The sequence below is a fragment of the Nuphar pumila genome, chromosome 2 (assembly GCF_984573655.1).
Source record: "Nuphar pumila chromosome 2, dmNupPumi1.hap1.1, whole genome shotgun sequence".
Taxonomy (NCBI): domain Eukaryota; kingdom Viridiplantae; phylum Streptophyta; class Magnoliopsida; order Nymphaeales; family Nymphaeaceae; genus Nuphar; species Nuphar pumila.
This window is the reverse complement of record NC_143250.1, coordinates 122,088,911-122,233,089: the sequence shown is the minus strand read 5'-3', so window position 1 is coordinate 122,233,089 and position 144,179 is coordinate 122,088,911. Positions and strand designations below refer to the sequence as shown.

At 38.4% G+C, this 144,179-nt stretch overlaps 1 protein-coding gene across 4 annotated transcripts; it reads left to right on the top strand.

Annotated features, from left to right (window-relative positions):
- The first annotated feature begins 28,887 nt into the window (after positions 1 to 28,887).
- On the top strand, positions 28,888 to 142,118 carry LOC149846967 (acetyl-CoA carboxylase 1-like). 4 transcript variants are annotated; one of them, XM_089996702.1, is made up of 32 exons: positions 28,888 to 29,315; positions 30,105 to 30,489; positions 30,853 to 31,059; positions 31,171 to 31,332; positions 32,018 to 32,110; positions 32,617 to 32,712; positions 32,943 to 33,116; positions 33,205 to 33,298; positions 33,377 to 33,564; positions 33,655 to 33,705; positions 33,909 to 33,948; positions 34,753 to 34,877; positions 35,030 to 35,146; positions 35,286 to 35,360; positions 40,398 to 40,454; positions 40,568 to 40,672; positions 70,252 to 70,338; positions 84,235 to 84,426; positions 84,625 to 84,813; positions 89,106 to 89,216; positions 89,320 to 89,406; positions 89,597 to 89,773; positions 120,307 to 120,384; positions 120,557 to 120,679; positions 121,112 to 121,381; positions 121,460 to 121,809; positions 122,077 to 122,314; positions 122,388 to 122,752; positions 122,848 to 123,058; positions 123,287 to 123,466; positions 123,608 to 125,758; positions 141,794 to 142,118. In XM_089996702.1, exons 2-32 carry the CDS (start codon positions 30,142 to 30,144, stop codon positions 141,848 to 141,850), a joined length of 6,798 nt encoding a protein of 2,265 aa, XP_089852828.1. In that variant the 5' UTR covers positions 28,888 to 29,315; positions 30,105 to 30,141; the 3' UTR covers positions 141,851 to 142,118. The 4 variants fall into 4 exon arrangements, with proteins under 4 accessions (XP_089852828.1, XP_089852827.1, XP_089852830.1 ...); XM_089996701.1 differs by lacking the exon at positions 28,888 to 29,315 and adding an exon at positions 29,328 to 29,591; XM_089996704.1 differs by lacking the exon at positions 28,888 to 29,315 and adding an exon at positions 29,337 to 29,469 and having other exon boundaries at positions 30,035 to 30,489.
- The last annotated feature ends 2,061 nt before the right edge of the window (positions 142,119 to 144,179 follow it).

Below are 144,179 nucleotides of genomic sequence, written 5' to 3'. Positions count from 1 at the left end.
CTCCAGATAAAACTTTTGAGGAAATATGAAGAAATTGATTTTTTGATTTTTTATAGAATAAGAGATTTGGGATCAGAATTGGATCCGGATATCCGATTTGGGTCCAAGATTGGGTTAGATATAAAAATTGAGTCTGGATCCCAGCGAATCCGAGAAATGAATGGAAATTTGATCAGAAACTGACCCAGTTATTCAGAAGATGGACCCAGGGGTAAAAAAATGATTTTTTTGGATTTTTTAGAAATTTTGGGGTGTTCACAACATTGTAGAACACGATTTTGACAAATTGAATAGAGCAAAGCACAAGACTGATCAAACGATGACAGGTCTCATCTCGGTCACCAAACATGTTATCATTGCAAAACTTTACTTTTGCAAGTCAAACTGACCTTTGAAAAAGATTTTGCAAGTCAATCCATTTTAAAATGCAGAATAATTCTGAAGAATAGGATTTGTCTGTCGGTACGAGGTTCAACCATTCCTGACACCTTTATCAGGGGTAATTGAACCAAGGATCGATCATGTGCTTTGCTTTACTCAATTGTCTAAATCGTGTTCTATTTCCTAAATGCACAAAGAATCAGGCATGTGCTATGACTTAGAGAATTTTTTTATTGAAAATCATGATGTATGCTTCAGAGATTTGAAATACTTGGAAATTTCTTGAAAAAGATGACACTTTGAAAATCGTGAATCATGGTGAGAGCACATTTCTGTGGAAAAGGGAATGTCGATTTCTAAGAAATCTAAGTGTTTTAGGAAAATTGATTTCTGAGGAATTTCAAGTGACTTTAAAAAAATTGGATTTCTCTGAATTCGAACTTTGAAGTAAAGAATCTAACTTAGAAAATCATGGATTGAATTTAAGAAAATACTTGAAAAAACCTTGAAAGAACCAAGGGTTTTGAGAAAGTCAATTTTTGAGGAAAATCAGTTTCTTTAAAATAGAATTGAAAAATAAGTCAAAAGAAGGGGGGCGTGTAGCCCTGTGAAATTTTTATTTTCATGATGCAATCTAAACCTAAATGATGTATGAATATGATTTTGAGAAAAGATTTCTGAAGATTTTTTGAGAAAATTGTTTGGAAAAGAGAGTTTGTGTGCCTTATAGAACTTTAATGAAGTAAATTTGCCTCGTATCCCTGACTATGGCCACAGATATGGATTGAATATATCTCATTTGATTCTAAAAGGAGAAAACCATTTATAAAAGATTGAAATATACAATGGTTTTTGAAGATAGCCTAAGAGTGTAGGTTGATTGTGGCTTAAAAGAATATGATAAATCTGAATTTTGTTCGTATTCTGACTATGACCACAAATACAAACTCAACCGAGTTTACCAACTCCCTAGAAGCTAGTGCACGTGCCATTCGTGTAGACCATTGTGAATTTGAATATGCATGAATCATCATTCATCACACAATTAACATTTATAAAAAAAATTAAACTTTATGCACATGCAAACCCAAATTTAAGCAGGAATTTAAACTCTTATTCCCAATTTATATTTAATTTACATCACTAATTGAATTTAAATAAAATAAAATAATATAATAACATCCTTGAATGTCTCTGCAAAACTAGAAAACTTGTTATTAAAGGTATGTTGGCTTTTTTGGATTTATCGAGTAATATTTGGAAATTACTGGATTTATCCAAATATAAGTCTTTTTTCATGTTTTCCTGAGATAAATATAATATAAAATTAAAAAAATAATAAAAATAAACAACTTTGAAATTCAAAATTTAGAGAAAATGATAAAAATACCCCTGAAAACAAGACTATGGCCTTGAAATTAGGGTTTTCAGAAAATATTTTGGTAAAATTTTGGATTTAGGATAGTACGTGGCTGACTCATGAATGGAAGGTGCATTCATCTGACACTGAACACACTTCTTCACAAAACGATAGCAGTCTTGCTGCATGGTTCTCCAATAGTATCCTGCCCGAATGATTTTTTAACAAGGGTTTGGTAGCCGACATGACCACCGCAAATACCTTCATGCGCTTCTCGCATGATTTCTTTGGCTTCTTCTTCGTCTAAGCACCTGGAATACTCAGAACTGAACCCACAACGATAAAGAACATTGGCAAGGATAAAATAGCGGGCAGACATATGCTGAATTGCTTTTTGCTCCTTCTTTAATAGTTCTGGTGGAAGCTCACCAGTTTCAATAAAGTTTTTAATATCTTGGTACCAAGGCTTTTTTTCTGTTCCGCCTGGATGACTTGCATTATCGGAACGAAGGCAGGTTGGTCAAGTCTACCGATTTTAAAAGAGCGATAGGACTCTCCATTTCTGAAAGACATAATGGAGCCCAAGCTGGCCAAACCATCAGCTATTTGATTAAACTCACTTTTGATATGGAAAAGCTGAAATTCATCAAAATTGTTGATAAGGGCTAAAACGGTCTTTTGGTAAGGGAGCAGCTTCTGGTCTTTTACCTGCCATTCAGCTTTGACTTGGCTGACTACGAGCAATGAATCGTCGAAAGCGTGTACCCTCTTAACATTGAAGTCTTGCAAAATTCTCATACCTTGTATTAAAGCTTCATACTCAGCCATATTATGGGTACATTGAAAATCCAGTTTCAGAGAAAAGGGGATCATCTCTTTCTCTGGTGTGATCAACAAGATTCTGATCCCTATGTCGGCCATGTTCTTCTGACTGCTTTGTGACCTTATTGTCCTCTGCTCTTACTCGGACCCGATGTATCTTTGTCGATTTCGATAGGATTGAAGGATTGATGACTAATCTTTTTATCGGTTGAGAAGACATTCTGAAATTTTTGAAAAGGAATAACTTTTAGAAAAAGTTCATTCACTATGACATAAATTGCATGAGAATAAAAAAGATAAGAATAATGAATTTTGAAGACAAATTGCAGAGGAATAAGAGAAAGATGACATCCAGATAGACGAGAAAATTGGTAACTTTATTGAAGACTTGAAATGAAGATATTTAAAATGAACTGAAATGGAACATTGTCCCTACAAACTGCCGAAATCAAATGAATGAAATAGAAAAGACAGATGGTAGAAAATTTTTAATGGATCCCTTTAATGAAGACAGTATTTTTGTGAGATCTTTTGCCCATGAATCCCAATCCTGCCCTGCGCGGATGATGATCAGGGACCACTGGCTCTAGTCGGCCATCTTCGTTCTTGCCCAATCCTTTGAAAGGCTGATAACCATGCTTCAGTAACAGGTCAAACCCTTTCTTGGTTCTAACAAACTGCGGAAAAAGAGGATGGTCCTTGAAAGTACTGTAATCGAGACGACCTTTGATCTTAAAGAAATGTGGTCCTTGCCATTGGACCATCGCTGCTATGCGGTTTGTCTCTGATGTTGCTTCTAACTTTAGCATCTCAAGGCTTTCACTGAGAACAACATCCTCACTTTCCCTAATGTTGGGGATATCAGCAGTATAAGTTGGCCTAGAGATCATAGGTTGAGGTAGCCTCTCTTCAGGATCTTCCCCCAAAACAGTAGTTATCATGTCACCTTTAGACCATTTGATGCACTGATGCAGAGTGGATGGTACGGCGTTGGCATTATGAATCCATGTTCTTCCCAGTAGAAGATTATACGTTGGCGGCACGTTAACGACATGGAAAAGCACTGTATGAACAAAGTAGTTGATAAATATTTCCAAGAAGATCTTTCCCTTTGTTGTCTGTCCATGATTATCGAACCCATAAATGGTGATCGGATCCGGTGTATACTCTTCTTCTTTTATACCTAGAGCCTTGGCAATCATTTCAGGATAAATGTTGAGGCTACTGCCTCCATCTACATGCACGTGGGGTACAGTCATTTCCCGGGTTCACACTACAATGTACAGAGCATTGTTATGAAATGCGTGAGGTTTTGGCAGATCCTCATCTGAGAATGTTATGGGAGCGTTGGTCATGGCCTGATTAACGATCTGAGCCATGTCTTCAAGTGTGGTGCCTGGCTTGACCTTGATTTTTTGCAGTAAATCGTCCAGGACTTGCTGATGCTTAGGAGAGGCACGTGCCAACTCAAGGATAGGGATATTAGAGAGGGCAGTGATTGATCTTTGCACTGTATTGACCTTTTCTTCTGATGTTCTCCCTTTTTCCGAAGTAGATTTGACAAAGCTCTTGGGTAACCACGGCATTCTTTTGGCTACCTCTGGAGATACTCCAGCGAGCTCTCTCGAAACTTTCGGCTTACTGAATGCTGAAATGAGGTCCATCTTTTGAGAACTGGACTGAGCCTTATGTAACACTAATACCTGATGTTGTACCTTGATATCGCTGCTAGGGCATGGCTGGATATGATCTTGTGGCTGAAAGAGATAATCAGATATCATTGTTGTTGAGTGTTGTAAGAAAGGTTGATTTAGAGCTCCCATTTTCTCATCTTCAGCCCCTTCTACTAACAGATTTTTGTCAATATAATCTTGTATGATGTTTTTGAGAACGAAACAGTTCTCGGTATCATGTCCCACAGTTCGGTGGAACTTGCAGAATCTATCCTTCATTTTTTCCATAACCACTGGCGGGTCAGCTACCCTTGGAAGCTTAATCATATCATTGTCGAGCATATATTCTAATACTGTCTCGAGGGACTGGTCTAGAGGAGTAAACTTTCGGTTATAACTTTATCCTTCCCGCTTCGGCTTTTCCTGTGGTCTTGATCTCTGTTCGAGGGTCTGTTGTGGCTGCCTATCATATTGAATAATCGACTTGCCTTTCTGATCACTTTTGTTGGGATTTGACCCTCTTGAAGCATAACTGTGATTTTTCCCATTTCCTTTGTTCTGATTCTTGTTGTTACTGGCAGAGTAGGTAAAATGGGTTTTCTTCTTTGATTCTTGTTGACTGTTATTCTTTGTAAACATAAAACATTCATAAGATCCGTTCTCCATACTCAACTTGAGCCATTCGGCTCGTTCTGTCAGTTCTATGAAGCTCTTCGATAGAGATGTAGAAATCAGTCCCCTCAGGGGTTGCGAGAAGTTGCTCAGGATCAAAGATAGTGCGTGTCCTTCTGCTATTGGCTCACGCATCTTATTGCAAGCGGATCTCCATCAATGAATGAAATCCCTGGCCTTCTCGTTTTCCTTCTGCCTTAGATTGCAGAGATGACTGAGAGTCGGGAGTGCTTCAGCATTGAATAGAAAGCGCTCAATAAATAAATTGACCACTTTGTCGAACTCTTTCAGTTCTATTAGATCAATGTGCTCTGAGTACCACTTTGCTGCAACACCTTCCAAACTGCGAGGAAAGCAGAGAAATAAGGCATGATTGTTCCTCTTGAACCTGGAACATTCTGCGAAGAATAGGGCGAGATGTGCTTTTGGATCACCTGAACCGTCAAACTTGATAAATTTCTTGGGGAGATTATCAAGATCATCATCCCCATCCAGTCCATCATAGAAGTCTTCACTTGTAAAGACTCTTTTGCCCTTGTCACGAGCTTGAAGATCCTTAACCATCTTCATCACATCTTTGAGTTGTGACTGCGTAGGGTCGTCAAGAGACTGATTCTTGGATTTATAGGCCGACCCCTGCCCCTGAGTTGACCTTTTGAATTCTTGCTTGTTTTCATACTCTTTGTCAGTATCATTTGCTGATTCTGACTCATCAGACATTTCCTCATGACGATTCTGCTTTTTACTGATTTTCACATTCCTGGTCGTGTGGCCCCTATCCTTCTGTTTGATCTGAGTCTGTTCAGCACTGGCTTCAGCTTGCTCTGCCAGCATCTTTGTCATCATTTTCTTGAACATGACGTACATCTGGGGATCCACGTCATCCTCTGCTTGCTGACCCTGACTACGGGGTGAGTCCATTTCCTCTTCTGAAGTTGTTAGGTATGCAATACCTTCAATTGATGTGGTTTTTTTTTCGGACCTTGTCTAAACCATTTAATATCACGAATACTCTTCTGAATGTCACTGGTGCTCTCTACAAGGCAGAACTGATGATTAAGCTTTTGAAAGAAATTGGGTTGGAGGAAGATATTTGTTGAGAATTTTGGTAGACAATTGAAAGAGTATCCCATCACTAGGGATTGAGTCGTCGCTGGGATTACGACAATTGTGTTGCCATTCTTTGCAAAATAAACAACTGAAATTATGCCTTGTTACCTAGGCAAGGTCGTCAAACCAAGATGAAATGAAGATTAAAGAAATTTTATTGAAAATATGATTTTAATAATACACTTGACAAAGAGGAGGGGGACAGACAATTTTTCACCACTTCTGATAATCAGAGGACACTCGAGGACCAGGAAAAATAGTGAGAGTAACAAAAGAATCCCAGCCATGTCTGACAGAATTGTATGCTCCAGACCACTGATCTGATGTGAGATCGAACTCTGGCAAGACCCCTTATAGTGGACGAATCTCTACACGCTTCTGTCTCTGAGAGAACTGCTTGACACAACGCTCTGGATGGTAGTATGCGCAGAAGAATGGGCCAAGTAGCCTGAATCGCTTGCCATATGCATAAGTATATCTGGGAGGTGACTCCTGATGATTAAAGTAGTCCCATACGACCTCTTCCTCTTGAAGGTTATCGATCAAGAATCGGTATCGAGCAACTAGAAGAAGCTTTTCACTATTATATCTGAATGAGCTGGCTCGGGCTGGCACATGCCGGAGGAACCAAGACTGCAATGCATAGGTGCACCCTTCGACTAGAATCGATTCTCCAAGTGTGAAGCGGGTCAACCCTCGATACAGAAAAGCGAGTGCGGCCATGGCTATAGAGAGGCGGCTGGTCTGTCGACTCCCCCACCTTCGCAGAAGTTGAACTATCCTGATATCCATGTAATTTTGTCCATCTAGAAAGAGAGCGAGTCCCACAGTGCATAAGACCATCGCATGCTGGATTCTCTCTCGAGTTGTCCTGGACAACGAGCTGACTTCCACAAATGCCCTATACTGTCTGTAGATTTCGAGCAGGTCCACATATTCATTTCCATCCTTCTCGATCAATGGCCAAGACTTGCATCCTGTCATGCGAGCTAAAGCATCTCGGGGGTCCAGACCCTTAACATTGATCAAAAATTGTTTCTCCAGTGGATCTCCAGGCTGACCGGCTGGCTCGGGCAATCCCATGATTTCTGAAAATTCATCTATCAGTACTGTCATCTCGCCCCATGGAAACCAGAAGGTAGAAGTGCTTGGATTCCACCGCTCTGCTAGTGCATGGATCAAATTGTCGTTGACTGTCTGTTTTCTCACTGCGGATGCCAGTTCTAGCCCACAATTGTCCAAGTGGTCCGGAAACATACGAGAGAAGTTCTTAAATCATGAATAGTACCACCGGAGAAAGAAGGATCCGGTGCTGAGGACTCGATGTTCTGGAAGACCTTGTCGCACCTCGTAGGAGATGTGACCCTCAGGAAAGACTGAATCGAGTTGACTGAATGCCATCAGACTGGAAAACACGGAAAATTGGAATAAAACTTGGGAAAATATAAAGATTTTGAAAAAATGCAGGCAGGATAAAATGAAGTAGGAAATTCGAGATCTAGAAAAGAGAAAGGATGAAAAATCACCTAGAGTTTTGAAGAAAATTAAGGGAAATTTGGAAAATCGTCCATGGTTTGATGAAATATGAAGGAACACTTCATAAGATGGAAAATGAAGCATTTGAAAAATCGTCCAAGGTTTAAAGCATGGACAGTATATGGAAATGGATTGGGGATTTCTGAAAAATCGTCCAGTATTTTGGAAAATTCGGAAAATATGGAAAATAATAAGGAAATGACTATAACACATTCTGCACAAACAAGTATGCACATACAGCATTCCCTAAAAGCTGACTCTAGATGCACAAGTTTTGAAATAGCTGTAGGACCTTAATCCTAACTCTAAGGTTCAGATCATCTGTGTTCAATCATTCTATGCCTATATACTCAAGCCAAGGCTCAATGTACGTGGCATAAAATCAATTTCTCCGGTTCTAGGTTCAAGTTTTCCAACATCCTTGAGCACCTGCCGATATACGTTGGACTATGGCCCTTGGTACGTGGCAGGGGGGTTTTCACCCAAATAGGTGGCCCAGTTGTGAGGCTATGTCCCGAACTATGGTTCTGGAAGAGAGCCCAGCAACGTGAAGACCGAGACAATATAGGTAGGGTGATTTTTGAGATATTAGCACATGCAAGAAAACAGAGGGCTCTAAGTCCTAAAGAGATAGAATTTTGAAATATTTGAAGAAGCAAACATTGTTTTCAATCAAACCTAGATTGATGAGGGTTGTATTAGACCTAAGTCTATGTGAGCATGAAAATTTCCTCCTCAATATGGTCCTACCAAACCATACCTAGTCTACATGCAATCCATGTCAGCTGGGTTCAAGTCTAGGCTCCTAGGTTCACATGAAATCATGAAATAAAAGCTGACATTCCATAGAACACGATTTTGACAATTTGAACTAAGTTAAGCACACAATTGATCAGGCGAAGACAGGACCCATCACGGTCGCCAAACCTGCTATCATCGCAAAATTTTTACTTTTGCAAGTCAAACTGACCTTTGAAAAAGATTTTGAAAATAACTCGCCTCCGTTTTAAAATACGGAAAAATTCCGAGGAATGGGACTCGCCTGTCGGTACGAGGTTCAACCGTTCCTGGCGCCTTTACCAGGGGTAATTGAACCAAGGATCAATTGTATGCTTAACCTTGCTCAACTCGTCTAAATCGTGTTCTATTTCCTAAATGCACAAAGAATCAGGCATGTGCTATGAATTTCTGAAAATGCATATTTGAAAACATGATGTTTGCTTCAAAGATTGGAAACTATTTAGAAAATAAATTCTTTGAAAATCGTGAATCATGATTGAGATACTGTATTTGAGAAAGTGAAAATCAATTTCTGAAGAATCTAGAGGTTTTTGTGAAAATCGATTCTGAGAAATGTGAAATAACTTTGGAAAATTTTGAGAAAATTGATTTCTTTGAATTCAAACTTTGAGATTGAAAATATAACTTGGAAAATCGAATTTGTAACTTGGGAAATACTTGAAATATCATTGGCAAATCCATATTTTGCGAAAATTGATTTTTGAATAAGACTTAGAAAAATTTGAGAAAACTGATTTCTCTAAATTGAAATTGAAATTGAAATTGAAATTTGTAAATGAATGAAATGAATGAATATGGATTTGAAATACTTGATTTTAAGGAATTGGGAAAATCTTTTTGTATTTTTGAGAAATGCAGTGTATTTTGAAGTTAGCCTAAGAGTGTAGGCTGAATGTGGCTAATACGAAAATTACAAATCTGGGTATCATTCGTATTCTGACTATGGCCATAAATACAAATTCCACCAAGTTTGACAACTCCATAAGAGCTAGTGCACGTGCCATTCGTGTAGACCATAGTGAATTTATGAAAATGTGCATGAATGATACATTCATGAGACATTTAATATTTGCAGAATTAAACTATATGCAATGCAATCCTAGTCTAAGCTGAAATTTAAATTCTTATTCCAAATTTAATTTACATCACTATTGAATTTAAATGACTGAAAATAAAGTCTTCAATGTCCCTGCAAAACTAGAAAAACTGGTTAATGAAAATATGTTGGCTTTTCTAGGTTTATCCAGTAATATCTAGAAATTATTGGATTTTGCTAGATATAAGCCTTTTCCATGATTCTTTTAAATAAAAAATGATAAAATATGAAATAAGATTGAATAAATATGAAAATGGAATTTGAAATTTCGAAATTGGGGCCAAAATGACCAAAATACCCCTGATAGCAAGACTATGGCCTTGAAATCAGGGCTTTTAGAAAGATATTTTGTAAAAAGGCAACTTTTAAAATCCAAATAAGAATAAATTGGGGTCAAAATGACCAAAATACCCCTGATAGCAAGACTATGGCCTTGAAATCAGGGCTTTTAGAAAGATATTTTGTAAAAAGGCAACTTTTAAAATCCAAATAAAAATAAATTGAACTAAGTATGATATGAAATGATTAAAAATATAAAAATTAGGGTTTAGAATTTTGAAATTGAGGTCAAATGACCAAATTGCCCCTGATAGCAAGACTATGGTCTTGAAATCAGGATTTTTTGAAATAGATTTTGGTAAAAACTTGGGATTTATGATTGAAATAAACACAAAATAAAACATGAAACATCCTAATATGATTCTAAACATGAACAAACCCTAAAATCACACACTTATGCTCGAAAATCAAGAAATATCACCAAAATTGTGATTTTATCAGTGTTTTTGGATCTTTCAGGTACCCTGTTTTGCAATTTTATTAATTCAGGCATCAAATGAATTCTAAATTTCATAAAAATTGGCACAGACACTTATTATAACCCTAAAATCATATTGGAATTGCAACAATAATTTTTTGACATTATTTTAATCCAAAAATTGCATTAACAACCTAAAATAAGCTATTTTTAACCTAGGTCACAAACCAGTTTCAGAGTTAGACCCGAATCAGGGGTCAATTCTCCATGAAAACTTCTGAATTTTTACAGAGATAAACTATGAAGAAAAACAAAGATTTTCCAATTTACATATCGGAAAAACCATCTCCGGTTAGGGAGAAACCCTTCCGGCAATCTGAACTAGAATCTAACAAACCTAACAAGGGTTAAAACAACTACTTTAGATTGAAAATACAGACATAAATAGCAAACTTAATCACAAATTTCTGAAATTTTAACAGTGAATAGTAGACAGAAAAATAATAATACTCATTTTTTACAGATCATGAATCAGATCTATGGTTTGGGATTTATGAACAACACAAGTCAGATTAGGGTCTTGGTAAACCCTAATGAGTTTTAAATTTAAAATCACACTTTCTGTCAGAGGAAAAATACTAAACAGATATCAAAAAATCTCAATTTCACAGTAGATAGATCTAATCAATATAAATCCATGGCACTTTACAGATCTCAAATCAGATATAGGATGAGAAAAATATCATAACAGCAAGTTACCCATTTGATTTTAACAACGATTTTAAAGTTTTAAAAACCCGATTTGATGTCCGATTTTTCTGATAGGGTTCCCGAATCCCAAAACTCTGATTTTTTTACAGTAGTTCATTTACATATGCATGTATCACATATAAAAAAAACAACAATTAACAGTGAATATTTCAATCCGAAACAGCATGCGCTTTTCTGTTCTAAACTAAAAACACCCAGAAATCTAAGAAACTTGAGAAAACATGCATTAACTATTGAAAAACAATAAAACAAACCATAAAACAGTAAATAAAAATTATTTCTATGCTGGAAAACGTGTAATAAACATGAACAAACAAATAAATAAATAAAAATCAGGGAATCAATGGCTGGAATTTGATGTTACCTTTAAAAGCATGGATTTAACCCATTAAAAGGGTAAATCACATGTTTTATTGGTTAATAATATAAAAATAATGCAATAAACGATTCTAATGGATTAGAATCATGAAAAACAGCATGGAATAGAGTTAGATCATCTTCTTGAATTGATTTTGGGGTTCTTGGATGAAATCCATGGTTAAATCCATGAACACAAGAGTTTCCATGGTGAAATCTATTGAAAAATCATAAAAAACTAATAAACAAATAATAAAATAATATTAAATAACTCACCTTGGGGCTGCAGCTGCAATGGAGGAAGGGGGAGGTGCTGGAGAGGAGAGAGAGGCCACGAAAATTTGAGAGAAAAAGAGCTTCTTTTGACCTCTTGAAGTCCCCTATTTATAGATTTTTTTTTTGATTTGTTTAGGAAGAGTTTTGATTTTTTTGGACTCTTTTTAATTGTTTTTGATAAACCACATGGGGAGGACGATTTTTTTTGTAGAATTCTAACCTAAATGGACTCTAATTAATCCTTAATTAACACATTATTAAACCCTAGAAAGTCCAAATGTGGCACCACCTAGTATGGACCCACATTTGGTTTTTAAAACATGAATTTAAAACCTTTAAAAACCAATGGTTTAAAACTTAAATAAAATTGATTTTTAAAATTGCTTTTGACTCCTCTAAACCCCTAACCTAACTAGGACAATGACTAACCCTAGTCTAACCTTGACTTCTTCAAATGTGGTGCCACTTCGAGTGGGCCCCACTTGAATTTTCAAAAATGATTTTAAAACTTGAAAATGAGAGGTTTTTCAAAAGAGATTCAAAAGTAGACTCGGAATTAAAAGTTTTTGAAATGGCATAGAGTTCCAACTGGGTCAGAACTCCTCTGGATATGGCTCCAACTGAGTGGACCCCACATCAGAGTTTTGAAAATTTGAAATAAATATTGAAAATGGCTTTGAAAAGGGGTTAAAATCAATAGTTGAAATTCAAAGTTTTGAAAGTAGAGTCTCAAGCGAACTGGAACTCTGGGTTAGAGTCCTGGATTTTTAGGACTCTGTGATTTTGGTTTTTAAAAGCCAAATAAAGGAGTTTTTGAAAAGATTTAATCGAAAATGGTAAAACAAGTCAGAAAATACAGTCAGGGTTAGACTCCTAACTCAATCAAAACTCTGAAATAGAGTCCTGAATTAACTTGACTCTACAAAATGACCTAATTTTTGAAAAACAAATGAAAATAGAAGTAAAAACAGACTCTAGAACAAACTCCTGACTGGATTAGGACTCTGAGACAGAGTCCTGATCAGACTGAAACTCTAGATTTTTTTGGTATTTTCTGAAAATCAGTTGAAAGAACTTGTGAAAACAGCGAAAACAATAATAAATATTGGAATAAAACAGAGTTCTGATTCAAGTGAGACTCTGGGGACAGAGTCCTAATTGAACTAGGACTCTCAGATTTTTGGATTTTCTGAGAAAACAAATGAGAGAATTTTGAAAAACAGTTAAAAACAGGATAAAATTGAAGTTTTGGTTCAGAGTCCTGATCTGATTAGGACTCTGAGAAAGAGTCCTGATTCGATCAGAACTCTAAGAATTTTAGTTTTCTGATAAGCAAATGATGAAATTTGGGTAAAGCTTTTGAAAATCAGTGAAAATGAAGTATAAAAATCAATTTTGGACAGAGTCCTACTTTGATCAGGACTTTGGGGTAGAGTCCTGATTTGATCAGGACTCTGAGATAAAATCTCAGAATTTTGAAATTCTTTGATAAAAGTGTAATAGTTTTGGTATATTGAAAGATTTCTGAAAGATTCTCTCAAAATTGAAATCAGGATCAGAGTCCTGATCCAACTAGGATTCTCTGAACAGAGTCCTGCTTTGACTGAAACTCTGAGTTTTTGACTCGTTTTGAAAGATTTTGAAAGATTTGATTGAAAATAGATAAAATAGTTGTAAAAGATTAGAGTCCTAATCCGATTAAAACTCTGAAGAAGAGTCCTAATCCGACTGGACTCTTGAAGAAGAGTCCTGATCCAACTAGGACTCTAAAATTTTGGCCAAAATAGAAGATTTTAAAAGGTTTTCTTCAAAGACAGGTAAAAAGGTAGTGAAAAGTAGAGTTTTGATCCGACTAGGACTCTGAAAAAAGAGTCCTGATCCAACTAGGACTCTAAAAATTTTGATATTTTTTTGATAAGTGAAGGAATTCAGAAGAGACCACATAAATGGGCCTCATCTGAGAATTGAAATCAATTGAAATTGAGTTTGAAATGAATCTAGATTGTTTTCTGAGAAAACATTTCGGAATGTAAGGTCCCGGGGGTTGGAAAATGACAAAATGTTGAATAAAAACCTAGGTTTTGAAATTGATTTCGAAAGAAAAAGTTTTAAAACTCAAATCTGGATTAAATATTTTGAAAACATGAGTGTTGGATCTCGAAAATGGGATGCAATGACATATAATGCTATGCAATGCAATGAAATGGTATGTTGAATTCATGTGGTGATATGCAATGACACAAGAAATGTAGACACTGAACGAGGATGAAAATTTGGGGTGTTTACAGGTCCACTTTGAGGTGGCACCATATTAGCCCTTCTTCAGAATTAGGTTTTTATTTTTAGCTTTTTAAAATCCTAAAAAAAGAGGAATTGCCCCTCTCTGAGGTGGCGCCACCCTAAGGCAATGTTGCCATTTTGCTTTGTTCAAAATAAAATGGGGCGCACCCCTGAGGTGGCGCCTTTCCAACTTTGCTTTTGAATTTAGGTTTTTGCTTTTAGCTTTTTGAAAAAGCCAAAAAGGTAGGAGCTTCCTCTAAGGTGGCGCCATCCTACAACCTTGATTTTATTTATTTCTTCATTTTAATGATAAATGTGACCCCTGAGATGGCGCCACATCTGAGCACCCTCAAAAGTAGTCTGCTTTAGCTAAACTTTAGGAAAAGTAAAAACCAAAAATTCAAAAAAACTTTCAAAAAGCAAATTCGTCCCCTCCCGGAGGTGGCGCCTCTCTAGAGCTCCCCTTTCATTCTATGTGGGTCCTCACTTTGAGGTGGCACCACATTGAGAACCTCTTTAGAAAAAGCAAAACAAAATTTCAAAAAAAATTGAAAAGAGCCAAAATCGCCCCTTGGCTTTTCCTAAAAGTTAGGAAAAAGCAAATTCACTCTTTTCTTTTCCTAAGTTGTAGCCACTTCTTTTTTAACCCCCCTAGCTGACCCCTATGGGAGAATTATCCAATCCATCACTGGCCACCTTTTCTGAAGACCTCCTCTTTCTCTCTCCTACCACACGCCCTTTCCAGCTTCTTCCACCTTCCATCAAGTCTCCAAGTAGCATCCAAGCCTTGCAGAGGTGATCTCTATTCCTCCGCCTTCCGCCTAACATCCAAATAGCAGCCGACTCACCAAGGGAAATATCACTAGCTGCTTCGTCTCCGATCGTTGCAAGCCCAAAGCAAGAGCGTCAAGGTAAACTCCTACGTGCCTTTTTCTCTTGGAAGTTCATGCTATATGTGTTCCCTTCCATATGATTGTCATAATATCTGAGGTAAATTCGATTTTGAATCGGATTTGTGTTGGCATCTTGCTTGCGAAGGTAATAAACGCCATTCAATATAGAAGATTTATCCAATCAATGGACCAAATCATTCTTGTTTATGGCATATAGCAATTGAAATCCATTCCATCTTGCATCATCTGCATCATATCATCAGTAATATGCTTGCATCATGTTAAATATACTCTTTTATTTTAATAGCATTTTCATGATTTATTTTTCATGTCATTTTGCTTCTATTTCATTTCTGTAGAGTTCTGATTTTAGTAGTCAGTTCACCTGTTATTTCATGTTCATATTTTATTCAAACAAATCACAAAAAAATCATATAATGGGTGGATAGTTGTTCCTGGTATCTTGCAAAAAATATGGAATCATTCAAAATTGTTTGCTTTATTCAAAATTTGAAATGTCGAACCGGGTTTTAGGGTCAGGAAAACGCTGGACAGATCAAGATCTGGATTGTAAATTCGAGATCTCCCTCATGGGAGATCCGATTACTGATCCAAAAAATGTAGCAGTCCCAGGACTCAGTCTAGTATTTAACTTGATTTTATCAGATTTTCCCAAATATTTATTGTCTGTCAAAAATTTGAGACCACAGGACACATGTCAGAGTCTGATACGAGCCCCTGGGATTCGGGATCAACTTGAGTCGACTGTTGCTCACTGGGCATAACTCAAAATTCGAGTCTATAAAAAGAGAAGTTCATCCTCCAAATATCTACTGTCTGCCTCTAGAATTTTAGAATTTTTAGAATAAGTTTGCCATTTCTCTTATAATTTTAAGGTAGAATCCATGATTTTCTCGTTATTTTGATGTTATGAATAATACCTTGATTGTCAATTTTTTCTATCAGTAGCAATAGGTCTTATGCCAAAACTATCAAAAACAAAGTTTCTTATCTGTACGTCAGCAATATCTTCTTAAATTTTTGAAAATTTTGGTGGCATATTACTGTTTTTTATCTATTTTTATAGAAAATCATGCTAAATTCATGCGTATCAGAATTGGATCCATGCTACCGAAGTCACCGTAGATCAAATCCCGGAGCTGTAAAAGCTAAAGTTGCTTATTTTATGTCTGTCAGCAACCTTCAAAATCTTAGATATTTCTATGATGGATTGCTTTGCTATTGTGTTTAAAAATAGTGTTCGGTTCGTGCCCACAAGCGAAATTTGCATATTTTAGGACTTTATTTGAAATCTTGCATTTAGATGATATCAATTCATGCATTTTTTTATTCCATTCTGTTCTCGAGAATAATAGGATGTTTCATATCAAATTTGGCATGATTTTGAAGTCATTGGATATTCGGTTTAGCCATATCATCAAAACAGAGTTTCGTAGGATCCCGATCCACGCAAAAAATAAATGAAATTCAATATTTTTGGCCAAATCCTCAAAAATTCTTTTTGATTTTATAGTCTCATCATGTTTAACAGCATGTCATCATATTCCATCTTCAATTTCATCATCATTTGAATTTCAAAACTCCCAAATTTTAGCAAAATCCCTTCAAAAACCCTAATTTTAAAGGTATATCCTCATTATTAGGGGTATTTTGGTCATTTTGACCATAATTCCGAATTTCAAAATCTTTATTATCCTATTTTCTGACATTTTCATGATTTTAAATCATATTCATATCAAGGAGGCATCAGATTGGGGTTTATATCCAGATAAATCCGATAATTTTTGGATATTATCGAAAAATTCTGAAAAAAAAAACTACATGTTTATACTCACCCCCATTTCTAGTTTTGCAGGAATATTCGAAAGGAGGAGTTGAATTTCTCATTTTATTCCTTTTATTTTAGTGATGTAAATGTAAAAAAATGAATGTTGGAGTAAGAGTTATTTTTATGCTTAGACTAGGTGCATGACATATAGTTTACTTTTGTAATATCCTGATATGTGAATCATGCATTTTTCTTTGAAAACCACTATGGATGAACACGAATGACACGTGCACCAACTCTTAAGGAGTTGATGAACTCGGTGGAGTTTGCATTTATGGCCATAGTCAGAATACGGACAAAACCCAGATTCAACATCTTCCTATTAGCCACACTCAGCCTACACTATTAGGCTACCTTCCAAAGATCACAACATATTTCACATTTTGCAAAATGTTTTAGAATTAAATAAGTTAAACTCCAAGTATATTTGCGGCCATAGTCGGAAAATATATGATGAATTTACCTTGCTTTAGTTCTAAAATGCATATTTTCAAATAAGTCTCTCAAAAATTTCCTAAATATCTTCATAAAAGTGCATTCATCCATTTAAGTTAGTCTGCATCATGAAATTATATGCATTTCTTTTGTTTTTCTCAAGAAAATCCCGTCTCGAGGAAATCAATTTCTCAAAGATCCTGAAATTCTTTAAAATTTCAATTTTCTCCAGGATTCTTAAAAGGATTTCCCATGAATTTCCAAAAGCCAGAATAGATTTTCAAATCCTCAAGGTCAGAATTCTCATAATTTCAAATTTTTTTCAAGACTGGATTCCATTTTCCTAAGGATTTGCTACATGTTTTCAGTGACTTCTCAAAGACAAACAAAAAGGTCGATTTTCAAGGTGGGAATTCTAAAAAGGCATTTCTTCTCAAAATTGTTTGTTTTTTTATAGTTAGGATTTCTAAAAATTCCTTCCATTTTCCCAGGATTTTCACTCATTCATGACTTTCCAAAGTGTATTTTCAAAATTAGGAAAGTCGATTTTCCTTAAGTCTTCAAAAGATTTTCCCAAGGTCTTTAAAAGCATCTCATCCGGATTCTTCAAAGAAATCGATTCCCCCTTTTTCTCAAAAATATTTTCCTTTCCAAGATATTTTTCAAAGCATACATCATGTTTTTCCAAGGTGCATTTTTACAAAATCTCATAGCAATGCCTGAATTCTCTATGCATTTAGGATAGAACATCGATTCTGGTAATTAAGTTAAGTTAAACACTCTTTGATCCTTGGTTCGATTACCCCTGGTAAAGGCGTAAAGAACGGTCGAACCTCGTACCGACAGGCGAGCTCCATGCTACAAATTTTTCCGCTATTTTCAAAACGGAGGCGAGTATTTTCAAAACAATTTTCAAACTTTGGTCGAGTTTGACTCGCGGAATGGTTCCCCTCTCTCCCGCAGGGAAGGAAATTTTTTTTGTGATGATAACAGGTTTGGTGACCGTGATGGGACCTGTCCTTGTTTGATCAACTATGTGCTTGGCTTAGCTCAATCATCAAAATTGTGTTCTAAAAATGTCAGCTTTTATTTCAATATCATGTGAACCTAGGAGCCTAGATCTTGACCCAGCTGACATAAACTGCATATAGCCTAGGCATGGTTTGGTAGAACCATATTGAGGAGATATTTTCATGCTCACATAGACTTAGGTCTCACTCAACCCACCTCAATTTAGGATCTGAATGTAAACAATGTATGCTTCTTCAAAGATTTTCAAAATTCTATCTCTCTATGTTTTAGAGCCTTCTATTTCTTGCATGTGATCATTTTTCCAAACCATCTTACCTATCTCCACCCGGTCTTCACGTTGATGGGCTTTCTTCCAGAACCATAGTTCGGGACAAAGCCCCATAACTAGGCCACTTATTTGGGTCGACGCCTTCCTGCTACGTACTAAGGGCCATAGTCTGAAGTATATCAGTAGGTGCTCAAGGATGTTGGGAAAACACAACCTTAGAATCATAGATGAAAATTTTATACCTCGTACTTAGAGTCTTAACTCGACTATATCGGCATAACTAAATTGGACAAAGATGATCTCAACCTAAAGTCAGGATTAAGGTCCTATAGTTGTTTTCAAAATGATGCATTTAGAGTCAGCCTCTTAGGGAATGTTGTATGTGCATAATTGTTTATGCAAGATGTGATTGTATGTACTTCACTTTCCCTTATTTTCTCACTTTTCCAAATATACTAGGTGATTTTTCAAATACCTCATTTTCCATCTTTTTGTAAGATATTCCTTTTTTTTCAAAATCCTGGACGGATTCCTCAAAATTACATACACTTTAAAACTCTAGGTGATTTGAAATTCTTCCATTCTACTGGATCTCGAATTTTTCAACCTCATTTTATCCTGCTTGCAATTTTTCAAAATTTCTATATTTTTTCTAAGTCTGATTCCAAGTTTTTCTCTATTTTCCAGTCCGATGGCATCCAGTCAACTTGATCCTATTTTCTTCGAAGGTCACATCTCCTACGAGGTGCGACAAGGTCTTCCTGAACAGCGAGCTCTCAACATCGGATCTTTCATTATCCAGTGGTACTATTCGTGGCTCGAAAGCTTTTCTCAAATGTTCCTGGACTATTTGAGCGAGTGCGGATTAGAATTGGCATTTGCAGTGGGGAAGGTGATAATTAATGGTAATCTGATGCATGCAATAGCAGAGAGGTGGAACCCTCAAACCTGTACCTTCTGGTTCCCATGGGGGGAGATGACCTTGTTGATGAATGAATTCTCAAAAATCATGGAATTACCTGAACCAGTTGGTCAACCCGGAGATCCATTGGAGCAGCCGCTCCTAATCAATGTCAAGGGTTTGGATCCCCGAGACGCTCTAGCTCGCCTGACAGGCCGTCGTTCTTGGCCTCTAATTCAAATGGATGGGAATGAATATGTTGATTTGCTTGAATTATATCGCCAATACGGGACCTTTGCCGAAGTCAGTTCACTAATCAGAACAACTCGAGAGAGAATTCAACACGCAATGGTTCTATGCATCGCAGGATTGGCCTTCTTCTCAGATGGACAAAACTACGTGGACATCAGAATAGTCCAGCTCTTGCGAAGATAGGAAAATCGAAAGACCAACCATCTCTCCATAGCCATGGCGGCACTCACCTTATTGATCTTGAAATTTGCCTTGAATTTTAAAGAAAACCGATTTTTAAGATTTAGAATTAATCTCAAAAATTTGATTTTGGATTTCAAAAATGAATTGAGTTTGAGAATCAAACTCAAATTTAGATAGGACTTAGAGATTTTGAAATGGAAATGAAGGATAAAAATTGAATTCATATTTGAAATCAGAGGGTGTTTTTGGAAAATTGGATTGAATTTCAAGGTGAATCTCAAACTTGATTTGAAATCTCAAAATGAATTTCAAACTTTGACTTAAAAAAATGGATTCAGAATTTGGAATAGGAAAAAATAGAAATAAAAGATTTGATTGAAATCTGGAATTTGAAATATGAAATATGAAATTTAGAAATGAGAATTGGAAATTGGAATTAAGATAGAATTTTAAAAATAAAAGATGAATTTGAATATGTAAATATGAGTTGGAAATGATTTGAGAAAAATGAGAAATATATTTGAAAATCTATTTCAAAATCACTTGGAATTCAATAAAAATAATTTGAAAAAGATTTGGAAAGAAATGCAATTCTATCCTAAATGATGAATGCTTTAAAAAGATTTGAAAATTGGAATTGAAAATCATATTCCATTTTTTAAGAGAATTGAAATAAGATTGAAATTATAATACATCCATGACTATGGTCACATATGTATTATAATATAATCTATATTCGAATTCTGATAAAGAATAAAATAAAATTTTGGTGCCTTTATAGAATTTTGAAATGAAATTAACCCTCAATATATCCTGACTTTGGCCATGAATATATTTTAAATTAATTCACATGTCAAATTCTAATAAAGGAAGAAAATTTCAGTAAAATATGATGATTTTTAAAAGTGACCTAAGTGAAGGTCAAATGTTATTCCATAAAAGATAAAAAGTATTATTCATATTTTGACTATGGCCATAAATGTGAATCATTTACTTAAGATTAATTACATTTTATTAGAATGGTGCACGTGCCATTCGTGTTTCACCATTCGTGAATTTTTGAAATAAAAGTAAAAATAAAATGAGATGTCACAGACAATTATGAGATCTATATGCTCATACATTCTATTCTAAGCTGAAAAATAGAGATTCTCATTAATGTAAAATTGTTACAATCTTGAATTGAAATGAAATATGGAAATTCTCTAATCTAGGCAAAGAAATCAGGTTATTTCATGTCTTTCCTGCAAATATGAGTTAGCACAAGGCAAAAATGCAGAATATAGAAGAAAATGGAAAATGCCATGTTAAAACCAATAATGCATATGGTTATGCCTATGCTAACGAAGAAATAAATATGCAAAGGGCCATGCTTATGCTAAATGAAGAATGCATATGCATTTGCATCTGCCTAAGTGCTATGGTTATACTAAATGAAGAATGCATATGCATATGCCTAAGTGCTATGCTTATGCTAAATGAAGAAATGCGTATACATTTACCTAAGTGCAATACTTATGCTAATGATGAAAATATGCACATTTGATGCAAAATGCATATAGGATGTAAAATGTATATGTAATTTGGCATACATATGAGATGTGAAATGTATAAGTAATATAATATGCATATGACGTGGGAAATGCATATGTAATAAGATATGCATGTGAAATATGATATTCTCATGATGCAGGAGGCGGGAGTATACTGATTTGGCATGAAATACCTCCTAAGAGGACGAATCAAAGATTGATTGTCGGCTATGGTGATGGGATGAGGTGCTCTCCTAACGAGAGACTCGGGATCCTAAAAAAAACTTGACTAGCTCGAGGTTGAGCGATCGTCGCCTTTGCGTGTACCAACAAAATAGACCGGTGCGACAAGCGTCCTAACTTTGGGTTTTATTACTTAACTAACGCACTAAGCGGCCGAACCACGCAAACCACAAAGCGAGTAAACATGAAGCAATACTAAAAAGCGAGAAATAAACAAGCACCACACACTTGCACTCAACAAGAATTTTGCGAAAAGCAAACTATGAGCACAGTACCAATCGTGCACAGTTACCTCTAAGGGTATCCTAATAGGTGGGTTGTGCAGGAAAAGTAATTGGGTTTCTACGTTGTGCAACCACGTGGTTCTAAACCTAAAATACGAAAAAATAAACTAAACAATCCTAATTAAAGAACTGAATTAAACTAGAAACCTAAAATATGAGAACAAAACGCAAGGCAATAAAGTGAATACTCGTATTTTGCCATTCTCCGACAACGGTACTAATATTTGATGTCTCTTTTTGTTTTATGAAATATTTTTGAAAAGATTTTTAATTGAAAGCAATGTGAAAACCAGACACCAATAAAATCGATTCGCGCAACCGATGGAGTCCAGGTTGAACTTAGAGAACGGGGATACTTTGTATTCAAACATGCAACTAAACTACGCTTTATTACGAAAATGAAAAAATATGAGAAAATAAAACTACTTAACTATTACATCAAATGTTTACCCTACGCAGAGGGTTTAAAATGGTTTTATTACAACCCCATAATTAAATGGAAATTAGAACTTCTAATCTAAAAAAAAATGAAAGTCTTCTATGCTTGTGCCTCTGTGTCACGTGTTGAATGTGTGCACAACAAATATTGCTCGCTTGCTTGCTTCTGCTTCGCGTCTTTCTGCATAATTCAAAAACACACGAGCAACACAAGAGAAGAACAAAAACTATACTATGCAAGATGTACCAATTAAGTGCTAAAATCAAAACATGAAAAGATAATGCTAAAGAAAAATGATGCTAAACATATAATACTAATATATGCAAACTAACTACTAATTACTAATGTAAATGATTTCAAAATAATACTATTAAACACCTAAGTAACAATACTAACTATCTTGAATAACTACTAAACAACATCAAACACTACTAACCATTTTAAATCACTACTAATTAATAATGCTAACTACTAAAAGGCATCATTCAACTAAGTAATTGAAATTACAAATTGCTAAGTAAATGTCATTTGTATTAATCAAATATGCTAACAACTTATTTTATCAGCTAACAACTCAACTAACTAACAAATCAATTAGCTAAACAACATTAGATTGGCATCAAAAAAGTAGTGATCATACATCAAACATTTAATGATCTAGAAATCAGACCGGTGATCGATCAAAATTCAGTGGACAACACTTTGATTGAGCTGAAAAACTAAGTAGATATCAATCCCGAAAAACTCAAAAAACAACATCCGATCACCGAAAGTTGGATAGAGCTTCAGAAATTTGATGGCAAATCGATCAATCAAACTAATACAAAGATCAGTAGCTCGACGTTCAAACCAAAGCTAGCAATCAGACTATTCAACCAAGACTTGCCAAAATTTAGGTACAGTCCCGAAAACTCAAATATTTGATCGATATTTAGATAGGCGAATTTCAAATTAGGCTATTCAAATTCAGCCGATCAAAACTCAAACAGTTGATTGGCTTTCAAAACACAAATCAAACCTTCGATCGACTGTAGATAATCAAATCTAAATTGAAACAGGTGATCTTGCAATCAAAACAATACTAGCCAGAGATCATTAACAGCCGTATGAGATCAAATACAATCAATTAAAACTTCAGAAATTCTATTGTTGGAGATCAGTTGATCGATTTTCAAAACTGATACTTACCAGAGATCTCAGTAGATAGGCATCCGATTAAACCTAAAAATTTAGTAAATCAATTATCAATCAGATATCATTGGGCTCAGATAATTAATCAGATCAAACATTAACAGGATTCCTAGAGACTGGAATCGATCCAGAAATTCGATCGATGTCGAAGATCATCTGATCGACTTTCACAAAAATACTTGCTGGAAATCCAAACAGCAACGACGATCAAAAGAGTTCCAACAGAAATCAAATAACACTCACCGAAGATTAAATAGAGTCGATTAAAACTTCAAGTATTCGATTGATGGAATTGAATCGATCAAAATTCATACAATCTTCAATCAGATCAGACATTAACAAGATTCCGACAGACCGGAATCGATCTAGACCTCTGATCAATGCTTGAAATCAGACTCAATCGGCTTTGGCAACAATAATCGCCAAAAATTCGTGGATCGACAATCAAACAGTAGCTTATTCAATGTTCAAATATTCAGATATTCAATCGATGAAATTTTAAACGATCAATCGATCACCAGAGTTCAAACAATAATCAATCGACATAAGAGGATATTCTGATCGCCGAAAACAAACAATTGATCGACACTCACCGTGGATGGCAGGGGTTCCGGCGTTTGCAGAGAGGACTAATCCGGCAATGAGAAAGGGATTCCAGCGTTGATAAAGCATCCGAGAGATGCAAAGGATCTTCATAACGAATCAGAGATCTACCGTGGACATCAAATCCGGCCAAGGAATCGATTATTTGGAATGGATTAGAGTGCTCTGGTGGAACCGATTTGAGAGGGAATCCTTCGTTGCTCCTGCTGAACCTCCATCTGTGAAGGAAGAAAAGAAAATCGGAGGGAGAGAGAAAGGGAGAAGGAAGAAGGAAAAGAAGAAAGGAAGGAGAGGAGGGAAAGAAGGAAAAGTGGATACGAGATGGATAGGTAGAAGACGGATGAAGAATCGACCCCCTAAGGGTTGTTTTTATAAGAAGTGGCCGTTAGGCCCTTTTTCAAATCTGGTCCTTCTTCTTTCAAGGAATTTCAAAAGGGTGGTTTTTGAAAAGAAGTTTTTCAAAACGGTGGTTTCAACTAAAAAAATGTTTTTAAAAAGGGGTTTCTAAACTAATTTTTTGTATTTTCTTTTTCTATTTTTAATTTTTTGCTCTTTTCTTCATATTTTCTATTTTTTGTGTTTTTGAAATAAAAACTCTAAAACTATGGGAAAATAAGGGATTTTAAACTATTTTTTATAAAAATTTGAAAATATTTACAAAAGAGGAATTTTCTGAGAATTCAGGGTTAATCTTTGAAAATTTCTTCAGAAAACAGGTCTGGATCCAGAGTTTTGAGAAAATGTTTGAGTTTTGGATCTCGAATCGAGGAATATAAAGTAGTAGATCCAAATGGATACCGGATGGTCTGTCTGAGTCATTTTAAAACTATTTTTGGATTTTTATAAATTCGATTTTAAAATTAGATAACGTGGCACAGATTTAGATTTTGATATTGGATCCGGATCTGAAATTGAGTCAGAGCTATAAAATGAACTTGGATTCCAATTAATCCGAGAAATAGCTGAAATTTTGATTAAAACTGACTCAATTATTTAGAAATGGGGGCTAGGGGCAAAAAAGGAAATTTTTTATAAAATTTTGAAAAATTTGGGGTGTTCACAATATTTCTCATTCGGAAGTCTTCTTAACACCATTCTCGCTGGACATCCACATCTTGAATTTGGCATGCTCCTTGTTGGATTTTCACTTGACTTATTTTAACCTTCCTTAGAACAAACATATGTCTTTCTCACCACGACACCCTATGCACTTTTTGACCAAAAATATTTTCTAATACTGAAGCCAAGTTTTAAGGCATAATCATTATAAAATTTATATGCAGCTTCTTCATTATTAAACTGCATTTCTTCTACGGGAACAAAGTCAAGTGTACTATCATGTACATTCTCAGTGCCTACACCTTCACCAAGTGTACTGTCATGATCGTCTACCTCATTATCGAATTGCATTTCTTCTGCTAGAACATTCAAGTCAAGAGTGAATCCAATGCCTACACTCTTCTTATCATGTGCATAATTAGTGCACATGTTTACTTCTTTAGGTGCGTCATTAGTACAGATGTTCACTTTTCCATAACTTTTCAATGATTGAGATAAATCATCTTTAATGCAACTAGGTGATAAGCTCACCACTGTCATAAGCAAGATATCAATTTGCGTTAGCCAGTGCATACGTTTACTATGATTTATTCAAGATGCATATAACAACGGATACCGATAAGGTTAAGCAAGTCAAAGAAATGATTGAATGAATCACAATATAAAAGCAACAATGATTTGTTATTTGCTTATACTATGCATCGAGTTGTTACTTACCATGCCAATAAAAGAAATGATTTGTCGTATGTGTGTTGATGATATCGATTCACGTGACAACGATTTAATTATATATACGATGTTGTGAAGCGATTTTAATAGAAATCGCTAAATGAGCAGTGATTTGAATACGAAAATCGCTACCATAAGTGCGCAACAATGTATTTCTGCATGCACACATTTTAAAATTCTTTCTACAAATATCTTACAAATCGATACTAGAAAACACATAATATCTTACAAATAGATATGCATATCACATAATATATTACAAATTGATACGGTAATTCAGCATAATAACTTACAAATCGACACTATAAAACACATAATATCTTACAAATCGATATACATATCGCAAAATATATTACAAATCGATACAGAAATTCAGCATAATAGCTTACAAATCGACACTACAAAACATATAATATCTTACAAATCGATATACATATCGCAAAATATATTTTAAATTGATACGGAAATTCAGCATAATAGCTTACAAATCGATATTAACAAACAAAACAATATCTCACAAATTGGTTGTATGTTACTACAACCGCGAATTGCGATACATTGCATATACTGAGTGAATGAACAATACCGAATGGGGTAGAGGCCCTTCCTCGCATTTGTAAATAAGCATTCTTGTCAATAGGTCCCAGTGTCTTACAAATATCTTTTATTTTTAAACCGTCAAAAGGACAAGATCCACCTGCAATAACAAAACAATGCGTTAATGGCACTCACTACGTTCTTCAACAATAGCATGATGCTATAGAAAGGTACTCATGATGCTTCAATGACACTTGTTGGAATGTTTGTGCATCATTGCTTTCTTCCATACTGCCTAACGACATGAAAAAGAAGAGGAGACTGTAAAAAGAGATGTCCAACAAATGCCCCTATGATGCCCACCAATGATCGAACCAGTCCATCGATTTATAGTTATCTCCACGAGGTAGGAAAGAACTCGGGAATGTTTTGTAACACAAGGCAAGAACGAGAAGGCGGCAATGTGTTATAACACAAGCTAAAAACCAAGGCGGAAACCAGGACTCGAGACGACGGCAAGGCTGCTCCGGCGACAGCAGACGACGGTAAAGGGTGCATCGTCAAAGGGAGCTCCTGTTACAAAAGTTTACTGCTTAAGGCAAAAACGAAACGTTTGGACTTTGAAGAGTTAACATCATTCTTGACTTTCTTGATGGATGACATTTTTGTCCTTTTCTCAAACCGTCATTTCTCTTTTTTGAATGAAAGATATTTTTGTCCTTTTCTCGAAACATCGTTTCATAGCGAGAACGGTGGAAAAGGGTACTTAAGTCTTTGCAACTACATCGTACTCCAATGCTAAGTGATGCCGACACACACGGAGATACGAGACCCACATGCTTATATACGTGACACTCATTCGGACCCCCAAACACGCACTGTAGCAAACAATGCGTCTTTGGGGAAGAACACACAACACTCTCTCATCTCAGAGCGCCCAAACACCATAAGTAGGTTCAAATAGTGATAAAATTCACTTAAGAACAAAAAAAGATATGAATGTACCGCCTCATAGAACCACAAGAAGAAATCAACTGAGAACTTGTCCAAGCCAGGCGAGTTTAGGCAAGAGAGCTGAGTAATGGCCTCACGTATCTTTGATAACTGAAATGGAGCTTTCAGTAGGGATGGCAGTGGACTGGGGGGACAACGGAGCCCCGCCCTGCCTCGCCCCATTTGGACCGGGGATGAAGGGCATGAAACGGAGATGGAGGCAGGGATGAAGGTTAAAATCTATGCCCGTGCGGGGATGGAGGCCAGGATGGACTTATGCTTTCCCCTGCCCCGCCCTCAATCCTTTAAGGAATGACTATAGATTGAGGGGAAACGGAGCCCGGCCCCGCCTCACCCCCGTTTGGACCGGGGATGGAGGACATGAAACTGGGATTGAGGCGGGGGTGGAGGTTAAAATCCATCCCCTTGCCGGGATGAAGGTTCAGATTTTGAAACGGCCCCGGTCGACTGCCATCCCTAGCTTCCAGCAAGGACGCCTGAGATGGATTGAGCCTGCGATAAATAGATTCTAAAAGAGAACCTCTCTGAACGTCTGGAGGGGCGAAAAGACGGGTGAAATGGGTTGTGACTGTCAGAAGTAGGCTGGGGCCCTGAATCACTTCACCACCAAACTAAACAAAGACATGGCAGCTAAAACGCTTCCTATCAGAAGCGAAATGGTGAAAGAAGCGGATGTTGCCATCCTCATCCTTCAGCCAAAGGACACACGAGCGTTGATATCACTTCTGATGCAGGCAACAAGCTCCTCTTCACGAGTGGAAGGAGAATTTGCACCCCCACTAGATTGCCATACATGGAGAGTTGGACAAGGATAGCAACTCTGATTCCCAACGATCTATCGAGTAAAATTTTGAGATGTTTCCATACTATAAACACAGCTTGACTTTCCCCCGGAGACGAGAAAGCTTCTGGTTAAAACGGAATGCTTCCCAGGTCCGCTGGATCGGCAGGGACCACAAACGATTCACCAATTCCTGAAATTCTTCCTCTCGCAACCACCATCGCTCATACCGAAAGCGCTTCGTGCGCCTAAACCCCGATCTCCAAGAAACCAAGGTCTCCACCATATAGAAAAACAAAATGGATATAAACTTAGCATAGGTCATCAAGAAACAGAGTCAAGTTGAAATGATCATTATTGTTTATTGAGTCAAGTTGAAATGATCATTATTGTTTATAAGTGATTGACTAATTAATGACTTAATAACTAAGTAGTTGAGAGTTGAGAAACCTAGTCACCAACAAAAAGAAAAAGAAATAAAAGCCAAGAAAACAAGTCCAACAAGCAAGAGGGGTGGTGGAGGCAGATCTCCACATGATGCAGCCACAAAACTCCAACACCACGCAAACTAACATTAAATAGAATGGGCCCCACCTTTGTTTGAGATAAAAGCGTAATGTCCCATTAGTTTAGAAGCACCAATTGCATGAATTCTCTCACTCAAAATTCAGAAAGAAAAAAATTTATCATTAGTGTTGGGCCAAATATATAACAGATCAGCATTCCCCTTCCATCATCTTTTTCTCCTCCCTCCCACAATGGAAATCAACAATCAGCATGATGATGGTGATAATTGAGAAAGCGACATTGAAAACTTTGGTGTTTATACCAAAAGTTGCCCTGCTGACCTGCATTAGATAAGTTGGTTGGCTCAATCCTCAGTCAATCTCTACCACCACCACCCCAACACATGTGGTTGGCCAAATCCTTGGAAGGGGGCCATGAGACCAGAAAATTCGTTAATAGTTGTGAGATTAACTGCACGCACTAGAGCTGCCATTGGTGAAGAAAAAAAGTGTTTAATGAGGGTCCGAAAAAAAAATGGGATGGATGGGAATGGGATCTCCTTGAATGCCTGGGGTAGTTGCGAGCTAACTCCACAGAGATAGGTGGGCAGATATCACGTGGGACTCTAATGATCACCGCTTCTACTTACTACCTGCCCTCTATTTTATTCATAGACAGTTTTTGAAGAAAGGTATTTCACTTCTTTTTTATTTTTCCCTGCTTTGTTTTTTTATTTTTATATTTTTTCTCTTTCTAGGGGGGTGTTGTATCAAAGGAGCCGCCAAAATGCAACCGAATTTGGTCTTTTTTTGAGGAAAGCTGAGATGGGCAGCTGTTACTTTTGCGTAAGTCTAATTTGTGGGTTGTGAGGAAGGGTTTTCTAAAGTGACGGGGGAGATTGGTTGAGATTTAGTACTTGGGTTACTTGAAATTTGTGGGGTTTTCCCTTATTTGCCCACTCCCATAGGTAAAGTGTTCTCGATTTAGTATTTTTTTTGGATTTCACTTTTTGATCAAGGGATGCAGCATGTTAGAAGTAGATTTTTTGACAGAAATTCCGACTTTTTCCTTCTTGGTATTTGAGATCCTTTGTTGTTTCCCAATTTCGTCATAGTGTTTTGGTTGCGTCTCATTTTTTCTGTTGGTCGTTTATCTTGCGCGCGTGTGTAGCGGTTAGACTAGATGGGCTCTCTTCCTCAATTCAAATAGTGACATTTCATAGCAGGAACTCTGTCTTCGAGAAATCTCTTTTGGCCTACGGAATGAAAAAGTCTAAGATGACAATGAGAGAAGTCCGCTATACCCTTTTTGTTTTATTCTAACTGTTGGGCCCAAGACAGGAGTAGACCGAATTATGGTGTTCAAAAAGAAAATTCCCTTATTTTTTTTCATTTGTTTGTGATTCATAAGATCATCATCGTCCCAGATACTTTTTGGCTGTGAGAGGCTGTGAAGTTCCATGTGTCTTTACATTTCTCAGTGGTGATAGCAAGGCGGAGTTGCAAAAGGGGGCCGTGATGGGTGATGCTTTGCTCACGAATGATGTTGTGAACGGGAAGGTTCAAGTGAGGAACGGACAGACGGTGTCCCAGATCGATGAGTTCTGCTCGGCGCTTCGCGGGAATAGACCAATTCACAGTGTTCTGATTGCTAACAATGGGATGGCGGCAGTCAAGTTCATGCGGAGTGTTAGATCTTGGGCCTACGAAGCATTCGGAACAGAGAAAGCCATTCTCTTAGTGGGCATGGCAACTCCAGAAGATATGAGAATTAATGCGGAGCATATCAGAATCGCCGATCAGTTTGTGGAAGTGCCTGGGGGGACCAACAATAACAACTATGCAAATGTGCAATTAATCGTGGAGGTGGGCATAAATTTTCTTTTGTTTTTATCTCACCTTCCATGTTTCTGTAGCTTCATACTGCTATGATTTCAGTGCACAGCCTCTTTGTAAGTCCACTGAGCATGTTTAACTTAAATATTGTTAGCACCAAGTTATATAAATGGATTTTCTAGGAAGAAATCGCACTATCAGTAGGACAGAGCCATTGTTGGTTGCTAACTCTCTCTTCTAGATTTTCCTTTTTTCTTTTTTTGTTTGAAAAAGTTTTGATAGTTATTTGGACAGTCTTGCCAAAGTTCCATAGTTTTCAAATAAGTATCTGGGAGCCATTGGTTGCTAATTTTTTGTTTGAAATTTGTTTCTGAAGTTTGTGGTATCATACAGATGGCAGAAAGGACACATGTTTCTGCTGTATGGCCTGGTTGGGGCCATGCATCAGAAAATCCTGAACTTCCTGATGCATTAAATGCCAAGGGGATAACATTTCTTGGACCCCCAGCTTCATCAATGACAGCTCTAGGAGACAAAATTGGATCATCTTTGATTGCTCAAGCGGCATCAGTGCCAACCCTTCCTTGGAGCGGGTCGCATGTAATTTACTTTGCCTCTTATTTTATTTTGTCAGGAGAGGCATGTTCTATCGTTTTTGTTCGAGTGTATGCATCAAATAAGCCAGACCTGAGATTTTTACTTGATGTTTAGGTCAAAATACCTTGTGAGAGCTGCTTGGGTTCTATTCCAGAGGATGTCTACCGCAATGCATGTGTGTTTACAACAGAGGATGCTGTGGCTAGTTGCCAAGTGGTTGGTTACCCAGCCATGATCAAGGCTTCTTGGGGAGGAGGTGGTAAAGGGATAAGAAAGGTGGGTATTATCTGAATGCATTTTGTAATGGCAATTGAAATGGGACCTTTCAATATCACAGGCTAAGTGCTTATATTTGATCTTCTTTGAATGGGAACGTTATTAATTGTTACACTGTTGTGGTACACCATATTGATTGATTGACTGACAAAATGACCAACAACGAAGTGTGTTTATCTAGTTGACACTTTCATATGCTAATGTTGAGGCTTTGTAGGGTCTGCAATATTATATGGGAATGGGATACAGTCAAAGACATGAAGTCCAAAATTTTATATATCCTAGGCAGAGTTGCCAACAATCTTAATGTTTAAATTTACCACATTTTTAGAGTTTTTTCTTCCAAAAAGTGAAAAAAACTGAAAAAACATCATAAAAATATTATTAAAAAAGTAATGATAATAATATCATATGCTTTTATCAAACAATTCATTTTCCAAAAATTCATATTTTCAATTTATTATCATTATTTTTAGAAATGCTGATAATTTTCTTTTACGAGGGAAAAACATTTTATTAAAATCTAAAAGGAGTGTGGCAGAAAAAGCTCTACAATTGGTAACAACACGTGAGCACGGAAAAATAATTAAAAGAAAATTAAACACTTTCAAGATATCCTATTCGTAATAAACCTGACAAAGTCAAATCTGATGAAGATACTGGTGTTTTTTTACCATTCTCATAGGTTCATAATGATGATGAAGTGAGGGCCTTGTTCAAGCAAGTTCAAGGTGAAGTTCCTGGTTCTCCAATATTTATTATGAAGGTTTCATCCCAGGTATGGTTATCTTGTTTGACTTGTTTTCCGATTCCCATAGACATTGTTATATCTGCTTGTAGTTGCATATTCACCGAAGTGGCTTTCTGGGATGCCTAAACAACTTTGGCGACCATGGTGCCTAGTGACCTAACAGCACAAGCAGTAGTTTATTTCTACACTTCACATGACTTTATCTCATATTTCTTCACTTGCCATCAACAAGTGAAACCTAATGTTTTAACACAAATGTGAAAAGTTTCCAGATACAGTTCACCCATTGTTGGTTGTTTGCCATCTCTAAGTAGACGATGCAATCTTTTGTGGGATACATATAATACACATGCTAGAACAGTATTTGTGTAATGCATTCTTTTGTAATATTATCTTGCTACTAATTAATTCAGGGTATAAATTTGGTTGGTTGAAAGCAAGCTCATTCATGAAATCTTTGAAAGAGGAACTAAGCATTTTAAGCTGGTGCACTTGTCTCCTAATGTATGATATAATTTCTCTGGTGCATGCAGAGCCGGCATCTGGAAGTTCAGTTACTTTGTGATCAGTATGGGAATGTCGTGGCATTGCATAGCCGTGATTGTAGTGTCCAGAGAAGGCACCAGAAGGTACATTATGCTGATTTATATTTGACTTTTCAGTTTCATATCATCAGTTTGATGTCAACCTTAATTTATGGTATAAATGAAGTCTTTTGTCCTTATCACAGTATTTATGTATTCTATGTTTGTTCATTATTGCATTCAATTGAAAAAATAGCCAAATCCTTTCTTAGCATTGTTAGCCGGTAGTTAGACTGTTGAATGTTGACATTAATATGCACATTTATATGTTGCAGATTATTGAGGAGGGACCAATTACAGTAGCACCTCATGAGACGGTGAAACAGCTAGAGCAAGCAGCTAGGAGGCTGGCCAAATGCGTGAATTATGTTGGAGCTGCTACTGTTGAGTATTTATACAGCATGGAGACAGGGGAGTACTATTTCTTAGAGCTCAACCCTCGTCTACAGGTTTGTGGATTTTTACTCCTGTTATGTTCAACGTGATGTTTACTCAAAACCTCTTGTCTTGGTTATGTAGAGCCACTTTTTATTTTAGGTTGAGCATCCTGTAACTGAATGGATAGCTGAAATCAATTTGCCTGCTGCTCAAGTTTGTGTTGGGATGGGTATCCCCCTTTGGCAAATTCCAGGTATGATTCAGCATTCAGTGGTCATTTATTAATGAATTTTCCTTACAGTGGTTACCAATCTGCTCTTATATCTGATAGAAATAAGACGCTTTTATGGGATGGATGCTGGTGGAGGGTATGATGCCTGGAAGAGAACATCAATTGCTGCCACACCATTTGACTTTGACTTGGCGAAGTCTGTCAGGCCAAAAGGCCATTGTGTGGCTGTTCGTGTGACTAGTGAGGACCCGGATGATGGTTTCAAGCCTACTAGTGGGAAAGTGCAGGTTGGACTAAATTTAACAGTTTTAGATTCTGGTCACCAAACTGCTTTCAGTTTGCAAGTAATTGGAAACATTTGGTTGACATGCATGCAGGAGTTGAGTTTCAAAAGTAAACCAAATGTTTGGGCCTACTTCTCTGTTAAGGTATAATTTCCAGAACCTTTTTTATGCCTTTGCTCTTGGGATCAACTTTGTTGATCATTTGATGAAGTTGTCCTTTGTTAACATGCTTTGAAAGCCCAGTGTTTGCCAACCACTCACAATTGTTTAATTAATTGATGCACCATGTGCTTGGTGGTCTTTCATATACTGAATAGCTGAAAGTTGCATTATTATGTGATTTTCAGTCTGGAGGAGGCATTCATGAGTTCTCTGATTCTCAATTTGGTAAGTTTCCGTTTAATGCAGTGTTGTGAGAGGCGTACGTCTCAGCACTTGAAGCGTACGCCTCACAGGCGAGGCGCACGCTCAAGGTACTGAGGCGCACACTCAGTACCTGAAGCGTACTGGAATTGCTTTGAATACATAATTATCTAAAATAATTTCAAATATAACACTGTTTGGATTGCCCTTACTATGATTTCAGCTAAATGTTTGATGCAAGTTTCAATAGCATTAATTGCTTGTAAAAATCTTGCATTAGTATAACTAACTTAAATTTACATATACCTGTATATAAGTAAGAGATGTGCGCAAAAGTACATTGCTGAAAAACTATAGTTTCATGATAGTTCTATTGCATGTATGCATTTGATATGTCCAAGAAAAAAATATTTATATGCATCACTAAGATTTTTTTTTTGTTTAGGCCGTTTTTGATGGAAACAAATTCAAAGTTATAATTTAAAAAATTGGGAGCTATTTATTTTTCAAGTCCTTCAAAAACCTTATATTTACTAAATCAACCATCAAACAAACTCATATATGTATATAACAAACTCATATATGTATATTTATATTAAAAAACCATTTACCAGTGTTATATTATTTTTATTATTTTATTAATATTATATATTTTATTATTTTGATCATGAAGCTTACACTTCAACGCCTCGAGGTTTACGCCTCACTTCATAACATGCTCAACGCCTCGCTTCACCTCATCACATTTAACAACCTTGGTTTAATGCACTGTTTGGATTTTCTTCCGTTAGCACTGTCACTGCTGAATTATTTGAATAAATAATGCAGGACATGTTTTTGCCTTTGGTGAATCCAGGGCCCTAGCAATAGCAAATATGGTTCTTGGCCTAAAGGAAATCCAAATTAGAGGGGAAATACGCACCAATGTTGACTACAGCATAGATCTTTTACATGTAAGCTGTGATTGTTTTTCCGACAACTCTGCTTCTCCAAAGATGTATCGATGCTCTCAAAGTTTAGCCTTTTATTTGAATTATACACTAGAAGAAGAATGAGGGAATTCAAATGCCTCCTTTTGCTGACTGATATTAAAGTTCATTTCCAGGCTGCTGAATATAGAGAGAATAAAATCCACACAGGATGGCTTGACAGTAGAATTGCTATGCGGGTTAGAGCTGAAAGGCCTCCTTGGTACCTTTCAGTGGTTGCAGGAGCTCTTTTTGTAAGATTTCATCTCTTCAAATATCTAACTCATGGAACATTTAAATAATAGGCATGAATAAGGAAAATAGTTATTTGTCATAATTGTTTTTTTAATATTCTAGTCCCTGATAGTGGGCTTTAAATTGGCACCTTCCCAGAAAGCATGGTCTACTAGTGCAGCTACGGTTTCTGAATATATTGGTTATCTGGAAAAGGGGCAAATTCCTCCCAAGGTACTCCATTATTCTTTAAGTGCTGCATATTTAAAGAACGTGATGTTGTTCTTAACTACATTACAGGATATAGTTCATGTTAAAATATGTGTATTATCGTCATTTGTAATCTCGTATATATTTATATTCATATATATATATATATAGATACATATACATATATATATATGTATATGTATATCTATATATATATGAATATAAATATATATTCTTTATTCACCCAAAAGGGTATTTCTGTAAATTCCTGTTTTGCGCATATTCCACTTTGGAATATTGCTTGTAATTTTCCATTTTTATTTTTTATTTTTCTTCTTTTTTCCCTTTTTATTTTTCGGCTTTTGTGCCACATAGGGAGGCTCCCCAAAGAGTCGTTGGGGAGCCTCCAACGGTCACATATGTGACCGTTGGGGGCTCCCAACGACTCTCTTGGGAGCCCCCTTTGTGGCTCCTTTTCTTGCTTATAAATAAGGGCTCTCCCCTTTGTATTTTTTCAATTCTTGAGGGAGCTTATGCTCCATTGTAATGGGGTTTTCACCCCTTCTCCATTATTCTTCAATGATATGTAACTTATGACTTTAAGTCATATTTTTCCCTTTTTATGGGTTTTATGTATTGGCACATTATGTGCGTGTGTTGTTTCCCTTTAAATGGGTATATTTGCACTTTACGTGCATAAGTATGGGTTCATTATTGAACCCAAGGTATTTCAAGTCATTTTCTAACATGGTATCAGAGCAAGGTCTCGATGGGGTTGTCTCTTGGTGCAACGGAAAGCGTGTCGCTCAAGAAATGGTGAAGTATTCATTGCTCTTCCTAAAGTATTATGCTTTTGAAGTTATTCGGTATGTATCCCTTTTCTCAAAAAGTATTATGCATTTGAAAGTATGTTTCTTGCATATAGTTTGTTCGTTTTGATGGTCTTGATAGTTGAATTATTTCTTTTCACATTTCGTGTGCTCATATATTTTGAAAAATATGTCCTTCTAAATTTGGTGAAATCGTTTGTTGTCCAAATATAAAATTCGTGTCTATTTATCGAACTACTCATAGCATATAATAGTAATTTATGTTACCTTCAATTATGTGAGATTTATAGTTCTTAAATAAGTATTTCATGATTGACCTATAAGTTAACTTTTAAAATTATATATGATCTCTTGCTAAAATAATGATCTTTGCCTAAAATTTCTTAATTCTCATATGAACCCTAATTTGATTTGAGTTCCTCTCTTGATTATGGTTTTTAGTGCATTTTTTGAAAAATTTGATATAATCATTATATGAGAATCTCTCGCATCTAAAATCTTTGTTGAATCCTAAAGTAGTTCTTGTTAATGATAACTTATAAGAACTCCTAAAAAGTTTTTCAATGTTTCTTTTTTGAAAAATTATTTATGATAAACCATTAGGAAAGATTGTTTTTTAAAAAAAAAAAGGAATTTCCCACATAGAATGCATAGTTCATCTATTGCATCCTTTTTTGGTATAAATGATTTCATTTTTTATCCTTATAAACTTGTTGGTTTGTATTCTTCATAAGGTTTCGAAATCTCTTAATAATATCTTTAAAAATGCCTACATTGGCCATAATATAGTTTTAGTTGTCCTCAATTGCACTTGTCAAGCATGTAATTACATAATTAAAACTTGAGAATTTCAAGCATTGCTCCTTTTATAAAGTGCATACTTGCTCACTTTTGTGTATTTTTGTATTTTGTGCACATTTGCTTCTCAAAATATTTGCGCTTGTATGCATTCCCTCTTTTTTTTATGATATACATGCCTTAGTGCATGTTTGTTTACACCTTGGTGTGTATTTGTTCAAGTATTGTATGAATGCTTTCGTGCACATCTTTTATAAAGCCTTGTGTGCTTACATGTGTATTGTCTCTTCGTAGACATTTTTGCATTATGGAGCCTTTATACACATTTCTTATTGTGAAAAACATAATGAATTTAGATATTGAGTCCTTTTTAAATCATTGTAAGTGCTTATAGCACTTTGTACGTTTCCGCATATCTCATCTCAATCAAAGAATATTTAAAACTTGTTGTATGGGATTTAATCCCAAATCTATAAATTTTCAAGTACTTTTTTCTTGAGTATTGTGTTAAAGCCTTCTTTGTGAACCATTACGGTTTTTATGATTTCTTTGATTAAAAGCTTGATTGTCTTGATGAATTCTTTATGTTGTGGTCTTTTTGATACAAGACTTCTTTTAAAGATTAGGCATAATTCGTGTTTATGCAAAATTGTTTTTGATGGATTATATTGGACCTTTGATTCAATTTGTTAATCGGTCCTCTTTGTAAAAACTTTTTGGAAAATGATTCCTTATGTGTTTATTGCCCTTTTGTGGCATTTATATTTGTCCATCACATGTTATTTAATGCATCATTTATTTGGCCTTATTATTGTCATATTAGAGATATTTGTCGAGGTGAGTTATGGGCACCTTGGGACTCTAAAATGAGTTGTTATTTGATCTCTAATTATGAGTGTGTCACTCAGTTTTTCTCTTGTGGCCATTGATATTATGGATGCTTCTATGTAAATGTGATGGACATATGGTGTTTGAAACCTTAAATGCTTTAAGGTATATTTAAAATCAAGGTGTTTTGGGATTATAGCCCAACCTTTTATTTATGAATCTTATGAGTGCATTTGCACATTTGTGATTCCGAATGTTGTGCTTATTGTGCACATGTGTTCTTGTGTTTTTTCACAAGTGTTCTTGGTGTGTGTATGTTTACACATTTGTTCTAAAGAATATTATTTTATCATCTTGTTGAAGATTCTTTTACATGCATTTATTCCAAAATGTTATTGTTATGAGTATTCATATTTTAAAAGGAATATTGTTTCATTCGAGGTTTATTTTCTTACAAGTTTATTGCCTCAAAAGTCTTTTCCTTTTATGCCCATTATCTAAGTGTCATCATATGTAGACAAGAATTTTATTACACCTTCGTGTGTTTTTAGCCCTTTGTTGGCTTTTGCTCTTTTGGCCTAGTAGCTGAACACACTTGTCTTGAGTGTTTTTATATGTAGACAAGGCACGTTGATTCACACCATGGTGTGTGATTTTTAGCCTATGTTGGCGTTTGTGTCCTTGTTTTAGTCGCTTAAGATGTATGCCCATGGTTGACTTATTTCACTCATTTCAAGTGCTATCATATGTAGACAAGAGATATATTATGTTTTAGCCCATGGTTGACTTATTACTCTTGTTCTAGTAGCTGAACATACTTGGTTTTAAGTGTATTTTTTACGTAGACAAGAGATACTTTTTAGTCCATGTTGGCATGTATTCACTTGTTCTTGTCGTAGATGCACTTATTTCAAGTATTATTATATGTAGACAAGAGGTTCTTTTACACACCTTTGTGTGTGTCTTTGGCCTTTAATGACTTTATATTCTTGATCTAGTAGCTTATATACTTGATTTATGGGTTTTGGAGGACTAATGAGGAAGATGTTTGTAATGGATAAACTATTGTTGAAATTTGCAAAATTTCATTCATGACTTGTGTTTTTCAAGCAAATCATATTTTTGATATGCATATCAAGTTGATTTCTTAGCATTTAATCTATATCTTAAGTGCTTATGGTTTTTGCCACCCTTATATGCAAAATGAGTATTATGTATGTCTTTCATAAATGATTTTAAAACCTTGTGAACTCTTGGGTTTATTTTGCCTAAAGTATGCTTGGAGACTTTGTTTCTCTTGTTTGGCACTTCATTACATGTTTGAAGCATGTTCATTAATGAGTTCTTTGAGTATTAATTCATTTCATGATAAGTATATGCATATGCTCTTTATGGCCTTTTTGGGCCCTCATTCAATAATGTTTATGTATATCATGCCTCTTCATAGGCTTATTGTGGTGTCCCTTAGTGGACCATTTTGTTATTCCCCATTATGGGGTTATATTTGTCTAATGTTGGACCTTATGAATGCATTATGCATTCTTATAATTTATTTTTGCATAATTTGCTTCCGCTCAGTTTGTTTTAACATGATGTATGATTTTGAAACTTTAAGTGTCATTTCTGCATAATTTGCATAATTTCTAACATAGGTCATCCATAATTATGCTAGTTAGAAATGGTCCATTTGAGTAAAGTGCAAAGATATGTTTTACTTGTTTCTTTGTTGATTCTCTACAGGATCACTAAAGATGTGGAACATTAGATGCATCATGGATTCGATCGATGGGGAATTGGACTTGAAGACCTAGCTCAAACTGTCATGAAGATGTAGTTTTTTCTTAAAGACTTTTGAAGAATTGGACTTCGTCTCAAGACTTCCCTTTGATTTTCCAAACTTTCGGGTTTTTTCCCCGCAAAGTTTGAGGGGGGATGTTAAAATATGTGTATTATCGTCATTTGTAATCTCGTATATATTTATATTCATATATATATAGATACATATACATATATATATATATGTATATGTATATGTATATATATATGAATATAAATATATATTCTTTATTCACCCAAAAGGGTATTTCTGTAAATTCCTGTTTTGCGCATATTCCACTTTGGAATATTGCTTGTAATTTTCCATTTTTATTTTTTATTTTTTTTCTTTTTTCCCTTTTTATTTTTCGGCTTTTGTGCCACATAGGGAGGCTCCCCAAAGAGTCGTTGGGGAGCCTCCAACGGTCACATATGTGACCGTTGGGGGCTCCCAACGACTCTCTTGGGAGCCCCCTTTGTGGCTCCTTTTCTTGCTTATAAATAAGGGCTCTCCCCTTTGTATTTTTTCAATTCTTGAGGGAGCTTATGCTCCATTGTAATGGGGTTTTCACCCCTTCTCCATTATTCTTCAATGATATGTAACTTATGACTTTAAGTCATATTTTTCCCTTTTTATGGGTTTTATGTATTGGCACATTATGTGTGTGTTGTTTCCCTTTAAATGGGTATATTTGCACTTTAAGTGCATAAGTATGGGTTCATTATTGAACCCAAGGTATTTCAAGTCATTTTCTAACAGTTCATAATGACAATTACTCTAAAATTGCAGCACATTTCACTAGTCAACTCTACAGTTTCACTGAATATTGAAGGAAGCAAGTATAATGTATGTCCTCCAACTTTGGTTCAATAGTTGCATAATTTTTCCTTGGGCAAAATTTTCAAATTTATCTTCAGCTGCTTGCTTTTTGACTGACACATCTCATGCTTGGAATGTAGATTGAAATGGTTAGGGGAGGACCAGGCAAGTACCGGTTAAGGATGAACCAATCAGAAATCTATGCAGAAATCCACTCTCTGCGTGATGGGGGTCTATTAATGCAGGCCCGTGTTTCTTATCTCTATTCGCCTGAGAAGTATACAATTGTTGATAGAGATGAAATTTTATTTTTGATGTATAAAACAAAATTATTTTTGTGATGGGTTTACTGATGCAGGCATGTGTTCTCTATAAATATTGTTTAACTATGTGCTTTTTTATGCATTTAGGGCAATGACAGCATCTCCATTAATAACTTTATTACATGAATTGTTAGACATTTAGTCAATCTTCTGAATGTAGAAGGTGATAATATTCCTTCACTTGTTATAAGAGAACTATTAGATCAAAACCCTTAACTAGTTATTTATTCCTGTACGTGTGGAACTTAATATCAACCTCCTCCCTCCCTCTATCTATCTATGTCTGTGTATTTGTCTTTTTGCACTACTCACACATCATCATAAATAGCTTTTATCTAATCTTCCTGCTTTTAAAAAGAAAGGAAAAGAGAGTTTTCTTCTTTGAATTGTTCTCTCTCTCTCTCTCACACACACACACATACACATGCATATTCACGCATGTACTCATGCATGCATGCATGCAAACATGCAACATCACACATCCAAACAATGATTCAGAATATATTCTTCTAATTAAGTTGAGAAGCTCCTACTATCATCAACCAAGGAGAAAATATGGAATGGGAATGGGGTAATAACTCCATATTGTGTATGAACCAACCTATGTACTGTTTTTAGTAAGATTTCAGCTTGAAACATACAATGTGCCTCTTCATGGGTATTTGGGAACCATATACGTAAGGACATTATTGGTAATTTCACAGCATAAGCTACATGGAAGCCAAGGAATACAATTGATTGGCTGATGTTTCAAAATCTTATCTTGATTCATCAGAGCCATAAAAATAAGTACCTAGAAGCTGGAACCCCCATTAAGAGAAAATTTGAACCTCCTACAATGTACAACATGAATTTTATAGCTGATTACAGGTTACTTCAGTGTGAAGAAAAGGACAAATAACTAGGAGTATGACTACATCTAAACAGAAGATTACAGTGGAGAGTGGTATGTCATTTAGTAGTGATGGTGCATCAAGCATTTTTAGCTATTTATGTGAAGGGTTAACACTAGTTGGTGATACCAAAGGCTTTCAACTCACCAACATAAAGGCTCTATTTGGGAGCTTGCATTGAGATGGAAAAACAATTTCCATGCATTGCCAAATCATGGTTTTGAAAATGTATGGAACTGCTAACTCCATAATTTGTTTGGTAGCTCACCTTGGTTTTCAGGTGGTTTTGAACAATTCAAGGAATTGATGTGGGCTCCCAAACAAGTTCGGATTTTTGGAGTAAGAAGCTTTTGTTAAATTATATACCTAATCATTCAATGTAATATATATATTTTATATATATAAGGTAATACATATACATATATTAATATATATGTATATGTATCTACTTATTATATATATAAAATATATATTTCTGTTTTGTTTAGCCGTAGGGGTAGATTAGTCTTTTCCTCTATTTTACGCACATTCACCTTATGAATGTGATTGTAATTTGTTTTAGTTTTCTTTTTCTTTTATTTTTTATTTTCTTTTTGTAAAGTACCAAAAGGTACCTTGGGGGCCCCACTAACATAGACGTTGGGCCCTCTCCAACGGTCACATTTGTGACCGTTGGAGGGGCTCCAACGTCTATGAGTGGTGCCCCTCCAAGGCTCCTCTTGTGTTGTTATAAATAGGGGTTTCACCCCCTTGTATTTTTCATGGCTTTGAGACAAAGCCCAAGTTCTCAATAAATCGATTCCATTGTTTTTATGCCTTTGTGCATTTGTGAGTTATTTGTGAGTTGTGCCTTTGTGCACAAGTGTTCTAAAGTGTTCTTATTGTGCATTCGTGGTGGGTTTATTATCAAGAATATTAAGGTCTTGATATTAGTATCTTATTGGAGATACTTTCACATGGTATCAGAGCCTCGTTGGAAGGAGGAGGATCGTGCATCTCGTCTCTTGTAAAGTACCTCGAAAAACGTGCCCTCAAGCTAGTGAAGTTTTGGAGTAAAGAATTTACTTCGGGCAATATTTTAGAAGCAACTTTTGTCAAGAAAAGTTTGAAAAACCGTTAAGGTACGCATTATTTTCCATCTTTTCTTCTCTCTAATGGGTGAAAAAGACTCCCACTTCTCCCTTGGGTTTAAACTTAGTGGTTCGAACTACCATGTTTGGGCCGGCAATATGGAAGCCCATATCAAAGGGAAAGGCCTTTGGGGTTACGTTCAAGGTTCTATATCGGAACCCGAACCCAAACTTTCTATTATAGAGAAAGGGAAAATTAAGATTCTTGAAGGAGAAGATAGACAAAAGGCCTTAGAAGGATATTCCAAAAAGCATGATGAGTGGGAAATGAAGAACTTCAAAATATTGTCTTGGATTTTTTCATCCGTCGAAACCAAGATCAATGCCAACATCATTAAGTTTAAAAGGGCCTTCGAAGCTTGGTTGTACCTTGAAAAAATGTATACTTCAAGGGACTTGTCTCACAAATACTATCTCCAAAAGAAAGCCTTGACTTTTCAACAAAATGATTTATCTATTCAGGAATATTTTGCCGAATTATCATCTATTTGGGACGAGCTTGCCATGCTCGAACCAAAATGGAGCGGAGAAGCTATTGAATTAAGGCACAAACAACTAGAGGAAGATCGATTTTTCAACTTCCTAAATGGTCTTAGACCCGAATTTGAGCAAATTCGGTCCTCTCTTCTATCCGCTTTCACATCCCCCTCTATTGAAGATGTCATCACCAAGCTAAGTGGTGAGGAAACACGTATGGGGATCGGTAAAAATAACCCAAGCATCCTTGCTACACCTTTTCAAAGTGATTATGAAGTGGTTAATGCTGTGTCAAGACCCGGAAATAATTTGAAGACCTACAAACCGCCCCATTTCAAAAATCAAGGGCAAAATGATCGATATGGCAAGAGAGATTATAGCAAATTAACTTGCCATTTTTGTAAAGAACCGGGACATATCAAACTCAATTGTCCCAAATGGAAGAAATTTCTTGCCGCGGCTTTAGCATCCCAATCGGAGGAACGACCTTCGACATCAACTTAACCTCTTTCGCTTCATCAAATTATGGATGCTCTTCAACCTCTTCTCAAAGGAGGCATTTCTGGAACCGCTATGTCATCCTCTTCCTCTCTTGGTAAGACATCTTGGCTACTTGATTCCGGTGCTTCGTTTCATATGACTCCAAGCCATTGTTTTCTTTCTGATTATTCTAAAAGTTGTCTTCCATCTTTTGTCTCAACGGCGGATGGAACACCTCTTGAAATTAAAGGATTGGGCAATTTTGAAAAACAAGACTTCTTTATCCCAAAAATTCGTCTTATACCAAAACTAAACTTAAATTTACTTTCCGTTTCTCAACTCTCGGACTGTGGTTGCGATATAAAATTCTCTTCTGATAAATGTTAGATACAGGATCGCCAGTCAGGGAAGTTGATTGGGGAAGGCTCTAGGAGAGGAGACCTCTACTATGTTGATTTTCTTAAAATTCCCAAGAATCAATTTTGTAATGTTGCTCAAAACAAAGATATTCATGTATGGCATAAGAGATTGGGTCATCCCAACATTGTTAAAATCTCTTATTTGCCTTTTATTAAGCATCTTTGTAATGGAAATTTTGTTTGTAATGAATGTATTCTTGGAAAAATGAGAAGTCTTCCTTTTCCTTAAAGATCCATGTTTACAACAAAACCTTTTGAAATCGTTGACTCCGATGTATGGGGTCCGGCTCCGGTGATATCCAAGGGAGGTTTCTCTTACTATGTTATCTTTGTGGACGACTTCACTAGGTTTAGTTGGATATATTTTCTTAAACATAAACATGAAGTTTTTTCAACTTTTAAAACATTTCATATGATGGTTTTAAATCAATTCAATGGAAATTTAAAAATTCTTAGAACCGATTCGGGTGGCGAATACCTTTCCAATGAATTCAAAAGCTATCTTGAAAATTATGGAATTCTCCATCAAAAGTCTTGTCCTAACCCCCCCCCCCCAACAAAATGGGTTGGCTGAACGAAAACATAGGCATATTATTGAAACCACACGAACTTTGCTCATTTCCCAAAATATTTCGAAAAAACTTTGGGCGGAGGCCGCTCTTACTTCTGTCTATCTCATAAATAGACTTTCATCTAAAAACTTGAACAAGATTTCCCCATTTGAAAAATTATACGAAAAAGAACCTGATTATAGCAGGTTAAGGGTTTTTGGATGTAAATGTTTTGTCCTTACTGATAAAAATGAAAAACTCTCCCCTAAGGCCATTCCTTGTGCCTTTCTTGGTTATTCTGAAACTCATAAAGGCTTTCGCTGTTATGATGTTAAAAGTGATAAACTATATGTTTCCAGAAATGTAAGCTTCTTGGGAAATATTAGTGGTTTTGAAAAACTTGAAACTAATGACGAGAATATAGACCATTCTTTTCTGTTTGATTTATTAACTGAACATGATGATACTAGTGATAATGAAACAAATCAAAATGACTTGAATAATAATGAAACTCATTCTGATCAACACATCAATGAAGAACCACATAGAGATCCTATAACATACTCTCATAGAGATAGGAATACTTTTAGAAGTGCCCTCGAAAGATATGATAGTGAGTCTACCCCTTCAAGTGAAGGAAATCTTCGTAAGACCGAAAGATCAAGAAGACCTCCTTCTAGGTTCATCTCATATGAGTCCTTTTCACCAAAATATAGAGCATGTCTAAGCGCCATTCACTCGTACACAGAACCTAGGGATTTCGAGGAAGCACGAAAATGCCCGGAATGGATAGTCGCTATGAATAATGAACTTGAAGCCCTAAAGAAAGCAAAGACCTGGGAGTTTCAAGAGCTTCCTAAAGACAAGAAAGCAATAGGGTGTAGATTGGTATTTAAAGTCAAAACTAAGAGTGATGGGTCTCTTGAGAGATATAAGGCCCGCTTAGTTGCAAAAGGATATGGTCAAAAATATGAGATTGATTATGAGGAGACTTTTGCCCCTGTTGCTCGAATGGTCACCGTCCGATGTCTTATAACCGTTGCTTCAATCAATAAATGGAACGTCTATCAGATGGATGTTAAGAATGCGTTTTTAAACAGAGATCTAAACGAAGAAGTATATATGGATGCTCCTCCTGGAATGGAGTATTCTAAAGGAAAAGTGCTTCGTCTTCGGAAAGCACTTTATGGTTTGAAACAAGCTCCCAAGGCTTGGTATGATAGGTTTAACTCTGTAATGTTAGAAAATGATTTCTCATCCTGCTTTACTGATACTGCTTTGTTTGTTAGAAAATCTAATGCAGGGATTGTTATTCTACTACTTTATGTGGATGACATGCTTATAACTGAGAGCGATTCTAAAGGGATTAAAAGCATAAAATCCATTTTAAAGAATAAGTTTGAAATGTCTGACTTAGGCTTCTTAACTTATTTTTTGGGTATTGAGGTAGCTTACTCTCATAGAGGATATTTTTTATCTCAAACTAAGCTTGCATCTGAGATTATTGACAGGTCAGGTATTACAGATGATACAATTTGTGAAACTCCTGCTATAGTAGGAGCTAAAATGAAGATTGATGATGGTCTTCCTCTCTCTGATCCTACTCCCTACAGGCAACTAGTAGGATCGTTGATGTACCTAAGTATCACCAGACCAGATATCTCACATGCGGTGCATACGGCAAGTCAGTTTTAGCATGCACCAACTTCTGTTCACATGAGTGTTATCTTACGTGTCGTAAGATACCTAAAGCACACTATTAATAAGGGAGTTTTTCTGTCTTCTTCTTTTGAGTTAAGATTAATTGCTTATACTGACTCTGATTGGGGAGGTGACCCAAATAACCGTCACTCCACCACTGGTTTTTGTGTATTCTTAGGAGACTCATTAATCTCATGGAGATGTAAGAAGCAGCAAAAGGTGTCTCTATCATCAACTGAAGCGCAATATCGTGCCATGACGACTACTACCATGAAAATTGTTTGGATTCATCAGTTGTTGGAAGACATGGGGATCACTATTGAAGGGCCTACCAAGCTTTGCTGTGACAACAAAAGTGCGATTTATATTGCTAAAAATCACACTTTTCATGAGCGGACCAAACACATAGAGATGGATTGTCACTACGTTCGGGAGGCGTACCTCAAAGGAATCATTGACCTTCCATATGTCACGTCCGAATATCAATTGGCGGACTTCTTCACTAAAGCCTTGTGTGCTCCGCGTTTCAACTTTCTTCTTAGCAAACTCTCGGTGATCTTGCCCTAAGTTTGAGGGGGGGTGTTAAATTATATACCTAATCATTCAATGTAATATATATATTTTATATATATAAGGTAATACATATACATATATTAATATATATGTATATGTATCTACTTATTATATATATAAAATATATATTTCTGTTTTGTTTAGCCGTAGGGGTAGATTAGTCTTTTCCTCTATTTTACGTACATTCACCTTATGAATGTGATTGTAATTTGTTTTAGTTTTCTTTTTCTTTTATTTTTTATTTTCTTTTTGTAAAGTACCAAAAGGTACCTTGGGGGGCCCACTAACATAGACGTTGGGCCCTCTCCAACGGTCACATTTGTGACCGTTGGAGGGGCTCCAATGTCTATGAGTGGTGCCTCTCCAAGGCTCCTCTTGTGTTGTTATAAATAGGGGTTTCACCCCCTTGTATTTCTCATGGCTTTGAGACAAAGCCCAAGTTCTCAATAAATCGATTCCATTGTTTTTATGCCTTTGTGCATTTGTGAGTTATTTGTGAGTTGTGCCTTTGTGCACAAGTGTTCTAAAGTGTTCTTATTGTGCATTCGTGGTGGGTTTATTATCAAGAATATTAAGGTCTTGATATTAGTATCTTATTGGAGATACTTTCACAGCTTTTAGCTTAATTTTGGGTTCCAAGAGAAAAATAAAAAGCTGATTGTGAACTGCTTTGACCATTACCAAGTTTTGATCAAGGAAACTATTGAGTATTACAATGTCTACCCAGAAATTTCAGAAAGAAAGCATAACTTTCAATGGGTATACACCTTGACATTTTTGAGTGTATACAAAACACCATTCATAGATACATGATACAGTATGTGTTGAATACCACCACAAACTCGACATTTCAAAATAAAAAAACAAACAATACTAGCAAATGGAACAAGGCTTGTGTGCTGCCAATTATATAGGAACGACATCACCTGCCTGAAATCGAGCGATTTCAGTGAGGAAGGCTGGAAGAGATCTTTGTTTGGTTACATGCAAATCTCCACGAGAATTGCATGTAAATTGCATGTCAATCAAGCAGTTCAATACTCTTGAAACAATAATTAGAAAAAAGAAAAGAGGACTAAGTAAAAGTAGAAGTAGAAGTAGAAGTAGAAGTAGAAGAAGAAAGTAATTATTAAAAAGGACATCTAACAGAAAAAAGCCAAAAAATAATCAACAAAGACCCAAAAAGGAGAGAGAGAGAGAGAGAGAGAGAGAGAGAGAGAGAGAGAGAGAGAGAGAGAGAGAGAGAGAATCAAACTTGTGTAGGAAACGGCAGAGCTGCAGGTGGTTGGGGCCAAGAGGTCTTTTGGTTTTCTGGTCGACAAAACAAGCTTACTCCTCTGCAAGAGGCATTCGTTGTGGAGGGTCACTGGAAATTAGCTAGGCATCAAGGCAGACGTTGACCCAAGTGTCGACTGTTGAAGTTTTGAAAATCCACCTTGAGAGATGGGTGTCGAATCTGTGCATTGGGAAGGGTTGGAGCTGCCAACATCCTCTCCATTACCAATTTTTTGGTAAAACACTGCTCCAAAATGTAGCCATGAATCGGGGAATTCTGCAACCCAGCTCTGATGCAGCATTCCCAAACAGAGCCAAAGTTCAAAAGGAAAATCTCTAAAGAGTGGTATCATTCTGTCAAAATTACAGTGAGTGAAGAGAAGCCTTGAGTTTTATTAGAGCGGAAAAGTAATAACTATCTCGTAGTAGGTTGCCTTAGATTCAACCCCTTATTACAAAGACATGCTTATGTTTTTATATAGTTAAGGAAATTTGGATGCCATGGCCAATGTATACTCAAGGAATGTCACCTAAAAGTTGATATAATGGATGGGGGTATAAGCAAGGGAGTGTGATTCCTAGTCATTATTATGTTAAACTTTGAGGCTTGTGAGTTGTGATGCACTAAACCACTACAATTATGCTCAATGGGCACAACATATGGAGGGAAAACAGAAAATCCTTGAAGAAAGGTCTCACTTCATCTAATGCTTGAGCCCAGAGTATGAGATTATAAAGGCCAATATTATGGATAGTGATGATCTACCTTCTTATAGGACCATGCGTGCTACTGTGCTCCTTTACAAAGAGAAGATAAAAGTGTACTGAGATCAAGAAGCCTCAACACACTTCAAGCAAGAGTCATAATCACACACACAAGTAGTTCCAAGAACAAGAGCCACTTATTCCCTCTTCTATAACCTTGCCCAATCGGTTTCTCGGATCATGTACCAAGCAATCATTAGATAAAAATATGACCTTATATCCATGGTCACTGATTTGAGAAATGGATAAGAGATTTAAATTTAGTTTAGGTACTATTATAATGTTTGGGACATAAAAAATTTGGTCAATTTTATAATAGTTTTTAAAGTACCAAAACTTTTGATTTTTGAAGATATTTTATCAACGGTTGGAACATAAGAATCATTGGGGTTAATGAGACATTTAGATAGTATAAACTCATTAGGAGTCATATGAAAAGAAGCACCATAATCAAGAATCTAAGAGTTCTTATCACGGTCCACGCATGTTGAGACGGCCGCACTGGAGAGAGAAGAAGATTGACCTTTGAATAGTGGTTGAAGGATTTTTATGAGTTGAGCAAGTGAAACATTTTTGGAGCCTTCATCTACACCACCCTTCTCGCTTGATGGCCCCATAGAGGCCACTTTCCTTTCATCTCTTCAATTTTTTCTTCTCTTTGGGAAAAAAAGCTTAGTGTGACCCTGTTCATTGCATAAGTGACATATTGTAAAACCCACTATTAAAAAAAAAATTGTATTGGACCCGGGCCGGGTTCGGACCCGACCCGTGCCCCTTTTCTTTAGGGTTTTAGTAACCCGACTCCCGAGCGCCGCACCCCCCCACCTGCGATATCGGGCGAATTAGGGAAACCCATCGAGGGTTTCCCCATTCATCGCCCCCCCCTGTGCCCTTTAAGAGCTGTGTAGCAGGGCGAGGGGAGGCACGCCTCCCTCTCGCAGTCCTTCGCCCCCAACGCGCCGACCTCCTTCTTCCCTGCGCACGCCACCAGCGCCGCCGTCGCTGCGACCCACGCCGACGCCGGCCACCGCCTCCCAGGTACGCCGTCTCCAACCTCTCCTCCTCCTCACCCCACCTCTCTGTCACCTCACCGAGAGGCCGACAGGCGGCGCACGACCCCTGCCGCGTCCTCCCGCCTCTCCTGTGCTCATCGGAGGGCCCGACAGGTGGCCTACGAGGCCCCTGTCGTCCCCTCTTCCCTCTGGGGGTGCGTCAGAGTGCCGGCAGGGGACCAATGGCCCCTGTGACACCCCCTCACCCCTGTGGGTGATAGGGAAACCGACGGGAGGTCGGTTGCCCCCTGTCACCCCCGTCCCGAGCTCTCTCCCTCTGGCTGTCGGCAGGGGTTGGCCCCCCTGTCGCCTCTCGACTGTCGACAGGGGCTAGCCCCTGCCGTCTCATGGCTGTCGACAGGGGTTGCCCCCCTGCCGCCTCTCGACTGTCGGCAGGGGCTGGCCTCTGCCTCCTTGTTGCGGTCGGCAGGGGCTTAGCCCCTGCCGCTTCAATGTTATCGACAGGGGCTGGCCTCCCCTGCCGTCTCATGGCTGTCGGCAGAGGCTCAACCCCTGTCGCTTTGTGGCTGTCGGCAGAGGCTGGCCCCCTGCCGCCTCGCTGTTTCGACAGCGGCTCATCCCTTGTCGCCCCGCTGTTGTCGGCAGGCAGGGGCACACCTCTTGTAAAACCCCATTTAAAAAAAAAAAAATCTGTTTGGACCCGGGCCGGGTCGGGTCCGGACCCGACCCGGGCCCCTTTTTATTTAGGGTTTTAAGTAACCCGAGCGTTCGGGCGCCGCAACCCCCCCCTTTTTCTTTCCCCTTCGCGTGCGGGCAAATTTGGGAAACCCACCAGGGGTTTCCCCTTCCGATTTCCCCCTGCGACTTTAAGAGAGAGGTTGGAGGGCGAGGGGAGTCACGCCTCCCTCTCGCAGCCCTCGCTCCCCCCCCTCCGCGTTGGTCACCTCCCTCGCTGCGCCCTGTCGCTGACGCCGGCCACCATTCCCAGGTACGCCATCCTCCCTCTTCTCTTCTCCTCCCTCTTCTCTTCCTCACCCCCCCTCTCAGTCGCCTCGCCGGGAGGCCGACAGGCGGCGCACGGCCCCTGCCGCGCCCTCCCACGTCCCCTGTGCCCTTTGGAGGGTCGACAGGGAACCCTCAGGCCCCTGTCACCTGTCTTCTCCCTTTTTTTTCTCTTGTGGGGCTGTCAAAGGGCCGACAGGGGTCCAGTCACCCCCTGCAGCACCTCTTTGCCTGTCGTCATCTTTGGGGTTGCCGTGACTCGGTCTGGCAGGGGTTGAGGCCCCTGCCATTCGTTGACTCTACCAGGCAGGGGCCTTGGCCCTACCACTTTCATTGTTGCTGGCAAGGGCTGAGCCCCTGCCACTGTAACGCCCCGAAATTTAACCCAAATTTTTAGGGATTTTTTTTTCCAAGCGGAAACAACTAATAATTCTCGGGTTAAGCATTTCAGAACGATACAGGAAGGTAAAAGCAAACCACACCATTTATTTCCACTTCAATAATAATAAAATCCAACATCAGAGTTTTCACATTTAGTCTCAAAACAAAAATCTCAATCTGAAAGTAAGCAGAACCGCCAGGGAACAAATGGATCAAGTCTCGGTCAGCGCCTCATCCCGCATCGCTCATAGAACTACTCTTCTCCTGAAAATAATAGAAATTATAGGAATTAGACTACCACGTCTAAGTAGGAAAACTGTAATTATTCTTGCAAGTAAATCATGTGTCAAGTGTGATGTGGGTGTTGTGTTGGAATTTTAGTCTAAACATAAACACATAGGGAATTCGATGCAATAGCAATAATAGACATATATCTGAATAGAAAGGTAGATTATGTAACAGTTTATACTTAAGCACAAAAAGCATTTTACTCAACTACAACAATTAAACAAGGTATTAAGCAATTAAAGCAGAACTTACACTAACATGAATAACATCTATATAGCATCCATAATATGAATTCAATTAACTAATATATGCACAGTTTAGGATGTTGTTTTATCATAAGCACCGAATATACAGCATGATGAAAAAGTAAACAGTTGTCTCTTTAATGACTCCAACACAGTGATACCTAACTGTTCTAATTAATGTTTATCTTTTCTTATCCCGCGGGTACACACGGGCCAAGGCAACCATCACAGAAGAGAATGTCCGGGGGTATATTATTCAGGGTTGTTTTATTAACTCGAACATTCTAACTGTGACTGAAAATCCCAAGGGAGCGGCCAGTGACCGAGAGAAACTCCCAAAGGCCAAAACCAAACCAGGATGCATCCCTAATTTCTGCAGAAGAACATAGAACTACCGCCTAGGACCCATTTGGTAGTCCGGGTCCCCCGACTCTGAGGACTGGGACCAACGAGTCGCTTTACGCTTGAAACCAAACACATGTCCCCAGAGTTTTGTACCACTTACCCTCTCCAAGGTAAGCCCGAATCTGAGTGGGTTAATCTTTTCTTTTAATTATTTTCCCGAAGTAGGGGGCATTTCCCCAACTTCCTTCTACTATCATAGCAGTAAAATTCCCAACCTTAGTCATTGTACCAAGGTGTATAGAACAGTCCCAATGCTTTATCATATGGATTTCATAACCCACCCAAAGTGCTCCGGTGCCTTTAAACCAGTCAAGCACAAAAGTTATTATTTAATTTATTTGCCAATATACTTGAACCAGATCACGTACCTACATTAGGTACTTAACCAGTATCGCCCATTGGGCAAGGTGTTCCAAACGACACTAGTTATAGTTCATCCAATCCATTTTGTGTTATGTTCCTATATAATGGTATAGTCCCTTCTAGATAATTGAGCATGGTACATATACACAACAGCTAATGAAGTACTGTTGATACAACTCACACAGCCTAACTAGGGCCTATCAATTCTGAACCCAACATGTGCAAGAATTAAGTCTTAACATTTTCCTCAACAGGTGCAGAAAGTTTTAGTATAATTAAGGACACAATCTAGCCACAATGGTTGGACCTGTCAGCGGATTACCCATTATGTAACATCCGTTAGGAATATGAAAAGAAACGATTGTCGTTGTACACAATCATAAAGCCAAGTTAATTTAAAAAGGTAAGACCCGATTATGCCATGCAATCCAAGTATGAAACCATGACTAACATATACATCAAAACTTTTCAGGAACTATGGACACTGTTAAAATTTCCAATTTTCATCAATGATGCTCAGTTCAATGTATAAAGCAATCCTGGTGTCAACTAGTGAAGATAGCAGTTATCTAAAGCTTAACCTTGACAAATTTTAATTTCAGGCATGGAGGGTCAACATAGACAGTCATAGTATGCATAGCAGAGACAATTCAGCAAAAGAAAATCACAACTATAACCATTAACACCCTGATAAACAGATGGATTTCTGAGCCACTAAATCAGAGAAATTACTGGAGCTACAACGCTAAAAAAAAACAGATTCCTTATAATGATTTCAATTCAATAAGAATTTAAAAACCGAACCTTCAGGAAATCATCTAAATGGCCTAACTTATGAACGTGCATGTCTAGCAATCTGAAGAATAGATGCAACTTAACAAAAGAAACATATCTAACAGAGCACATCGTCTAATCCCCCATTTTGTCTGAGAATAATGAGCTTTTTAAAAACAATCAAGGCAGTGAATTCCATGTAAGCACGAGCCCAGTGCATATACCCCTATCAGACAATTCAAACACCCTTTTTTTTTTTTTATAGACATCCGACCCCTCCCCATGCTCGGATTTTGTAACTGCCGAAACTACCAACCCACAGATTTGGGGTTTCCGGCAACTGGTAGCCCAAGAGGACTCTAGGTCGATCGAGTTAGGGTTTCCTCAGCAACCCACCCCAACATGACCGAGCACAGTCAATAAAAAAAAATTTCAGAAATCCTACAAAAACCAAAAACACCCCTCATACAAAAATTCCGAAACCCCCAAATCGTGGATTTGGGGTTTTCGGTTTGGGGTTGACAGACGACCCCAAATTGGGGATTTCCCCCCCCCCCCCCACAAGTTGATTGATTTGGGTTTTAGGACAACCCACACCCCACCAACCCATGATTGACCTGAAAAAAAATTACAGACCCTACCATTTTCCGGCGAAGGAGTTGTGGCAGCCACGCAAGGAGGTCGGTCGGCGTCACCCAGCAAAGCTTCGAGCAGCAGTCCTAAAACTCAGAGGGCGATCCGAAAATTAGAGAGATAGAGAGAGGGAGAGAATGGGATAGCTAGAGAGAGAGAAGGAAGGGATTCGGGGGTCCCTTTTTTTTGTAGGAGAGTGGCCACCCGAAAAGGAAGGAGCTCCTCCTCCCGGCGGCTGCGGTGTGTTCTCCTTCCCCTCGCTCACGCTCTCAGCGTGTTAGGGTTCAAAAGAACCCTAACGCGAGATTTATCGGGGAAGAGGGTTTCTCCCTCATAGCTTTATCGGGCAACCCATATCGGGTTGCCCCCCCCTTTTTCGTTTTACAAAGTGTGGGCCGGGTCCGAGTCCGAACTGCGACCCGCACCCGGGATCCAACATGTTGGATTCGGGTCTCATTAAAGATGTGGACCCATAGTTGGGTCCAAACCTCAACTAATGATATATATATATATATATTATCTATTTTTCTCATTTACGTATATATATGGATATTTAATAGGTTTATATATATATAAGTGGTATTTACTTAAGTATGGGTTCTGGATCCGGAACTTGGATCCGTGCCCAAATCAGCCTGTATTCCGCATACAACATTAAAAATTTTAATGGAAAAATTTCGGTTATTACATCCTTTCCTCCTAAAAAGAATTTCGTCCTCGAAATTTTACCTGTAGGTGCTTACTCGAACAACTTGGGGTATTTTTCTCGCATATTAGCCTCCGGTTCCCACGTGCTTTCATCAATGCCATGGTGTTGCCATCTCACCTTGACGAGAGGAATTGTCTTTGATCTCAAGACTCGCTCGCTTTGTTCCAATATCTCCACTGGTTTTTCTTCTATTGTTAGGTCTTCTCTTATATCTACGTCCTCATATTGGATGACATGTGACGGATCTTGAAGATATTTTCTTAACATAGATACATGGAATACGTTATGTATCTGAGCATACTGAGGAGGTAGGGCTATACGATAGGCCGTTTCTCCAATCCGTTCCAAAATCTCAAAAGGTCCGACATATCTGGGACTCAATTTTCCTTTCTTACCAAAACGAAACACACTTTTGGTGGGTGATACCTTCACAAAGACTCGATCCCTCACATCAAAAGGTAGCTCCCTGCGCCTTTGATCTGCATAACTCTTTTGTCGACTCTGGGCTGTGAGCAGTCTATCTCTTATCATCTTTATCTGTTGGGTATAATGTTGTAACACGATTGGTGATTCTACCGACCGTTCACCAATTTCATCCCAATACACAGGTGATCTACATGGTCTTCCATACAGAGCTTCGAAAGGAGCCATGCCGATACTCGCATGGTAACTATTATTGTAGGCATATTCGGCTAAAACAACATGCTTGTTCCACTCACCTTTCCAATCCAGCATACATGCTCGCAACATATCTTCTAGTGTCTGGATAGTCCTCTCTGATTGTCCGTCAGTCTGGGGATGAAAAGCAGTACTCAGCTTCAGTTTTGTACCTAAGGCCTGTTGCAACTGACCCCAAAATCGCGAAGTAAATCGAGGATCTCGATCTGAGATAATAGAAACTGGTACTCCATGCAGTCGAACAACCTCTCTGATGTATAAGTCTGCTAAGCTCTCGAGGGATTGATTTATTCGTATGGGTAGAAAGTGAGCCGATTTGGTTAGTCGATCCACTATTACCCATATAGCGTCATGTTGTTTCCGTGTTTTGGGCAAACCCACCACGAAGTCCATGGTGATTTCTTCCCATTTCCACTGTGGAATCTCCATTTGCTGCATCATCCCACCAGGTTTCTGATGTTCTACCTTGACTTGCTGACAAGTCAAACACTTCGAGACATAACTTGCGACCTCACGCTTCATTCCATTCCACCAATACCCTCGTTGTAAATCTTTAAACATTTTTGTGCCCCCCGGGTGTATGGTGTACTTGGACCTATGTGCTTCACCCAATAGTTCTTCCTTCAACTTGGGATCACTAGGGACCCAAAGTCGCTTTTTCATCCAGATACTGCCATCTTTCCTGAGTGAGAAATGTGACTTCTCTTGTTGTGCTAGTGACTTCAATTTCTCATATTGGGGATCCTCTTTCTGACCTTCAATAATCTTTGTAAGGATCTCCGGGTGAGCAGACAAATTAGATAATTTAATACTTCCCACTACCTCAGCGAACGGTTTCCAATCAATGAATTCCTCCACCAAATTCCACCCTTTTGTCAAAAGACTAGACAAACTGCAACCAGCTTTTCGGCTGAGAGAGTCAGCTACCACATTTGCCTTTCCTGGGTGATAGGAAATGGTAAAATCGTAATCCTTTATAAACTCCAACCATCGTCGTTGTCGCATGTTCAACTCTTTCTGGGAAAACAGGTACTTGAGACTTTTGTGATCAGTAAATACCTCGAATTGTTCCCCATACAGGTAATGTCGCCATATTTTCAACGCGAACACCACGGCTGCCAATTCGAGATCATGAGTTGGGTAGTTTCGTTCATGAGTCTTTAATTGGCGAGAGGCATAAGCTATTACCTTACCATTTTGCATTAAAACACATCCCAACCCAGTACCTGATGCGTCGGAGTAGACCACAAAACCACCATGACCTGAAGGTAAAGCCAACACTGGTGCGGTGGTAAGCTTCTTCTTTAAGATTTGGAAACTCTCCTCACACTTATCCGTCCATTCGAACTTGATTCCTTTCCTCAGGAGCTTGGTCATGGGCATAGCAATCCGTGAAAAGTCCTGAATGAATCTTCTATAATAGCCTGCTAATCCCAGAAAACTCCTGATATCACTGATATTCTTCGGTTGACCCCAATTTAATACAGCTTCAACCTTAGCCGGGTCTACAGCGACTCCGTCTCGCGATATGACATGACCCAAGAACATGACCTTCTCGAGCCAGAATTCGCACTTGGAGAATTTGGCGAACAACTGGTGTTCCTTGAGAGTCCTCAATACAATCCTCAATTGTTCTCGATGTTGCTTTATACTTTCAGAGTATATAAGTATGTCATCAATAAAAACAATCACAAAAGTATCCAAGTACGCTCTGAATACCCGATTCATCAAATCCATGAATGCGACGGGAGCATTTGTCAGTCCGAATGTCATAACTACGAACTCGTAGTGACCGTACCTTGTTCTAAAGGCTGTCTTGGGAATATCATCGTCCTTGATCCGAAGTTGGTGATATCCAGATCTAAGATCGATTTTTGAAAACACCTTAGCCTTTTGCAGTTGGTCGAACAAGTCTTCAATGCGAGGTAGGGGATACTTATTTTTGACTGTTGCTTGATTCAACATCCGATAGTCTATATACAACCTCATAGAACCATCTTTCTTCTTTACAAACAGAACTGGTGCTCCCCATGGTGACACGCTTGGTCTAATGAAACCTTGTTCCATCAACTCTTGGAGTTGTTTCTTCAGCTCCTCCAACTCTACTGGAGCCATACGGTAAGGTGCTTTCGAGATTGGTGCCGTCCCAGGCACCAACTCGATATGAAAATCCACCTCACGCTGTGGAGGTAGTCCAGGCAACTCATCCGGAAACACTTCCGGAAATTCACGAACCACTTCAAGTTCTTCTAAAGGTGTGACCTTCGACTCACAGGAGAATACATTTACTAGGAAGGCTCGACACCCCTGTCGCATATACTTCTGGGCTTTTAGTACTGATACAATTCGGCCCTTTACTGTAGGTCTCGAGAGCCGAAACTCAACCTTTGGCAATCCTGGTCGGGACAAAACCACTTTCCCTTGGCGACAGAGAACGTTGGCATAATGTTCATATAACCAATCCATCCCCAAAATGACATCATATTCAGTCATATCGAGCAAGATTAGGTCAGCAGGTAAGTTCTGCCCTTCAAGTACAATTATGACATCAGGGATGTAGTTTACACATATCGAATTATATCCTATCGGATTGTACACATATAATTCATGTTTCAGAGATTCAGTATGTGCACCAAGTAATTTTGCAAATTCTACGGATATGAACGAATGTGTAGCACCACAGTCAAATAGAACAAGTGCAGCACAACCATTGACAAATACAGTACCTTGTACCAGATTTCCTTTCTCCAATTCTTCCGCAGTGGTGGCATATACTCGTCCCGGCACCCTCTTCTGTGCATTTTGCTGCGGTGTTTGCTGCGGCTGAGATGGTTGATGTTGCTATCCTCCCCCGGCATTACGTTTCTGCATATCCGCCATCTTCTTGTGGCACTGACGGGCATAGTGACCCATCTTTCCACAGTAGAGACATGCTCCTGTGTCTCTAGGGCAAGGTTGTCCATAGTGGGACCGGTTGCACTTCTGGCACACACGATTTTGTCCTTGTTGTTGCGGAGAACGATTTCCACCATTGTACTTTTGCTTCTTGTAAGGTGGCTGGTACTTCTTGCCACCGTGGTGCCGCGGCGGACCGGCTCCCCGTTTTCCCAGTGTGTCCTTTTGACTCTTCCTTGATCGCTCCCATTCTTCATTCAGCATAGTAGCCACTTCAATGGCTTGTGCGAGGGTGGACGGTAGATTTATCATCACTCGTGGTCGCAATCCGTCCTTGAGTCCGCGGACATACCTAGTTGCTCTGGCTTTATCATTCGCGAACAAATTTGGGCAATAACGCTCCAAGGTCCGAAATTTGGTAGTGTATTCCACCAAATTCATATTTCCTTGTGTAAGCTCCAAGAACTCCTGATGCTTCTGATCACGAGCGTACTGGGGGAAATATGTCTCGAGAAATGTTCGTTTGAAATCTTCCCATGGAATAGTATCCACTCCAGCAAAGTGGATGGTTCGGGTTGTGTCCCACCATTTCTGTGCATCTTCCGTCAAGCGGTAGGTGCCGAAGTCCGTTTGCTTATCATCAGGAACAGACAAAACCCGAAAAGCTCATTCTGTCTCGGCAATCAAACTCTCAGCTAATTCAGGATCAGCCTTGCCTGAGAAGGTAGGCGGGTTCAACTTCAAGAACTTCTCATAGGTGATTGTGTTCGTATTATGCCTTTCACTTATGGCTGCGGCTAACTCCGCCTGATGGCGCGTTTGAGTGTCCATGGTTTGAGCCAGATTACCGAGAGTTTCCATCACGAAACCCCTTTGGTCCTGCCATTCGTTCGCCGTGCTCGAACTAGCTTGGGATCGACGATACATCTAATAATCATTTCAATACACACAGTTTTACTATCTTTGAATTATAGTGTCCCTAAAATCATCACAAGTATATATCTAAACTTATATAGAAAACAATGCAATTATCAGGCCTAATAAAGTAAGAATGATAAAAATATACTCACAGAGCGATCTCAGGATGTGGCATGACCGTGATCCTTGATTTATTGTTCCCAGGCTCTGATACCATAACTGTAACGCCCCGAAATTTAACCCAAATTTTTAGGGATTTTTTTTTTCAAGCGGAAACAACTAATAATTCTCGGGTTAAGCATTTCAGAACGATACAGGAAGGTAAAAGCAAACCACACTATTTATTTCCACTTCAATAATAATAAAATCCAACATCAGAGTTTTCACATTTAGTCTCAAAACAAAAATCTCAATCTGAAAGTAAGCAGAACCGCCAGGGAACAAATGGATCAAGTCTCGGTCAGCGCCTCATCCCGCATCGCTCATAGAACTACTCTTCTCCTGAAAATAATAGAAATTATAGGAATTAGACTACCACGTCTAAGTAGGAAAACTGTAATTATTCTTGCAAGTAGATCATGTGTCAAGTGTGATGTGGGTGTTGTGTTGGAATTTTAGTCTAAACATAAACACATAGGGAATTCGATGCAATAGCAATAATAGACATATATCTGAATAGAAAGGTAGATTATGTAACAGTTTATACTTAAGCACAAAAAGCATTTTACTCAACTACAACAATTAAACAAGGTATTAAGCAATTAAAGCAGAACTTACACTAACATGAATAACATCTATATAGCATCCATAATATGAATTCAATTAACTAATATATGCACAGTTTAGGATGTTGTTTTATCATAAGCACCGAATATACAGCATGATGAAAAAGTAAACAGTTGTCTCTTTAATGACTCCAACACAGTGATACCTAACTGTTCTAATTAATGTTTATCTTTTCTTATCCCGCGGGTACACACGGGCCAAGGCAACCATCACAGAAGAGAATGTCCGGGGGTATATTATTCAGGGTTGTTTTATTAACTCGAACATTCTAACTGTGACTGAAAATCCCAAGGGAGCGGCCAGTGACCGAGAGAAACTCCCAAAGGCCAAAACCAAACCAGGATGCATCCCTAATTTCTGCAGAAGAACATAGAACTACCGCCTAGGACCCATTTGGTAGTCCGGGTCCCCCGACTCTGAGGACTGGGACCAACGAGTCGCTTTACGCTTGAAACCAAACACATGTCCCCAGAGTTTTGTACCACTTACCCTCTCCAAGGTAAGCCCGAATCTGAGTGGGTTAATCTTTTCTTTTAATTATTTTCCCGAAGTAGGGGGCATTTCCCCAACTTCCTTCTACTATCATAGCAGTAAAATTCCCAACCTTAGTCATTGTACCAAGGTGTATAGAACAGTCCCAATGCTTTATCATATGGATTTCATAACCCACCCAAAGTGCTCCGGTGCCTTTAAACCAGTCAAGCACAAAAGTTATTATTTAATTTATTTGCCAATATACTTGAACCAGATCACGTACCTACATTAGGTACTTAACCAGTATCGCCCATTGGGCAAGGTGTTCCAAACGACACTAGTTATAGTTCATCCAATCCATTTTGTGTTATGTTCCTATATAATGGTATAGTCCCTTCTAGATAATTGAGCATGGTACATATACACAACAGCTAATGAAGTACTGTTGATACAACTCACACAGCCTAACTAGGGCCTATCAATTCTGAACCCAACATGTGCAAGAATTAAGTCTTAACATTTTCCTCAACAGGTGCAGAAAGTTTTAGTATAATTAAGGACACAATCTAGCCACAATGGTTGGACCTGTCAGCGGATTACCCATTATGTAACATCCGTTAGGAATATGAAAAGAAACGATTGTCGTTGTACACAATCATAAAGCCAAGTTAATTTAAAAAGGTAAGACCCGATTATGCCATGCAATCCAAGTATGAAACCATGACTAACATATACATCAAAACTTTTCAGGAACTATGGACACTGTTAAAATTTCCAATTTTCATCAATGATGCTCAGTTCAATGTATAAAGCAATCCTGGTGTCAACTAGTGAAGATAGCAGTTATCTAAAGCTTAACCTTGACAAATTTTAATTTCAGGCATGGAGGGTCAACATAGACAGTCATAGTATGCATAGCAGAGACAATTCAGCAAAAGAAAATCACAACTATAACCATTAACACCCTGATAAACAGATGGATTTCTGAGCCACTAAATCAGAGAAATTACTGGAGCTACAACGCTAAAAAAAAACAGATTCCTTATAATGATTTCAATTCAATAAGAATTTAAAAACCGAACCTTCAGGAATCATCTAAATGGCCTAACTTATGAACGTGCATGTCTAGCAATCTGAAGAATAGATGCAACTTAACAAAAGAAACATATCTAACAGAGCACATCGTCTAATCCCCCATTTTGTCTGAGAATAATGAGCTTTTTAAAAACAATCAAGGCAGTGAATTCCATGTAAGCACGAGCCCAGTGCATATACCCCTATCAGACAATTCAAACACCCTTTTTTTTTTTATATAGACATCCGACCCCTCCCCATGCTCGGATTTTGTAACTGCCGAAACTACCAACCCACAGATTTGGGGTTTCCGGCAACTGGTAACCCAAGAGGACTCTAGGTCGATCGAGTTAGGGTTTCCTCAGCAACCCACCCCAACATGACCGAGCACAGTCAATAAAAAAAAAAATTCAGAAATCCTACAAAAACCAAAAACACCCCTCGTACAAAAATTCCGAAACCCCCAAATCGTGGATTTGGGGTTTTCGGTTTGGGGTTGACAGACGACCCCAAATTGGGGATTTCCCCCCCCCCCCCCACAAGTTGATTGATTTGGGTTTTAGGACAACCCACACCCCACCAACCCATGATTGACCTGAAAAAAAATTACAGACCCTACCATTTTCCGGCGAAGGAGTTGTGGCAGCCACGCAAGGAGGTCGGTCGGCGTCACCCGGCAAAGCTTCGAGCAGCAGTCCTAAAACTCAGAGGGCGATCCGAAAATTAGAGAGATAGAGAGAGGGAGAGAATGGGATAGCTAGAGAGAGAGAAGGGATTCGGGGGTCCCTTTTTTTTGTAGGAGAGTGGCCACCCGAAAAGGAAGGAGCTCCTCCTCCCGGCGGCTGCGGTGTGTTCTCCTTCCCCTCGCTCACGCTCTCAGCGTGTTAGGGTTCAAAAGAACCCTAACGCGAGATTTATCGGGGAAGAGGGTTTCTCCCTCATAGCTTTATCGGGCAACCCATATCGGGTTGCCCCCCCCTTTTTTGTTTTACAAAGTGTGGGCCGGGTCCGAGTCCGAACTGCGACCCGCACCCGGGATCCAACATGTTGGATTCGGGTCTCATTAAAGATGTGGACCCATAGTTGGGTCCAAACCTCAACTAATGATATATATATATATATATTATCTATTTTTCTCATTTACGTATATATATGGATATTTAATAGGTTTATATATATATATATATATATATAAGTGGTATTTACTTAAGTATGAGTTCTGGATCCGGAACTTGGATCCGTGCCCAAATCAGCCTGTATTCCGCATACAACATTAAAAATTTTAATGGAAAAATTTCGGTTATTACAGCCACTTTCATTTTCGCAGGCAGGGGCTGAGCCCCTGCCACTTTCATTGTTGTCGGCAGGGGCTGAGCCCCTGCCACTTTCATTTTCGCAGGCAGGGGCTGAGCCCCTGCCACCTAATCGGTTCTGGCAGGGGCTCAGCCCCTGCCACTTTCATTATTGCAGGCAGGGGCTCCGCCCCTGCCACTTGGCTGTTGCTGGCAGGGGCTCAGCCCCTGCCACTTGATTGTTTCTGGCCGGGGCTCAGCCCCTGCCACATTTATTTTGCCGGCAGGGGCTCAGCTCCTGCCGCTTCTTTGCGATTGGCAGGGGCTGACCCCCCCTGCCGCCTCGGTATTATTTTCGACAGAGGGCTCAGCCCTGTCACCCCGCGGCTGTCTGCAGGCAGGGGTTCGCCCCCTGTCGTTTTCTTGATTTCAGCCTGTAGGGGCACACCCCTATTGCCTCTCTCTTTTCCTGTAGGCAGGTTTGTTTCTTTTACTTTCCGCATGATAATTAACGTGGCACTGTTGCAGACCTCGCATCGGACCCCTCGCTCTGGCTCCGCGGCCCGAGCCTCGTATCATCTACACGCGTAGACGCACGCAGCTGCACGACATCCCGAGGTAGGGGAAAGTCGCACGATGGGTTTGTAAGAATGAATTAAAATTATAAGGATTTTGTGATAGAATAGTTTATTTGGCATGCATTCTCACTCGTAGAAATTCCTAACTGGTGATTGTCTGTGTTGTGTTTCTGCATCTGTATTCTTTTGAAATTTCATACTTATTGTTGAAGCTCTACGAGTAGACTCATTGCTAGAAAGACCTTATTCCTGTATGTTCGCCTGGCTCACTGTTATAAGTTACTATAAATGCCTTATTGATTATTGCCTGATGAATCTTGGAGGTGACTTCTTGATTCTTAGTATTCGAGCATGCCAAGCATAATACAAACATTTATAAAACCTTGTGATAGGCTATCTATCAAGAACCCACAAATTTACTTTGGTAATTAGACCTGAAGAAAAGTATGATACAATAGTACGGGAGGTCATTCAGTACCTCAAAGTGATTAAGAAATTCCTTATTGATATCCATGAGATGATACCGGCCTCCCCAGGCCCCTCTGCTCAGAGAGCAATTCATGTTATGTATGAACCAAAAGAATCATAAACCATTATGCTGCCCTCTCATCGTAGTTGTACCTCTGGGAAGGTACGATCGTACTTTTGGACAAGTACGTCCCATGTGGGTTACGATGGTGGGATGATGAGGTTGTGGCAACCTCGATGAGTGCAATTAGCAAAAGGCTGAGATCACATAAAAAGGTGACCATTCGCCTTCACAGGCAAGATGCTCGAGTGGGTCTAATAGACCAAAGCATGTAGGATGGGGCGGCGGAAACCCCGTCGTACCCATCCAATCTTCACGGTTCATCAAGGGAGAGGATGGATGGTACAAAGACTCCGATGGACAGGTTGTTAACAACCACCCCACGAGCAAAAGACTCGGTTTTCCCCAGTCATCGGAGTTAGGGGAATTGGGATTACCATAAATTATCCTAGGTGGTAACTCTCAGGCACTTCTGCAGAAGTTGGATGCATCCATGGGCCACGAATGCCTTTGGGGATTTACTCTCTTGGTCACTGACCGTCCCCTTAGGAGCGGACTCAGTCAGCCATCCAGGTTAATGAAAACACCTGACATAATAAACCCCCGGATCGGTCTCGGCTGTTTCTACATTTCGCGTCTGTGCGTACCCACAGGCCAGTTAATATCAGAACTTAAAGAATATATTCAGGAATAGATATAGATGACTGAGACTTACACTGCTTCTCTTTGCACTTATTACATTTGCTAGAATAGACTACAACTGCTTTAATTGCTTAAATATCATAATTGCTTATCTCATGAATGTCCTGTTTTATTTTCATTCTACTTATCTGTTCGTGCACCTGCTAGTTTGTTATGAAACTGACCCATTTCATGGGCAGGTGAGGAGTAAGACTTCACTGGCGGCCGATGGCGTGGTGCAACGTGGATCAAGATTCATTTTCTTTCTGCTGGCGGCTTGGCTCTGGGACTTTTTGGAGTTTTTCTTAGATTTATTGAACTTTGGAATAAAAGACCCATTTTGTAATAAACTGCAGATTTTAATCGATTGCCTTATTTCTTAAATTCCTTTAAGATGTTGTACATGTGAATGATGGTTTTTCAGCTAACGTACCCAGGATTGTTGACTTGTGTTCCTTTCTAAATGTCTTCCGCTGTTGTTTTTAAATATTAAACTTTAAATCTTTGAAAGGTTTTTCGATAAGGTTTTCGAAATCACAAGTCGAAATTTTGGGGCGTTACACCTCTGCTGCCTCTCTCTTTTTTGATCGACAGGCCTGATTTTCTTTTCTTCGCATGATAAAGAATGTAGCGCTGAATACTCACTTTTGCAGACTTCGCATCGAACCCCGCTCTGGCTCTGCGACCTGAGCCTCGTATCATCTACATTCGTAGACGCACGCAGCTGCACGACATCCCGAGGTAGGGGAAAGTCGCACGAGGATTTTGGATGAATAAAATAAAATAAGACTCCTGAGATGGAATAGTGATTTTACATACCTGCTTATCTGAAGAAGTATTTAATTTATGAATTGCTAGTCATTGTTTTACTCGTTCTGATTCTTTTGAAACTACATGCTTAGAGTAAACTCTAGGGGTAGACTCATTCTAGAGAGAATTAAGTAGTTTAATTGGTATACCTGTTTACCTGTAGGACTTCTTGACTGGTGGTTGTCTGTCCTGCATGCTTATCCTTTTGAAATTGCATACTTAATGTAAACTTTGTGAATAGACTCATTTCTGGAGAGAAACCCACTGCAATTACTATTATAACCGAACCTTAAGGCAGATATGGTATAAATTTGACCAGAGGTCATGGAGTACCTTGAAGTGGGAACTCAACACTTTATTAATATAGATGAGATAATGTCGACCTCCACAGGCCAATTGCTCAAAGAGCAATACATGTCATGTATGAACCAAAAGAATCATAAAACATTATATGTTGCCCTCTCATCGTAGTTGTACCTCTAGGAAGGTATGATCGTACTTTTGGACAAGTACGTCCCATGTGGATTACGATGGTTGGATGATGAGGTTGTAGCAACCTCGATGCATGCATTTAACACAATGCTGAGATCACATAAATGGTGACCATTCGCCTTCACAGGCAAGATGCTCGAGTGAGTCTAATAGACCAGAGCATGTAGGATGGGGCGGCGGTTAAGAAACCCCCGTCGTACCCATTCTACCTTCACGGTTCATCAAGGGAGAGGATGAATGATACAAAAACTCCGATAGACAGGTTGTTAACAACCACCCCACGGGCAAAAGACTCGACTTCCCCAGTCATCGGAGTTAGGAGAATTGGGATTACCATAAATTATCCTAGGTGGTAACTCCCAGGTACTTCTGCAGAAGTTGGATGCATCCATGAGCCACGAATGCCTTTGGGGATTTACTCTCTTGGTCACTGACCGTCCCTTTAGGAGCGGACTCAGTCAACCATCCGGGTTAATGAAAACACCTGACATAATAAACCCCCGGATCAGTCTCGGCTGTTTCTACGTTTCGAGTCTGTGCGTACCCACATGCCAGTTAATATCAGAACTCAAAGAATATCTTCTTGAATAGTTGTAGATGATTGAAACTTACACTGCTTGAACTGCTTCGAACAATAGCTCTTTGCACATATTACACTTGTTAGAATAGATTACAATTATATTGATTGTTTTAATATCATAACTGCTTATCTCATGAATGTCCTGTTTTATTTTCATTCTACTTATCTGTTCGTGCACCTACTGGTTTGTTATGAAACTGACCCATTTCATGAGCAGGTGAGGAGTAGGACTTCACAGGCGGCCGATGGCGTGGTGCAATATGGATCAAGATTTACCTTCTTTCTGCTGGCGGCTTGGCTCTGAGTCTTTTTGAGTTTTCTTTAGATTATTGAACTTTGGAAAAATACTCATTTTGTAATAAACTGCATATTTTTAATTTATTGCCTTATTTCCTCAAATTCTTTAAGTTCTTGTTCATGTGAATGATGGTTTTTCAGCTAACGTACCCAAGATTGTTGACTTGTGCTCCTTTCTAAATGTCTTCCGCTGTCGTTTTTAAAAAGTTAAAACTTTAAATATTTGAAAGGTTTTTTCGATAATGTTTTCGAAATCACAAGTCGAAATTTTGGGGCGTTACACATATTATCTTACCACTCTTCTTATATTCATAATCATTGGGGCTTCTTTGATAGTCATTTGAGCCTCTTCCAAAGTGAGGAGGCTTGTAGATCCTTGTGTGATTTTCGGGCTTTGACATAGCAAGCATGAATTCTTCATCTTTAGAGGAGCGTTTCTTCAACCTATTCTCTTCCACAGTTAGTTGTTCTAGTGTTTCAATTACGGAAGAAACACCTCCTCTATGAATGAGAGTCGATGTGATCCTCTCAAACTAGGGTCTAAGCACATTTACAAAGTGATAAAAATGCTCTGTATTGATTTGTTTTTCACGAAGCTCTATGTCAAGTGGACAATGCCACTTAAGCTCTAGGAGAGCAAGTTCATCCTAAAAGAGAAAAAAAATATTGTAATATTCTCTTATGCTTATGTCTCCTTGGGTCATAGTCTTCATTTTCTTTTGAAGGTTACACATGAGCAATATCCCTTAAGGAGTACATATCTTGGAAATATTTCCAAGCATCACTAGCAAATTCAAATTTTGCTAAATTATAACATTTTTTTATATCAATACTATTAATGAGCCATCTCAAGATTTTGTAATGACCCATCTTCTACTCCTTCCATCTCTTTTTGTAGTCGGCAACGACTTTGTCCATTTCTTCTCCGTGAAGTGCAACTTCTTTTCCATTCCCATATTTGGAAAGAACATGTTTTGGTTCTTTTTCAGATCCGTCTACCAAGTCCCATAGACCCTTTTCTCAAATCTTATGTTTTATTATGGATGCCAACATCGCAATGTTCGTGTCATTGAGTCTCACCATGATCTCACGTTCACATGAACAAGCTTTACCAAAATCAAAATTGCCATGGCTCTGATACCATGTAATGAGATCAAGAAGCCTCCACAGACCTCAAGCAAGTGCATAATCACACACACAAGTAGTTTCAAGAACAAGGGCCACTTATGGGCCAATAAAGAACACACAAGAGCTAAAAAGATATAATCTTTATTGATGGTAAAATACACACAAAATGTATAACATACAAGGGACCCAAGGTCCCATATTTATACACAACAAGGAGAGTGAGGAGCTCCCAAATGTCTGTTGGGAGCTCCCAATGGCTAGAATTCTAGCCATTGGGGAGCCCCCAATAGCTATATTGTCAAGTATAATAAAGCCCTTGACAATATACCAAAAGAGAAAAATATAAAATAAAAAAATAAAAGACAGATCAGCCCTTAATGAGCTGTACATATTACATTGGTCAAAATACCAAAATTCCCCTATCGGGTAAACATATTACAGGCATAAAAAACTATATATATATACCCATATTCTAACAAGAAGACACTTGAGAATCCAAGAAGTTATTATGGAATGCTTGACACTCTTAACTGAATGTACTCTGGTATGGAATCCACTCGTAATTGAATATACTCCTCATAGATCACCTTTTCATCATGTGAAAGGAATAGGAAGAGAGCTATTGTTCATGTAAGAGGTCAACGAATGGTAAACAATGACAAGAATAGTAGATCTCAAAAATGTTTGAAAATTTGACAAATTGAGTCATTGACTTGGTTGAGTTAACTTGAATTGGCAATTCAATGGGTCAACCAGTGAATCCTAGAAATTGCACAAGACTCGGTTGAGCCACAAGTTGACTGTTTTAGTATGATATGTGTGTATATGTATATGGTGTGTATGTATGCATATACAAAATGCCTACATATAGACATATTTAACTCTCTCTCTCTCTCTCTCTTTGTACACATACATGTGTGTGTATATTGTAAATTCTTTAATGATATATATATATATATATGTGTGTGTGTGATACTTAGTATACAGAATATATCCTAGAGTTACTGGAAGCACCATATAAAGGCAAGTACGTTCCCTAGAATTTTGCTTCAGAAGAGCGAGACACCTTGTTTCTGAAGCGTGATAGGCATCACGTTTCCTACGCGCTTCCCTCATGCTACCCCATTGCTCTCTTCACGCTTCCCCTGTGCTTCCCCCTTGCTTCTTCTTGTGTTTCTCCTGCACTTCTTTTCACGCTTCTTGCATGCTTTCCTTAAATTGGAAACTATGGTTCTCAGATTTTAAGTTTTTAATTCTTATACTAAAAAATCTTGAGCTTCCTTTACATTGGAAATCATGGTTCTCAGATTTGAAGTTCTTAATTCTTACACCAAAACATGATAACCCGTTTTATTTTTAGTTTTTAAAAGAAAGTATATAATATATTAAAAAAAGAGTAAAAACTAGTAGAAACAATTACAGTTTTACATTCTTTTTTCGTTTCTTGTTGTCTTGTATTGGCATCCAATCATTTTTGGGTCTATTTTCCATATAAAACTCAAATAGCTTCACAACGGTTTACTTAGTTTAATGACAGTATTTTAGGATTGAGAATGCACTCATCAAGAAAAAGATGGAACAGAACGTCAAAGGGGTTTTTGCCATTTAAAAGTCATATACAATCTTATATAGTATTCTAGTTGTACTACTGTCTAGTTTTAAGTTTAAACTTTTTACATTACATAGTATATAATTTTATATACTATCTAGGTCCATGATTAAAGTGTATACCTGGGGAGTTGGGGAGAAGGTAAATCTACTTATATCCATGAGTTATTCATAACACTAATTCAGTATTCCATGAGAAAATATATTGAGATAGATGATCATGGAGTGTTAGAAGATTGAAAGAAGATATTTTCAGCTCCTTATGTGAGTTTTTTGGATCAATTAACTGATATCATTATTGATGTGGTGGATCCTTTGCATAAATTTCTTTGAATAGGTAAATCAATCATTTATCCTTGGGGTACATTTTGAGCTGTGGGTTAAGTAATTGCATAATTTCATAATGAGACAATTTCTGATGAAAAGTCATGGATAATGTTCTCATCATTGATACTTTCTTTGCATTAAGCTTTCCAGAACTTTAGTTTTAGACCCTTCTTTTGATTTCCAGTTATCTAAATGATGATTCAAATATAAGTGAAGGTTCTTCATGCTGTTTGATCTTTATATTAAAGTTTGGCTGATAGAGAACTCTATGTCACAGCTGGATGGCAATAGCCATGTTATTTATGCAGAGGAAGAGGCTGCTGGTACTCGCCTCCTCATTGATGGAAGAACATGCTTGCTACAGGTAAATCCTTCTCTCCATCTTTTTTTTCTTTATTGCTATATTTTGTTAAACTTGTTCTCTTTAAGTAGAAAATGTTCAGAGTTTGAACAAGAATATAGGCCACTCATCTGTGGACATTGCTTTTACAGAGCATTGATATGAGATTTTTTTCTTTAATAGGAAAGATTTGTAATATATATATATATATATATATATATATATATATATATATATATAGAGAGAGAGAGAGAGAGAGAGAGAGAGAGAGAGAGAGAGAGAGAGAGAGAGTATTTGGTGGTTCTGTACCATGATGCCTTATGGTGGTACACACTTTGGTTTGTATGAATCTAGCCACTAAATTGGTAATTCTAACTGTAGAGATGTGTTTAACTTGGTTTTATCAAGTCTAATACATCATAAGATTCATTTTTGCAATGGTGAAAAATCAACGGCTCACAATTCATAAAAATAAGGTTAATTTACAAATGGTATAAAACTGTAATGAAATATACGGAAATACAAAACAAAGGCCTCTAAGGGCTTATATGATCATAAACACAAAGTGCACATACATATACACAAGTCCAACTAAGGGACAATCCAAGAGCACTAAGGCACTACACAAGCACTAAGCACTAAGTGCATACAAGACATAAAGGAATTAAAAGAACACAAGAATATAAACAATATACATTTTATTGAGCATGAATGCTTAAGAGAAGAATTAGGAAATGAAAGAGGATAAAAGTGTAATGAAATACGCGAAATTAGATATAGAGAATGCTAAAGCATACCCAATGTCCTATAAAGGACAACCACAAGAGCAATAATAATGAACAAGTCCAAGAGGGACAAATACAAAAGTCACCAAAGAGCTTACAAAATAAAAAGGGAATGCTATTGAGCAATAGGGCTTGAAAAAACATACTTTACAATGGGGTGAGCACCCTTATTTATACAGCTGAAAAAGGGAGAGAGAGAGCTGAAAAAGGAGACAGCATTGGGGGGCTTAACTAGGAGTCGTTGGGCCCCCAATGACTCTTAGTTGGGACCCCCAATGCAATACACTAAATAAAACTAAAAAAAAAGATAGAAAAGGAAATAAAGAAAAGAAAAACAATAAAAGGAAAAATGATAATACTGCCCCTATTGGGCAGATTTACAGAAATACCCATTATAGGGTATGAAGTAACATATATATATATATATATATATATATATATACTTAAGTACATATGTTTTAACACCCTCCCTCAAGCTTTACGGGGAGATGACCGAAAGCTTGTTAAGCAGAAAGATAAAGCGAGGAGCACCAAGAGCTTTGGTGAAGAAGTCCGCTAACTGGTACTCGGATGTAACATATGGTAATGTGATAGTCCATCTTAGATATTCATCACGTACATAGTGACAGTCCATCTCAATGTGTTTAGTACGCTCGTGAAAGGTGTGGTTGCTTGCGATATAAATGACGTTTTTATTGTCACAACACATCTTCGAAGGTGTAGAGATGACTATGCTCATATCACTAAGAAGGATGCGAATCCATACAAGCTCCATGGTTGTAGTGGCCATTGCACGATATTCAGCTTCTGTTGATGACAAAGATACTTTGTGTTGCTTCTTGCATCTCTAGGAAATCATAGTCACCTAAAAGCACACAGAAACCGGTAGTTGAGACTCTATCATTGGGATTTCCTCCTCAATCAGCATCAGTATAAGCAATCAAATCAAGTGACGAAGATAAAGAAAGAAAAACTCCCTTGGTTATAGTGTTCTTAATGTATCTGAGGATTCTTAAGACTGCACTCATGTGCACCATTATAGGTGCATGTTGAAACTGACTGACTGAATGAATTGCATTAGAAATTTCTAGCCGAGTGATAGATAAGTATGTCAGGGACCCGACAAGTTGACGGTAGGGAGTAGGATCTTCAAGAATAGTTTCATCTTCCAATCTTAGTTTGGCATTGATAACTTCAGGGGTTTCTGTCTTCTTGTCGTTAGAAATGCCAGACTTTGAACAAATGTCAGCTGCAAGTTTCATTTGAGAAAAAATGTACCCTCTAGGGGAGTACGCCACTTCAATACCTAAGAAATCTCTTACCATGTGATAGTTGATAGCTCACTTAACTTTATAATTAACTGCTCACATTGAAAACCTTTATTTATTTGCATACTCAATTGTTCTTGTTAGAAATACTTATTCATTTGCATTGTCTATTAATCATGCTAGACATAACTCATTACTTGTTATAATTGCTTATTTCAGTTCCATATTATCTCACTTATTCATCTACCAGTTTTTTGTGAAACTTACCTATTTTATGGGTACAGGTGATAATTGGATTTACACGGACTGCGATGACACAATGGCGTGATGAGATCAAGATGAGACTCTTTTCCTGACGTTTCGCTCTTGAGGATATTTCGGTAAATTTGCATAAAGGTTTTTCTTGAAATTCTCTCATTTATACAAGTCTTAAACTACTAAAAATTGCATTTTTATAATTTATTTGATTTCTTAAATGTATGAAGTTTCAAATTTGTTTGTGAAAGAAAGTTTGCGTTGTAATGCACCCAAGGTTCCTTGACTTTCTATTTCAAACACTATTTTTCACTGAATTACTATTTAAAAACTCTGATAAACGAATGATTACAAAGCTTTCAAACTTTTCATAAAAAGTTACAAGTCCTGAATTTTGGGGCGTAACAACTAATGAACCTCAACTTAAATTAACAAGAAGAGAAGGAGATCAAGTCAAAGTTCTATCCGAAAAAGAAAATGAGAAAGCTTTGCAAGAATACCAAAACAAGTTGGAGGATTGAGAAGCTAGCAATACTCAAATACTCTTATGGTTGATGAAAGAAGGAGACCCTAATCGATAGTGAGAGAAGAGAAGAGAGGGAGAGAGAGATTCCAGATGAAGGAGGGTTCAGTCCATCGTGACTGCCCTCTCGTTCTATTTAAAATAAAATGTAAAACACTAGGGTACGAAAATACCCCTTTACAAAATGTTATTTTACAACACATGGACTGGATCTGGACCCGATCCATTACATAAATGGATCAGGTCAGACATACACAATGAAGATAACGATGCCTTCTTTTCAGCCTCCCTCAAGTTGTGCATGGTGTTGGACCATGAACAACTTGTTCTTCAAAAACCAAAATCTATCCTTTGTCAACCCTTTAGTGAGGATATCAGCAACTTGTTCTTTAGTTGACACATACATGGGCTCAATCTCTTTGTCTTCAACCTTTTTCCTAATAAAATGTTGATCTATTTCAATGTGCTTTGCTCGACTATGGTGAATGGGATTGAATGACATGTTGATGGCACTTTGATTGTCACACAGCAACAGTGACCGAGCAATCAACTCTCCCATTTCAATCAGAAGATGTCTTATCCACGTACCCTCGGCCGTGGCAGTGGACATCGATCTGTATTCAGCCTCAGTGCTCGATCTAGCAACCGCCTTTTGTTTTCTACTGCTCCAGGATACCAAGTTTGGCCCAATGAAGTTGCAGTAACCGGATACTGATCGTCGTTCGTCTGGATCACCCTCCCAATCAGCATCAACATAAGTAACAATCTCATGGCCCCCGCCTGGATCTAATTCTTCCTTGCCTTTGTATACCAGCCCATCACCCACTGTACCCTTTAGGTAGCGAAGTATACGTTTGACTGCCTCCATATGTGACACACGAGGTTCATGCATAAACTGGGATACCTGATTAACTGAATATACTATGTCGGGTCTAGTAAAAGTCAGGTATTGCAACATGCCAACTAAACTGCGATACTTAGTGGGATCTCCATATATATCCCCTTCTTGTGAACTCAATTTCTGATGAATGACACTTGGAGTTGTTAACGGCTTACAATCTGTCATGCCTGCTCTGCCGAGAATGTCCAGCGTATATTTTTGTTGAGTAAGGGTAAGTGTATCATTCTTGTTATCAACTTCTACCCCAAGAAAATATCGCAGCTCTCCCAAATCTTTCATCTTAAATCTCTGATTTAATAACTTCTTCACCTGCTCAATGTGGCTTTTACAATTCCCTGTGATGATGATATCATCAACATATATCAACAGAAGAGTAGTAACTCCTTGTTCATTGTGAATGAATAATGAGTGATCCAGAAGAGACCTAGAGAAGCCATGCCGTTGTATTTCTAGAGAAAAACTGTCGAACCAGGAACGAGAAGCTTGTTTCAAACCATAGAGTGCTCTCTTTAATTTGCATACATATTTTTTGGCGTCTCATTCTGCATATCCAGTGGGTTGTTCCATGTAGACCTCTTCTTTTAAATCCCCGTGCAAAAAAGCATTTTTTACATCCAGCTGGCTCAATGTCCATCCATGTTTAATGGCTAGACTCAACACAATACGAATAGTCCCCATCTTGACTACAGGACTAAAAGTTTCATCAAAGTCTTGGCCTTCCTCTTGTGTGAATCCCTTGGCTACCAGTCGAGCCTTGTACCTTTCGATGCTCCCATCTGGTTTATATTTTATCTTGTACACCCATTTTGACCCAACGACATTTCTGTTCAGTGGTCTAGGCACAATCTCCCATGTGCCACATTCATGTAAGGCCTCCATTTCTTCATTCATTGCTTCTATCCATCTTCTAGAGCTCGCAGCTTGATAGAACATAAGAGGCTCATCCTCTTTACTTATGGATGTCAAGAATAACTTAAAATCCATTGAAAATTTTTTATAACTTACCCACCTGTCAAGTGGATGTCGAATCCGTGAAGATCTTCTGATATCCATTTGCTGCGAAACGGATGATCCAGATGGATCCGTGTTCGAACAAGAAATGAATGAGGGCTCTTTCTCTCGCCGAGTGTACACAATTCCCTTATACCTTGTTGGCTCCAAGTCATATGTGACAGTTTCCTCCGTTTGAGTCTCATTGGCTGAATCCTCATGTGGCTCATTCCGACTGCAATTTTCTGGACATTCTACTGTACCATTGGAGAAGAGTTCTGAATTTAACCATGGGTAGTATACCTCAATGCTGGAGCTTGAGTTATCAGTATCCACCATAGTTGAATTATTATCCTGATCAGCAAAGTTCATTTCATCGAAAATAACATTCCTTGATACTTTGACACGCTTACTCAGGGGATCATAACACCTGTACCCTTTGTAATCTTCGGCATATCCTATAAACCTGCATTTCAAAGCTTTATCTTGGAACTTGTGCCTGAGTGAGCTATCAATGTGCACATAACAAACAGACCCAAACACACGTAATTCATGATAATCAGGTTGTATGCCAAAAAGAGAGAAGTATGGTGACTTATTTTCTAAGATATTCATGGGCAAGCGATTTATCACATGAACTGTGGAGTGGAAGGCCTCAGTCCATAATGATGTAGGGAGATTGCTCCCGTGCATCATGCTCATTGCAGTCTCAACAATATGTCGATGCTTCCTCTCAGCAATCCCATTTTGTTGAGGTGTATGAGGGCAAGACACTCTTCTCTTTATCCCATTATGTTGAAGAAAATTAACAAAATCACTCGAGGAGAATTCACCTCCTCCATCACACTGGAAATTAAGAATATTGGTAGAGAAATGATTTTGAACGAAAGAGTGGAATTTCTGGAACAATCCAAAAACTTTTGATTTGTGCTTCATAAAGAATATCCAAGTATAACGTGAATAACTATCAACGAAAATAAGATAGTATTTACTGCCAGAAAAGGAAGTAATTGGAGCAGGACCCCAGACATCTGAACAAATGACCTCAAATGGCCTTGAAGCTCTTTTATTAATGGAAGCAAAAGGTAAGACATGACTCTTACATAGATGACAGCTAGAACATTTTGTATCAACGACTTCTGAACTCAGACTGGACTTAGGAATAAGATTATTCATGACAAGTTTTTCAATAAAATGGCGACCACAATGGCCAAGACGACTATGCCAAAGTCTTGACTTATTACTTTTAGAAACATTAAATAAAAAATCAGAATCAAAAACTTGGTGAGGCTTCAAGGATGAATAGTTGGGATGAATGAAGGAATGATCTTCTTGGAAGATGTACATGTTGCCCCATCGTTTTCCTTCAGCGAATGTCCTCCTCGTGCGAAGATCCTTGACATAAACAGAAGAGGGAGTAAATTCAACTGAAGCATTTGCATCATCAACAAGCTTTGAGACAGAAACAATGTTCTTTTGAATATTAGGAGCATGGATGACACTTGGAAGTTTAAGAGAGGACTTTGACATGTGTATAATGGCATTTCCAGTATGTGAGATGGCATGATGTGATCCATCTCCTGTGACAATGCTATTCTTTCCAACATAAGGTGTAAGAGTCAAGAGTTTACCTACATCACCTGTAACATGAGTAGCTGCTCCAGAGTCGACATACCAAGTTCCTTTGTCATTTTGTTTCATATTCAATCCTGCCAAGGCTGCCAACAACAACTCTTTTACTTCTCCATCCTTTCTAGCCTCTGCTTGTGGAGCTTTCCCTTTGTTTTGAGGATTAAACCAACAGTTCGCTTTAATGTGCCCTTTCTTGTTGCATAGGAAACAGGTGGGAATGGGTCTTTGTCCCTGAACATTGGGTGTTGGAAGTATGCCACGACCTCCATAGTTATTTCTCCCTTGTCCTCCTTTTCCTCGAAAAGAACTTCCTCTACCTCGACCATAACTCATTCCCATAGCCAGCACATCTTGTGTTCCGGAATTCCCATGAAAGGCTTCAGAGGAACCTTTCAGATTCATCTCATATTGCAACAGTTTTGCACGAAGATCTTCAAACTTTGGAAGTTCTGGTAAGCATAGTAAGGTTGTCGTCATAACATGATAATCTGGCCCCAATCCACTCAAGGTTTGTTGGACTTTATCTTTTTCACTGACAAGACACCCAATAACCGCCAACTGATCTGTGATGCCTTTCATTTTATTCAGGTATTCCATAATAGACATGGAATCTTTCTTCAGCATTTGAAATTCTCGCTTAAGAAACATAATTCTTGCCTCAGAAATTTGTGAATATGTTTGAACTAACATATCCCACAGTTCCTTTGCCGAACAATCATCAGGAAGAGCAATAAGGACCTCCTGTGAAAGAGTTGAAGTGATATATGCCACTAGCGATTGATCTCTCTTCATCCAAGCAACATATTCTGGATTCCTGTGAAGAACAACAGATTGTTCGCCTTTATCGTCCACTTTTTCTTGCGAGAGAAATTCTGGAGGCGGTGGGACCGATCCATCCAAATGACCAGAAAGGTCCTGACTTTTTATAAACGGAATAATCTGTCTTTTCCAGGTCAAGAAATTACAGTTATTCAATTTTTCAGAGACTAGTTGACCAAGAAAACTTGAGGACAGGCATGATTGCCCGTGAGTAAATTCCATTTGATGAATATGCTTGAACTGACACTTAGGTATGAAGAACAAAGAACTCGGCTAATAGAAAAAGACAGATAAGATATGACAGATGGCTAACAATGATTAGCAGTGATTAGCAGAAAAAAAAAACAGCAGAAAGGAAATCACAGATCAAGAGATTAAATGTAGGAAAAACAGCAGGGATTAAACCACGGATCGAAAGAGGATCGAATTTTCACAAAGGAAAGGGGGAACCTGATTTCACAAAGAAAGGTATAAGCACACTGATGAAAGAAATCACAGATTGATGCTGTGATTCTTTGAGATTCACGGCTGATGCTGTGGTTTTTCTTCACACAGATTTTCTTCACAGAGATTTTCTTCACACAGATGCACGCTAGATATTTGAGGGTCACAATACCACACATATTCACGCTGGGATTCACGGCTGAGTATTTGCTCCCAGATTGTTTTTTTTTTTTTTGGCTCACGCAGATTCACGCAGATTCACGGCTGGGATTTGCTCTGCTGACGCTGATGGATTCATGCTGGGATTTGCTCCCAGATTTTTGGCTCACGCAAACTCAGGCTGGGTTTTCTTCACGCAGACTAGGCTTTCACGCAGATTCAGGCTGGGTTTTCTTCACGCAGACTAGGCTTTCTTTCTTCACGCAGGCTGGGCTTTCTTCACGCAGATCACGCTGGGCTCTGATACCATGAAAGAAGGAGACCCTAATCGATAGTGAGAGAAGAGAAGAGAGGGAGAGAGAGATTCCAGATGAAGGAGGGTTCAGTCCATCGTGACTGCCCTCTCGTTCTATTTAAAATAAAATGTAAAACACTAGGGTACGAAAATACCCCTTTACAAAATGTTATTTTACAACACATGGACTGGATCTGGACCCGATCCATTACATAAATGGATCGGGTCAGACATACACAATGAAGATAACGATGCCTTCTTTTCACTTGAATACCATGGATTTCAAGATCACCACCAACATCGTCAAATTTAGAAAGGCATGTGATGCATGGATCTTCCTAAAGAACATATTTATTCAAAAAGATATGGCTAAGATAAAAGTGCAAGAGACTTTTATGATATTTTGTCTCCTATTTGGGATGAACTAGCTATGTTAGAACCAAAATGGGAAGGTTCGGCTATTGAGATGAGAAGATTATAAGTTGAAAGATAAAACCTTTTCTCTTTTCTATATGGTCTTCGACCAGAATTTGAGCAAGTTAGGTCCTCCTTGCTTCATATGACTTCAGCTCCTTCTATAAGTGAGGCTCTTGCTCAAATTTTTCAAGAAGAAACAAGATTTGGAATGCACAAGTTTAATGACGAGGTTCTTGCTATATCAAGACCCGAAAATTTTGTAAAAACTTATAAACCACCTCATTTTGAAAGAAAAATCAATGGAGAAGGACATGATGGAGGAAGATACAAACAAGGATACAAGAGTAAAATTACTTGTCATCATTGTAAAGAACTGAGGCATGTAAGATCGGATTGTCCCAAGCTAAAAAAAGTGGCCGCCATATTCATATTATGTTACATTCATAGATGATTTTAGTAGACATACTTGGATCTACTTCCTTAAACTCAAATTCGAAGTCTTTTCATGCTTTAATTTTTTTTTATAATCTTGTTAAAAATCAATTTAAAACAAATATTAAAATCTTCTGCTCCGACTCAGGGAGAGAGTTTCTTTCAAATGAATTTCAATTCTATCTAAAAACTCAAGGTATTTTACACCAAAGATCTTATCCTAGGACCCCCCAACAAAATGGTAATTCCGAAAGAAAGCATCATCATATTAATGAAACTACTAGGACCCTACTCATTTCAAAAGAAATTTCAAAATTTTTTTGGGCCAAAGTCGCTCTCACCGCGGTATATCTAATAAATAGAATGCCTTCTCAAACTTTGGAAAACAAATCTTCAATTGAAAAACTCCTTAAATTTTTTCCCGATTTGAAAAGGCTAAGGGTCTTTAGATGTAGATGCTTTGTGCTTCTTGAAAAATATAACACTCTCTCCTAAAGCTATAAAATGTCTTTTTCTTGGATATGCTGAAAATAAAAAAAGGCTATCGATGCTATAATCCAAAAAATAATAAACTTTATGTCTTTAGAAATGTAATATTTCTTGAAAATGAAAATGGATTTGATCATGAAAAACCTAAGGAAGAATTCAAGTATGCCTTCTTATTTGATTTGTTACCTAAATCAAATAATGAAATTATTGATAATGATGATATTGATGATTTTGAGTCAAATAATGGATCAAGTGAAGAAAGAGAACCAACTCATAAACCTCTTGCAATACTCTAGACGAGATAATGGAGAACATCCATGTGCTTTTGAAAAATATAGTCAACCAACAAATGTTGAAGAGTTTAGAGTTAGGAGATTTGAACGGATACATTGGCCTCTAAATAGGTTTGTCTCCTATGAATCCTTCTCTCCAAACTATAGGGCATGCCTTCTAGCAATTTATTCATATCATAAACCATCTAACTATAAAGAAGATAAAAACATAAAAGAATGGGTAGAAGCTATTAAAATAGAATTAGATGCATTACACTAGGCCCATACTAAGGAATTCCAACATCTTCATAAAAGAAAAAAGACAATATGATGTAGATGGGTATTTAAAGTTAAAATAAAGAGTGATGGGTCCCTAGAAAGATATAAAACAAGATTAGTTGCAAAAGGATATTTTCAAGAATATAGAATAGATTATGAGGAAACATTTGCTCCAGTATCTTGCATGACCATAGTTAGGGCTCTAGTTGCAGTAGCATCCATTAGAAAATGTCCTATCTATCAGTTAGAAGTTAAGAATGTTTTTTAAATAAAAATTTAAATGAAGAAGTTTACATGGATCATCCCCTTGGTCTGACTATTGAAAATGGAATGGTTCTTCGTCTTCAAAAACTTTATATGGGCTTAAACAAGCTCTTAAAGCATGGTATGATCAATTTAATGAAATTGTGTTGAATCTTTGATTTAAATCCTATTATAGTGACACTGCTCTTTTTATAAGATCTACAGGTACCTCCCTTATCATTCTGCTTTTGTATGTTGATGATATGATCATCACTGGGAATGATCAGAAGGAAATTGAAGCAATTAAGATTATGCTTAAGAAATCTTTCGATATGATTGACCTTGGTTTTTTGAGATATTTTTTAGGAATTGAAGTAGCATACTCTCCAAGAGGGTACATTTTGTCTCAGATAAAGTTTGCAACTGATATTGTTGCGTGTTCGGGAATCACAGGCACAAAATATGCTGATACTCATGAAGTGCTAAATGCTAAAATAAGAGTTAAATATGAAGTTTTATTAGATGATCCAACTCCTTATAGGCAACTTATCAGATCATTAATGTACTTATCTATTACCAGGCCAGACATTACGCATGCAATACATACTGCAAGTCAGTTTCAACATGCGCCTACATCAGTTCACATGAGTGTCGTGTTAAGAATATTTCGATACATCAAGAAAACTATATATAAATGACTATTCTTATCCTCTTTATCATCTTTAAATCTTATTGCTTATACTGATTTTGATTAGAGAGAAGATCCCAATAACCGTCTCAACTAAAGGTTTTTGTGTTTTTGTAGGTGATTCTCTCATTTCTTGAAGATGCAAAAAACAACAGAAAGTGTTTTTATCTTCCACGAAAGCTAAATATAGTGTGATAGTTACAACAACAACCGAGGTCATGTGGATGAGATTATTACTTTCAGATATGGGTGTTGATGTTTCAGAACCTTCAAAATTATGTTGTGATAATAAAAGTGTCATATATATATAGCCAACAATCACACATTTCATGAATGCACAAAACATATTGAGATGGATTGCCACTATGTTCGAGAAGAATACTTGAAGGGTGTTGATGTTTCAGAGCTTTCAAAATTATACTGTGATAACAAAAGTGCTATATATATAGTGAACAATCACACATTTCATGAACGCACGTAACATATTGAGATGTATTACCACTAATGTTCGAGAAGAATACTTGAAGGGGACGATTACTTTACCATATGTTCATTCCGAATTTAAGATTGCAGAGTTTTTCACCAAAGCTCTTTCTTTACCAATATTTTTGTATCTTCTTAGCAAACTTTCGGTGATCTCACCGTAAATTTGAAGGCGAGTGTTAAAATATAATGTATATATTTGTATACCTAACTGATATACTTATATTTGTACAATATACGTATATCAAGGGTATTTTGCTCATTTAAATGACATGTAATATAGTACAGTCCAATAGGGACTGTTGTGTCTTTTTTGCTTTTTATTTTTTGTTATTATAGTCAGTCAAACATGACTGTTGGGGTGGCAGTCCAACTAGTCATTGGATTGACCCCAACGGTCATATTTATGACCGTTGGAGGCATTTCGACGACTGTTGGACTGCCTCCCTCTCACTGTATGTGAGGCTCTATAAATAGAGCCTCACTACCAGTGTTGTTAAAAATGCGCCTCAAGGCGCAAAAAGCGCGCCTCGCCTCGAGGCGAGGCCCTTTTCGCCTTGAGGCGCACTTAAAAAGCACAACACCGTTAAGGCGTACGCCTCATGCGCCTTGAGGCGTACGCCTTGAGGCGAGGCGCACCTCAAAGTGAGGCGCACATTAAAAATCGGATGGCCCGGACCCGAGTTCGACCCGGATCCGGGCCCGTATTCTCGAAAGATCGAAGCGCCTGTGTCTTTAAAAAAGACACAGGCGCTTCGGGGCGAGGGAAAGCCCTCGCCCCTTCTTTCTCCACTCTGTCCCCTCTCGTCCCCCGCCACTGCTGTCGCTGGCCACCACTCGCAGCCGACCACCACCCATAGCCGATCATCGTTGTGCGACCACTCGCCGCCGCCGTGCGACCACAGCCACTGCCGTGCGACCACTCGCCAGCGACTCACAGCCACCGTCGTGCTACCACTCGCCGCCGCCACTGCTGTCGCCGGCCACCACTCGCCGCCGGCGACCTCTGCGGTTTCCGGTAAGAATTTTCTGGGTTTATCACCTTGGGCAAGATGAAGCGGTTGCTCCGCTCCCTTGGCAACCCTCATCTTGAGTTTAAGGTGCCACTCGAGATCAGAGCACCACTATGTCTAGTGCTTCCAAAAGAAAGCTTTTTCCGATTATATCCAAAGGCTGATTTTTTCACTCACCCACATAACGATTGTGTCTTATGTTCTTCTCTTCATCGATGGAAATACATTGGTTCGTTGTTGTCGCTGAGATTTTTTCTTTCTCGAGAAATTGTTTGATATTTTTGAAGACCAATTTTCACCATATTGCATGCTAGGTTGCTTGAATCTTTATGTGCAATTGCTTGAAATTTCTATTTATGTTTGTTACAATAGTTGACATGAATTTGCTGAATTTCTCTCCCCTCCTTAAACTCACTCATTTGATTCATTGTGCGTTTAGGCTGTCCACATTTCTGGTACCAAGGGAAAAGGATCAACGGCCCAATTTATCTCTAGTATATTGATGGGACCTTTCTCTTTTACTGTTCTCTTGTTTGTAATGTTCACTGGACTTCACCTTCCACAGTTCTTGCTTTTTATGTTTGTGTGTTATTTCCTTTTGGTTTTTCCAACTGTAGCTATAGAAAAAGGCTCAAGTGGATGTTTATTGTTCTTTGCCATTTATGTTACTTTTACATGTTAATCTCATATTTTTTTCGTATTTATTTGAGATTTTTTTATTTCGTGTTGGTTGGTGCTTCATCAATAAAGCATTTCTTATTTATTTATAATTTTAGATCATTTTTATAGTTTTTTTTAAGTTAAAATTTTTTTTTTTGAGGCTTACGCTTTGCGCCTCGAGGCTTACGCCTCGCCTCAGATTTTGGTGGAGCGCCTCGCTACGCCTCAACGCTTTTCACAACACTGCTCACTACTCTATGTAATTTAAGCTTTTCTAAGCTTATTAGCCAGTATATAAAATTCAGTAGTTACATCGTGCTTGTGTGGAATTTGTGCCATTGTGCTCTTGTGGAATTTGAGTTTTTTTATCTCTTTTATGATATTGTTATTGGTCCATTAGAGACCATATTGTATTTGTGCACTTGTGTAGCCCTTTGTTGACATTGTGATTGTGCACATCTTGTTTCATTACGTGTGCATGCCTACATTTGTTTTTTTTTGGTGTGTGTGTGTGTGTGAGCGCATGTCTGTGTGCATGTGCCTGCATGCATGGGTGTGAGTGGGCATGTATGGGCATGTGTGTGCATGTGTGTGTGCACATGTGCATGCGCTTGTGTGCATGAGTGTGTGTGTATATGAATGCATGATACATGTGTGTGAGTGTGTGAGAGAGTGTGTGTGTGCACGCCTGCCATCTATGGTGCAGACATGAAAACATAGTACCAAATTTGTAATTAAATATCTTGGCATTTTCCATATTTTCATTTCTATAGTGATTTAGTTAACAAATTACATTATCACTTCATAGATTTTCATACACAAATCTGTCCTTAAACTTATCCTTGTTTTTTTCTTGACATTCTATCTTGCCAGAATGATCATGATCCTTCTAAGCTAGTGGCTGAAACACCATGCAAGCTGCTTCGTTTCTTGGTTCCAGATGGCAGTCATGTCGACACTGATGCACCATATGCAGAAGTTGAAGTTATGAAGATGTGTATGCCACTGTTGTTACCTGTTTCTGGAACCATCCATTTTGTGATGTCTGAGGGCCAAGCTATGCAGGTAATTTTCTATGTAGAATTTCTAGTTGTTTTGTTAAAAAAATCTGAAGTAATGTCTTTAGTTTTTTGTCTAAATTCTACACTCCACTCTAATTACAGTTGTTTTTTCTGTTATATGAGCTTGAGTCTTGCCCTCTGAGTTTCCAGGTCTGGTAGGTCTTCATTTATATGGATTAGCTAAAATAATAATATTCTTCAGGCAGGTGATCTTATAGCTAGGCTTGATCTTGATGATCCTTCAGCTGTAAGGAAAGCTGAGCCATTTCATGGATGTTTTCCACTTCTTGGTCCTCCCACTGCAGTAGCTGGAAAGGTCCACCAGCGATGTGCTGCTAGTATAAATGCTGCACGGATGATTCTTGCAGGATACGATCATAATATTGACAAAGTAAGTTGATGTCCTTATCTGATGCATTATCTCTTCTTTTTGCACTCTGTTTTTCTCATCGTTTTTGGCTACATTCCAAGTTTTGAGCAATGTTAGGTTCTTTCCATGTTCTTACAGTTGCTTTTCTTGTCTCATTGTTCTCATTTTAAGATTGAATACTTGGTTACAGAAAACTAGTAGAATTGTTTTATTTTGGAGAGTTTGATGAGTAAAGCTGTAAGAATTATGAGTATTATGTCATATAACCTACGGAACGAAGAGATACGTAAGAAGGTAGGTGTTGCGCCCATTGAAAATAAGATGCGAGAGAATCGTTTACGGTGGTTTGGACATATTCGGCGAAGGCCTAATGATGCTCCAGTTAGAAGGTTGGAGAAATGGGAAAATATATTAGTTAAAAGAGGTCGGGGTAGGCCTAGGAAGACTTGGATGGAGATGATTGGAAAGGATATGAATGCTTTGAACCTCACCGAGGACATGGCGTTGGTTAGAAATGATTGGAGGAAAAGGATTCATGTGGAAGACCCAAAATGAATTTCTTTTTTGGTTCATATCGCTGACCCCAATTGTTTTGGGATGAAGGCGTAGTTGTTGTTGTTGTTGTATGTCATATAACCTACCTCTAAATTAATGCAAATGTTACTTCTGAAAGTTTACCTATGCCTTAGTTTAGAATTTGGATCCATGATCATGTTACAATGATTAATGTTAGCGTGTAGAACATGAAGTTGGCAAGATTCAATGCCATGACATCACCAAAGCCTTATCTCATCTACTTGGGGTAAGGTTGTCAAGTTTCTTTTGTTATTACTCATTACTTACTTTGGGTTCTCCTCTCATTTTTGGCCTGAACATGGCCAGGCTGGTTCTGCCTGACCGGCGTGACAATAGTCCAACCATTTTCCGGCCAGCAACCAGTGGGAAAATGGTTATTTTTTTCTTTTTTTTTTCAAAATAATTAACACCCTCGCCATTTTCTTGCCAGTCACTAGCTGGAAAATGTTCGGGCTGGTACCACCCTGCTGGGATGGTACCAGCCTGGCCATTTCCCATCAGGTAGCTGGCCGGAAAATGTCCGGAAGTTATTTCCTTTTCTTAAAAAAAAACATATTGGATACCTTTTATGGATTCTGGCCATTTCTGGCCAGCCATCACCCGAAAAATGGTCGGGCTGGTGGTCTGGGGGTGGTTGCTACTGTAAAACCCACGTAAAAAAAAAATCGGACCCGAGTCGGGTCTAGATCCGACCCGGGCCCGTCCTCGTTAGGGTTTTAAAACCCGACGTAGGGAGAGGATTTTTAAAACAAATTCTCTCCCCTGTGCGCTGCACCCCACCCGTGCCTTCGGCTAGATAAGGGAAACCCATCAGGGTTTCCCCATTTATCGTCCCCCTCGTGCCTTTAAGAGCACGCTAGGGGAGGAGGGAGAGGGATGCCCTTACCTCCCTGCATTCCTCCTCCCTTCCCTCTCGAGTCTCCTCTTTGCTCCTTGCGCGCGACAACACCGCTGACGACCGACGTCGCCGAGCTTCTCCCAGGTACGCTCTTCCCTTCTCCTCCCTATCCCCTTTGATTTCTCGTTGGGAGGCCGACAACCCCTGTCGCGTCCTCCTGTTGCCTCCGTGTCCATCGGAGGGTTGTCAGGTGGCCGACGCCCCCCCCCCCCCCCCTTGTCGTCTCCCTCCCTCTTCTTTGGGGCCTGCCTGAGGGTCGGCAGGTTGTCGGCGACCCCTGCCACCCTTGCCCCTCCTTTGTGACCTGCCAAGAGATCGGCAGGAGGCTATGTCACAGGGATTCGGCTAGCAGGGTGCCGCACCCACGTCGACGCGACTCGACGCGGGAGCGGGTGCGGCACCGGGTGCGGTCAACCCGATCCTGGGTGCGTTGACCGCACCCAGGATCATTTAGGTCCATTTTCTTTTTTGGATTTTTTTTTTAAAATTTGCCCTATGAAATGGGCTGCGAAATTTTTTAAAAAAAAATTCTGCTGACAGCTGCTGAGCTGCGAATTTTTTTTTTAAAAAAATTCTGCCGACAACTCCTTTTTGCTGCTGTCAGCTCCTTTTTTTCGTAAAGGGTTTTCTCTGCTGACAGGAGCTGTCAGCTCATGTCAGCTGCTGACAGCTGAGCTGCGAATTTTTAAAAAAAAAATCTTCTGCTGACAGCTCCTTTTTGCTGCTGTCAGCTCCTTTTTTTCGTAAAGGGTTTTCTCTGCTGACAGGAGCTGTCAGCTCTTGTCAGTTGCTGACAACTGCTGACAGCTCCTGTCAGCTGTTTTCAAATCCTTTTTTCGTAAAGGATTTTCTCTCTCCCTTATATATATATATTTACATTTTTGCCCCTGCCACACCCCCGCACCCGGGTTTTTTGGAAGTGCCGAATCCCCGCATCCGCGCCCGCACCCATGTGACATAGGCAGGAGGTTGGTGGCACCTGCCGCCCCGGTCTCTCTCTCTCTCTCTCCGGCAGGGGTTAGTTCCCCTGTCGCCTCCCGATCTCCAGTAGGCAGGGGCAGTGCCCCTGCTACTTCCTGGATCTCGGCAGGCAAGGGCTAGTCCAAACTTGAACCTAACCCAAACCTGAACCCCCACCAGTTCATATCCAAACCAAGATCGGACCCAAACCTTGCATATCCCAAGACTCAATCTCATCAGGGCACATGGAAAAACCCCGTGCCTAGTGTTTGACCCAAGAGGTTCCAAAGATCAGTTGCGGTAGCAGTTTCCAGAGAGCTCTGGCATTGAGGACAAGGCAAATTTAAGAGGGGTGGATTGTTACGAACCGTCTCAGATCCGACTCCGAGAAGCCGTTATGGATTTAGATCCAACCTTGAGAAGCCGTTTTGGATCCATATCCACCCAAGAGACCCAGTTTGACAAGGACTGGGGGACCCCTTTCTTATTTGGATTCTTGTTTTTGGTCTTTTACTTCTTTTAGGACTCTTAGGTAGATTTTATAAACAAGTGTTATTATTCATGAATGAAATTAATGAAGTTTATTGAAAGAATTCTGTTCTTCACTTTGTGGTTCATATTTTGCCTATGGGATTGAGTTTCTCCCTCCACATGCCTATCCATCGCACGTAGGCCGGCAGGATTGATTGTTTCCTTCCTGCCTTGCCAATGCTCTGCCTTGGAACAACCCCAAGCATCCCTCTTGGGAACCGTGCCAGGTCAGTCGCCCCTTTCACCCCTTTCATTTTCCCTTGCCCTCTTTTCATTCAGACAACTCAGAGCACAATTGCTAAAATCAATCCCTCAAGGGGGTAAGTTTAACCAGCCCCGAAGCCCTATTGTAGAATCCACCCCTTCTTAGGGTCGGGTTCTAACAATTTGATTGACAGATACTAGTCCATGGTTAAGTACAATATGTGCCAATGCATCAGTGACAGCACATAGAGGAGCATCTCCAAATTCATTCTTAAATTTAAAGTTATAGGTGCATCCCAAGTGTGTCAGCAACAAAATAATGACTCTGGTGGATGCTTCAGCAAAAGGTTTCAATATCTTGAACTTTAAAAATCACGCAATTGTGGTGTAAACATGTTATTCAATAACTTCAACAATGGATGTCACTGGAATGCACTGGCATTTGACAATTGAAAATCGAGTATTAAAATCAAAACAACTCAAGTCATAGTGTGTTTCCTAACAAACAAACCATGCAAATACATCCATGGGCTTTGGTTGAGTAGCTAGAACTGCATGTATGATTTCCTACTAGATAGTATGGTGCTATCAATAGCAGAAAATATCTTTTAGATACATACAATTTTTGTGTACTTGGTTAGGCGAAACAAGAAAAATCTTTATCCACTTTTCTAACTCAACTAAAATTAGAAGCTTGAAAAAGTTGAAAGTTTTCTAGTTTTTGAGAAAAACCTTTAAGACAAATAATGAAGAAATCCAATTAAGCTCCTGACAGGTATGAGGTATTCCATTAAACCTTGTTCTCACTGTATAGTAGAAATGGTCCAAGAATATGTATATAGTGCAGAGAAAGCTAGTTATTGATCTTGAGAATTGCAGACAATCTTGGGTTCTACTCTGCTGATAATTATTTGGAGCTATAACGCTTTTGAATTGTTTCTGTTTGAATGAGTTCTTAGTAAAGTAGTCAAAGAATCCAAATTTATCATTTTGTCTACCAATATAGGCATTGTATACACACACACACGCCAAATGGTGGATGCATTCCCTATATATTGACTTAATTCGTTATTTTTGACTTTTTGCATATTTGTTCTGTTAGCTGTTCATTGGGGTGAACTATGTGATGGTTATCTTTATGCAGGTTGTGCATGATTTGCTGATTTGCCTAGATAGTCCTGAGCTGCCCTTTCTTCAATGGCAAGAATGCATGGCAGTTTTGGCAACCCGCCTTCCAAAAGATCTCAGGAATGAGGTAGCATGGATGTTAGACTTTGTTGCTTTTATGACCTTTACTTTTTCGAAGCCATATGTAATCCTAAATGACGCTGACAATGATGTCCTGTGTAAATATCTAGTTGGATGCAAAGTTTAGGGAGTACGAGGTGAATTCAAATACACAGAACGTTGATTTTCCAGCCAAATTGCTAAAGGGGGTTCTGGAGGTCAGGCTGTTTTCTCTTTATCATAACTCTGATTAGACTTTGTGAAACTGGATGCATGTGCTTATATTTAGTTTACATGAGAAATTGGTCTTTCTGGAGCACATTCAGCATTGATACACTGAACTACACTTTACTATGTTTAAGAAAATACATGGTTCTCTTAACATGTATTAATGATCTTTGTGTGCAGGAACACCTTGCATCTTGTTATGAGAAAGACAGAGCTGCCCAAGAAAGACTTATAGAGCCTCTGGTGAATCTTGTTAAGTCTTATGAAGGAGGAAGAGAAAGTCATGCTCGAGTTATTGTGCAATCCCTCCTTGAGGAATATCTATCTGTTGAGGAGCTCTTTAGTCAAAATATTCAGGTGAGTATTACATTCTGTATCTCATAGACACTTCACTTAGCATGCGGATACCGTGTCCACACGACATGACACTTTGACACACCAGGACACTTCATGCATACAACACACTGTGTCATTGACTTTATTTATTCTCTTTTATGATCTTGTTCACTTATTTTGTATTCACTTGTATTCTTTTTCTTTTAAAAGTTTTCATCTGTGTCTTGTGCCCTCATTTTTCAGTTGTAATGAAAACAAGAGGAATACAAAAAAGAGCCACCAAGGGCACACAAGTCCCCAAAGAGACAACACACAAGCCAAACAATGGCTAATACAAAAGATTACAATAGCCACTAACGGGCATACAAAATAACGCAACACACTTAAAAATATATGATCTTTATTATGAGAGAGAGAGAATGCTTAGAAAAGCATTAAGAAACAAGAAAGGGTTTTAACCCCTTTATATAGACCATACAAGGCCAATATAGTCGTCGGGATGCTCCCAACGGCTATAAATATCGCCATTGGGGAGATCCCAATGACTATATTGGACAAAGTCCAATAAGCCCTTATGAAAAAGGGAAAAGACAAGAAACATAAAAAAGAAAAGACAAAACTGCCCCTAATGGGCAGTACTTATTACATGTGTACAAATGACCAAAATGCCCCTACATGGGCAAAGAGTATTACAGTAATAAAAAAGTTAAATAAATAAATAAATAAATAATATATATATATATATATACATTTTAACACTCTCCCTCAAACTTACGGTGTGATTACCGAAAGTTTGAAAATACAAAAAACAAAGGGAAGGATCCAAGTCTTCATTGATAATATAAAGCCCGTGAAAAAAAAAATCCGTGTCGGACACGTGTCAGACACATGCCCTGCACGTGTCGGACATGTGTCACGGTCGGTCCGCCGTTTCGGACTCGGATCCGAGCTGGACCCGAGCCCGAACTCGACAGGGGTCACGCCCCTGCCGACATCACCGAGGTGGCAGGGGGCTAGCCCCTGCCAAAGAGAGAGGAATCGGGGCGGCAGGAGCCATCAGCCTCCTACCGACCCCTACGCAGGTCATGGCAGAGGGGAAAGTGACAGGGGGACGACCAACCTCCTGTCGGTCGCCCGATCTCCCACAAGGAAGAGAAAGGGGGTCTGCAGGGGCCATTGGCCCCTGCCGGCACTCCGGTGCACCCCAAAAGAGAGAAGGGGACGACAGGGGCCCTGTAGGCCCCCTGTCGGGTCTCCAATGGGCAAGGAGGGAGGGCGCGACAGGGGCCGTGCGCCGCCTGCCGGCGTCCTGGCGAGGTGACAGAGAGGGAGATGGGAGGGGGAGGAGGAGAAGGTGGAGTGGCGTACCTAGGAGGCGGTGGCCGGCGTCGGCACGGGGCGCAGCGACGGCAGCAGTGGCGAGCGCAGAGGAGGAGGTGGGGTCGTCGCGAGGGGATCGAGGGCGGCGCTGGTGGCGTGCGTAGGGAAGGAGGAGGCGACACAGGGGGCAAAGGGTTGTGTGCCTTCCCTCGCCCCCTGCAGTGCTTTTAAAAGCCTCAGGGGGGGCGACGAATGGGGAAACCCCGATGGGTTTCCCTAATTCTTCCGAAAACAAAGGTGGAAGGGGGGGGGGGGGGGGCGCTCGGGAAGAGGATTTAAAATCCTCTTCCTGAGTCAGGTTATTAAAACCATAATGAAGAGGGGACCCGACCCGGGTCCAATAAATTTTTTTTTTTTTTAAAAAGCGGGTTTTATATGTTCTCCTTCTCCAGCCGACTGTGACGTGTAGGTTATCTCACGTTTTCTTCTTTATTCTGGTCCTATTCTCAATCTGAAATTAGTCACGCCGATCTTGCTTCACTGATTCGATTTCAGATTTTCCTTCAAAGTCATTGGTCTTGTTCTTAATTCTTCTTAACTTTAAATAAATTTTTTTTCCAAGGTCTGTAAATGGATACTTCAACCAACTCTGGTCTTTCTTCCAATTTCCTGGAGCAGCTAGTTTATGAAAAACTAAATACAAACAACTATCTGACTTGGAAAAGGTAGATTACTCATTTCATTCGAAGTCAAGATCTTTCAGGTCACTTGGATGACTCAACTCCAACACTCCAGAGTTTATCACACAAGAAGCAAAAGGGGAAGGAGGATTGCCAAACATCATTCGCAACTCTGCATTTATTGCTTGGATGAAGCGTGGTCAGGCCATCGTCATGTACATCACTTCCATATTGTCACAAGAAGTATTAGTTTCTATTCTTGATGATTGCACAACTAAAGTATTGTGGGAGACTCTAGCTCAGACCTACTCTCATATATCAGATGCCAAGGTGTTATTTCTCAAGCGTGAATTTCATCGTTTAAAAAAGGGGGCAATGACCATTATTGAATTTTTAAATCAAGTCAAAAGCATCACAGATCAATTAGCAATTGTTGGTTATCCTGTAACGACCCCAACTCATACACCTTGAAAATGCGGATTTTTTTTTAAGAGTTGCGGATTTTTTTTTGCTTGGGAGAGAATGGTTTAGAATGGTTGACAAATCTTTTTAACAAGATTTGGCAGACAAATAAGATGCCTAATGAGTGGAGGAAGAGTACTTTGGTGCCTCTATATAAGAATAAGGGTGATATACAAGATTGCACAAACTATCGTGGTATAAAACTCATGAGTCATACTATGAAACTTTGGGAGAGGGTGATTGAGTCTAGGTTGAGGAAGGTTGTCATGATATCGGAGAATCAATTTGGTTTTATGCCTGGAAGATCAACTATGGAAGCTATACATCTTCTTAGACAACTTATTGAGAGAAATAGATAGAGGAACAAAGATTTGCATATGGTTTTTATTGATTTGGAGAAGGCATACGATAGAGTACCTAGGGACGTTCTCTGGTGGACAATGATGAAGAAAGATGTTTCTCTCAAGTACATTAGTATAATTAAAGATATGTATGAAGGAGTAGTAACTAATGTCCGCACTTGTGGAGGGGTGACAACTAATTTTCCTATAACGGTTGGGTTACATCAAGGATCTGCTTTAAGCCCTTTCCTATTTTCTATAGTGATGGATGAGCTTACGAGATCAATTCAAGAAAATGTGCCATGGTGTATGTTGTTTGCAGATGATATTGTTTTGATTGATGAGTCTAGAGCTGGGGTTAATGCTAAGTTAGAATTATGGAGACAAACATTGGAAGCTAGAGGTTTTAAGTTGAGTAAGAGTAAGACAGAATACATGGAATGTTGGTTTAGTAAGCAACGAAGTAGTGATGGGAGTGTAGTGAAGTTTGGTGAGCAAGAAATACCGGTGGATGATTGTTTCAAATATTTGGGATCTATCATTCAAAAGTATGGAGAAATTGATGGAGATGTAAATCATAGGATAAAGGTTGGGTGGATGAAATGGAAAAGTGCAACTGGAGTGTTGTGCGATCGTAGAATTCCATTGCGGTTGAAGAGAAAGTTTTATAGGACGACTATTAGGCCCGCTTTACTATATGGTACGGAATGTTGGGCTGCCAAGAGACATCATATTCAAAAAATGAGTGTAGCTGAGATGCGTATGTTGAGATGGATGTGTGAAAATACAATAAAAGATAAGATTTGGAACGAGGAGATACGTAAGAAGGTAGGCGTTGCACCCATTGAAAATAAGATGAGAGAGAATCGTTTACGGTGGTTTGGACATATTCGGCGAAGGCCTAATGATGCCCTAGTTAGAAGGATGGAGAAATGGGAAAATATATTAGTTAAAAGAGGTCGGGGTAGGCCTAGGAAGACATGGATGGAGGTGATAGGAAAGGATATGAATGCTTTGAACCTCATCAAGGACATGACATTGGATAGAAATGATTGGAGGAGAAGGATTCATGTGGAAGACCCAGAATGATTTTCTTTTTTAGTTCATATCGCCGACCCCAATTGTTTTGGGATGAAGACGTAGTTGTTTTTGTTGTTGTAAGAGTTGCGGAAAACTTCCCAAAGACCCGAGGTCCTTACAGTTTCAATTTCAGTTGGATAACCACACACCACAAACTGGAGGTGGTGAGTATTCCTTCAAAGAATTTTTAAATTTCCTCCAAGATAATGGGATACATCGTAGAGTTTCTTGCCCGTACACTCCACAACAAAATAGAATTACCGAACGTAAACATAGACATATTGTGGAAAGTGCAATAAATATGATGCATGGTTGTAACTTGCCTATTAATCTTTGGATAGAAGCTTTTCATACTGCTACTCATGTGATAAATCGCCTTCCTATGCCTATTCTTGAAAATCAGTCTCCCTATTATGTTCTCTTTGGTGTACATCCTGATTATGATGAGTTACGAGTTTTTGGATGCACATGTTATGTACACATCGATTAATCCATGAGAATTAAATTTCAGGACAAAGCCTCTATATGCCAATTTGTAGGTTGTGCAGATAAACACAAGGGTTATAGGTGCTATGATCCCTGCCAATAAGAAGATTAGAATCCCCAGAAATGTTTTTGATGAAAATAGTTTTCTGGAAAATAAAGCAGACCACAATCGTGAACATACCGACGCAGTTGCTAATTGGTATGATCCATGGCTCAGTGCTGAACTTATTTCACATGCTGCAGAACATACTACTTTGGCTCCTGAAACCATACATGGTGAGACGGTTTCAGATGAGGCATCACAAACAGAATGTCTGAGATACAAAAGAAATGTCTATACCAGGAGACCCAGAGAGCAAACAAATGTACCTGCTAGAGAACACGTGGCATTGTCTAATAACGGAGAGGCACCAAGAAGATCAGGCAGGATAAGGCACCCTATTGAAAAATGGGTTAGTTATGATAACTTTTCTATGAATTTCCAGATTTTTCTATCCAAGATTGAAAAACACGAGGAAACACTTGGTTTTTGTCAAGCTATTCAATCTAACAAATGGATTGAAGCAATGAATGAGGAGATCGAGGCACTTCATGAGTGTCAAACATGGGAGATAATTGGTCGTCCTCTAGATAAAAATGTTGTTGGTTCAAAATGGGTATATAAGATTAAATATAAACCGGATGGTAGCATTGAACGGTACAAGGCACGTCTTGTTGCCAAAGGTTTCACTCAAGAATACAATCAAGATTATGATGAGACATTCAACCCAGTGGTGAAAATGAGAACTGTAGATTGATATAGTAGAGAACCGAGAGAGAGAAAAGAGAGAGAGAGGAAGAGTTGCTCTCATTATCAAATTAGGTCTAATCTCCTGTTTAAGTAGAGATTAGCCAAAAAAATAAAATTACAGTTAGGTCCCTTATTATTTATAAAATCTAAGAAACAACCTTAAGCATAGATAAAACTCTAATTAGTCGACTTATCTTAACAGGAACTATTCGCATTATACTTGGCCTGACAATTGAACATGGGTGGACCCTTAGTCAGCTTGATGTTAAAAATGTATTCCTTCATGGGGATTTAAAAGAAGAGGTCTATATGGAGCAACCTCAAGGTTATGCAGAGGGAGACCCAAAAGAATATGTATGCAAATTAACCAGAGCTTTATATGGTTTGAAGCAAGCCTCCAGGTCATGGTTTGAAAGCTTCTCCTTAGAGATTCAGAACCACGGTTTCTTTCGTTTCCAACTAGAGCATTCTCTGTTTATATACAGGGATGGTACTACTATGGTTTTCTTACTTATATATGTTGATGATATCATGATCACTGGTAATGCTCCAGACCACATTCAATGAATTAAAGTTTTATTAAGTATGTGGTTCAAAATAAAAGTTCTTGGGGAGCTGAGATATTTTTTTGGTGTAGAGGTGGACAGATGGGATGGAAAAATGTCCTTAACACAACACAAATACACTCTTGATATTCTGCCAAAGCAGGAATGACAGATTGCAAACCTCTACCTACACCCAGTGTTGTCAATCAAAAGCTCAGTATTTGTGATGGTGAGTTATATCCTGATGCAAGCAAGTATCACAGTTTAGTGGACATGTTACAATACTTTACTTTTACTAGACTAGACATTGTATATTCTGTTAATCAAGTATCTCAGTTCATGCATGAACCGAAGACTGGTCACATGGATGCCGTCAAACGTATTCTCCGTTATCTAAAAGGCACGGTGGGTGATGGACTCACATATATACAATCTTTGTGCGAAACACCAAAACATGACATATTGGCCTATACAGATGCCGACTGGGCAGGGGATCCAGATGAGAGGAGGTCTATTTCAGGATACTATGTTTTTATTGGGAGAAATCTTGTCTTATGGAGTAGCAAAAAACAGAAGGCTGTGGCAAGATCTAGCACAGAGGCAGAGTATAGATCTATGGCAGCTACCACAGCAGAAGTGGCTTGGATCAGGCATCTACTTATAGAGATGGGAGAGAATATCTCAAGTTCGACACTTATGTGTGATAATAGAAGTGCTATACAAATTGCGTTCAATCCTATTCATCACAGTCGGACTAAGCATATTGAGATTGACCAACATTTCATTAGACAAAAGATAACAGACAAAGAGATTGAACTGGTTTATGTGTCTTCAGAAGACCAAGTTGCTGATTTGTTCACAAAAGGTCTCACAAGTAACCATTTCTGATATCTGAAGAACAAGTTGCACATGGTTCACTCCCATGCACAACTTGAAGGAGGGTATTAGAATATGGATCGGATATGGATCTAATAGAGGATCCATATCCCATAGCCATTCACGTGTTTTATATGTTCTAACGTAATATGTATTTCTAATACAGGGCACTTTTGTCCATGTAAAAGTATTGTAACCCTATTAAGTTTAATGATGGATTATCACAACCATTAAGAAAAGAAAATCAGAGGCTGCCGATTCCCAAGAAGGCTCTATTCTTCCTCCTTACTCTTTATTGATTTCTTCAACAGAACACGTCAACTCATCAGCAATTTTATCAGCTCTATGGTCAAAATGACCATAGAGTCATTGGGGCTCCCAACGGTAAAAAATATGACTGTTGGGAGCACCTAACAACTCTATTGGGAGCTCTCAATGGCCCCTCTTCTCTCCTTTTTGTTGTATATATATGGGGTGTATTCCCCTCTATTCCTCAATGCTTTGTATTAAGCATTTGATCAATAAAGACTTATAATTTTTACATTTTTGTGTATCTTTCCTTTGCCTTATTGATTTTTGTATTGTCCCATAGAGGACTTGTGCATGTGTACTTATATGATTGTGATCTTGTAAGCCTTTAGTGACTAGTGATTTTGTACTTCCACATGCTTCATTACAGTCTGCTGCGAATCTTTGTTCAAGAACAAAAAACACAGACCATTATATACATATACACAATTTAAATCCTAAACAGATTTAATATCTATAAACCCTATGTGAAACCAGTCCAAAACACGCAGGTTTCACTTCTTTAGGCCCATCAAAACCAAAACAGGGAATCGATATCCAGATCAGTAGAAAAGAATCAAGGTTTGATAAATCCAAAATTTATGCATGAGAACACAAATTTGTTTTTTCTTAAACCCCATGCTTGATTCAGTCAGGGCTAAACCATGGTTGCTAGTCGAGGAAGCAAGGGTGGGAAGCGATATCGGAAGCGGAAGCGGGAAGTGAGGCACTTTCAAAATTTTAAGAAGCGGGAAGCATGGGACGACTTAGGAGCGAATCAGGAATCGTCTCAGAAGCGACCTAGGAAGCGAACCAGAAGCGACTTAGGAAGCGAACCGAAAGCGACCTAGGAAGCGAGGGAGAAGCGAAAAAAGAAAATATTTATAAATATAAATAAAAATATAAAAAAATGAAAAGGGGGAGAAGCAAGGAGGAAACATGCTTCTCAAAAAAAATTGGCGCTTCCCAACACATTTCAGAAGCGCGACATTTCGCGCTTCAGGGAAGTGTGCTTCCCCACTTAGCTATAGGGGTGGCAAAATCTGACATGACCCGCCAACCCGCTTCTTAGCCGGGTTTGGCTTAAACGGGTTCGTGTCGTAAACGGGTCGACCCGCCTAACCCGTTTATTAAACGGGTCGGGTTCGTGTTAGGGGTATGCCAACCCGGCTGACCCGTTTAATAAACGGGTTAGGCGGGCGGGCCAACCCGTTTACCCGAACCCGACCCGCCAACCCGTTTACCCGACCCCGACCCGCCAACCCGTTTACCCGACCCCGACCCGCTCGCCAACTCGTTTACCCGAATCTGACCCGCCAACCTACCCGTTTACCCTAACCCGACCCGCCAACCCACCCGCTAACCTGCCAACCCGTTTACCCGACCCGACCCATTTATTAAACAGGTTAACCGTGTCGTGTCGGGTTACCCGTTTGGGTCGGGTTCGTGTTTGCCACAGCCGACCTGTTTAATAAACGGGTCGGGTTCGTGTTGAGGTATGCTGACCCGCCAACCCGACCCGATTGCCACCCCTACTTAGCTAGGCATTTCCGGTAACTCTGGGCTAAACACCTTACTTAATTAGATTAATGGAGAGAGAATCCCGTACCTTCGCTTGTGGATTCATAAAATAAGGAGGAGACGTTGGAGGAGAAGGCTTCTCTTTCTCTCTCTCATGGTTTTGGTCCCTCTGTTTTTTTTTTCAGTTTAGCCCTCTCTCTCTCACGGTTCTGGCCCCTCTGTTTTTTTTTAGTTTAGCCCTCTCTCTCTCTCTAAAATTGATGTTCAGAGAGAGAGGCTCAACCCTTTTTATAATGCAAGAGGGACTCCTCTAGGAGGTGACACCCCTCTTAATTAAGATAGAGTTCTATAGAAATAGAACTCGTTGCTTTTCTATCTTCTTTAAATATATATATATATTTATATATGTATATACTTTCTTTATTATAAAGTTTTAAAGACTAAATTATCCTATTATGGATGGACTATGGGTCTTGGCTGGTGGATCCATGACCCATGACTAGATCCATATAGATGTCAACCCCTATATATGTATTATATACATATATATAAGTCTTAGCCAATGGATCCTAGACCATGTCCAGATCCATATTGACGTCAACCCATATATATATTGGCATTAATCTAAGTAACAAAATACATATATTAATAAAATTTATGTATTAATTTATAACGGGGCAAAAATTTGCAAGATATTACAGGCTTGGTATTTGCAACGACCCCAACTAATCCTCGTAAAAATAGTGATTTTTTTTTTAAAGATTGTGCATTGAATCAAAGAAGAATAAATCAAACTTTATTAATCAATGAATAATGTCAAATAAACTAAAACAGTAAAATCGTCTTACATAATGAGCCACTCTGTCAGGAAACCCAGAGCTAGTCACAGGGCTCACAGTCTCCGGCTAGCAAGTCAACCCATCACTGAGCACCCAAACCTGTAAAACAGTTTTTTTTGAAAATGGGTAAGAACCAAAGTCCTTTGAACAAATTTTTTTAAAATTTCAAATAGGAAATACCATAAACCAAATTCATGCATAAATTTCAAAGGAATATCAGATCTGGTCAGATTGTACACATGCGGTATGGTGCAGATCCGATCCCCGCATCAACATTAACATAATTGCCAAGTTGATAACAGTTAACCAAAATGACATACAAATCAAATTTGATATCAGTCATCAAAATACATACATTCAAATCCGATAACAGTCAACAAAGCAATAAATAATTAGATTGGATAACAACAATCAAAATAACATAGAATCAAATTTGATAACAGTCATTAAGAATAAAACATAGTCAAATCCGATGACAATCCTCAAATTACCATATAATTAGATTTGATAACAATCATAAAAAATAATACATAGTCAAATCTAATGACAATCATCAAATACAACATAACCAAATTTGATAACAGTCATCAAGAATGGCACATAGCCAAATATGATGACAGTCATCAAATACATCATAATCAAGCTCGATAGCAGTAAACAAACTAACATGTAATTGAATATGATAACAATCAACAAAATAACTTGAAATCATATGTGATAACAGTCCACAAAAATAACGTGTAATCAAATCTGATAATAGTAATTAAAATAACTGAAAATCAAATCTGATAACAACCAACAAAATAACCTAAAATCAAATATGGTGATAGTCAACATAATGACATAAAATCAGATTTGATAATAATCAACAAAGATAACACATGGTCAACGCTGATAGCAGTCATTAAAAACAACCTGTTGTAGATCTGATCAACCTACACTCACACGACATGTGAGCTAGTCTGATCAGACTGCAACCACACCCATAGTGCCGATCTGATCAGATTGCTTATGCTCACATGCATCGGCAATCTGATCAGATTGCACAACATAAGCATGACACAGTTTAATCAGATTGCCCATGCAACACATTGGCAATTTGATCAGATGCTGTCAACATCAAGAACATATAGGCAAAGACTGATCCATACATAAAAAATAACATATATAAAAATCGACAGTTCTAATCAGATAAAAAGAATCTGCTCCAATCAATGTATATCTATTTTTTTTTAACATGAGCAAAAAAAATCAGCAAATGTCAAGATTGATAGGGCCATATATATATATATAGCATAAAAGGCTTATAAAAAGAAATCGACATGTATTTCATACTATATGCATATCCAAAAATCAAATAAAAGTTGAACACATGCCTAAACTGGGAAAAATTGATAGCATGCTTATATTAATTCAAAAATATATGAAATCGTAACTTAATACATTTACCCATACATATTTTTGAATCAGATTTCCCTTTTCCCATCTAAACTTACACATGAACCAAATTTAAAACTATTTTTTTTATAAGAACCTAGAGAGAAACCCGTACCTTAATTGAAACGTAGAAAAATATCAGAAAACGACGGATGTACAGTGAGAAAGCTAGATTTCTTCCTCTCCTTCCTCTTCTTCTTCTTTTCTTCCTTTCTTTATTTTTTTCTCTTTCTTTTTTTTGTTTTTCCTTCTCTCTCTCCCCAACGAGTTTGGGGTTTCCTCACTCTCTAACTCTCTCTCTCTCTCTAGAATCACGATTCTAGAGAGAGGGAGACTACCCCTTTTTATGTTATTATTTTAATTAACTTCTTATCTAGAGGGTGACGTCCCCTCTAGATAACCCTCCTTTAGAGAGTAGACCTCTTCTAGACATTATCTTTTTATTATTATTGTTTTATTATTTATTTAATATTTTTTACAGTTAAAAACAACCACCACTATAAGGGATCTTATACCCATCGTCCAAACCAAGCACAAACTTTATTTATTAAAATGCATAAAGTCTGAGACATAAGCAAATAATATAAATAAAGCAAAAAGAAGAGCCACGCTATCCAAAAGAAACATTTGCCAAGAAATCTCAGTGCTTCGTAGCTCCTTGTAAAGCAAATCACCTCACTGGGCTCTTGAGGCTGCGAAAAAAACAAAAGTAGAGGTCTCAGAATTCAAAGAATTTTGTGTATGAATCATTTTAATAAAACAAACAAGTAAAAAGAACACAAATAAGATTCATGCAATATTTTAGAAGGATAAAGTTATGGCCAATTCATAATTCAAGTAATCGTTTAAGCAACAGAGTACAAGTGTAAAAAAAGATGAGACATTTATTATTAATAGAGAACATCAATTATATAATAAAGACATTTAACATGCATTAGGAAACACACATCATGCATTCACCAATATATAACAATTAAGGTAACAAGTAAATATGCATGATCTAATCCATAGCAGGAATATGCATGATTTTAGTGCACATCATTTTTAAATTATTATCTTTTATCAAAGTTTTATTTTCATATGCATGTCCTTATTAAATGCACACAATTTAAGTTCCTCTTTTTAATTACCATTGCCCACGAATACTTCAAACGGGTAAAAGTTATCGATGTCAAGTTCGATTCTCAGTTGTAGCTTAACACACAATTTGTATTTTGTTACTGAGTTCCAAACTTAGCCCTCGACCGATATCAAGAATCAACATCATCTATTGGAATATTGAAAATCAATAACCAATGTCGGGACACTATAGAAATCAATAACCATAATGCCACTTTCTTGGTATACCAAAACAACAGCACCACCCTCAGGCAAAGTGTCGGATTCTCCCTAAAATCGTCGCTAGGAGAACCTCAATATCGATTTCAAGGGTAACAATAACGCACACGGAGTTTTAGTATCCTCACGGTTCTCCAAAACCGCAATGTCCAAGATTCTCATACTATAAAAGGGACATTAAGGAAACGTAGATTACACTGTTCTTTAATTCATTTTATCTTGTTATTAATTCATCTCTTTTAATTTGCAATTCAACATCATAATTAATAACACATGCTCGTATATCCATATGCAAAGCTCTTCACGGGACCACAGCCCGCGACAAATATAGAATAGTGCAATTAAAACAATAATATCACATTTGATTTTTTTGCAATGCATAAAACAACTAAAACAAAAAGCAACTCAAGCTCAAGGCTCGCACAACCCATGATGATTCATTTTGATCATCAATGCATTATGCAAAAATCATGAATAACATGCCACTATACACTACTTTCGAATGTTTCTCAATACACTTTCATATATGCAAATTTCAGAGATGTGCATGAAACAATAATATTCATAAGCATGTGCATAAGTTCACACATTCATGCCAAATGCATGCTTTCATTCAGTTCACATGTTCATCTCAAATGCATCATTTCAATTTAACATGTGCACACTCATGCCATTATTTACATGCAAGAACACATCAATTCAAGTATGCACCAACACGTGAAAGCAACTATGCAATAATACTTTGATTAAGCATGATATACTATGTGCAAGCATGTGAGAAATTTTGTTCTTTTGCTAGCATAAATCCAAATCTATTACAATGAACAAATATGAAAATTTACATACCAAAACTGAATTTTTATTCCAGATTCAAATAAGCATATCTCGTGGGCATCAAATGAAAATTTGCATATACCCATCTGATCCCCACTTAGGCAGAAACTGAAACAAAAAAAAAATTGAAAATAGCCGAACAACCCAGCCAACCCAGTCGACTGGGGGATGACTGGCCCAAAAGCCCAGCCGACAGCGGTCGGTTGGGATAAAAAACAACTTTTGTATACCTTTTTTTTTTTAAAAAAGAAGCACCTGGCCAGCCGACCGGTTGGGCCAGGTAGGGTCTAACAATCCCTGCTAAGGGCTGCCAGACCAGCCCTTGCCCAACCGCCTGGCTGGGCTGGATTTTTCCCAACTGAGCCCCACTCGGCTGGGCTGCCAGCTAGGCCAGCACACACACACACACACACACACACACACACACACACACATATATATATAAATTTATTTCTGACATGCAAAAAAACACACTTTTATTTTTCGATTATGCGTGTATATACCTACTCATTTTCAGGCTGCATGTATAAGCAAAATTCCACATCATACGAATGCATGAATATGCATATTTTCATTCAGTTATGCATGCATGTACAATTTCATATTTCAAGTATGCATATGCTCATGAATTTTGTTCTTTAGCAGGCATAGCCAAATCATCTCTCCCTTCAAGAGTGCTTAGAATCACGAAATAATCAACATGCTTCTTAATATGATATGCATGCATAACCATTATCTTTTCCTCACACAACATACATCCAAAGGCTTATTTGATGGAATATCAATGGGAAATCAAGGCTAGCATAGAACAAACACTCAATAGGCTATTTTATCATGAAATAAATTCTGTTTAGACATGTACAAAATTTTATCTTTGAAATAAAATGAAAAGAATTAAAAACACATCCATGGAAGAGGATCCATGAATCCTCCTCCATGTATTTTAGAGAAAACATCCATATTTACTCTTTTTTCATGGATTTTCACCAAAATATTGCATGAAAAATCAATCTATATTCAATTTCTCACTTGATTCAAGAGAAAAAACCCGTATCTTGATCGTAGATCGAAAAAGAATAAGAAAACAATGGTGAAAACGACGGATGATTAAAGAAGGAAGCCTTCTTCTTCCTCTTCCTCTCTTTTCCTCTCCTTCTTTCTCCTCTTTCTTTTTCCCCTTTTTCCTTATCTTTCTCTTTCCTTTCTTTTTTTTGACTTATTTATAGAGCTCTAGGGGGGGATGCCCCCCCTTCTCCAGCCCCTTCTAAATGGGCTGGAGAGAGGAACTCTCTTCAAATTAAAACTCTTTTCTCTCTTGGGTTTTTCGAAAATTTTGGACTCTTAGGTTGACTTTTCAAAATTTTATTTCAAATGGACTAAGTCTCTCAAACCTTCTTAGATGCTTCTAGGTGTGTTTAAGGACTCTACTAAGAGTCCTAAACAAATATCAAAATAAAATTTTGGAATTAATTAATTAATTATTAAATATTAATTAATAAGTAAATATCCAAAAGCTTCCTAAAGTTTCCATATTAACTTGGAGACTTTTTAACATTAATTAACTTCAATTTAAAGGTTTCTAAATTTCTAATGAATCTAAAGTTGGAAAAATCTCCAAATCCATCTCCAAAAATCCAAATGGGTCTTGGGCTGGATCCAATCCAGATTAATATGGGTCTTGGATAGAGTCCAAATCCATATTGATTTGGATCAAATCCCGTCCGATCCAAATCCGGATCCGAATCGACAAACTACTTATTTTTCGAAAAACTGCGATTTTCGGGCCAACCGTAACCCTAATCAAGGAAAATAAAATATCGTTACATTTAGAATTTCAAGATGCATCCAACGATATATAACTCAAATTTCGCTTCTAAGTTTTGTCTGAAAATAACCTGAATTTCGCTTGAATTTAAAGGTAAAAAATAAAACTCTTTCTCACGTTTAAAGTGGCTCATTTAGGCCTTGGCAATGAGACCTGGGCCAAGGCCAAACCCAAAAGCATCGGCCCAAAAATCAAGATTTTACCGATTTTTCTTTTATACTAAGTGTAAAAATGCACGATATTACACAGATTCAGCCCGATCCAATCCAGAAAAAGGAAAAAATAGAGGTGGCTATTTTTGAAAAACACAATTTTTGGGCCAACTATAACCTGATTTCAGAAAAACAAGGCACCAATGTGCTCAAAATTACAAGGTGCATCTAACGGTATACATAATTGATTTTCACCTCCGAATTTTGCCTGAATTTAACCTGAATTTTCTCAAATTTAAAGGTTAAAAATGATTTTTTTCTCAAACTTTAATTGTCTCATCTAGGTCTTGTCAGTGGGATCGAGGCCACGCCCAGACCCAGCTGACGTCACTTATATTTAAAGATATTTTCCCACCATTTTATCATTTTTATTAAATACTTAATTAAAAATTCATAATTTTTGAAATTAAAAATCATGAAAAAATACACGATATTACAATATTGTTTCATCTGTCTTGTGAAAGAATTATTAGAAGCTTGTCACAAATCTAGTCTAGCAATTCTATATTGTGTCTACCTCATATTGTTTATTAAACTTGAAAAGAATCAATCCAGTTAGCTTGACATGGTTCCTTTTGAACATTAAATGAAATTGTGGCACAAATCATCATAGGAATGGAATGACATCTCAAGGTTCATTCATTTTGTCATTTGTAGTTTGATGGGTTCATGTATAGATATAAAACCATTCTTTTTTGGGCATTTCTATCAGAGGTGTATTTGTGCATCTTATTTTCCTCTAGCTTAGGGATGAAAATGGGTCAATAAGGGATAGGATTGTCCCAAACTCTGCACTTGTTTTAAAGAGGGGATCCAGGTCCAGATCTAGATCCAACTCGGATTTCATAGTCAAATTCTGGGTGATTAGGATCTGAGCTTCTGTGGTACTGGATCCACTAAGAAAGGGCAAACCTATAATTTTAACTCATAATCAAACTCATGGCTTGACACTCACACAACACAAGTACACCGTAGATGTTCTCCGCAAGGTAGGTATGAAAGACTGCAAACCTCTGGGAACTCCGAGTGTGCTGCATCAAAAACTTAGTGTCCATGATGGAGATTTGTGTGAGATGTATTAGTGTAAAATTTAAATGTATTTCTTTTTTCTGGGTTGGGTTCGGATATTATATTAGATCCGACCCGACCCATGTACACTTAAGTGCCTTTATACAATGCATTAGGTCACGATTTCTGAGATACAGAAATCGTGACAGTCGCAGAGGCCCCTTTTGGTTTTCTCTTCTCGTCTCTCTCTCTCTCTCTCTCCCTCTCTTTCTCTGTTTTCTCTCTTAATGCAGGTGCAGATGAAATTCTATCAAGATCCAATTGCAACTCAGATCCTTATTTTATCCAAATATTCATGGCCATGTTTGTTATGGACTCTTTTATGCTCCAGGTCTGACCCGGAGGATCAACCCCAATCAGGATCCGATCCAGAGGAGCTGCCCAGCCCTAGGATCCATCCTAGGGAAACCCGCCCAACCTGGAATCCTATCCAGTCTGGGACTTTGGGGGACGCTCCCCCTAGAATCCCATTTAAGGTAGAACTATGCTTGTATTTTTATCGTCTTGTTCCTTGTAAATTCTATAAGTAGATGTACTTAGTTTACACATTCATTAATGAAGATTATTGAGAGTTTCCTCTTTTCTTCGTTCTTGTTTGTGTGTGTGCTTGCTCATTGAGGGAACATTTCTCCTCTCTCACCCGTCCACCTTCCCCATTCATCGTCGGTCAGTCGGGAACACTTTTCTCCTTTCCTGCCATCGCCCATGCCATCTGCCTCCCATGCCCGAACCAGCTAGGAGAGACGTCCCTCTCCCTTCTTGCTGGGTATCCCCTTGACCGTGTCCTTCTCCCGAGACATCTCCTGCCTCAGGCCCCACCATGTCAGCCTTTACCGTGTCCCCTGCCCTGGGACACGACCCTCTCACCCCTTCTGCTAGTAACGCCAAAGTCGTGTCCTCCTCCCACAAGATGCACCCTGCATTTCCCCTTGCTGCATGCCTTCAGCATGTTAGTCATCCTACTAGACGCGCCCCAACCCTGACTCGTGTGCCTGGATCCGACCCAGAGTTGGATACCTTCTAGGGTTTGGGTTCTAACAATGTTTGTTCTGGATCCAACCCAGAGTTGGATACCTACTCCAGCTAAGAATGCATGCTTCAACTTTCTGGCATTTATGTTCAACTTGGCAAGAACATAAAGTGCTATATCTTTTTCTTGCTCTTTTGTAATTGAATTTCATGCAAACTCTTTCATGCCTCCATTTTCTAACATACTTGAAACCTCGCTTTCCATATCATTTGATCCTTTACTTTGTTTCTTCACGTCATGCTATCATATGTGTTAAATTGTAATACCAATTCAATGTAATTGTATATATATATATATATATATATATATATATATATATATATATATATATATATATATATATAATATTTATTTCTCGTAATAGTCGGAGGGGTACTTTAGTCTTTTTGCACATATCCATTTTTGGATATGTTGTAATTTCTTTTTTATTTTTTACTTTTATTTCTTTTCTTTTATTCTTTTCTTTTTAAAATCTAGGTTAGTGTGTACCTTGGGGGCCCCAACATCTAGTCGTTGGGCCCCCTCCAACGGTCACATTTGTGATCGTTGGAGGGGCTCTAATGACTAGAAGTGGAGCCCCTCCAAGTTCCCCACCTCTATATAAATGGGGGTCCTCCCCTTGTATTAAATTTATGGCTTTGGGTCAAAGCCCAAGTGTTCAGAAAAGATTATATTCTTTCTTTTAGTGTATTTTTGCGATTGATTGATTTGTGCCTTTGTGCACAAGTGTTCTTATTGTGCATGTGTGCACTTGTCTTTCATCAAGAATATTGGGTCTTGATTATAGTATCTTGTTGAAGATACTTTCACATGGTATCAGAGCAAGGTTGAAGAAAGAAGATCGTAGATTCTCACATTTTATTGGTGCTTCGAAAAATGTGCCCTCAATTTTTTGGTGATTGGCGTGGATTCTTTTATTCATCCAATATTTTAAAAGCCTCTTCTATCAAGAAAAATCTAAAACTCTATTGTGGTACGTAACTTTTTCTCTTGTTTCTCCTCTCTAATGGGTGAAAAAAACTCTCATTTTTTTCTCTTGGTTTCAAACTTAATGGCTCCAATTATCACGTTTGGGCCGAAAATATGGAGGCTCATATTAAAGGAAAAGGGCTTTGGGGTTATGTCCAATGCCCGATTCTGGAACTGGAGCCTAAAATCACTTTGATGGAGAGAGGAGAAATAAAGATCCTTGAAGGAGAAGAAAGAGCCAAGGTGCTTGAAGATTATAGTAAGAAGCATGAAGAATGGGAGATGAGAAACTTTAAAATCCTCTCATGTATTTTCTCATCCGTTGAGACAAGAATTAATGCCAACATTATAAAGTTCAAGAAAGCTTCTCAAGCGTGGGAATACCTTGAAAAAGTGTACACTTCAAGGGATTTGTCCCATAAATATTACCTTCAAAAAAGGACCTTGACCCTTCAACAAAATAAAATGACTATTAGAGAGTATTTCGCGGAGTTGTCTTCCATTTGGGATGAGCTTGCCATGCTTGAGCCCAAATGGAGCGGAGAAGCTATTGAGCTTAGGCATAAACAATTAGAGGAAAATCATTTTTTTAATTTCTTGAATAGGCTTAGGCCCAAATTCAAACAAATTCGGTTTTCTCTTCTATCCACCTTCACTTCCCCCTCTCTTGAATATGTAATTACTAAACTAAGTGGGGAAGATATTCGTATGGGTATAAGCAAGAATAACCCGAGTGTTCTAGCAACATCCACCAATAATAAAGAAAATGAAGGTGTTAATGTCGTCTAAAGACCGGGGAGCAACTTAAGGACCTACAAGCCTCCCCACTTCAAGAATCAAAACCAAAGTTCAAGTGGTCAAGGTGGAAAGAGGGATTATAGCAAGCTTGTGTGCCACTTTTGTAAGGAACCGGGACACATCAAGTCTATTTGCCCAAAGTGGAAGAAGTTGCTAGCTATGGCTACCACATCCCAACCTCAAAAGGAAGAGTTCTCGTAATCTTCTAATGGAGCTCTCTCACTACAACAAATTGTGGATGCACTTCAACCTCTTCTCAAGGGAGCTATTTCCGAAGCCGCTATGTCTACCTCTTTTCCTCCCGGTAAGACCTCGTGACTTTTAGATTTGGGTGCTTCATTTCAGATGTCCCCAAGTATTAGTTCTTTTTCAAAATATTCAAACAGTCTTTCTCCATCCTTTGTTTCAACCGCGGATGGAACATCTCTTGAAGTAAAAGGAATTGAAAATTTTGAAAAACAAGGGTTCTTTATTCCAAAAATTAGATTTATACCCAAATTAAACTTAAATTTGCTTTCGGTTTCTCAACTCTTGGATCATAGGTGTGATATAAAATTTTCATCTAACAAATGTTGGATACAAGATCGCCAATTCGGGAGGTTGATTGGGGAAGGCTCTAGGAAATGCGATCTTTACTATGTCGATTCCCTTCAAATTCCAAAGAACCCATTTTGTAATATTGTCCAACAAAAGGATATTAATGTATGACATAAGAGACTTGGACATCCAAATGTTATAAAAAAATTTCATTTACCTTTTGTTAAAAATCTATGTAAAAGTGATTTCACTTGTAACGATTGTACTCTTGGGAAAATGAAAAAATTACCTTTTGGTCAAAAATCTATGTTTACAACAAAACCTTTTGAAATTGTACATTCGGATGATGTATGGGGACCGACACCTGTTTTATCAAAAGGGGTTTTTGCATATTATGTCATTTTTGTTGACGACTACACGAGATATTGTTGGATATTTTTTCTTAAGCACAAATATGAAGTTTTTTTGACTTTTAAAACCTATCATATGATGATTAAAAATCAATTTAATGGAAATCTAAAATTTTTTAGAACCGACTCTGGTGGAGAATACCTTTCAAGTGATTTCAAAAATTATCTTGAAAGTCATGGTATCTCCACCAGAGATCCTATCCAAAAACCCCTCAACAAAATGAATTAGCCGAAAAAAGCATAGACACATAATAGAGACAATTCGAACTCTACTTATTTCTCAAAACATCCCAAAAGGTTTTTGGGCCGAAGCTGCCTTAGCGTCTATCTATCTGATAAATCGGATACCTTCTAAAAATTTGAACAATATCTCTCCTTTTGAAATGTTGTATACCAAAGAACCCGACTATAGTCGGTTGAGAATTTTCGGTTGCAAATGCTTTGTCCTTACTGACAAGAACGACAAACTATCACCAAAAGCCATTGCATGTGCCTTTCTTCGATATTCTGAAACCCCAAAAGGGTTTCGATGTTATGATATCAAGAATGATAAGCTATATGTTTCCAGAAATATGAGTTTTCTAGAAAATGTTAGTGGTTTTGAGAGAAGTGAACCTTATAAAGAAAACATGGATTGCTCTTTTTTATTTGAGTTGTTAGCACAAGATAATGATGGTGATGATGAACTCACTCATAATGATGCTAATGATAAAGAAGATAAAGAAAATATTTTCTCCCATCCACCTGTCTTCCAACCTAGTGATAAAGGGGCATCGAGAGATCTTGTAACATATACCCATAGAGATAGAAACAATTTTAGAATTGCAATTGAAAAATACAGTGAACCTAGTAGCTCCAATTCAACAAATGATGAAAACCTAAAGAGAACTAAGTAGAAAGATGCCCTCTAGGTTCATCTCATATGATTCCTTTTCACCGAAACATAGAGCTTGTCTTAGCGCCATGTACTCCTATATAGAACCCAGAAACTCCGAAGAAGCCAAAAAGAATGATGAATGACTGAAAGCAATGGAATATGAGTTTTCAGCTCTCAACAGGGCAAAAACTTGGAAATTTCAAGATCTCCCTAAGGGTAAGAAACCAATAGGGGTGTAGATGGGTATTTAAGGTGAAAACTAAGAGTGATGGATCTCTTGAGAGATATAAAGCTCTGTTGGTTGCAAAGGGATATAGTCAAGAATACGGTATTGACTATGAAGAAACGTTTGCTCATGTGGCCCGCATGGTCACTGTATGATGCCTCATCATTGTTGTCTCAATTAAGAAATGAAACATCTATGAAATGGATGTTAAAAACGCTTTTTTAAATGGTGATTTAAATGAAGAGGTATATATGGATGCGCCGTCAGGAATGAAGACTCCTAAAGGAAAAGTGCTTCGTCTTCGAAAAACAATTTATGGTTTAAAGCAAGCCCCCAAGGCTTGGTATGATAGATTTAATTTTGTAATGTTAGAAAATGATTTTTCATCATGTTTCACTGACACTGCTTTATTCGTTAGAAAAATCAATGCAGGGATTGTTATTCTTCTGTATATGGATGATATGCTAATAACCGAAAGTGATACTAAAGGTGTTAGAAGCATAAAATCAATTTTAAAGGATAGATTCGAGATGTCTGATTTGGGATTTCTAACTTATTTTTTGGGTATTAAAGTAGCATACTCTCATAGAAGGTATTTTTTATCTCAAACTAAGCTTGCCTCTAAGATTATTGACAGGTCAGGTATTACGGATGATATGGTTTGTGAAACTCCTGCTATAGTAAGAGCCAAAATGAAGATTGATGATGGCATCCCTCTTTTGGATCCCACCCCCTACAGGCAGCTTGTGAGATCATTGATGTATCTGAGTATTACTAGACCAAATATCTCTCATGCAGTTCATACTGCAAGTCAGTTCCAACATGCACCAACATCGATTTACATGAGTGTCATCTTGCGGATCATAAGATACATAAATGGAACACTAAATAAGGGAGTATTCTTATCTTCTTCTTCGAAATTAAAATTAATTGCTTATACTGACTCTGATTGGGGAGGTGACCCAAATAACTGTCACTCCACTACTGGTTTTTGTGTGTTTTTAAGAGACTTGCTAATTTCATAGAGATGTAAGAAACAACAAAAAGTATCTTTTTTCTCAACTGAAGCTAAATATCGAGCCATGACAACTACTACCATGTAGATTGTATGGATTCATTAGCTATTAGAAGATATGGGGATTAATGTAGAAGGGCCCACCAAGCTATGCTGTGATAAAAAAAGTGCAATCTATATTGCCAAAATCATACGTTTCATGAGCGGACTAAACACATTGAGATGGACTGTCACTATGTTCGAGAAGCCTATCTGAAAGGAGTCATAGATCTTCCATATGTAACTTCAGAATATCAGTTGACAGATTTCTTCACTAAAGCACTGTGTTCTCCGCGGTTTAACTTCCTTCTTGGCAAACTTTTGGTCATCATACCCTAAGTTTGGGGGGGGGGTTAAATTGTAATACCAATTCAATGTAATTGTATATATATTTTATATATATAGGAAGATACATGCACATATATATTTCATATATATGTGCATATATCTACTTACGTATATATATAAAATATATATATTTATTTCTTGTAATAGTCGGAGGGGTAGTTTAATCTTTTTGCGCATATCCATTTTTGGATATGCTGTAATTTCTTTTTATTTTTTACTTTTATTTATTTTCTTTTAGTCTTTTCTTTTTAAAATCTAGATTGGTGTGTACCTTGGGGGGCCCAATATCTAGTCGTTGGGGCCCTCCAACGGTCACATTTGTGACCGTTAGAGGCAAGGTTTTAAAACTCGTGACTCGGGACTCGACTCGTTCTTTATTGACTCGTGACTTGGTGGGTCAACTCGGTGACTCAGACCGGGTTTTGTTAACTTTTGATTTTAAAAGAAAAACAATTTATAATTTGTCTCAAACCATGTTTTTCAGTAAACAAGAGATCCTTGGGTTGTGTTAAGGCATGTAATCACTGAAATTGGGAGAGAGATGTGACTCTTTCTTAGGTTGCTTTTGAACTGATAACAATTGGCATCAACTAAATTAGCTTGGTTTTTGTTTGTATTACTTCCTGGGTTTGTCATTTTCTAGTTAAACCATTCATAGAGAGCAGTAGCATTGAAAAATGCATAGGCTGATCTCTGCCAGACTATCTCACAGGAATATTCCCAACTTACCAGTTACCCTTGTGTCATGCCCCCTTATACAATATTCTTAATGAAAAATTAAACAACAATGGCATGCCATGTGTCCTTTTTGTTGTCCATGTGACCATATATAAATGTACATCCTTGACAAATGAACAAAGGTCATTAAAAGCAACTAATGTTGTAGCAAAAACTCTAGGATAGCCTGCTAAATAGCCTTCAAATTTCTTTTTTAGACAAAGGACTATGGAGTAAGTTGAAGAATAACTATGGTGTAAGTTGAAAAATATGAAATTAAGTGGCATGACAAAAATTCTCGAAAGAAATGCAGCATATAAAATCCTGGTTGTTCACTCCCAAATAGAGCTAAAACTCTTTTCCCTATGAACACTGGCTCCTAATGTTGTTTCTTATGAATTAGCGGGATTTTTGTATTTTGATGGTTTTGTGCATTGTCAAGCAATCAAGAACTTATGTGAAGCTCTGTTGACATTTGTCTTATTGGTAGAAATTTATGGAAACGTTACGAATCCTCTCTTGAGTGACTTCTGGCTACTGGCTACCACAAGGCCAATTACCAGTTTCCAACATAAAATTAGTTCCTTAATTTTATGCTTCTGATAATACATGATGAATATTATAGTTGATTATGCTATGATAGTGATACCTAGTACCTGTTACGAAGTTAACACACACACAGGGAAGATCCAAAGAGCACACATACCACAAATCCAATGAGCACATCAGTCCACCAAATCAGCCAACACAAGGACCACTAAGGACACACTCACAAGAGACCCTAAGGGTCTGTCTGATTGCTTGTCCAAGATTGGACAGACCCTTAGAACATAACAGACAAAACATATGTTCTGTCTGTAACAACCGTACTTCATCCCATGTTTGTTTCAACTCAAATAAAAAATCAAATTTCAAACATCCCAGAACTCGCCCGAGTCAGGCCGAGTCAAGCCGAGTCAGGCCCGAGTCAAGGCCGAGTCTTGGCAAGCCGAGTTTGCCTTGCCGGGTTGACTCGTTGGAGGGCCGAGCCGAGCCGAGTCAACGAGTTGACTCAGCGAGTTTTAAAACCATGGTTAGAGGGGCTCCAACGACTAGAAGTGGAGCCCCTCCAAGGTCTCCACCTCTATATAAATGGGGGTCCTCCCCTTGTATTAAATTTATGACTTTGGGTCAAAGCCCAAGTGTTCAATAAAGATTATATTCTTTCTTTTAGTGCATTTTTGAGATTGATTGCTTTGTGCCTTTGTGCACAAGTGTTCTAAGTGTTCTTATTGTGCATGTGTGCACTTGTCTTTCATCAAAAATATTGGGTCTTGATTATAGTATCTTGTTGAAGATAATTTCACAATGGCAGTCCAGGGCTTTGACTAAGGAATATTCCTACATAAGCTAGACTTAGCAGTTGTCATCACTTGCCTGCACTTGAAGATGGACGTTTACTGAGTTTCATAAGTCATCTTTCTGTAACTTCACTTTGAGTTGCCTAGGTGTCAGCCAGTCTACATGTAACGCCCCAAAAATCCAGGACTTGTAACTTTTTAGAATAGTTTAGAAAGCTTTGAAATCATACAATAATCAGAGTTTAAATAGTACTTCAGCGGAAAAATGATGTTTTTAAAACCACAAGTCGATGGACCTTGAGGGCATTACAGCGTAAACTTTCCTTTTGTCAAATCCCGCACAACCATTGAAATCAAATGGTTTAGAAACGGAGTTTCAATAATTAAGAATTTGTTTGTTGAAACAAAAAAGAAGCTTACTAACACAGTTTTATTAACTCACGGTTTAATAAAAGAGAAATTTTGAAACACACTTTATACCAAATTTACCAACATGTCCTCAGGAGCGAAACGTCAGGGAAAGAGTTCTATCTTGAACTCATCACGCCATCGTGTCATCGCAGAGTGTATCACCTATACATCACCTGCCCATAAAACAGGTCAGTTTCACTAAAAACTGGTAGGTGCACAGACATGACAATATAGAACATAGTTAAGCAAAATAATTTAATATGTCAAGTAGACAAGCAATTAAATAACAATTTAATTTCAGCAGAGTCATAGAGCAAACTATCATGAACATAATGCTAAAATTATTACTAGCATTTTACTGGCACAAGTAAGCTAACTATTACAAGCAAAGCACTGCACAAGAAAGTTAACTAGCAAAATACAATGCTTCATCAACCACACACACACACTTCCATAAGTATTGAACATATTGTACCCTATAACTTTCATACGTGCATAACTGAACACATTGTGTAATCGGATTTAAATTATGTTTCGATATTAACTGGCCAAGCGAGTACACACAAGGCACGACTCTAGAAACAACCTAGACTGATCCGGGGGTTTATTATGCTATGTATTTTATGATAACCCGGATAGCTGACTGAGTCCGCACCTAAGGGGACGGTCGGTGACCAAGAGAGAAATCCCCAAAGCAGCATAAACAATGGATGCATCCCAAACATGAAGAGCTACCACCTAGGATAATTCTGGTAGTCTCATTCCCCTAACTCCGATGACTGGGGAAGCCGAGTCTTTTGCTCGTAACTGCCATTAATGGCCTGTCCATCGAAGTTTTGTACCTTCCTGTCCTCTCTCCTGACAGGAGTCAGCGATTCGAATGAGTACATCAGGGGTAGTTAACTGAAGACTCATTCTACATACTCTGGTCTTTCGACCCACTCGAGTATCTTGCCGGTGAAGGCGAAAACATCACTTATTTAGGTGATCACAACATTTTGTTATTTGCGCTCATCGAGGTTGCCACAACCTACTCATCCAATCATCGCAACGTAAGAAGACGTACTTGTCAAAAAGTACGGTCGTACATGTCATAAGTACGACTACGATGAAAGGGATATGGTTCCACAAAAGAAACCCCAACAGATGTTATCTGCAAAAGAATTAATACAACACAGCCTGGCAAGATAAATCTTGAATTCACTTCAACAATATTTTTCATATTTCATGATGCAAGGTCATCTCGGATCTCTCGTCCGATCAATAAAGTACTTAACATGTTGTGTATGTCTAAAAGTACGCTATACTGAACCAGGGAGGTCTGTGGGCTTCTCAAAAGGAATACCCAACACACAACTTCATAACAATTCAAAGAATATAGGAGTGCTCATTTGGCACGATTCATCCTTAAAAGCCATAATGCCACATTAAGTCATTCACACAAGACACAACACTATCAATCTTATATCCAAAATTTATCTTAGTATCGACATGTTACACTAGATTGATACATAAAGAATGGGTCCTTCAACAGAACCCCACTCATTCATATGCTCATGCCCCTGATCGGGGTTATTCAAAATGAGCTGCAACTTGAGTCAAGGTTATAAAACATTTCTCCCAAGTGTGTGGACTTGGGAGGGGCCAAATGTGACTTCGCAATCCTGCAAGACTTAATCATACTTTGCAAAAGTTGTGCATTTTGAAGAGCCCTGGGTTTACAGAATGAAATCCTCTTTAAAAGAACTATAGTGCACAAGTGCAACTTCTAGTGTTTTGAAAACAGGTGATAACAGGATAGGCACAAGACTACATTTATGTAAGTACATATTTACCATGAGTGTGAGCATATGCAGGTTATAACATGTCAACAAACAACTCTCGACTTGCGATGCCGCACATCGAGGGAAAAGCACATAAGTAATACATGAGGTACCAAAACCATACATTGACCACTTAGACGGGCAAACACATAAGGTCATAAGTAATACACGAGACACAAGGTCGTACCTCACTCAAAGAAAACGTGCAGGCAAAAATGGATGCAAGCAAACAAGGGCATATGTATTTCAAGAAATACGAAACCACACCTCAAATTCATAAACACTGCGCAAAATAATAATCGAATAATGAAATTGTACATCCACCCATAGAAAGGTACAGGCAAGTATACATGCAAGCAATTTAGGGCATAAGTATTGCAAAAAGTGCGAAACCACCTTCAACACGTAAGCAAATACACAAATTAATACTCGAAGAGTAAAACCGTACCTCGACTCATAAACATGGAGACAAGAATAATAAGTCACGCAACAGCAGTATAAATCTAAGTACAACTAGCATAGACATTTTAATTATTTCAACTTAATTAGATCTTATTGCCCCTTGTGCGACTTTACCCTACCTTGGGATGTCGTGCAGCTGCGTACGCCTACGCGAGAGGATAATACGAGGGTTGAGCCGTGGAGCACGATCGGGACCTGTTGCGTAAATAGGCAAGAGTGTTAAATATTCAATTATGTTAATATAATTAATGGTGCAACGGGGCAAGGGTAGAATTAGGCAATGGCGGGACCGACGACAACGGAGCGACAGAGAATAAGCCACTGTCAAAAACAACGAGGCGGCAGGGGGTCAGCCCCTGCAGACAGCACTGAAGTGGCAGGGGTCGCACCCTTGCCGACAGTAGCGAAGTGGCAGGGGCTAGCCACTGCCGACAACAACGAATCGGCAGGGGGCTAGCCCCTACCGACCATACTAAAGCGGCAGGGGTCGCACCCCTGTCGACGGCAACGAAGCGGCAGGGGGCTAGCCCCTGCCGACAGCAACGAATCGGCAGGGGTTGCTCCCCTGTCGACCACACTGAAACGCAGGGGGTCGCACCCCTGCCGACGACAGCGAATCGGCAGGGGGCTAGCCCCTGCCGACAACAACGAATCAGCAGGAGTCGCTCCCTTGCCGACAACACTGAAACGACAGGGGGTCGCACCCCTGCCGACGACAGCAAATCGGCAAGGGGCTAGCCCCTGCCGACAGCAACGAATCGGCAGGGGTCGCTCCCCTGCCGACCACATTGAAACGACAGGGGGTCGCACCCCTGCCGACGACTGCGAATCGGCAGGGGGCTAGCCCCTGCTGACAGAAATGAATCGGCAGGGGTCGCTCCCCTGCCGACCACACTGAAACGGCAGGGGCTCGCACCCCTGCCGACAACTGCGAATCGGCAGGGGGCTAGCCTCTGCCGACAGCCACGAATCGGCAGGGGTCGCTCCCCTGCCGACAACACAGAGACGGCAGGGGGTCGCACCCCTGCCGACGACAGCGAATCGGCAGGGTCCGAGCCCCTGCCGTCCGGCGAAAGGAAAATGGTAGGGGAACAAACCCCTGCCGAAGAGAGAGAGAGAGAGAGAGAGAGAGAGAGAGAGAGAGAGAGAGAGAGAGAGAGAGAGAGAGAGAGAGAGAGAGAGAGAGAGAGAGAGATCGGGGCGAAGGGGTGTCGCAGGGGCCCTTGCCCCCCTGCCGGCACTCCGACGAACCCCCAAAAGAGGGAAGGGGACGACAGGGGCCCTGTAGGCCCCCTGTCGGGTCTCCAAAGGCAAGGAGGAAGGTGGGAGGGCGCGTCAGGGGTCGTGCGCCGCCTGCCGGCATCCCGACGAGGTGTCAGAGAGGGAGATGGGAGGGGGAGAAGAGGGAGGAGGAGACTGAGATAGAGGGCGTACCTGGGAGGCGAGGTGGCTGGCGATCGACGGCGTGCGCAGGGAAGGAGGAGACGCACAGGGGGCCCGAAGGGCTGTGTGCCTTCCCCCGCCCCCTGCAGTGCTTTTAAAAGCCTCAGGGGGGGCGACGAATGGGGAAACCTTGATGGGTTTCCCTAATCTTCCGAAAACGAAGGTGGAAGGGGGGCGGCGCTCGGGAAGAGGATTTAAAATCCTCTTCCTGAGTTGGGTTATTAAAACCCTATCGCAGGCGGGCCCGGGTCGGGTCCGGACCCGACCCGGCTCGGGTCCGATAAAGTAAATTTTTTTTTTTGAAAAACATGGGTTTTACACTACAAGCTTGGGATGCCTCTGATCTTAGTTGCTCGAATTTGAAATTCCTGATCTAACTACTGAAATAGCTTTCAGTTCAGTAGACTTCTCTCTTCTTGATGCTTTATTTTGGTTCTTGTTCTTGCTTTCTACCAGGTGATGTTCTCATAACCATCATAATTTTGTTCTGAATCTGATTCTGTAAAACTACAGAACAAATTGATTCTATGCAACCAATAATTGTATTATGTGTCAACTTTAATTTGAATTTGGTTCTTTAAAACCCCAGAACAAATTGATTCTATGCAAGCAAATAGAGTTACGGAACATGTCAGTTATAAATCAGACACATGCTGCCTAGTTTAGACCAGAGGTCTATGAAGAGATTAAAGGGACTTAAGATACAGAGGCCAAGAAGTGATGGCAACAAACGTACTGTGGACACTTTCATCATCCATAATCATGTTTGAATTGATCGGTGTTGAATTTCAAATGAAATAACATTATTGAGTACTCAAGTTCTCATCATTAATATCATACTTGTTTGATTGTTGAATGGTAAATTGATATATATATATATATATGTATATATATATATATATATATATATATATATATATATATATATATATATATATATATATATATACCTGATATTATTCAGTGGTGTAATTGATGCTAAACAACATAAACGATTCAGTCTAGTTAGGATGAGTGTGACTTCTTATATTGCTTGCTTATTATCATTATTAGCCACTTCACAAAATTGGGATTTGGGTATATCTTATGCCTTACGAAGGAACATACGAGAGTAGTGCAGAAGTTGAAGCATACTTTTGTGGGGTAGTCAAGTGTGCAACATAGTGCTAATTTTTATGAGTAATAAAAACAGATTTAATTTTAGTATTGTGCATGGTACTTCAGATGAAACTTTTGGTCTATGCGTCTAAATAGGAATAGAGGAAGCAATCAACAAATTTAGTGCTGGAGTCAATAAAAAAAGTTTTGGGGAGTTTGGGAGTTTTAGAAAAATTGATCCAGGAACTACATGACGTACTCGAGCAGAGACTGGCATGAAAGTGATTGGAAATGGTGCAAACACCTTTAATAGATGGAAAGTTGGGAACAATAAATCTCATCTGAGGGATGATACATGAGAAATGGCCAATGTTACTTTTCCTGTACTTAGGCAAAGAAGATATATTGCTGGTCCATAGACCTACAAGCAGTGAGGTTAAGAGTGGCAACATGATTGTATGTAATTTTCATATATTATTACGAGTATGCTAAATACAATAAATAAGAGGAAGTTGGTACCAAATTATGGATGATAGGAGCTAATTTTGTGTTGCATAGTAGGTATATAGGTGATGCATGTTAATGTGATTCCTGGTCCATCGCTATTTTTTTATTAGCTTGTGCTTGTTATCACTTTCTTAGATTACATGTTTGTAATCTTTGCATGTCATCCTTACTTTGAATCAGTGTCACCAATATCACCAATATTTTGAGAATATCACGATATTATCGTTAAATCCAGGTCAACCAATCGGCAAAATATCACGATAATCATGATATTAAAGCGATATTTATGACAAATTTATTTTATATATTTTAAGCCCAAGTTTTATTTTTTTGGTTTCTTTTTTATTCCTTATATTTTTCCAAGAATACCTATTATTTTCTTATATTTCTTATTATTTGTCATGTTTTTCGCATTTTTAAAACTCCTGAGATTTTCCAACTTTTGAAAATCTCTATGAGAAATACCCTTGCCGAGAAAGTACCTTGAGCAATATAGGTGACTGTTTTGAATCAATAAAGCAATGGAACTTCTGAAATTTCATTGCAAACACTTTATTTGCAGGCTGATGTCATTGAACGACTTCGTCTTCAATACAAGAAGGACCTCTTGAAAGTTGTGGACATGGTCCTTTCTCATCAGGTATGTTTGGGATTTCTGAACCCTTTGTCTATTTCCATTTGCCACTTCCCTTTCACACCAGTTCTTTTCCCATGGTTGTACCACTTCTAATGCCCTTTAATCAGGGAAAGGGATACTAAAGGAGGTACTACTTGTTAACATGGAATTCAATATATTGATGTGCACATTGCAGGGCGTGCGAAGCAAAAATAAGTTGATTCTTCGTCTCATGGAAGCACTAGTTTACCCTAATCCTGCTGCCTACAGGGATAAACTAATTCGCTTCTCAGCACTCAATCACACAAGCAGCTCTGAGGTCATACCTCAACTTCATCTCAAACAGAGAACTGTTTTGTATTATTGTGTAAATGCAGTGCATCATATGCTCTTGACTTTCCTTCTTTTATGATCCCTAGAAAATGTTAGGAGGTTTTTTTATTGACAGTATGATAGAAAATCAAACAAAAGCCAGACTTATATGGTTGTCTTTTTCTAGCTTCCATATTCCAGTCAGACGGACAGGGAATTCATGTGGATGCCTTCTTGCCAGTTTTACAGGCTAACTATATTGTGTATCATATAAATAGAAAGTACACAAAGTTTAGCATGATCTGACCAAAGTAGTTCCAGTGAGGAAACTTCTACCAAAATCGAAGTTGTGAGAAATAATCTTGAAAAAACAAATGGAAACTATTACCCTTTTTGTACTTTTCTGTTTCTCTGAAAATTTCTTATCTTATTTTTTCAGCTGGCACTAAAATCAAGTCAGCTGCTTGAACAAACCAAATTGAGTGAGCTCCGTACAAGCATTGCTAGAAGTCTTTCAGAGCTTGAAATGTTCACTGAAGAAGGTGAGCAAATCTTTACTCCGCGGAGGAAAAGTGCAATCGAGGAAAGGATGGAAGACCTGGTAGGTGCTCCTTTGGCTGTGGAAGATGCTCTTGTAGCATTGTTTGACCACAGTGACCATACTCTTCAAAGGCGTGTTGTCGAGACATATATTCGCAGACTTTATCAGGTATCCATTACTCTCAAATCACAGTTGTGAAGCCTCAGCCATCACCTGATATTGCTGACTTTCTTTTTTGGTTCTCAGCCATACCTAGTGAAGGGAAGCATCCGTATGCAGTGGCACCGTCATGGCCTTATTGCTTCTTGGGAATTTTGTGAACAAGTCTTTATAAGGAATAATTCTAATGAACCAAGGATTGCTCTAGCTAATTTTGATAAGAATGGGAAGAGACGATGGGGTGTGATGGTCATCATCAAATCACTTCAAATTCTAACTTCAGTGATTACTGCTGCATTGAAGGAAGCTGCTCATTGCTCATGTTATGGTACTGACGGTGAAACTTTGTTAAATGGACCTTCAAAGACTACCAATGGAAATATGCTTCATGTTGCACTGGTTGGCATGAACAATCAAATGAGTCTTCTTCAGGATAGGTTTGCATCCATTGTTCCTTTCACTTTTGTGCTTGTCTGATTTTGAAATAGCTAAGATGAAATTCATTTAAAGAAGGTGTGAAGGGCCTCCCGTTTTCAATTTTCAATGGTTTCTCCCTAGAAATGCATACTATGGGTTTGTGCATCTAGAAGAAACAGAAGGTTCTCATGGATATGCAAAATTCGGTTGTGATCTGATCTCAATGTGTACTTTTGAATCTGCACTTTCAGGCTCTCTTACGCTTTACTATGCTTTGATTTGTATAGTGGTGATGAAGATCAAGCCCAAGAAAGAATAATAAAACTAGCCAAGACACTGAGAGAGAAAACTGTAGTGTCTAGTCTTTGTGATGCCAGTGTGGATGTCGTGAGCTGCATCATACAGAGGGATGAAGGGCGTGCCCCCATGAGGCACTCATTTCACTGGTCTTCTGAAAAACAGTACTACGAAGAAGAGCCTCTACTCCGTCACCTAGAACCTCCTCTATCTACCTTTCTTGAATTGGTCAGTCTATGTTTCCTTTGGACCTTATGTTCTTCCGACAATTTTTACCTTACATTAGACATTTTTTTTTCAGGAGAAGCTTAAAGGATATGAAAAACCACATTATAGAGCATCCCAAGATCGCCAATGGCATCTATACACTGTGATGGACAAGCCATCTATCCAGAGGATGTTTCTTCGGACACTAGTTAGGCAGGCTTCATCTTCTGGCTCCTCTGTAGTCCATGGATTGGATGTGGGCAAAGATCTACCGCAAACAGCTTTTTCCTTCACATCAACCAGTATTTTGAAATCACTGATGGGAGCTTTGGAAGAGTTGGAATTGCATTTGCATAATCAAACAACTAAATCAGGCCATGCTCACATGTATCTTTGCATCTTACGTGAACAAAAGTTGTCTGATCTTCTTCCAGTTTCCCCTGGAACATCTCCGTCAGGGTAACCAATGTTCCGTTTCTGAGGGTAATTAATGTTTTTTCTGCAAGTAAAAGGGGATCCTTATCGTATTCTTCTATTTGATCTTTTGGTTTCAGGATACGTGATGTAAATTTGGAAAATCAAACTTCAATTGCTGCAGTTTTGGAAGATCTAGTATACTCTATATTTGAATTTGTTGGTGTACGGATGTACCCCTTGTCAGTTTGTGAGTGGGAGGTGAAACTTCAACTGGCTGAAGCTGGAGTTTCTAGTGGTGCTTGGAGAGTTGTTGTTACAAATGTCACAGGTCATACTTGCACTGTCCATGTAAGTTCTTATTTTATCAATATTTTGCATGAATCAGTTTTGTGATGCCTTATTTGTAATAATTTCTCCACATATTTTATTTAAGAAATCATTATTTCAAAACTGCTAGTAGATATCAGGATGCAGTAAGCAACTTGCAAATAGTCTGAAAGCTTAAGCAAGTATAAATAATGACTTCTCTTTTCTTCTTTTCCTTTTTGTTCTAACAAATGGATAGATATATTGCAGATATACCGAGAAGTGGAGGATACCAGAAAACATGAAGTGGTTTATCAGTCAGTCTATTCTTCCCTTGCTCCTCTGCATGGTACACCAATTACAGCACAGTATCTACCACTGGAAATCATCGATAGGAAACGTCTCTCGGCAAGGAACAGCAATACTACTTACTGCTACGATTTTCCTCTGGCAAGTGCCCTCCTTTTGCCTAAATTCTAAAACCATCTTTCATCCCTTTGCAGGCATGCAATACTACCTAGTTATTTGTTTCCAGTAAAACCTGTATGGATGGTTTTGTCCTAACTGAAAGGGTTGCATTTACTCTTGCAGGCTTTTGAAACAGCTTTGAGACGTTTATGGAGCTCTCATCTTTCTGATAAAACTGTTGCCAGGGGTCAAAGCCTGCTCAAAGTTACTGAGATTGTATTTGCAGACAAGAAAGGCACCTGGGGTACTCCTTTGGTAACTGCTGAACGTGCTGCAGCTCAGAATGATGTAGGCATGGTAGCTTGGTTAATGAACTTGTCTACTCCTGAGTTTCCTAATGGAAGGACTATCTTGGTGGTGGCAAATGATATGACATTCAGAGCAGGGTCTTTCGGACCAAGGGAGGATGCTTTCTTTCTTTCCGTCACAGAGCTAGCCTGTGAGAAAAAACTGCCCCTGATATATTTGGCTGCAAATGCAGGTGCCAGAATAGGGGTTGCCGAGGAGGTAAAAGCTTGCTTTCAAGTTGGATGGTCTGATGAAGCAAATCCAGAGCGTGGTTTTCAGTATGTCTATTTAAGGCCAGAAGACTATGCTAGAATTGGATCATCTGTGATTGCGCATGAGTTGAAGCTGGACAGTGGTGAAACAAGATGGATCATAGACACCATTGTGGGAAAAGAAGATGGGTTGGGAGTTGAGAATTTATCAGGTAGTGGTGCAATTGCTGGTGCTTTTTCCAGAGCATATGGTGAAACCTTTACCTTGACATATGTTACTGGTCGTACAGTTGGCATTGGTGCTTATCTTGCTCGGTTAGGCATGCGGTGTATCCAGAGGCTTGATTCTCCCATAATTCTAACCGGATTTTCAACCCTAAATAAACTGCTGGGACGGGAGGTATATAGCTCTCAGATACAACTAGGAGGCCCAAAAGTTATGGCAACCAATGGTGTAGTTCATCTGACGGTATCAGATGACCTGGAAGGTATTGCAGCCATTCTAAAGTGGCTCAGCTATGTCCCTGCCATTATAGGAGGGCCTCTTCCTGTCTTGACTTCTTTGGACCCTATTGAAAGACCAGTTGAGTACTATCCAGAGACTTCTTGTGACCCTAGAGCAGCTATTTGTGGTGTTCAGGACAGCAGTGGAAGATGGCTGGGGGGTATTTTTGACCGTGATAGTTTCATGGAAACATTGGAAGGTTGGGCGAGGACGGTGGTAACAGGTAGGGCAAGGCTTGGTGGAATTCCTGTCGGCATTATTGCTGTTGAGACACAGACTGTGTTGCAAGTGATCCCAGCAGACCCTGGCCAGCTTGATTCTCATGAAAGGGTTGTCCCTCAGGCAGGACAAGTTTGGTTTCCTGATTCTGCTACTAAAACAGCTCAGGCCCTGTTGGATTTCAACAAAGAAGAGCTTCCTTTGTTTATTATGGCTAACTGGAGAGGTTTCTCAGGTGGACAAAGGGATCTCTTCGAAGGAATTCTGCAGGCTGGATCCACAATTGTTGAGAATCTCCGGACATACCGTCAGCCAGTGTTTGTGTATATTCCGAAGACTGGTGAGCTTCGTGGTGGAGCATGGGTGGTTGTGGATAGCAGAATCAACCCAGACCACATTGAAATGTATGCTGAAACAACAGCCAAAGGTAACGTACTTGAACCAGAAGGAATAATTGAAATCAAGTTTCGACCAAAAGAGCTGCTAGAATGTATGGGTAGATTGGACCCTGTGCTAATCTCATTGAGGGAAAAGCTTCAAAAGGCAAATGATTTAACATCTGGAAGCATTGAAACACTGCAACAGAAAATTAAATCCCGAGAAAAGCAGCTGTTGCCTGTCTATACTCAAATTGCAATTCGATTTGCTGAATTACATGAGACTTCTGTAAGGATGGCTGCTAAGGGAGTTACCATGGATGTTGTCAACTGGGAAAGCTCAAGGTCATTCTTCCACAGAAGGTTACACAGGAGAGTAGCAGAGGGGTACCTTGTCAGATCTGTTATGGATGCTGCTGGGGAACAGTTGTCTTCGAGAGAAGCTCTTGCCTTGATAAGAAAATGGTTCCTGGACCATAATCCTGCAGATTCTGGAGGCAACAGATGGGAGGACAATTCTTCTTTTTTCTCTTGGAAAGATGATCCTAAAAACTATGAGGAGCACCTATATGAGTTAAGAGTTGGGAGAATGCTGTCACTATTTTCAAATCATGGGGCCTCCACGACAAACTTAAGTGCTCTGCCTCAATGTCTTGCTGTGCTTCTTGACAAGGTTAGTACTCACAAATCTACGTATATTGGTGTGCATGTGTGTATATGTTTTGCACACACCCCTATTTCTTAAAGCATAGGTTGATTCAACTAACAAAGTTAACATAACCATTGTGTGCTGATAATATCTTATATTCAACCATACAGTAGTTTCAACATGGTTTGTAAGACTCGTGCTTTTCAAAAAAAAAAAAATTGTTTTGGATCCGACCGGATCCTCTCCCCCCCCCCACCACCACCATCACCATTTAAAACCCCCAAGGGGGGGTGTTCTTTTTAACTAACCCTCATCTTCCTCTTTTGCCCGAGCTCCCCTGCACAACCTCGACTCCTCTCTGCAAACCCCCTCCCTCGTCTTCTTCCTCTCCCGACTTCCCGTCTCCCCCCTCGCTCGTCGGAGCTGCCGACACCCCCCCCCCCAAATACGCTCTCCACTGCCCTCTTCTCTCCCGTCTCCCTGTTAACCTCCGACAAATGATGGGCACTGCACCTCCTTCTCTTCTCTTCCGTCTCCCTGTTAACCCCCGGCAAAGGAGGGGCACCGCCCCTCCTGCCCTCTCTCCCGTCTCCCTATTAATGTCAGGTAGGAGGGCACCACCCCTCCTGCACTCTCTCTCTCGTCTGTGGCCAGGAGGAGGGTTCCGCCCTCCTGCCCTCTCTCTTTCATCTCTGTTGCCGGTAGGAGGGCGCCATCCTCTTGCCCCTCTCTCTCATCTCCCTGTTAATTCACGGTAGGAGGGCGCTAGCCCTCCTGCCCCCCCCCCTCTCTCTCTTTACATCAGGCAGGAGGGGTGGCCCTCCTGCCCTCTCTCATTTCTCTCTGGCCCGCCTCCTTCCACTGCGTCTTGTGTATGGTGGTGGGAGGCCACCCGAGCCAAGGTACCCTCGTCTCCCTCTTTCGCACACCGACGCAAACCTAGAAAGGGAGACACTTGCACATGGGTTAGTTGATCCTAGGAGGCAGGGGAAGCCTGTTGGATAGCGTGGATCACGCGACCCTTGTAAGGGAATCAGGTTAAAATTTCTGAACCAGGCTTGGGCAACACTCACTCCCCCTTTTCCCCTTTCCTTCCATATTTCCCCCGTGCCGCACCACCCTCAGTCGAGTTGGGCCTCGACAGGGCCAGCCCCTGTCACATCGCGAGGCATTGTCAACGTGTCGGGTTGTCTGGTAGTGCAGCCCTGTCTGCCCCTTTCTTGTCGTCACATGGAGACCAGGTCGTCTCGGCCTGGCCCACCCCCTCTCGTTGGTTGCACATCCTGTCGAGCTAAACTCGGCTAGAACCGAGCTCAACTCTGTCTCTGCTTTCAGATCGAGCTGACTCAATTAGCAAGCTGAGCCTGGCTCAGTCAAGCTTTACTACCCACCTCTTGTATCAAGCTTGGCTCGGCTCGGTTCGGTCGGCTCAAACTGGGTTCGGGTTCAACCCCTGCTACACAAACGTTGCTTACTTCGTTAAATTAAAATTGTTGCATCATTTCTTTTGTAGCATGATAAAATATCTTTTAGCGCACCAGTTCGGCGCAATGGATATGACACGCTTATCAAGGCACAAGCCTTTAAAAACCTATGCTCAGAATCGTTAGCAAGTTCGACCATCTTTTGAGGTAGAAGAAAGTTGCATACGAGGACAAATGACAGAATACTTCTAACTTATACGTATACACACACACACTATATATATATATATGCTTTTAATTTAAAGGTGCAATTTTGCATATTCTTGTCCATTTAAAATTTGTCATTTACTTTGCCGTCGTGCTGTTATGTGCATAAGCTACTGCTTACGCAATCTATTTAACCGATGTACAATTTTGTACATCGTGCACTGCTTACGCAATTTATTTAGTCGATGTACGGTTTCGTACATCGTGCATCGCTTACATAGTTTATTTAGCTCGATGTGTGGTTTCATACATCGAGTCTTGCTTTATGTCATTTACTTTGCCGTTGCGCTGTAATGTACACAGGCTTATGCTTTGATATATATATATATATGTATTATATATATATAGCTTTATAAAGTACGCAATTTTGCGTACTCCTGCCTACTTTGTATTACGCTTGCATTTAAAGACGTAGATTTATGCAGACTCTCCAAGTCTTTAAAGAAAAATAATTTCACATGCGAGATTCCAAAGCACGTAATATTTGTTATTTCGAAAAGCAAAAACGAATATTTGGCATTGCATATTCGCAACTAAATCTTTCCCTCAACCCTGCGTAACGAAAGGGCTTCGACTGTGTAGCCCTAAGTGGTACGTACGGTCCTTTGTTTAGATATCCGAAATGACTCGGATATCCTCGGCCTAAAGCATAGGACTTTGAGATTTTTAAAAATGTTAGAGTTTTTTTTAAGAAATCGATACCCCTCTCATCGTAATGGTATTATCAGACATGCACAACATGTTAGTACTACGATGATGGGATGAGAGGTTTATGGTAACCTCGTAGCGTGAAAATACACAATGATAAAAAGGAAATCACATAAATGGTGATAATCGCCTTCATAGGCAAGATGCTTAAGTTGGTTTGAAAGATCATGTGAACACCCCAATTTTTTCAAAAATTACAAAAAATCTCCTTTTTGCCCCTGACCCTCATTTTCTGCATAAATTGATTCAATTTCAATCAAAATTCCAGTTTATCTTCGGATTCACTGGAATCAGAATCCATTTTCTATATCTGACTCGATTTCAGATCCAGATCTATTATTAAAATTCAAATTTGAGCCTCGTTATCCAATTTTCAAATTAAATTTACAAAAAAAAAACAAAAATAATTTCTAGAAGGCTCAAACAGTCCATCCGGCATCCAGTTGGATCCATGGCACTGTATTTCTCGATTTGAGGTTAAAAACTCGAATATTTTCTCAAAACCCGAATCCAAACCCGTTTTCTGAAGAAATTTTCAAAATTCAAACCTGAATTCTCAGAAAACCTTTCTTTTATAAATATTTCTCAAAAATACAAAAATAGTTTTAAAATCCTTTATTTTCCCTTAGATTTTAGAATTTTATTTCAAAAAAACACAAAAAATGTAAAAATCGTAAAGAAAAGGAACAAAAATTAAAAATAGAAAAAAAGAAAACACAAAAAATAGTTTAGAAAACCCCCTTTTTGAAAGTTTCTTTTAAGTTAAAACCACTCTTTTGAGAAAAATCTTAAAAAAAACCACTCTTTTAAAAACTTCACGAACCTTTTGGACCCGATCTGAGAAATCCCCAACGGTTTTCTCTTATAAAAGAAAACCGTAGGGGAAGGGGTCCTCCATCCGTTCTCACCTCCGCACCTTCCTTCTTCTCTGTGTTTGAAGGTTGAAGGCATCTGCAACCAAAGGTAAGTAACTCATTGTAACGCCCCAAAATTTTAACCCAAATTTAAGAGGATTTTTTTTATAACAGCAGAAACAAGGAATAATATAGGGTTAACTATTTCGAGACATTACGGTGGAGAGGAAACCCAACACATTTATTTCATTCCAATATCAATGAAAATTAACATTAGAGTTTTAAATGGTATGAACAGTTAAAAATTACAATAAACCCAAGCGATCCCTGGAACAATAAATCCAAAAATCTCGATCTGATGCCTCATCCCGCAGCCGCTCATAAACCCTATTATTTACCTGAAAAATAGTAAATTGATTGAAATTAGACTACCACGTCTAAGTAGGAAAACTGTAACTCTTAATGTAGGTATGTCATGAATCTAGTATGTGATGTGGTTGTCGTGTGTAAATTTTCAGCTTATTAAGATTCGAACAAAGAAGACTATATAACAGCAGTAACAAACATATATCTAAGCAGGCATACAAATTATGCAGCAGTTATAATTAAGCAATTACATCATTTTATGCAAAGACAACAATTAAGCAAGTAAGGCATTAAACAATTAAAGCATATTCTGCAACAACAATAACAGTCATGCATAACATTCATGTAGCACTCCCAATATGAATTTGATTATCTCATATCTACACATTTCAGGATGTCATTTCATCACAAGCTCAGAACATGCTGGAAGAATATAAACATGTCTCCCTAGTACCTTCGCCCACTGTGATACCTAAAATGTTCTAATTGATGTTTATCTTTTCTTATCCCGAGGGTACACACGGGCCGAGACAACCATCACAGAAAAGAACGTTCGGAGGTATATTATTCAAGTTGTTTCATTAACCTGAACATTCTAACTGTGACTGAAATCCCAAGGGAGCGGTCAGTGACCGAGAGAAACTCCCAAAGGCCAAAACCAAAACAAGATGCATCCCTAATTTCTGCAGAAGAACAAAGAGCTACCACCTAGGACATATTGGTAGTCTGGATCCCCCAACTCCGAGGACTGGGGACCATCGAGTCACTTTAGCTCGAAACAGTTAAACACATGTCCCCAGAGTTTTGTATCACCTACCCTCTCCAAGGTAAGCCCAAATCTAAGTGGGTTAATCTTTTCATTTAATTATTTTCCCGAAGTATGGGGCATTCCCCCAACTTCCTTCTACTATCATAGCAGTAGAATTCCCAACCTTAATCATTTTACCAAGGTGTATAAACCATCCAAATCCTTTTTTTTTCCAAATTGATTGCTTAAACCCACTCAGAGTGCTCTGGTGCCTTTAAACCAGTCAAGCACAGAAGCCTCGGTACCTTTAAACCAGTCAGGCCATAGAAATTAAATTTAAGTTTCTCATCAATGTTATGGTTATTACCCAAAGTGCTTCGGTACCTTTAAACCAATCGGACACAAATGCCCCGGTATCTTTAAACCAGTCAGGCTCACAAAAATTAACCTTGAATTTTCTCACCAATGTTATTGACATTGAGTGCAAGCTCATTAACCAAAGTACGTGCATCAGGTACCCAATCCATATTGCCCAATTTAGGCAAAATTTTCAAACTCCCTATCATTCATTTTGACTTCACATTGGACAAAGAAAAATAATTCACCTAGCTTGACTGCATGCAACAAACATTTTCAATAAATGACATTTCTTTAATATGTCTCACAGCTCTCCTACATAAAGCAGTCAAACTCAGACATTTCCAGATTTGAATGTCAGCAGCTTACATGACATAATTTCATATATAAACAAATTACACATACGCCCATTTCTATATCAAGTTACAATTCCTTCTATCACTAAAGCATAAAACATAATGTTTCACAAATATGTAGCATCACATATTTCCCACTACAATCAGGATGTCATATACATGTTCATAATGGCAATAAAGATTAAAACACACTTTGTTCTCCCTTTTTTTTTTCAAAGTAACTAGCACATAATAGTAGTTGATTTACTTAGAGAATATGCATTGCATAAATCAGACGTGCAGTTTCAGAGATTTATTAATGACCCTATATGAAAACATTTCGGAAAGTATGTGGGTTCTTTCCTGTATAATACCAATATACTTCTGTGTATGCGCCCCAATATGTGCAGTAAGAGTAATGTCGCGTAATGAGTGTGTGAGTACTGTGAAAATGCGCATAAAATTTAAACACAAAGTGCATGTCCATTTGTTTGTCTACATAAAGTTATAGCCAAGGCTCAATGTACTCACAATTTATAACACATATGCCGTTCAGGTTATACAACAATTAGCAAGGAAATACATAGGGAAATCTCTATTATAACTACCCAGATATACATGTAGATATTGTCCTGCATATGGATTGGCATATACTTGTACAACCTAGCAGGTTGACAGGTGTGTACAGGTTATTGTTCTACCAAAGCTAAAAAAAATAATCTATCAATCAATCAGTATGTGCATGCTTCTATTCTAACTCATGCAGTAGTCTGGGCATAACAATTTTAGAATATATCGTTATTTGTGCCTGAGAAAAATCAGGACACACAAAACACCCGAACATGTAGGCTCCAGTGCAGTGGCATATTCAGTAAAATATGTCACTAGTTGAGTGGTTACGAACAAAAAATAAAATAAAGTCTGCTACAGAGGATTCAAACGCTCATTGGAGTTCCAGCCACTGTCACATACTTGCTACCAGATTTTCACGACTAAATTGAATAACTGATCAAAATAGTAGTAAGAAGAGAATATGAAATAAAATATTACACATTACAAAGTCTGATTGCAGAATTCATATTTCACGAATTTTCACTACTGTGTTAACTCTACTGATGAGGAAAATAACAGAGATAAATCTAGGAAGCAGTATAGGAGACGTCTACGGCAAAACAATTATAGATCAGGGTGGGTGCCAGGCTTCCTATTGAATTAACAGATATTGATTTTGCCCATCCTAATGTATTCATTCTAAACACCAACTTGGACAGGGCAATTTGAAAGGTGACGAAAATCCAAGATTGAGGGTACTAACGATCCAGCAGATTTGGGTCTTTCTCTATACGTAGATACATTTGGCATCCCCAATTTTTTTTTTGAAAACTCGATTCGGTTGTTGTGACCTACCTATATTGCAGCTCCTGATATCAGGAAGGAATTAATCATAATGTGGCCAAGACAAAGGTGCAAAACACGATAGAGGACAACACAACCATATGTAAACAACATAATTAGAAAGAAAAGAAAAGACAAAGAGGATAAAGATTGACTTATACCCAACAACACAGATCTATACCCTAAATCCCCAAAACTTTTTATTTGAGAATTCACGGCAGAACACCAAACCCCCAATTTTTTTCAAGTTGGGAATCACGACACATCCAAAGTCTGCTTGAAACTTAGCAAATATGCAAAATCACAGTAAAACCTACATTCTTTTCATGCAAAACCCCTACATCCCACTCGGATTCATGCGACACTCAACAAGAAAAGCTATCAGAATCCTACCTTGTCCGGCGAGAGGAGGAGGCTGACGCAGTTGGGGGGTCACTGGCAAGGCTACCGGAGAAAGGAACGTCAGCGTCGATTGCTCCACTGCTAGGGAGCCGATGTCGATGGCATCTGGCGTTGTCGGCACCACCGCACGCCAAGGAGTAGAGGTCGAAGAGTGTACCAGAGAGAGAACCAACATGGAGGCTCTGTGAGAAAAATGGGAAGGTCTGCCGGCCACGTCCGTTCCTCAGCCATGCCGAGGAATCGATAGGGAGAGAGAGAGGGAACGGGAGAGACACAGAACAAGAGAGAGCGTGGGAGGAAGGGGAGTCGGGGACCCCTTCTTGTAGAAGGGTGCCCGAAAAAGGGAAAACCCTCCCCGGCGGCTGCGCAGTGTTCCCCCCCCCCCCCCCCCTCTCATCGGCTTGTGTTAGGGTTCATTCAGAACCCTAACACCCTTTTTATCGGGACAACATAGCCTTAGTGTTGCGTGTTTTTTTTTTTTTGATCTTTCATTTTAACGCACGGACGAGTGCGAGTTCAGTTTGACAGAACCCGTGACCCATCACAGCGGGGTCCAGGTTCTGGGCATATCCGGATCCACCAGAAGATCCAGACCCGTTTTTAAATGTTTAACTTATTAAATATTTAAGTTTTTAAATGTAACCCTAATAAAATTCAGTGGATCCAGTTACATTATTATGGATCTCTACTAACTTATTATGGATCCAAAGTCCATTGTGCTTCGTAAGTTCCCTTACTAAATCTGGATCCAGGGATCCAAGGTTTTGATCATATGATTTGGAATTGTGGATGCAAATTACATTATCGTGGTTTCCACGCGACTTATAATGGATCCAAGTAAATTTTAAATTGGTTCCCTACCCTTTTTACCTCTCCGATGTCCAGGATCCAAAAGAAATATTGTGGGTCTAAACTTCGTATAAGCTACTACGGATCCCATGAAGGTTTTATAGATCCGATATAGAAATTTTCCTCATGAAAAATCTGGTTTCAACATCGTGGATCAACTCCATTCATCCTGGATCCAATATCCAATATGACCCTGATATGGGGGATCCAATATCAGAGATCCAATCCATTTGCTTAAAATCCCTTATTGGTTATCCGATTAAAATGTTTGAGATCTATTAACTAAGATCCAAATGGAAAAATCGAAGTTCCGAACAGGGTATTAAGGTTCCAACATTGAAGATCCAAATAGAATATCTGAGATCCATTTACGAATAAACAATTAAAACAATAAAATAACCTTGTACCAACCTAACGACCTAAAATTCGAGTTTATTTATCTCATAAAATTCACGGGTATTACACTCATCCCCTTCTTATTGCTTATCGTATGCACCTCTCATTTTTCATAAGTTTCCTTCCTTTTTCTTTAACTTTGATTTTCTGTAGAGATTTAGTATTGTCGGATTTTTCTGTTTTAAATTTCGTTTTCTTCTTCACGGCATTACGGGTAGGGATCAACCTGCATATAGCAGGATCAACCCCACCCCCCCCCCCCCCTCATTGCTACAACAAAGGGAATGACCCCATTCCAACATCCTCTTTCATTTTGATTTTCGATTTATATGTGTTTAATTATCTGTTCGTGTGGTAAAATTCGATATTCTTTTGAAACAACAGCTATCCCGTTCCTTTGTTTTTTGATTTATACACGGTAATCTCATTTTATATCATGGTATTCAGAATTGTCGTGTTTAATTTCAAGGGTTACGTTCGTTTTTGCGCCAATTACATTGCGTTTCTTGATTTCACTTTCTGCATTTCTTTTATTTCTAATCTATAGTTCTAGATTTTAGTCCATTTGAAATTCCATTTTTTTTACAGTTATAATTATGATCCATGTTTTCCTTTTTTTTCTTTCTTTTCTGTTTTGTTTTCTCGTGTTTTGCAATCTGTCGGGATTGACTGCCCCCCCCCCCCCCCCCCCCCTCACATCTCTTTTGGTTCAGGTCTCTATTTTCTTTGTTTGATTCCTTCACTGGTTCCATTCTGGTAGATCCACTCGTCCAGATTATTTCATTTTGAGTCATTTATTTTGATATGTATATTGTTGGGATCTATTAGTATTACTCATCTTTTGTTTTCTTTCACTGGTCTTGTCTACTAATTTCTTTTGCTCAGTACCATCTTGTTCATTCATAGCATTCCGTTGCATCTAATTATTCATGTCTATTTTGCATAACACCACCGGCAGCTGCATCTTCTTGTTGAACTCTCCCCCCCCCCCCCCCCCCCCCCCTTTTAAATCTATTTTGTATTCACCGTTGTCATCCACATTTTCTGTATTCTTGAGTTGCATTATCTTCATTTTATTTTTAATGTTCTGATTGATTTTGTTGATGATATTTTGTTGTTTCTGAAATCCTGTTTTATCGTTAGTATGCATATAACTATTCATCCTTCACCTGTCTCGAGCCAAATTTTTACTGGGCATTAGGGTCAATTCTCCATCATAATTCCTGTAGTTGCTAATAGTACAGATTGTTGATGCTGGGCATTTCTTTTTTTTTTTACACTTACAGCATCACCGACTGCTTGGTATTAACATCTAGCGTCAATCCACTATTAGTATCTTCCCCCTTTTGCTTTTTCTTTTTTTCCTTTTTTTTTTCTCCTGTAAACAACACAAATATTGAATATTTGTTCATGGTTCAGAATAATTTGGCCAAAAGCCCATCTCTGTCAGTCGTCCAATTCATGGGCATGGAGAGATTGAAGCAGGACTAACGACCATTTCTCTAATTGATGGTGGAGATTGAGCTTTGTAGTGAAATGAAGCCTCGAGAAACATCACTAGGCTCCCCGTCTGAAAATAGAAATGTTACTACTCTTTTCCTTCTGTTTCTCTTCTTCTTTTCCATGTCTCAGTAAGTTGTATTCATTGAACAGTGCCAAGAGTCGTACATGTAGAAATAGTGGAATGGAATTCTTATTGGAAGTGATAGATGCAAACAAGGTAGATAGTTATGTCTCTTGCACGCCTGCACATATGTGCATGCATACCAATGATCAGTTGCGTGAACCAATTTCAGATTAACTTGACCTAAACTTAAGGTCTAGCAACTGGGGATAACAATTTAGTTGACTGGATGCCTTGAACTGGGCTCAATATTGGCTTGTACTTGCTTGACCCATGAGAATTAGCATCTTTTGTTTCATTCTTCACTGTAGATTCTTACATCCTCATTTGCTTTTCAGAGTTTTGAAAGTGGAGACTGCTATCTGTAGAATGCTTACATCTTCATACAAAAAAAAGACTTTGTTTCTTTTCCCAATTTCTAGTCTTGACAATCAGCAGTTCCACCAATGCTTCAGAAAAAAAAAATGAACACGTGATCACTCATTTTATATTTTAGAATTTACATTCAAATTTTCTTTAACTCTCACATACCAGGGATTTTGTTAATCATAATCCTGGCACACTCGGCTCGTTGCAGACACTAGCGAACACCTGTATTCACTGAATACCTATTTTTACCCTGCGAAGCCAATAAGGTTTTATGAGACTGAATCTGCACAACAGAATGAAGGATGTTCATGGTGTTTAGTTTGGGATGTAATCCTGACCTTGATATATTCTTCCAGCGATAACAAAAACATCTTCACAGCAACTGAAAGGGTTTTGCAGAAAAAGAATTTTCTGCTGTACCCACCTTATCTGTTACACTTCCTACCTTTCATCAACACCACATACCCCAGCCCAGTATAGGCACTAATACTTACTGCAAAAACTCCTGAACCCCAGTCCTTGCCTTATTTCCCACTCTCCCCTTTACACTTGCTGCAACCTTCACATCTACCTACTGTAACTATATACTCAGCACCTACCTCATCTACTGTATTTTCCTGCTAACCCCCTTTCAGCCCCTTCACGCCTTCAGCATCCACCTTACCACACTTACATTTCAGCACCCACTTTCACCTCCTAATCACTACCTACCACACATTCTGCGCCTACAACATAATGCATTGCCTACCTTCATCACTCTGCAGCCCTGCTGCACTTATCCATATAGGCTAGCACCTATGTATATCACCTCCATTGCACTTGCCGTCACTTGCTGTTATTTGCAGCAGCTAACATCACTCCCTCCCCTCATTCACTGCTGTCACAAATGCAACACACTTGGTACAATTTCACAAACACCTCCAGCATCACCTTCATTATTACCACCTGTTGTAGCTTCCAGCACCACTTATACACATCTGCTGTATACCTTCACTTTCAATACACAGCACATATCAGCAGCCTATAGTAATAACCAATTCCCCAGCAGCCGTGTTAGCCACTATGGAAGGAAAGCTCCTCACACTTGAACTTTCCAACTTCTACTGCTTTCTGAACAATGTTGTATAGAGTGATCAACCTGTTTTACTGTGGAGTTATTTTGTTGAAAAGGGGCGTTGAATTCTTGATACTCTCCACTTAAGGCTGTAAGTGTTTTCACTATAATAGTCTCAAAGAACTTGAACTATGTGACCAATCTCTCTCTGTATATGTTGGAAATGTTCCATTTTTCAATACATCCCACCAATCATTTTGGATTAAATAGTTCATGTGTTAATGGATTTTCATTATCTGCTATGTATACAATTCCCCTTCAGCATACCTATTGTGACATTGCATTCATGCCCACATTGCTGCATCTCATTATATTCTTATATCATCTTACATATTGCTTGTACAAATATAAATGGATCATGTAGATGACTCAATCATTAGGCATTTAGGCATATCCAATCATCCATATATCATCCTTTTTATCAATTCATCAATATAGTTTCTGTAGATTTTTTGCAAAGTCGTGTGGCATCCATCTTATAATTGATAAGTGCATTAATTTCGCCCATCATGCCTCTATACATGTCATCTTAAATCCCTTCTCTATTTCATCTTCATTAGTGTTTCTAGTCTCTTGGTTACCTTTTATATTTGTTAGAGACTCATTTATTTAGTATAAGCATTGTATTTAGATAGGTATATTTGCATTTTTATTGGCCTAGACATGACCATATGCTTGTTAGTCTCTCAACATGACACCTCTTTTCCATATTGTTTGTACTAGAGATTTTGCAGGAATTATGTGGAAAAGTTGGTTTTCCTTCTTAATTCAGGAATTTGATTCTCAATTCAACTCAAAAACTTGTAATAGCTAGATATAATGAGAATTCTTTATATTTTCAGTCTTAGAATAGAATGTATGAGCATGTAAGTATCATGAATTATCTGTTTCATATCATTTTTCTTCTATTTCTCAAAAATCCACAATGGTGAAATATGAATGGTACATGCACCATTCTAATGAGAGGTAATTAATACTAAGCAAACGACTCACATTGATGTCCATAGTCAAAATGTGGGCAATGTTTAGGATTTTTATCTTTTATAGAATAACATTGGATCCGCACTGGATCTTTTTCAAAAATCATCATATTTTTCTAAATATTTTCTTCCTTTATCAAAGTTCAACTTAAAATTAACTCAAAATATATATCAATGGTCATAGTCAGGATATTTTGAGAGTTAGTTTTATTTTAAACTCTATAAAGGCACCAACAATATGTCTTATTCTTCACTTGAATTTAAATACGATTATTATATAATACATTTTATGACCATAGTCAGAAACGTATTGTATCTTCAATCTTATTTCAATTCACTTAAAGAATGAAACATGCTTTTCAAAAACCCAATTTCAAATTCTTTTAATTCATTCATCATTTAGGATAGAATTACATCATATTTTCAAAAAAAAAAATCAAAATTCAAGTGATTTTAAAATGATTCTTCAAATCTCTTCTTCATTTCTCAAATCAATCTTCAATTCTTATTTATAAATTCAAATTCATCTTTCTATTCTCAATTCTATCTCATTTCAAAATTCAAACTTCAATTTCAAAGTTCAATTTGACTTTGAAATTTCGAATTCATCTCTATATTCAAATTTCAATTCAAATCCAATTTCAAAGTTCAATTCAACTTCAAAAATTCAAATTCATTTTCATTTTCAGGGTTCAATTTCAAAATCAATTCAATATTCCAGATTGAATTTCAAAGTTCAATTTAAAACTTTTGAATTTCCAGATTCATCTTCTGATTTCAAAACTCAAGTCTAAAATCAAGTTTATTCTTTATTTTTCAAAATCTCTAAAGTTCTATCTAAAGATTGAGTCTTGATTCTCAATTCAATTCATTTATCCAAAATCAAGGTTTTGAGATTGATTCTGAATCTCAAAATTTGATTTTCCCTAAATTTAAGCCCACCTTCAAATTCAATCTGGATTTCCATAAATCCAGATTCATCTTTAAAGTCCCATTTGGATTTTCAAAATTCAATTCCATCTTGCATTCTAGATTTAGAACCCAATTCCACATTGGATTCAGATTTTCAAATCCAATTCCATCTAGGATTCAGATTTCAAAAACCAATTCCATCTTGGATTCCAGATTTCGGATCCAATTCCATCTTGGATTCCAGATTTTAAATTCGATTCCATCTTGGATTCCAGATTTTAGATCCAATTCTATCTAGGATTCCATATTTCAAATCCAATTTCATCTAGGATTCCAGATTTCAAATCCAGTTTCAATTTCAATTCCTATTTCCAAAATCATTTTTCAAATTTACTTTATGAGTCTGAAATTAATTCAATTCCTGTTTCAGGTTCTGAAATTAAGAATTTCTTTTTCAGAATCGATCCATTCAAATTCAAGGTCCATTTTGACTTTGAAACTCCGTTTTCTTCAAAATTTTATCTCAAGTTCTAAAATCTCCTTTTCCTTTATTTTTTCAAATTCGAAATCCAGTTTTCAAACTCTGATTATTCCAAGACTTAGAATTTTCAAGTCTCTCTTTCTAGATATATTTCAAATTCTAAGTTAGATTCAAAATCTAACTTTTTTAAATCAATTTTAACCCTTTAAATCATTTCTTTACTCCATTATCAAATTTATTTTAGAATCACTTGGAAAATTCCAGAATTTCTAAACTATTTTCTCAAAAGTATACATTTCTGCATTTGCATTGTACAAGCATGATTCTTTGTGCATTCTTAGACTTAGAATGAATTCTTAGACAATATTTAGGCAAAGCAAAAGACATAAATTCGATCCTTGGTTTGATTACCCCTGGTAAAGGCGCCAGGAACGGTCGAACCTCGTACCGACGAGCGAATCCCGTATCTCCATTTTCCCATAAATTTTCAAAACGGAGGCGAGTAATTTCAAAACATTTTCAAAATTAAGGTCAAGTGAGACCTTTGCAAAAGTGTTTCTCTCTCTTCTTTTTTTTCTTTTCTCTCTTCTTTTTCTATCTTTTATTCCCCTTAAAAACGAGAATAGAGGCTAGAAAGGAAAAGAGAAGGAAATGAGAGAACACAAGAGGAAAATTTTTGCAATGATCACATGTATTCATTCGTTTCTTTGATTCCGTTAAGAGAGAAGCTGGGATGGTATAAAAGCTTTGATGGAGAAGTTGTTAACAACTACGCTCCTCGAGTAGCAATTGACTCAGTGTTTCCAGTTATCAGAGTTAGAGGACAGGACTACCAAAAATTATCCTAGGTGGTAGATCCTATGGACTTCTGCTGAAGTTGAATGCATTCCTTATCATGAATGCCTTTTGGGGAATTTTCTCGGTCACTGATCGTCCCCTTAAGAACAAACTCAGCTAGTTGTCTGGGGTATCAAAATATATAAAATAAAAAAACCCCGGGCAGTCTCAGTTGTTTCTACGTTCTCTCCTGTGCATACCTTTAAGACAATTAATATCAAAATAAGATTACCATGCTCATTTTGCTTATTCTAAACTGCACATCATGAAAGGAACAATGTATAGTTTAATTTTGTTCTAAATTTTTGATATCTATGCACCTACCAGATTTTTATAAGTCTGACCCGTTTCATGGGTACAAGTGATGATTAAGTCGGTACAACAAGCGATGGCACGATGACGTGATGATATCAAGATAAGACTCTTTTCCTGACGTTTCGCTCCTGAAGACATTTTTTTGTAATTCGATATAAGTGATTCTTTGAAATTTCACTTTTCGTATAAACTTTAAATCCACGTTTTGAATCTATTTGGTTTTAATGAATGTATGGGGTTACAAATCCGTTGTGTAAAGTAAGGTTCGCCTGTAATGCGCTCAAGGCCCGTTGACTTGTTATTTCAAACACAATTTTTCGCTAAACTGCTATTTTAAACTCTAAAAAATGATTGATTACACAACTTTCAAAATTTTCCTAAAAAGTTAGAATTTCGGAATTTGGGGGCATTACATGGTTAACTTCTCATGCTAATGGTGTTATCTCAAAATGCATTGTAGATTTTAAGCACTTGTGAAAATAAGTGTTAGTTTGACTTACAATGCCATTCCAACCTACAACAATGTCAAACTGTATGCATCCAAATATACTTTTTTAGTTTCCAAAACCTGGGAACCTATGGCTATGTTTTAAGAAATGAGAGAAACTTTGCACTGGGACTACATATACAGATTCATAGATATAATTATACAGGGAGGTCTTAACACCCTTCCTAATTGAGAATCGAAATGGTAGAAAATTAATTAGGTTTCTAGAAACTTGGGAGAAAAGAAGGTGATTAGAACTACATTTAAAAGAAACAAAAACATAGAGAAAATGAGGAATAAAAACTCCATGAGAGTTCAACGCTTTTTTTTTCCTTTTTTAATAGATGATCACCATGTCTATCATGCATGTTATGTTCTATAAAGAACATAAAACATAAGACTATTATAAAAAAAGAACTTTAATGTTACTATGGCCGAAAGGCCTTTCATATCTTTTTATGTTTCTTATAAAGCAACACAAAGTTCACCAGAAACTTATACCCTTGAAGGATTTAAAAAATAGCTTAGTTGTTTTGATGCATTAGTTTTCAGCACCATGAGCATTTTAGTAACTTTGTAGAAGTTAAATGAAACATTTTTTGTTGGTTGTACTTTGAAACTGTACAATGTTTTGTATTGTGTTATCTTTATAAAATGACTAACATGCCCATGCTGGACACAATTAATGCATCAAAAACACCGAGTTATTCTTAAATTTGTCAAAGGTATATATACTTGTTGACATGTATATGTACATACATATATACATACTTATGTACATGCATGCACATACTCACAAATCACATTCTGATTTTCTTGTTCTTATTAAAAAATTATAGGTTGAACCATCAAGCCGGCCACAGCTGATTGAGGACATAAGGAAGATTTTGAAGTGAAACTAGAACATGCATGCGGCCTTTGTTCATTGCTTTCTTGTTTATTATTTTGTGGGTGGAACACCTGCTCCGAGTAACTATGTTCGATTTTATCAAAATTCAGATGAGCTTGTATTTATAATGTTCTCTTAAATCAGGCATCTGCTTGTATCAAATAATAAGCATCTCATTGCTAAAAGTGGTTAATGTGTCTGGATCTGTAGATGCAGAATTGATCTGTCATCTCTTAGCAATATATTGTTCATCAGATCCTGATTAGGCCAACCAAGCATACAGAGGTTTCAATGACTCTTCAATTGATATGATGGTTTTTCGTTGGTGGAAAAAGATTGGTTTCATTATTTATATTTCAAATATAGTGTTAGAGGAGTGCCAGTCTGTGGTCTGCTCATATGGCATTTCCACTTGAATAAACATTTTCCATAACTACCCTTGTTGCATTTATATTCACAATGCTTGTGCCTGACCTGTAAAGAACGCCCATCTTACAGCAATTTTTCATAAGATAGTAGTAATTTGCTATTTTACGCATTAGGAGGTTAACTCATGTCAGACATTGGAGGAAATGCAGAGATTTAGTAAAGGCGCGTTTGATTAATTCTGATCTCATATCAAGGCAACCAAGGATCCTAAGGATCTGAGATCCTAGGATCTCAAATCCCTGAATCTGTAGGAATCTCATATCTCTTGTTTGCTTGAGGGTCGGTTCCGGCCTCATGCCAAGTCTGTCCTCGAGCAAGGAGATCCACGGCAATCAAACGTGCCCTAAGATACTTGAACAGGGTCGCTGATCTACAGTGACTTCCCTGCTATATGAGGCATTTGTGTGTGACGTGGAAAAATAGTGCCGTTCCTGCAAAAATGTTGTTTTTGTGAGCCTTACAAATTTTTTTTTTGGGATAATCCAAGGGATTGGCTGGCTGCTAGTTGGTTGAACCCTTTAGGTTCCTCCTGCCCACAAGGGAGTACACTCAGCTTTGACCTTGTGGCAAGGGATGCCACCAGTGGGTTTCAAACTTGTGACATCCCATAAACTTGGTGGCATTCACAAGTCACTCCTATTAGATGGTGGGGCCCTTTTGGGCTGGGCTTGTAACACTTGTAAATTTTGTTTATTTTAACTTTTAAAATTCAAGTAAAATTTAAGTTAAATTTGAGTTAAAATCAGGTTAAATTCAAGCGAGATTCAAGAGTTTAAGTTGGACTAGGACTTTAGTTAGATCCGTTGTGAGTTGTAGATCCTGTAGGAGATCCGATTTGGTGATTTTAGATATGGGATGAATTATAAAATGCATTTTTCAAATTAGATCGACTTTTATTTTAGATTTTTTTACTTGGATCGAATCCAGAAATGAATTTTTCAAAATTGATCAGACAATATTTTAGACCTAACTCAGAGTCCTAATAGGATGTCACAGTGGCATATGGGGCCAAGAGGGTCACACTCAACCCAATGGAGTGCCATGTGTCAATGTGGGGCTCACATAGGGTGTGGAGGTAGTTAGGGGTATAATAGTCATTTACACCCTCTCTACGTGAAGTGGCAATTCCAGAACGCATAGAGATCCTCTAAGTAGATCCTAGGTCATTTGATATTTTTTTTTTAAATAATGGATTCTGGATAGGTCATATATGGATCCAAATATTAGTATTTGGATCAAATACAAATTTGGATTAACTAATAGTTTTTTTATATATTGGATATAAATCTAAACTATTTTAACTAGATTTAATGTGGGTTTGAATTATATTTTGGGTCTAGACTCTTAATTAAGGAGTTTGGATTGAACTTGATTTGGTCATTTGATCTAATCTCAAATAGATTGGACCCATGGGGTGGGACACTTCGAACAATGCCATTACTGTTTCGACAAAATTTTTGGCTGATTGGTAGCTCACCTATTAAATTGGAATCAACCTTGACATTTCACATTTTGAAGACATCAAAATCGACTACCTACAGGCCCAAATTGGTATTGATTTGAATGTTTTATCATCGATCAAAGTCTATGCCTATTTGTAGGTAAAAAATCAGCATTTTTTTAGCATTGACTAAATTTTCTTGCTAATTCGTGTGCGTACAATTAAATCTAAGTCCACTACAATGATCTACGTTTTGAGAGTTATCGAATTGACTATTTAAATATTGAATTTTGTTGGGTCTTCAAGTATGTAGGTCTCCGAAACAGTACCCTATCACTGGAGCCCAAGCCAAAGTGAAAAGTCTACACCTTTCATTTATAGCTTAATTAATTTTCAAATCTAATGAGCTAGGACCCATAATTTATTCTTGTTTTATTAATAAAAGAGATTAATAGATATTAAACTC

Coding starts and splice junctions, on each gene's coding strand:
- LOC149846967 (XM_089996702.1), top strand. CDS start 30,142: ATGGGTGATGCTTTGCTCACGAATGATGTTGTGAACGGGAAGGTTCAA. Junction 122,315..122,387: donor TATCTACCTTTCTTGAATTG/GTCAGTCTATGT, acceptor TTTTTTTTTCAG/GAGAAGCTTAAAGGATATGA. Junction 123,467..123,607: donor ACTGCTACGATTTTCCTCTG/GCAAGTGCCCTC, acceptor TTACTCTTGCAG/GCTTTTGAAACAGCTTTGAG.